Source organism: Pseudorca crassidens, chromosome 3 (genome assembly GCF_039906515.1).
Source record: "Pseudorca crassidens isolate mPseCra1 chromosome 3, mPseCra1.hap1, whole genome shotgun sequence".
NCBI lineage: Eukaryota > Metazoa > Chordata > Mammalia > Artiodactyla > Delphinidae > Pseudorca > Pseudorca crassidens.
This window is the reverse complement of record NC_090298.1, coordinates 54,636,354-54,780,532: the sequence shown is the minus strand read 5'-3', so window position 1 is coordinate 54,780,532 and position 144,179 is coordinate 54,636,354. Positions and strand designations below refer to the sequence as shown.

The following is a 144,179-nucleotide window of genomic DNA, read 5'->3' as shown; positions in this document are numbered from 1 at the left end:
TCTCAGGAGTGGGACAGTGAGAGTTGGGCGTGTGTGTGTGTGTGTGTGTGTGTGTGTGTGTGTATGTGTGTGTGTGTGTGTTTTAGGAATCTGGTGCTTTTAGTTTTGAAGACTCTAAACTTTTATTATAAACTTTCTTGAAGCAGAATACCATAATGTTAAATGTGTTGACTCTAGAGAAAAACTGTCCGAGTTCAAATTTTAATGCCACTACTTAGTAACATCACGACCTTGGGAAAGTTACCGATGATACACCAACCTCAGTTTTAACATCAGTACAATGGGGATGACATAGTCATGGGGTGTGTTGAGAATTAAATGAGATAATCCTTGTAAAAGACCTAATATGGTGTCTGGCCTATGGGAAGTCTTCAATAAATCTCGTCTATTATCATTTCATTTTAAAACTTATATTCATGTATTACTTTGATAAGAAAATAATAATACTTTTAAAAAAGCAGGTAGGACAAACCAATCCCTATCAAAGGAGATTTTAAGAGGCTTTCTATCCATACCAACCAGGAACCACATCCTAGTTCCTCATTCCCCTAAAAGGAGAAAGAGAGAGAGAGAGAGAGGGAGAGAGAGAATATGATGCTTCCTGGTTAATGTATCTATTAAAAATAGGTGTTTTCTACAAATATTTTGTCATTAGCCTTCCTCTCTAAGTCTTCAAGGCGTAGAAATAGCCGCCCTCCTAGGTCTGTTTCTTAGAACATAGGAAAGAGAAGAGTCTGGAGATTTCTCCTGATGAAATAGCTCAGGACCTGGCACAGCCCTGCTATTTCCTTGTGATGGGGGTGCCTAATTCACAGGCTTGGGACGGTGGGGATTCGTGCAGCCCTGCCTCTCCACTTGCCGGGCAGGGGAAAATGACAAGTTAAGATGGGAGCTCCGGGTTGCTTTCCTGAGTGCTGCTACATCACAACAGTTAACTGGTAGCTTTTCCAGCTCACTCTAGGTGCAATTGGCTGAAAATCAACCATAATAGCTGATGGGGCTGGAACTTGATTTTGTTTCTCCTGGAGAGGTCTGTCTGCAGGGCTCTTATTAGGAGTGAACAGTGTCTGCTGACTCACTCTACTCTAAAGCTTTTCAGGCCAGTGCCCCCCTAAAGGCTGTTCTCCCTGGGGACCTATTGAACTGCAGGTATCTGGAGAACAGCTTCTCTTACTCATTACCCCCTGCAAAGAGGTTCATTGACGTCCATGAAACCCATGAAAGCTCTTCCCAGCACTGACCGCTGGAATGTAGTGGCTTCTCACTTCTGCCTGGGCTTGGACCTCATGGGCCCTCCCCACCTCCCTCCCCACCCCAGTCACTTCTCCCCCTTTGTGCACTTACCCTTGACCTAAATGGGTAAATTCTTCCTTGTCTATTCACCATCTCATGTTTAGATTAAGTGGCTATCTTGTCCATGTCTTAACTTGTGAACACCCAAGGGTCAAGGACTGTGTCTCTTTGCTGTTCTCTCGGTTCAGCATTTGATACAGCAGGTAGGGGCTCCCATAGCTGCTTTTGTAAGTGAGGAAGAATTCTAAAGTTCAAAGCATGTTTAGAAGAGGAAGAGAAAGACCAGGATTTGGGATAAGAGAACAAGAAGACCAAGTTCAGGGATCAGGAGGCATTTTTGCAGCTCATCCCTTTGCAGTGTGAAGGGCATGTTGAGAGTACCTCGTTAGAGAAGGAGTCAGGCCAGAGCTGCTGAACCCCTTGGGAGGATGAGGGAGGCCCAGCCACTTACTTGCTGGCCCTCAGTGAGTCACCCATGCCATGGTCCTCGGTATCCTCAGTGCAGATTGACAAGAATAAGAGTAAGTTACAGAGGGGTGAGATGAGGCTGAGGAATGCTTCCGAGAGCCCCCAAGAACTGAGGATTTAAACTTCAGTAGTATCATTTTTGGTAAGTCTGAGTGAGAGGGGAAAGAAGAGGTCATTGACTCAAAGGTCATTAGAAGTGGGGTGGCATTTACTGGTTCAGGCAGGGAAGCTGGAACACCAAACTGGAGAGAAGGTTAGAAGGAGTGTAAGTCAAACCTTCTCCTTTCAGCCATGGAGAGCCAGAGGCAGGAGCATAGCATGAGTCATCTTTGCTTGTCAAAGCAAACAGCAAACACTCCCATGTGACTCATGGCCTTTAAAGGGAACTGGAAGCAGCCTTCTGATCACTACTGTATTACTTTCCCATTGCTGCTGTAACAAATTATAACAATACAAGTGTATTATCTTACAGATCTAGAGGTCAAAAGTCCAAAACATGTTGTAAGGGCTGCAATCCTTCAAGAAGCTCTGGGGAAGAATCCATTTCCTTGCCTTTTCCAGTCTCTAGAGACACCCTGCATCTTTGGCTTGTGGTCCCTATTGCTCATCACTTGAAACTCTGTTTTTGTCATCATATCTCCTCTCTGACGTGATCCTTCTGTCTCTCTCTTATAAGGACTATTGTGACTACATTGCCCTCCCCACCAAATAATCCAGGATAATCTTTCCATCTCAAGATTCTTAATTTAATCACATCTGTAAAATCCCTTTTACCAGGGATTCAGAGGTCTTCAGGATTAGGGAGTGGACATCTCTGGGAGCCGTTATTCAACCTATCACAACTATGCAGTGAAGTTCAGTCCCTTTGCTAAAGGCTATTTTTTCCCCAGTGGTAAAGCCATAACCCTCTACAGATACAAAATAAAATCAACACGTCAAAGATTTTATTTAACACACCAATTAATTAAGGAACTGGTAAAATGGCACAACTGTTTCAAAGGTTAATTAAAAACCCACATACATACATAGGCCATTGGGAATGAATTTATAGATGGATATAAAATTGGTCCATGTCTATAGGACAAAACTTGAGTACATCTCCACATAATTTGCATTTCTATGAAAAAATGGTTTCTATTACATTCTATCAATATTCTACAACTTATGGAGTTGTGGTTTCACTTGAAAGACAAAGATAACCCAAGGGGCTATCCTAGGAACCCAATAAACTTTGTTGCCCATTTCAGTCTTTCACAGTGTTTCCTGACACCTCTTACAATTGAAAAATTCCCTTTGATCATCAAATAAACACTAGGCAACTCCAAAGTCTTGGAACAAACACAGTCAGGCATCAGCACTTCCAGCTTCCTGACTCTAGTTCTTCTAAAGTCTTTCCTCCCTTCTTAATGCCTCAAGTTCTCTCTGCCCTTATATCACTAGACCAACGACCTCATTGATATGCATTTACAATGATCGGGTGCTTAAGATGCATATACACTCATACCCTGTTTTATTGCATTTAAGTTTTATTGCCCTTTGAAAATATTGTATTTTTTACAAATTGAAGGTTTGTGGCAACCTTGCGTTGAGCAAGTCTATCGGCACCATTTTTCCAACAGCATTTGCTCACTTCATGTGTCTGTGTAACATTTTGGTAATTCTCACAATAGTGCATACTTTTTCATTATTATTATATTTGTGATCCTTGATATTACTGCAAAAAGATAACAACTTGCTGAAGGCCCAGGTGATGGTTAGCATTTTTTAGCAATAAAGTTTTTTTGTTGTTGAGGTATAGTTGATTTGCAATGTTATATAAGTTTTAGGTATACAGTATAGTGATTTACAATTTTTAAAGGTTATATTCCATTTATAGTTATTATAAAATATTGGCTATATTCCCTGTGCTGTCCTTGTAGCTTATTTATTTAATATATAGTAGATTGTACCTCTTGATTCCCTACCCCTATGTGGCTCCTCCCCCCCCCACCCTTTCCCCACTGAGGCACCAGTTTGTTCTCTATATCTGTGAGCCTGTTTATCTTTTGTTATATTCACTAGTTTGTTTTATTTGTTTAGATTCCACATATACATGATATCATACAGTATTCGTTTTTCTCTGACTTATTTCACTTAGCGTAATACCCTCCAAGTGTTGTTGCAGATGGCAAAATTTCATTTTTTTATGACTGAGTAGTATTCCATTGTGTGTGTGTGTGTGTGTGTGTGTGTGTGTGTACACACACACACCACATCTTCTTTATCCATTCATCTGGTGATGGATGCTTAGGTCCTTTCCAAATCTCGGCAATTGTAAATAATGCTGCTATGAATATTGGGGTTCAGGTATCTTTTCAAATTAGTGTTTTTTTGGTAAATACCCAGCAGTGAAATTGCTGGCTAATACCTAAGTCCTATTTTTAGCTTTTTGAGAAACCTCCATATTGTTTTCCACAGTGGCTGTACCAATTTACATTCCCATCAATGGTGTACGAGGGTTCCCTTTTCTCTACATCCTCACCAACATTTGTTATTTCTGGTCTTTTTGATGATAGCCATTCTGGCGGGTGTGAGGTGATATCTCATTGTAGTTTAAATTGCATTTCTCTGATGATTAATGATGTTGGGCATCTTTTCATGTACTTTGCCTTCTGTATGTCTGCTTTAGAAACATGTCTATTTAGCTCTGCCCATTTTTTAATTGGGTTGTTTGTTTTTTTGATGTTGACAGGTATGAGCTGTTTATATATTTTGGATCTTAACCCCTTATCAGTCATATCATTTATTTTCTCCCATTCTGTAGGTTGTCTTTTTGTTTTGTTGATGGTTTCCTTTGAGTAATAGAGTGTTTTTAAATTAATGATTGTAAGTTGTTTTCTTAGACATGATGCTATTTTACACTTAATAGACTACAGTATCATATAAACATAACCTTTACATGCACTGGAAAACCAAAAAATTCGTGTGACTCACTTTATTTCATTATTTGCTTTATTGTAGTGGTCTGGAACTGAACCCACAATATCTCGGAGGTCTGCCTGTGCTCCTCAGTGAGTATTACACAAACAGAGATCAAAGTATTGTTAACTGAATGCAATGAAGTTGAAAGTGTAGGCAGCAGTTTTCACCCTGGTGAGAGGAACCTGGGGAGGTTTATGAAAAATGCAGAGGCTGGGATACAACCTTAAACCATTTGAATTAGCATTTCTGGGGATGGGGCTCAAGCATTGATAGTCTAAAAAATCCCCTCAGTTGATTCTCATGTGAATTCTTATGTGAATCACTGATGTGGAGCTTTGCCACTCAAAGTGTGGTCTGGAGACAAGAGCATAAGCAACACGTGGAGCTCAGGAGATGTGTGGAGTACCAAGACTTGCTAAATCAAATCCTGAAGCTTAACGCAATCTTAAGTGCTTTGTGTATACATTAACATTTAAGGAGTCCTGGTGTGGAGAAGTGATTCTCAAATTTTGCCAAGCATCAGGATCACGCAGGTGGCTTGTTATAAATTGCTGAGTTCCTGATTTGGTAGGTCTCAGTAGGGTGCAAGAATTTTACTTCTTACAAGTTCCCAGGGAATCACACTTTGAGAACCACTTGTATAGAACATTGGAGAGCGTGAGGAGATTCTAAGGAAGCATCATTTCTTTCAGGCCAACCACACCATCCTACAGGCTTACCTATTCCGCTGAGCTGATTGGTCCTCCAAGCAAATAAATAGACTCACATACCCGAAACTCTTCAGGGCAACCCTAAAAATAGTTGCAAAGCCAGACTGGGGAATTATCTTGAGAGCAAGAATGTGCAGAATTCACCTTGGGCAGAATCAAATCACCTTTCCCTCTATAGTCCCTCAGGAGCCCCTCACTGTTAGGAAAGCTTTCTTGGGAAGAGAAAGCCAATGTCTTCTTTCTCCTGAGGCTGGAGAGTGGGAAGGAAGCCTGCTTATATGTGGAATTACCTTAACCTTTAAAAAATTTCCCTCTGTCTCTCTCTCTCTCTCCCTCTTTCTCTCTCCCCTTTCTCCTCCCATCCACCTCTTTGTCTCTTTCTCCTCTCTTTTTCTTGTTTTGTCCATCAGAGAGATTCATCAGATGAATCAGTATGGCTTGCAGTTAGCTGACACCTGTCATCCTGAGGCCATTTCTTTTAACAGTTCACTGATCCATACCCCCTCCCTGGGATATAACAGCAGGGGAGATTCCAACTGACTTCATTTTATGGATGCGGTATCTGAGGCTAAGTTACCTACCCAAAGTTTCTTAGCAAGTTGGTGCTAAGACCTGGTCACTACCCACAAATACCCCTAGGGCTTTCCAACAAATAAGCCGTACATTCAGGCTTGCTTGCTCCTCTGTCCTCCTGGAAGAAGATGCTACTGAAGTGAGTGGAAGTGGGCAGGCCTGGATGCACCTGGGGGTCAGCCAGCAGCCTTGTGGAAGGGGGTGTGGTGAATGCTAAGGCCCAGGGAGAAGTGAGTGGGGAATCCCAGGGCCTGAGCACCTGAGGGTGTACTCAGCCCTAGGCCTGCTTTACCGAGAGCCTGGTAAGAGGCGGGAAGCCCAGATTTCACTGCCATCACTCTTGTGTGTTTCCTTCATCCCTTCCTGGTTTCTCGGAGAGCTGACCTAGCGCCACCTTCTCAGAATGGTTAGGAGGATAAAGGCTTTTCTCAGCTGCACAGGAGAGATAACTGGACCTGGCTCTCCTTTTCTCCCCCCCACCCCCACCCTTTCATTGTGTCTACATCCATTCTCCCATATGCTGGCTGCTTCCCCAGATCCTCCCCTTACGGTGACCTCTATTCCCCCCTTGGCCTGATCTGGCCTTTTTGTAAGTGTGACCAGAACAACTTTTGATAAGTGCTCCACTTCTGACTGAAGGAACCCGCTTCCTCCATGATGAGTCTTTACTACTCCGTAGAGATGTCTCGTTTCTGCGATTGTTTCTTTCTGATGGCTAACATTTATTGGGAGTTTTATGCATGCCAGGCACTGAGCGAAGTTCTTTACGTAGTTTTTCCCCTCATTTAATTCTCCCAACATCCGACGAAACAAATATTATTCTTGTACCCATTTTGTAGATGAAGAAACTGAGTCACAGAGAGGTTAAGTGAAAGTTTGTCGTATATGTGTTACGTGAAGGCCAGAGCTGATTCCCATTGAGGAGGTCCCAAGGGTAGGTTACTCCCAAACCCGTGATATAGTCAATTCCTAAACTGTGAGCTTCAGGTACAGGGATGGCAAAAGAAGAACTCTTCTGAATTATCTCTTAGCAAGGTGAGTAGGTTATGGGCGAGGCTGAGCAATGTGTGATGAAGGAGTGCAAGACATAGAGCTACAGTCCTGACCATGGTTAACCCCAGGTGCCTCTCATCATCCTTTCGCCCTTCATCTCTTAGCCTATAAAATGCAATGGTTGAGCTATATTACTTCCAAGAACATTTCCAACCATGAGAACCTATAATTATACAAAAGCAATGTGTTTTAGAAAACAGAAGTCCCATATGACCGTAGATATCTGCTCCCTGTCTGTGTTTGTAAACACGGAGCCAAGCCTTCCCGTTGGACAAGTGGACCCATAGGGGATGTGATCTGGGGTAGCCCAGAGGCTTTGGCTGGACCTTTCCAGTCATGGTGGGAGAACTCAACTGCAGGAAGGAAAATTTTAGCTGAAATGGTTTGCTCACACACATATGCCCGAATACATTTCTGTTTTATTGTCCTGCAGACAGGGATTGCTTAAAGCTCATATTTCCATGCTCCTTCTCTCTTTGCTGTGGTCTGTGTTGGGCTAACATGTTCTACCTCTGAAGCCTTGAGAGCTGCCCTCTAACCAGGGATTTCTAAATCGTGGGCCTGGCTCAGTGGCCAAGTGCTATTTCCTGCATCCTGGAACCAGGGATCTTCTGGAAATGGAGGTGGTATTGGAAAGAAGCTATGATGGGGAGAATATGGAAGGAGAAGTCATGGAAGGCACGGGGGTTACTTCTCTACCCAAAACTTTACTCCAAATAGTTGGGAAGCTCTTGACTCTTGTGAGAATGACATGCCACTAATATAACTCTGAGCTGAGACCAAGCATCTAGAGTCAAGATCTTCCCATCATAACTTCAAAACCCTCTTTTGAGAGAAGCAAAGAGGACCAGAGGAAGATTGAGGCTTAAAAAGGGAGGAGGAAAAGAAATTAAGTTTGGAGAGACCATGTGCATTTCCCCATGTACCTCCCCCAGCACAGGTAGCAAGGCTCCTGAGCTTGGGAAGCCCATGGCAGGAAGGTGACTATTTTTGATCCCAGTGAGAGACTGGAGATCTGAGCTGGTGTCAGCTTGATTACAACTCAGGCTAGTAGTTCTGCTATGATCCATTCCTCTGGGACAGGGAATGAAATGAGGACTCTGTTGTCACTTTCCTGAAACCCCACTGGTATAGCAGAGGGCTGAGGTAGAAAATATCCCACACTAGAAACCGGACGATCAGGGTCCTTGGCCAGGCCCCGACGTGTATTAGCGACGTGAGACTGGCCACACTGCTCCATCTTGCTGAGCCTGGGCCCTCTCATCTGTGACATGGAGATTGTTACACCTGTTCTTCCTTCTCTTCTATAGGGTGGTTACGTGAATCAAATGAGAGTTACATACTGAGAGAATGAATATATTTGTCTTAAAATTAGTGGCTTCCAAAAACGATACACATTATTATGTCACACAGTTGCAGTAGGTCAGCAATCTGGGGGCAGTTCAGCAGAGTGGCTCAGGTTTGAGGACGCCCATGAAGTTGCAGTCAGAACAGCCGCCAGGACTGCGTCAGCTGAAGGGGGGATAGGGGCTTGAGGCTCTGTGTCTCAGATGATACGTTCACATGGCTGGCAAGTTGATGGTGACTTTTGGCAGGAGGCCTTTAGTTCTTTACCACGTGGACCTCTTGGTAGGACTGCTTGAGTGTTCTCATGACATCCAGCGGGCTTCCCTCAGCACAGGCTTTCTCTTGGTTATGTAAGTCAGCTCTATTCAGTGTGGAAGGGACTACATAGAAACACGAATACCGGGGTCAAGACTCACTGGAGCCATCCTAGAAGCCATTTGATAAGCTAGATACTGCAGATGTCATCAGATGTATTGTTCTATCTGAGAATATTGCTGTAAGTTGGAACTACTTCTAGCTTGAGTGATGACCTTGGCTGAAATTCAGGCTTCCTCTCAGCCCAGCACCTCCTTCTGTTCTCTGAACTTTAGACTCCAAAATGCACTTTTTCTTCCCAAAGACCATTTGGGAGAGCAGGCTGGGTAGGCAGGTAGCGCAGATGATCGGAAAGAGAAGGCAAGGAAGTGACATGGATACATAAAGAGAGCAGAAAAGCTTCAGGAACATGGAGCCTTGTCTTGCTCGGCTCCCGTGGTGCCTGTTGCAGGACAGAAGGGTAAGAGAGTCAACTTTAACCAATAGTTTCAAATTTCCACCCCAGCAGAACTTTCATCCATCCTGCCAACAAAAAGCAAATAGAAGCTTGACTTCCTGTGCTGTTTCCTGCTCAGCCTCTGTAAGGGGGTTGGCCTGCACAGAAATGGTCAGAAAAGGGGCCAAAACAGAAAGCATTAGGTTCAGCTACCTCCCTTCTGCTCTGAGCATTGCATTTTTTTTTTCTCACAACGATGAAATACAATCAAATCTTCACAGAATTGCTCAAAGGTTTTCTTTCTCTTTTTTGCTTCTTGATCTAGATTCTATGAAATTTAAAAAAGAGTACTCCTTGTATTTCTAGGTATGCATTTTATACTTAATGAATTCAGTTTTACAGGTATTTATATAATACCAACAGTGTGCCCCAGAACTTTGCAAGATAATGGTGAGAGTGGGGAGGGGACACAGTGAAAAAAGAACTAATTTTAAAAACTCTGCCCTCAAGAATCTTATGGTCCTTTTGGGGTGACAAAGCATTAAAAAAAAGAGCTGAAAGAAACTACAAAGCCACAGTGGCAGACACCATTGACTGGCTCACCCAGCAGCCATTTCAGTACCTTCTCCTTGCTCCCCTTGCACAGTAGATGGAGGAGTGAGGTACTTGCTTTCCTGGAAGCTCGGAGTGGCCACATAGCCCAGTCCTGGCCAAAGAGGCATAAGGTCTGCTGGAGGCATTTGGGAAATTTTTCTTTCCTTATAAAAGAGACAGGTGTGAGGAGAGGTCTCATTAGCACTGCCCCTTCATCTCCTTCTTGCCTTGAATGTGAATGTGATGACTACAGTAGGGCAGTTATCTTGTGACCATGAAGCAACAAACATGAGGCCAGAAAACCCATATGCAGAGTAAAGCATGAAGGGAAACTTGGTCATGGATGGCACTGTTGTCTTTCCAAACTTCCACCAACCCCCTACCTCCAGACTTCTAGTAATATTCATTAAAGCCACTTGTGGGTGGCTTTTCTCTTGTTTTCAGATTCTTTCTAAGTGATGTGAAAGAGCTAAGTCCAAATGAGAGTGTTAGAAAGTAAATGCACTGAAAGATTAGTGAGAGGTGAATTCAGTGAGAGCTGGGAGGTAAGAGAGGGCTGGTTGGAGGAATCAGGGTCACTGGGGCATGCTTGGGTAGATGGAATGCAGCAGATGAAAGGAAGAATGGCATTCTACAGGGGATCACCAAGAATCTCCACTTGTGGTTGTCACTGAATCTGTATCTCTAAAGCCAAGATTGTGTTGGTCCCTGTTCCCTAAGATGTGACAAGGCTAGGGACATCTTGTGTCATTGGAGGCAGTACAGTGTATGTGTCTAAGCAAGGGTTCTGGCATTAGGCAGACCTGGGTTTGATTCCCAGCTCCACCTCAAATTAGCTGCATGACTCAGCACTTTACATAACTTTGTTCGGCTTCCTCATCTGTACACTCAGAGCAGTAAAAATTAACCAAATAATGTATGTAAAGCACATAGATAGTACTCAGTACCTAGTAAACACTCAATAACGTGAGTGGTAGTTATTATTATCATCATCATTGTGATCAGATATTATTTTGTACATCTCTACCAGCCACCATAGGGATGCTTGCTTAACCCCCTAGAACCCAATTGTTCCATCTATCATATGGGAACGTCATTTCTCAAAGGTGTTTTAAACGTTAATGAAGGTCCTTATGAAATCATTTTTCTTTGAAGCAAATTTGCCTTGAGTATATAAATAACATATTGCATTTTATTATTTTTAAGCCCTTTAAATAGACTTTTAAGCTAAAATTCACCATGTGATTTTTTTTTTTAATTTTTATTTGTTTATGTATATACGTATTGGCTGCGTCGGGTCTTCCTTGCTGCACGCGGGCTTTCTCTAGATGTGGTGAGCGGGGGCTACTCTTCGTTGTAGTGTGCAGGCTTCTCATTGCGGTGGCTTCTTTTGTTGTGGAGCATGTGCTCTAGGCACGCAGGCTTCAGTAGTTGTGGCGCGCGGGCTCAGTAGTTGTGGCTCGTGGGCTCTAGAGCGCAGGCTCAGTAGTTGTGGCGCACGGGCTTAGTTGCTCTGCGGTATGTGGGATCTTCCCAGACCAGGGCTCGAACCCGTGTCTCCTGTGTTGGCAGGCAGATTCTTAACCATTGCACCATCAGGGAAGCCCCACCATGTGATTTTTTTCCCCAGCAGAAGATACAAGAAATATGTAAGGCAAGAAGATCAAAACTTTCAACAGTGACCTTTAGATTCTGTGATGGTTTCAGAGTTGCCATAGTCTGGAGTAAACTGGCTGAGACTAATAATTGACTTTAATAAAACTGAAACATCTACAAAAGATACCTGAAGTAACTGCTAAATCAAACTGCTGATATATTATTTCTTGACTTATTTTTAATTTTAAATGGAACATTAAGCAATTCAGAAGGATATACTTCAGTTTTAAAGATTTTTCTCCAGCTTTATTGAGATATAATTGACACGTTGTATACATTTAAGGTGTACAACGTGATAGTTTGATGTATGTATAGCAAAACCATTACCACAATTAGGTTAATTAACATACCCATTACCTCACACACTTACCTATTTTTTCCCCTTGTGGTAAGAACTTGTAAGATCTACTTTCTTATTATACAATATGGTATCGTTAACTATAGTCACCATGCTGTACATTATATCCCCAGAACTTACTCATCTTATAATTGGGAATTTGTACCCTTTGACCACCTTCACCCATTTCCCCCAACTGCTCATCCCTGGAAACTTACAATCTGCTTTCCATTTATATGAGTTTGGGTAGATTCCACATATAAGTGATATCAGATTATATAACTTTTTTTTTTTTTTTTTTTTTTTTGCGGTACGTGGGCCTCACCGCTGTGGCCTCTCCTGCTGCGGAGCACAGGCTCCGGACGCGCAGGCTCAGCGGCCATGGCTCACGGGCCCAGCTGCTCCGCAGCATGTGGGATCTTCCCGGACAGGGGCGCAAACCCGTGTCCCATGCATTGGCAGGCAGACTCTCAACCACTGCGCCAACAGGGAAGCCCTATATAACTTTTTAATTGCTGATGGTTTCCTTCTGATTTATACTATACTTTTATTCAACAAATTATTGTTCATTCAGATGAATGACAATATTTACCATTAAAAGGAATACATCAATAAGCATCCTTACTCATATATAAATACATACTTGTTCAGTTATCCATTCCCTCCCCCAGCTCTCAGGATTATTGGAACAATTTCAACTTTTACATCCATATTGTTCTTTTTCATCTTAATTTACCTTTACATTACATATGTTCCTTATTCAATAATTACCTTGTCATTTTCATTATTTTTCATAGATGTGTTAACAATTTGAATAATAGTGTTTTTATTGCTGTCACTGTTGTCTACCATTTTTTAAAGACAATTTTCCATGTAGTGTTCTTTCTCTTGATTTTCTTTTCATTTGGCTAGAGGAGTTTTTGAGTAATTTTTTTTCAGAAAAGGTAAACAGTGGTCACTCTTGGGCATTATTTGTCTTGAATTTCTCTTGCCTTCAAACATGAACAATCATTTGGTGGTCATATGACTATTATGTCACAATCCTTTTTCCTCAAACACTGTAGATATTCTTCCACTGTTTTCTGTCATTAAGCGGTAGAAGGAAAGTCATTATTAACCTTATTTTCAAAAGTATTTTATTAGCATAGTCTGTTGTTTTTGTTTGGCTACTTGTAAAATTTTTTTTTTCTTCTCTTGAGTCTTAAAAAGAATTACCAGCAGTTTGAGGCTCTTAATTATTTTATGCTACTCAGTGGGTCCTTTATATGTGTAGGCTCAATCCTTATTCAACTCAAGGAAATTTCCTTCTAGCAATTCTTTCATTAGTACTTCTCTGCCTGCCCTGCTCTCCTGAAATACCTAGTACAGTTGACCCTTGAACAAGGTGGGGGTTAGGAGTGCTAACCCTCCATGCAGTGGAACATCCTCATATAACCTATAGTCAGCCCTCTATATAGGGGATTCTTCCAGTATGCATGATTCCACATCCTCGAATTCAACCAACCATGGTCTGTGAAATACTGTAGTATTTACTATTGAAAAAAAATCCACTTATAAGTGAACCCACACAGTTCAAACCCATGCTGTTCAAGGGTCAACTGTATAAATGTATTAGATTTCCTCAGTCTATTCACTAGGTCTTCTCTCTTCACTTACCTTGGTCATCTCTTTTTTCTCTTTCTCTGTATTCTGAGAGGATACCTTGAATTATTCCTCTAATTCACTAGTATAAGTTTCCGTTGCATCCAATGTGTTTTCTACTGTCAGCCCTCCATTTTATACTTTGCTAATAGTGTTTTTCATCTGACAGCAGTTAGACCTGATCTCAAATTATTTCCTTTTCACATAATGCAATGTTTTATCAAATTGCACTGAGAAAATACTTTGATTTTTTTGTTTTGTTTCCTACAGTCAATTTGTTGTACATGGAAGATGTTTGCTCTAACCCTCTGGAAATATCCCCTTTGTTTTAATTACTAAAACTTTTCATGGGCCCAGAGATTGGCTGTGAAATTTCTGCAGCAGGAAGACTGGGTGGCTTATCACTGAGAACACATATGGATTCTGCCTGAAATTGTGGGGGATAGAGGGAGTTACCTACATGTTTTTGAACATTTTAAAGCTTTTAATTTTAAAAAAGTAATTATTAAAATTTTAATAATCTAAAAATTTCTATTTTTCTAGACTAGGGGATCATTGTTTTGTGATGAAATAAGGCAGAACTCCTGAATAAAAATAGTCATTGCTCCAATTTGTTTTCCATGTTACTGTAAACGTACTGTATTGCAGCCCTAACTTAGCCAGGACACAGTTCAGTCTACCTAATTGATATTGTTAGGAACCTGCTATGAGGATCCTTCTGCTTTTCTTAGCAACCATCCTTCCAAGCAGAAGCTGAACCTGAGGTCCACAGCCAATTGGTATATGTAGGCACCTGATGCATCACCCAAAGTGCCCTTCAATTTAAGATCAATCCCTTCCTACTGCTAGGGGTGTGCTGGATGACACAAAAATCCACTGGCTATGTTTTCTGGTATTTTACCATGTGGTTGTTATATACAGCTATTATTAAAAAGTAAATGATACTAACTGAAAATCATACAAATGATAAGTACAGGCACCATTAAAAGTTAAATGATATAAACTTACAATCAAATATATATTCAAAACTCATCACTTCCTAAGCGTTTTACAACATTTTATTATCTGTGCTCTTGAGGGTATTTTCCATCTATTGTATTTTTCATCCATATGGTGGCAATGCTATGTATCAGTGTGCTCCACTGTATCACGTCCCAACTCCACATTCAGTGACATGAGGGAGAGCTGATGGTTGACCATGTCCTACCACACGCCTGCTGGTCCACCCTTACCTCTAGCATCAACTTCTCTGAACTAAGGGGAGAGGGAGGTGTGCTGTGGAGTTCTGCTGAAGATTTACAGCTCCTTACTTCCCAGAGATGCCTATCCTTCTAATGCCTTTAATCATAGGCCGATGAGAACTTCCTTCCATCTTGTCCTGTGCTCACAAATGTTTGCAGAAATTTTTCAAAAGTTCTATGTGTTGACAAAAACTCCTTCCCTCAGGAAAAGTCCAGAAAACTTGGACTCGCAAAGATTCGTGGGTGTTATTTTAGCTGAAATGTATCATTGAAATTGATCGTTGAGAGATGACGTTAAAAAGAAAATGAACAGTAAAAATGAACTGAATTAGTATATCCTGTGAGAGAATGATGAACAGGTTGTAGTGCCACATGAAGTTGGGCTCCAGACCAGATCAAGCTGATGTGCAGATAAGAGATGGTAGCGTCTGGTTCTCCACACCTTTGAGATCTGGCACTGCCAGAGATGTCATAAGGACTTCTGGAAAAGTTGCATTAGCTTTCATCTTGCATTAACTTTTATTATCCATGTGCCAAAATGAACATTAAGTGGCAAGAGAGATGTACTACTGAGCTTCTGGCCTGGAACAGTCTAGCATATGAGTTGTGGTCTGCAATTTTGTTGGCCTTTCCTCTGAAGAACTTGCAGATCAGCTGTATCAGGCATGCTGAAGCGAGTGCAGCCCATGGAAGGCTAAGAAATGGACACGTTGCACCATGGCTTTAGAGCTAAGCCACAGAACCCCCTTTCGAGAACAATATTTAGCTTCTGCCACAGGGTGAATAAGAAAGTACTATACAGGGAATATCTATGAAACAGTTTTTTCACATCAAGAACATTGTGTAAGAGGCACTATCATTTACAAAGTCCACTCTGACAGATTCCTCTCAAGTATCAGGGTAAGGGAAATGTTTATCTCACAGTGAACTAACAAGTTCCTCCTATTGGAGAATTAGGTTTATGAAACCATTGTGTGGTCCTTTTTTTGCCTGACTAATAGGAAGCTCCATTTTCCTTCAATTATTGGAAATTTCCTTAGACTTAATTTTATTTTCAATAACTTCTCCCTTCCCCTTGCCCTTCACTACTTTTTTTTTTTTTTTTTTTGCGGTACGTGGGCCTCACCGCTGTGGCCTCTCCTGCTGCGGAGCACAGATCCGGACGCGCAGGCCCAGCGGCCACGGCCCACGGGCCCAGCCACTCCGTGGCACGTGGGATCCTCCCAGTCCGGGGCACGAACCCGCGTCCCCTGCATCGGCAGGCGGACTCCCAACCACTGCGCCACCAGGGAAGCCCCACTACTTGTTTTGTATCTATTTTATGCTGGTCCTTTTTTATTTTCCTCTTGTCATACTCGTAATTAATAAAATGTTATACCATATTTTTATCAGAATAAATACCTAAATAGAACAGCCAACCATATGTGGATCAGTGACTTTAGTGTGTTAGGTTATGAGTAATCCAATGCTGTCTACCGATGATCCAGTATAACGATGAAATATTTTCTGAAGTTGGTAAAGGTATAAATATTTTAGAAGTTAAGTAAATACATTTCGAGTGGTCTACCAAATGTTCAGTCCTTATGCTAAAAACTATAGAAAATCAAAAGTTATAAATATAGTTTCTTGAGAACCTAATCTTATTGGTTAGGGAAATCTTTCCAATAACCATAATTACTGCTTCCATTTATCAGATGCAGCCATGTTACAGGTGCATTCTGTATATTATCTTATTTAATCCTCACCCCCTGGACACCAGTTCAGTGGGTCAGGTTTCCTATTAAATTGCTACCCAGCTGATTCTAACATGCAGCTTGGGCTGAGAATTCCTAATTCAGAATAAAAGGAATAGGTGTGACTGCTGGCAGTTCACATCCAATGCCAAGGCAGAGCCAAATGACACCCTGGCATCTGGTCATGCATGGGGAGGACACAGCAGCCTGCCTGGAGCAGAGGGTGTGATGTCAGCTGTTGAAACCACCTGCAGCACAGGAACCACAGATGCAGACGTTCAGTTCTGGAGAACTTGCAATGGAGGTAATGCCTATGACAGTACTTAAAAAAAAAGAAAAAAAAGTGAAAACAGGGCTTCCCTGGTGGCACAGTGGTTGAGAGTCCGCCTGCCGATGCAGGGGACACAGGTTCGTGCCCGGGTCCGGGAAGATCCCACATGCCGCGGAGCGGCTAAGCCCGTGAGCCATGGCCGCTGAGCCTGTGCGTCTGGAGCCTGTGCTCCGCAATGGGAGAGGCCACAACAGTGGGAGGCCCGCGTACCGCAAAAAAAAAAAAAAAAAAAAAAGCGAAAACAAACTACGTCTGAAAAGTGATTGTATTCAAGCGGTGCAGTGGCCTAGCCTTGACAGTAGTAGCTCTCATGAAGGCTGTGGAGAAGAGTTATCAGAGTAATGTTTTCTTTTCCTCCAAATTCACATGCTGAAGGCCCATCCCCCAGTGTGATGGTATTTGGAGGTGAGGCCTTTGGGAGGTAATTAAGGTTAGATGAAGTAAAGAGTGTGGGACTCTCATGATGGGAATAAGAAGACACACCTGAGTGCCTGCCCTGCCCCCATGCACGCATGCGCTGCACGCACGCAAGAGGGCACGTGAGCAGACAGCTGCAGCCTATATGCCAAAAGAAGGCGGCTTAGAGTGAAGCCTGCCTTACCAGCGCCTCGCTCCTCGACTTCCCAGCCTCTAGAATGGTGAGAAAATGTTTTTCTTGTCTATAAGCAATGGTATTTTTGTGATGGTAGTCCAAGCTAAGACAGGGAGCAGCCAGGAGGAGGGTTGGTTTTCCTAAACTAGGTAACATTTTAAGATATCTGCTCTCTGAAGCTTTACCTAACTCGTTCTCCCTCTGGCCTCCGGAGGCTTACTGTTCATTCCTCTCTGCTCTATCTCTTATCACGATAGATGGCCGTTGTTTAAGAGTTTGCCTTACCCAGCAGACCGAGGTCTTTGGAGACAGCCACCTGTCTTCTTTATCATTGGACTGCCTGAGGGACGCGTAGTATTGTGCACCTAATAGGTGCTTAATAAGGCTTCGTCGAATGAATCAATAAGCCATTATAGACAGCTCATCCTCACTGGTCTGGGGGAAACGGAGCATCACCTCTGTCAAGGAAACTATTTAAAGTCCCAGGTCATGTGGCACAGGGCCTCTCTTAAGATGACAGTAAACGATGAATTAAAGTGACCAGCACGTTTTCTCCATCGTGGTGAAGTTATCCATATTTTTTGGTTTGTGAGGGCTTGGACTATAAATCATTGAGCTCTGAAATGAGAGCTCCATAAATAAATTGATTCCAGTAGGTTAGTCATAGAACGTATGGTGTATTTCCCAGTCAAAACCATAATTCTAATGCGCAGTCTTGGTGATGAATGGACCTATCCTGTAACTTTGCTCTTAATGTGATAAATGGTGGCGGTTGGAGGTTGACTGTCCTAGTCTTGTCTGACAGACCAAACCTTTACACATGTCAAGCCAGGTACAGCTTTAGAAATTTTTATTTAAGAGAAGGTTAAACCTGAGGTCACGCTTCAGACAGCTGAGATTGAGTGCTACACAGAGCAGGGAATTTCTGAATTTCCTTCTGGAAAGTAAATGCAGATAAGCATGTTGGTGGTTACTGGTTTATCCCCTGCCCCTCCCTTTTACTTTCTCCCAAATGCATCTCAGCAGTTTTCTGTTGAGCTGATTTATGACATCAGGACCAAGCTGGAGGTAGAAAAACTGCTATCTTTTGAGAAGATTATCTGAAGCTTGGGTGGTTAACAATCAATTATATATCTATTTAGAATAGCACAACAGGATTCTTGCTATTTTTTCTAATTTTACTGAGATATAATTGACATACAGCAGTGTATAAGTTTACAGCATAATAATTTGACTTATATATATTGTGAAATAATTACCACAGTAAGTTAACATCCATCATCTCATATAGATACGAAAAGAAAAAGAAAAATATGGTTTTTGTGATGACAGTGCTTAGGGTTTACTCTGTTAACAGCATTCAGATATACCACACAGTGTTAGCTATAGCCATCATGTTGTACATGACATCCCTCATCCTTACTTACCTTATAACTGGAAACTTGTACCTTTGACTGCCTTTAATCCCCACCACCCCATTTCTTGTAACCACAAATATGATCTCTTGTTCTATGAGTTTTGCTTTTTCTTTCGTTTTTTGTTTGTTTAGATTCCATATATACATGAGCTTATACAGGGTTTATCTCTCTCTGACTTATTTCACTTAGCATAATGCCCTCAAAGTCCATAATGTTATGACAGACGGCAGGATTTCCTTCTTTTTTTATGGCTGAATAATATTCCAGTGTGTGTGTGTATGTGTGTACTGTGACGGTGGGGTTGCAGATATCTCTTTGACACAGTGTTTTTGTTTCCTCTGGATGTATTCCCAGAAGTACGACTGCTAGACCATATGGTAGTTCTATTTTGAATTTTTTGAGGAACTTCCATACTGCTCTCTGTAGTGGCTGCACCAGTTTTCATTCCCACCAACAATGCACCAGGCTTCCCTTTTCTCCTCATCCTCCCCAGCTTTTGTTATTTCTTACGTTTTTGATAATGGCCAATTTTTTCCCTATAAATTTATTTATTTATTTCATTTTTGGCTGTGTTGGGTCTTTGTTGCTGCGTGTGGACTTTCTCTAGTTGCAGTGAGCAGGGACTACTCCTCATTGTGGTGTGTGGGCTTCTCATTCTGGTTGCTTCTCTTGTTGTGGAGCATGGGCTGTAGGCGCACGGGCTTCAGTAGTTGTGGCACGTGGGCTCAGTAGTTGTGGCTCGCGGGCTCTAGAGCGCAGGCTCAGTAGTTGTGGCACACCGCGGCATGTGGGATCTTCCCAGACCAGGGCTCGAACCCATGTCCCCTGAATCGGCAGGCAGATTCTTAACCACTGTACCACCAGGGAAGCTCAGTAATGGCCATTCTTTTTCCCCCCAGTTTTATCAAGATGTAACAGACATACCTCACTGTATAAGTTTAAAGTGTACAGCATAATGGCCTGACTTACATATAATGTGAAATGATTACTGCAATAAGTTTAGTTAGTATCCATCATCACATATAGATAAAATAAAAAGGAAATGAAAAAGAAATTTTTTCCCAGGTGATGAGAACTCTTGGGATTTATGCTCTTAACTTTCATACATATCTTACAGCAGTGTTAACTATAGTCATCATGTTGTACATTAATCATCTTATTTATCTATTACTGGAAGTTTGTATGTTTTGACCACCTTCCTCCAATTCTGCCTCCCCCTACCCTTCACCTCTGGTAACCACAAATCTGATCTTTTTCTGTGAGTTTGTGTTTTTCTTTTTTTACTATTAGATTCCACATATAAGTGAGATCATACAGGATTTGTCTCTCTCTGTCTGACTTGCTTCACTTAGTATAATGCCCTCCAGGTCCACCCCTGTTGTCACAAATGCCAGGATTTCCTTTTTCTTTTTTTTTTTTTAGTGGATGAAAATATTCCATTGTGTGTGTGTGTGTGTGCAACTTCTTTATCCATTCATCCGTCAATGCCATCAATGGACACAGGTGGTTTCTCTGTCTTGGCTATTGTGAATAATGCTGCTGTGACGTGTGGGTGCAGATATCTTTTTGAGTTCGTGTTTTCATTTAGTTTGGATATATTCCCAGAACTGGAATTGCTGGATCATATGGTAGTTCTAGTTTTAATTTTTTGAGGATCCTACATCCTGTTTTCCATAGTGGCTGTACCAGTTTATAATCCCACCAACAGTGCACGTTCTTGACAGCATTTGTTCTCACTTTTCTTTGTGAGGATGGCTGTTCTAATAGGTACGAAGTGATATCTCATTTGTGTTTTTTAAATTTCCTATGGAAGTATAGTTGATTTACAATGCTGTGTTAGTTTCAGGTATACAGCAAAGTGATTCAATTATACATACATATATATCCATTTTTTTCAGATTCCTTTCCCTTAAGTTATTAAAAAATATTGAGTAGAGTTCCCTGTGCTATATAGTAGGTCCTTGTTGGTTATCTATTTTATATATAGTAGTGTGTATGTGTTAATCCCAAACTCCTAATTTAGCCCCCCCCTTTCCTCTTTGGTAGCAATAAGTTTTTTTTCTATGTCTGTGGGTCTATTTCTGTTTTGTAGATGAGTTCATTTGTATAATTTTTTTAGATTCCACATATAAGCAATATCATATGATATTTTCTTTTCCTGTCTGGCTTACTTCACTTAGTATGGTAATCAGTAGGTCCATCCATGTTGCCACAAATGGCATTATTTCATTCTTTTTAATGGCTGAAAATATTTCATAGTGTATATGTACCAAATCTTCTTTATCCATTCCTCTGTTGATGAACATCTATGTTGCTTCCATGTTTTGGCTATTGTAAATAGTGCTGCAATGAACATTGGGGTGCGTGTATCCTTTTGAACCCTCGTTTTCTCCAGATATATGCCCAGGAGTGGGATTGTTGGATCATATGGTAGCTCTATTTTTACTTTTTAAGGAACCTCTGTACTGTTCTTCACAATGGTTGTACCAATTTACATTCCCGCCAACATTGTAGGAGGGTTCCCTTTTCTCCACAGCCTCTGCAGCATTTATTGTTTGTAGACTTTTTGATGATGGCCGTCCTGACTGGTGTGAGGTGATACCTCATTGTAGATTTGATTTGCATTTCTCTAATAATTAGTGATGTTGAACATATTTTCATATGCTTTTTGGCCATCTGTATGTCTTCCTCGCAGAAATGTCTATATAGATCTTTTGCCCATATTTTGTTTGGGGTGTTTGTCTCTGACATTGAGCTGCATGAGCTGTTTGTATATTTTGGAGATTAGTCCCTTGTTGGTCACTTCAAAACTATGGACTTTCAAAACTATATTGAATAAAAGTGGTGAGAGTGGACATCCTTGTCTTGTTCCTGAACTTAGAGGAAATGCTTTCAGCTTTTCACCGTTGAGTATGATGTTAGCTGTAGGTTTGTCATATATGGTGTTTATTATGTTGAGTTATGTTCCCTCTAGGCCCACTTTCTGGAGAGTTCTTATCATAAATGGGTGTTGAATTTTGTCAAAGATTTTTCTGCATCTATTGAGGTGATCATATGGTTTTTATTCTTCAATTTGTTAATGTGGTGTATCACACTGATAGATTTGCAGATATTGAAAAATCTTTGCATCCCTTGCTAATATTTTGTTGAGGATTTTTGCATCTATGTTCATCAGTGATATTGGCCTGTAATTTCCTTTTTTTGCGGTATCTTTGTCTGGTTTTGGTACCAGGGTGATGGTGGCCTCATAGAATGAGTAGGAGTGTTCCTTTCTCTGCAATGTTTTGGAATAGTTTCAGAAGGATAGGCGTTAACTCTTCTCTAAATGTTTGATAGAATTTGCTTAGGAAGCCATCTGGTCATGGATTTTGTTTGTTGGGAGTTTTTAAATCACAGTTTCAATTTCAGTACTTGTGATTGGTCTGTTCATATTTTCTGTTTCTTCCTGGTTCAGTCTTGGGAGATTGTACCTATCTAAGAATTTGTCCATTTCTTCTAGGTTGTCCATTTTATTGGCATATAGTTGCTTGTAGTAGTCTCTTATGATCCTCTGTATTTCTACAGTGTCAGCTGTAACTTCTTCTTTTTCATTTCTAATTTTATTGATTTGGCTCCTCTCCCTTTTTTTCTTGATGTGTCTGACCAAAGGTTTATCAATTTTGCTTATCTTTTCAAAGAAACAGCTTTTAGTTTTATTGATCTTTTTATTGTTTTCATCTCTATTTCATTTATTTCTGCTCTAATCTTTATGCTTTCTTTCCTTCTGCTCACTTTGGGTTTTGTTTGTTCTTTCTCTGATTGCTTTAGGTGTAATGTTAGGTTGTTTATTTGAGATTTTTCTTGTTTCCTGAGGTAAGATTGTATTGCTATAAACTTCCCTCTTAGAACTGCTTGTATTAATTTTCTGTCTGCATGGTCTGTTTATTGATGAAAGTAGGGTGTTAAAGTCCCCCACTATTATTGTGTTACTGTTAATTTCTCCTTTTATGGCTGTTAGTATTTACCTTATGTATTGAGGTGCTCCTATGTTGGGTGCATATATATTTACAACTGTCATATCTTCTTCTTGGATTGATCCCTTGATCATTATGTAGTGTCCTTCTTTGTCGCATCTAACAGTCTCTATTTTAAAGTCTATTATGTCTGATATAAATATTGCTACTCTAGCTTTCTTTTGATTTCCATTTGCATGGAATGCCTTTTTCCATCCCCTCACTTTCAGTCTGTATGTGTTTCTAGATCTGAAGTGGGTCTCTTGTAGACAGCATATATATGGGTCTTGTTTTTGTATCCATTCAGCCCATCTATGTCTTTTGGTTGGAGCATTTAGTCCAGTTATATTTAATGTAATTATTGATATGTATGTTCTGATTGCCATTTTGTTAATTGTTTCGGGTTTGTTTTTGTACGTCTTTTTTCTCCCCTTCCTCTTTTGTTCTCTTGTGACTTGACAACTAAATTTAATGTTGGTGTTTGAATTCCTTTTTCTTTTTTGTGTGTGTATCTACTGTGGATTTTCTGTTTGCAGTTACCATGAGGTTTTGATATAGCAGTCTGTATAGATACAAGATTGTTTTAAGTGGCTGGTTTTTAAATTTCAAATGCATTTCCAATATCCCGAATTTGTACTGTCTTCTCGTAATTTCTCATTTTCATATCATATTTGTGTGTGGATGATTTCCTGTGTTTATTGTATGTTTGCCTTTACTGGTGAACTTTTCCATTTGTAATTTTCTTGTTTCTAGTTGTGGCCTTTTCTTTCCCTAGAGAAGTTCCTTTAGCATTTCTTGCAAAGCTGGTCTGGTGGTGCTGAACTCTCTTAGCTTTTGCTTGTCTGTAAAGCTTTTGATTTCCCTGTCAAATCTGAATGAGAGACTTGCTGGGTAGAGTATTGTTGGTTGTAGCTTCTTCCCTTTCATCACTTTAAATATATTGTGCCACTGCCTTCTGGCTTGCAGAGTTTCTGCTGAGAAATCAGGTGATAACCTTATGGGAGCTCCCTTGTATGTTTTTGTTGCTTTTTTAAAAATAATTAATTAATTATTTTTTATGGCTGCATTGGGTCTTCATTGCTGCATGCAGGCTTTCTCTAGTTGTGGTGAGTGGTGGCTAGCTGCTCTTCGTCGCGGTGCATGGGCTTCTCATTGCAGTGGCGTCTCTTGTTGTGGAGCATGGGCTCTAGGCATGAGGGCTTCAGTAGTTGTGGCACATGGGCTCTAGAGCGCAGGCTCAGTAGTTGTGGCATACAGGCTTAGTTGCTCTGTGGCATGTGGGATCTTCCCGGACCAGGGCTCAAATCTGTGTCCCCTGCCTTGGCAGGTGGATTCTTATCCACTGCACCACCAGGGAAGTCCCTTCCTTGTTGCTTTTAATATCTTCTCTTTGTCTTTAATTTTTGTCAGTTTAACTACTGGGCGTCTAGGTGTGTTCCTCCTTGGGTTTGTCCTTCCTGAGACTCTTTGTGCTTCCTGGAATTGGGTGACTGTTTTCTTTCCCATGTTAGGAAATTTTTCAGTTATTGTCTCTTCAAATATTTTCTCAGCTCCTTTCTCTTTCTCTTCTCCTTCTGGGACCCCTATAATGTGAATGTTGGTGTATTTAATGTTGTCCCAGGGGTCTCTTAGACTGTCCTCATTTCTTTGTCATTCTTTTTTCTTTATTCTGTTCCTCAGCAGTGATTTCTAACATTCTGTCTTCCAACTTGCTTATCTATTCTTCTGCCTCAGTTCGTCTGCTATTGATTCCTTCTAGTTTGTTTTTCATTTCAGTTATTTATTGTTCATCTCCGTTTGTTCTTTAGATCTTCTAGCTCTTTGTTAAATATTTCTTGTTTCTTCTTGGTCTGTGCCTCCATTCTTTTTCTGAGCTCTTGGATCATCTTTATTCTCATTATGCTGAAATCTTTTTTGGGCAGATTGCTTATCTCCACTCCATTTAGTTGTTCTTCTGTGGTTTTATCTTGTTCCTTCATCTGAGGCATGTTCCTCTGCCATCTCATTTTGTCTAACTTTCTGTGATTGTGGTTTTCATTCCGCAAGTAGCTGGGTTGTAGTTCTTGCTTCTTCTGTCTACCCCCTGATGGATGAGGCTGGTCTAAGGACTTGTGCAGGCTTCCTGGTGGGAGGGACTGTTTTCTGCCCACTGGTGGGTGGAGCTGGGTCTTGTCCCTCTGGTGGGCAGAGCCATGCTCTGGGGTCTCCTTCTCCTGATGGCAGACCCCTATGCTGGGGAGCCTGATGTGGGGCTCAGAACTTTCACTCCTGTGGGAGAACCTCTGTGATATAATTATTTTCCAGTTTGTGGGTTGCCTACCTGGTGGGTATGGGATTTGATTTTATTGCAATTGCGTCCCTCCTACCATCTTGTTGTGGCTTCCTCTTTGTCTTTGGATGTAGGATATCTTTTTTAGTAGGTTCCAGTGTTTTTTGGTCAATGTTTGTTCAGCAGTTAGTTGTGATTTTGGTGTTTTCATGCAAGGAAGTGAGCTCACATCTTTGTACTCTGCCATGTTGTCTCCCAATCCTGTTTTTATGATGTTAATTAGCATTCTTCTCTCCACTCAAAGAACTCCCTTTATCATTTCTTGGAAGTCAGGTCTGGTGGTAATGAACTCCCTTAACTTTTGTCTGTTTGGGAAAGTCTTTATTCCTCCTTTGTTTCTAAAGGATGGCTTCACCAGGTATAGAATTCTTGGTTGACAGTTATTTTCTTTCAGTGTTTTGGATATGTTATCCCATTTTCTCCTGGCCTGAAAAGTTTCTGTTGATAACACTGTTGATAGTCTTATGGGGATTCCCTTTTATGTAATTTCTCTCTTTTCTCTTGCTGCTCGTAAAATTCTTTGTCTTTTGATAATTTAATTATAATGTGTCTCTGTGCAGTCCTGTGCAGGTTCAATGTATTTGGGGTCCTTTGGGCCTTTTGGATCTGGATATCTATTTCTGTTTTGGGAACTTTTCAGTCATTATTGCTTTAGTTTTACTTTGTCCCTTTCTCTTTCTCTTCTCCTTCTGGAATTCCCACAATATGAATATTGTTTCTTTTTATTGTGTCCTATAAGTCCTGTAGGCTTTCTTCTCTGTCATTTTTTTTTTTTTTTGTCTTTTTGCTCCTCTGACTGGTTAATTTCAAACATCTTATCTTCTAGGTCACTGATTTTTTCTTCTGTGGGGTTGAGTTTATTTTTGAAGCTCTCTGTTGAATTCTCAGTTCAGTTATTTTATTTTTCAGCTCTAGGATGTCTTTTTTTTTTTTTTTTATGGTCTCTGTTTCTTTATTGAACTTCATGTTTTGGTCATGCAGATGTCCTAATTTCATTTAGTTGTTTGGCTTTGTGTTCTTGTATTTCACTAAACTTCTTCAAGAGAATTATTCTGAAATTTTTGACCGTTCAGAGATTTCCATTTCTTTAGGGTTAGCTATTAGCCCTTTATTAGTTTCCTTTGGTGGTATGATATTTACCTGATGTTTTTGTGATCCTTGATTCCTTAAATTGGTATCTGTGCATTTGAGTATGTTGTCTCCTCTTCCAGACTTTGCATGTTTACTTTGGCAGAGACAGTTCTTCACCAGTTAGTTCAGTTTGGGTTTCTGGACATGTCTCCTAGTAATGTCCTTGGGCAGGTTGAGCCTGCTATTAGGGTTTATTTTGGGGTGAGGCAGCTGTTCAAGCTGAGGTCAGGGGTGGGAGTGTATGCCACTAGCTGAGAACAGCTGGAAAGGACTGCTGGCTTGGTTCCTTGCCCATGTGAGGCTATAGGATGGGCTCCACAGTTGCCTTGATTCTCTGGTCAGCCTTACTAGATGGCAGGGACTGGGTAATATACTCAAGAGTAGGTGGGGCTATGAATTAGCTTCCCTGCCCTGTTAGGACAGCAGGATGGGACCCAGAGCCTGCACAACTCATTGTTTGGGGACCTGAATCAGGCAACAGTGTGCACTGAATATTCTGGTCAGGTGAGGCCACCAGTTTTGCTCTGCAGACAGGGAAAGCATGGGCTATGCTCTGTTGAAGTTCCAATGTAAGAAGGACTGTTGGATGGGCTGTGCACTTCCTGTGTGCTCTGGTTAGGTTCCCTGGTCAGGCAGGCTGAAGGCTGTATTCAGCAATGAGCGGGGCTATGAATTCATTTCCCTGCCTGGGCACAGTGAGAAAAGCAGCTCCAAAACCAATAAGGCTCGCTGTTTGTGATCCTGACTCAAGTAGACCCATGCCCCAAGTTCCCTGGCTGAACAGGGCCACTCGCTTTACTCTGGGGGCGATCAGCTCTGTCCACCTGCCTCTCAGCTCAAGTGTTGCTGGGTTACACAGCTTCCAGATGTTCTCACCAGCCCTTCCTGTCAGATGGGGATGGGAGCCATGTTCTGCAGCTGGTAGGGCTGTGACTCAGCTTTTCTGCCTGGGAGTGGTCAGACCAGGCTCCAGGGCCCGCAAAACTCCTCCACTGGGGACTTGAATCAGATAGACCTGTACCCTGCCAAGTACCCTAGTCAGACTGGGCCATCGACTTGGTTCTACAGATGAGCAAAGCCGCTGGTTGGGGCTACTACTGAGGCACGGGGGGGTGCTTTCGCCTCACTCCCTTGTTCTACGATTCTCTTAGTTGTGTCTTGTCCATGAATTGTTGTTAACTGTTTCCCTTGTGAGGGGGAGTGAGTGTTAGCTCATTTTGCATTTCCCTGATACTTAGTGATGTTGAGCATCTCTTTCATGTACCTGTTGGCCTTTTCAGTATCTTTAAAAAGAAAGCCTATTCAGGTCCTTTGCTCATTTTGGATTATTTGTGTGTTTTTTGCTATTGAGTTTCATTAGTGTTTTATATATTTTGGATATTAACTCCTTATCAAATATGTGGTTTACAAATATTTTTTTCCCATTCTGTTCATTGTATTTTCATTTTGTAAATTGTTTCTTTTGCTGTGCAGAAGCTGTTTAGTTTGATTCAGTCCCTCCTGTTTATTTTTGATTTTGTTGCTTGTGCTTCAGGTATCATATCCAAAAAATCATAGCCAAGACCTATATAAGGAGCTTTTTCCCTGTTTTCTTCTAGGAGTTTCATGGTTTCAGTTCTTACATTTAAGTCTTTACAGGATTCTTATTTTTAGATATATTTTTTTAAGGGACAAGTTCAGAAAAAAATTTTTGAGTTGACACAGTATCAAGAAGTATCACGTCTTTTTAAAATTAATTAATTTATTTTTGGCTGCGTTGGGTCTTTGTTCCTGCACACGGGCTTTCTCTAGTTGCAGCGAGCGGGGGCTACTCTTTGTTGCGGTGTGTAGACTTCTCGTTGCGGTGGTTTCTCTTGTTACGGAGCACGGGCTCTAGGCATGCGGGCTTCAGTAGCTGTGGCACATGGGCTCAGTAGCTGTGGCTCGTAGGCTCTAGAGCGTAGGCTCAGTAGTTGTGGCGCACAGGCTTAGTTTCTCCGTGGCATGTGGGATCTTCCTGGACCAGGGCTGAAACCCGTGTGCCCTGCATTGGCAGGAAGATTCTTAACCACTGCACCACCAGGGAAGTCCCTAAAGTCTTAATGTACCATAATTACCTCACTCCCACCATGTCCCAGAAGATTTGGAAGGCCAAGTTCTCTGACTCCGTGCCTTGTGCTTTAGATAGGTGGACAAAGTGTCATTTCCAACGTACTCCTCATCACATTATCGAGAACTTGGCTTACCATTTTGATTCGCCTGGAGTGTACCTTTAAGACATCAGCAAGATAAGGGGACTCTAATTTGGCTAATGCTTCTTGACCGTTGTCACTGATAAAGGGCCGGTACTACAACTTCAGTGGTCTGTAGTTACAAGTCAGGTTGTGGGTTATCATTTTGGTCAAATTAGAAGTGGAGAACTGGGGGATTGAGTTGTTTCATTCAGTACACCAGACCACAGTATATGCTCTAGGAGTCCTGAAGACTTTCTGGACTCATAACCTTACTTCACAGGTATGGAGTTGGAGGTCTAGATAGGTAAATGGAGTTGGTCAAATTCCCATCGCTGGTTAAAGAAAGAGCTAAGACTCAGCTAGGCCTTCCTAGGCTGTAAATGGGTCTATTATCTTTCCTGTATAGAATCTATACTGTGAGCACAAATTATACTATAAAGTAAAATATATATCACTCATTAATAGTAGTGGCTTTTGGGGGCTTCCCTGGTGGCGCAGTGGTTGAGAGTCCGCCTGCCGATGCAGGGGACGCGGGTTCGTGCCCCGGTCCGGGAAGATCCCACATGCCGTGGAGCGACTGGGCCCGTGAGCCATGGCCGCTGAGCCTGCGCGTCCGGAGCCTGTGCTCCGCAACAGGAGAGGCCACAACAGTAAGAGGCCCGCATACCGCAAAAAAAAAAAAAAAAAAAAAAAAATAGTAGTGGCTTTTAATTAAAATACTGGAAGTACTATTTCAACAATCTGGTGATTCTAGTGATTCTCAAATTTTAGTATACATTTAAAACTGCCCAGAGAACTTGCTGCAACAGATGGTCTCACTCTGAGTTAGTAGATGGGGCCCTCAAGTAGGCCTTTATAACAGGTTTCGAAGTGGTCCTGATGGTAATGCTGTTAGCCTAGAGACCACACTTCGGGAACCTAGGTGGTCTAAAGCAAACCCATGCCATTTCCTGCTATTTGTTATGTGCCACTTGTATACTGTCCACCAATGGAGAGCCACATGGTTAGATCCCCCAGCAGGAAGAGCAACTAGTGAACTTTTCTCTGACCTTCCTAGTGCCTTTTTCAGCACTTGCTTAGGGGTGGAGAGCTCTGGCTTGAGTCAGACGGCCTAGGTGCTCTCTTCTGTGTTCTAATGGCTGCATGATCTTGGATAAGTCGCTTAGCCTCAGTGCTTCAGTTTCCCCATTTGTAGAATGGAGATATTGTCTTCTAACTCATAATTGTGGAAGGATTAAATCAGATAACACATACAAAGAGTTTAAATGAACAATAATCACTTGGTCTAGCAATCAGAGACCAGTCAGGAAAAAAGAAATGACTCTAGCTCTTAAAGAAAGACCTGAATAAAGAGGATTGGTTACTCAGGTGATGGAAGGACTCAGAAACCAAACTGGGGGTGGTGAGAGAAACCAGAGGTTTAGCAACAACAGAAAGCTGCAACTACCCCTTGGCTTAGAATAAAAATGGGAGGAGGCACTGTTGCCAGAGGAACAGAGAGGGAGAGAGGAGCATAGTAGGGCTGCTCAGATTCCAAAGAGTCTTTCTGGCAGGAACTGGCGCCACAGGGGAGATTCACTGCCTAGAAGCCAGAGGGCAAGAGACCCTGAGTATATAGTTCTCTGGGATACAGAACAGAGCAAGGGAAAAGCAGGAAATGAATCTCAAGAGTTACTCCTCTACACAGTATATTAGTCATTGTTGCCATGACTGTAATTACTTATGTGCCCCTCTCATCGCCATCACTAGACCATGCCTCCATGTCTAGGACCCTCACTGTGCTTAGGTGTTGAGTGCCGTGTACGTGCAAAGTGGCCTCATTATAAATTCATTCAGCAATCAAAACAAGTGGGGAAAGTTATTTTAGATTAAGAATGGTTTGCATATATTGACTAGATACTAGAGTGTGAAACCAGCATCTGTAGTGAATCTTTGTTCCCTGTCTAGAACCCCATGTCACACCTCTGCCTGCTGCACAGTGCCTCACAGTGTCCCTGCACTGTGCCTGTTTCAAAGACGCAGCCTGTAGAACAGAGAGACAAAGCCAGATACCTTCACTAACGATAGTTTGTAGAGAACCATTCTGAAGGTTTGGGGTTGGATGGTGAAGGGGAGGGATTGAGGGACAGTAGAGATCACATTTTTTTTGGACCAAGAACATGCCTTGCAATGACATCACCTAGAGCTACTTCTTTTCATCATTAAGGATATAGTGAACCGATGTAAATGACACTGAGCCATCATTCATGTGTTCTTCTCGCTTGACAAAAATGAGATAATGTAATGACAGTGAAAGGGGGTGGGTGGGAGACTCCAGGAGAAGCAACATTATTAACCGAAAGAGCAAGAGAACATATGTCTTCGGTGATCACTGAAATCTCAAACCATAACCTAAGTTTCAAAACAAACTTTATTCTGTTTGAAGACCTAATACAATGCATTAAAGCAACTTAAAACAACAAGACATAGCTCCATTGAATCTATAGCTTGAACAAATGTCAAGGAGGCACAGTCCCCCCGCCCCCCGCCCCAGGTGCCTTGTAAAGGCAAAATTACAACTGACCATGACATCCTCCCTCTCGTCAAAAGACCAACTTTACTTTAACAATGTCATAGAAACAGATTTGTAAAAACGTCGAAGAGATCGTAGCTTTAAAAAATACACACATATAAATGAGATTTTTTTGTTTGTTTTGCCTTTTTTTCTTCTGTTTTTAAATAGCAGCACCCTGGGCAGCTCACGCTCTCTCACGGTGACAAGTTCCAGGTGAGGTCGGTTAGTGTTTCCAATGAACCCAATTTCGTTCATAATACTAGTAATTTATACTAGTAACTTATATACCTAGATTTCTAAAAAATAAGAATTTGGCATTTCAGAACTTTGTCCCATGTGAGGCATTATGCTATAAACTGCCCCTTTCTTAAATGACCCTGAACTCCAATTTCAGGGTCTGCTCTCCAACTGACTTGGATACCATGCATAGCAAAAGTACAGTTGTTAGAACCAGCAGAATTTTTCTCCCAAAAAGGAACATCAGTAGGACTTCCCAAACACGTTACTAGCTCATAACCAGCTATATGACAAAGCAATTGGTTCCCCACAGTGACGGCTCACATGAACACATTTTGGCTTGACACACCGAAAACGAGGATTTCCGAGTTCAGCGAGTCACGTAGACCAGCTACCCGAGAGGAGTAACTTTTAAACAACAGAAACAAGCCAAAGAATTATGAACTTCTTCTCACTTCACTTGCAAACACTTTTCACCTTTGTAAGACAAAACAAAGCAACTTCAAAGGAAAAAAAAAACCCCATACACACATACAAGAATTGTACTAGACACTGGCTTGTTATGTACTTGAACTCAACGACTGTGGATCTGTTTTGGCTGAAAGGTGTACTGGAAACACAGTCCATGCACATATACATATATACATATATCGAGGGCCGTGAAGTCGTCCGGTGTTGCAGACGCAGGCTTTTTGCCTTTTCAACGTGGTTATGATTTTTCCCTCATGTATTATATCAGATCCCAATGCTCCCAATTCTAAAGCCCCATCACAGCCTCTCTTCAGCTTAGCTTCTGGTTCGTATCTTCAGGATGCTGCGCTGGGTGGGGAAAATCAATGCGTGGATGTAAGCATGTATCAGGAGGGCCTCTGCTGTCTCCATCCCTAATCATAAGCTGCTCAGTGTGGTTAGGAGATGAATGATTGGACTCAGAGCCCTGCTGGTCAAACATCTACAAGGACAGATGTGATGGCATGCCACACGCTGGCAGAAGGGTACTGGGCACAGGCGTAGCATCATAGGTAAGTTGTGACTCACGGTGACAGGAAACAATGAATCCTGCCTTTGCTGGTCAAAGAAAAACCTACTGCATTTCTGCTCGTGAGAGGCAGAAATAAGGCAAGTGCCTAAATACCATGCCATCTTGTGAAGTGGTGAAGCAAAAACGTGGACAGAATGGTAGCTTTTTAATGCAATATTCCATCTCGGATCTTATATTTTAGAAATTAAAGTTCCTTAATAGCATACACAGATGTGCTACTAAAAAAACCACCAAACCTAGTTGATAAACTACTATTAACTAATGGTTGGGCTTCTGTATGACATGGAAGGATAGTTGTAAAGGAGACACTCAGAGAATAAAACCAGGGGAATCGTCAATTGTCTGGAGATGTGAGGGAGATGGTCAGGTCAGTACAGTCAAGTTTGAGGGCTGACAGTCTGGCTGTAAGACTGACTATTGCTATTGATATGAGTAGCTTCATGTAAAAAGGAAAAAAAAAATACATTCTACAGCTGACTGAGTCAGCCACTAGACTGATTCTTTCAAAAGAATTTTAAAAGGAACATTAAAGAAAGAACAAAACAAAACCCCCTTCCCCCCAGTATTTGAAGGAAAGAGAAATAAAGCTGTGGTGAATCTAAATAGGAAAGGAAAACTGAAGTTGTTAAGATTCCATTTTAATCTCCCCATTATTCCTCCCGACACAGGTACAGTTCCCACTGAACCCAAAGGCTTTTGCATATGTAAATTGGGGAGAGAGATCTCTTGCTGTCGCCTTCAGTTGGCAAGAATACTCTAACAAGCCCTTCCTTTTCCCCACGGTGAAGTGTAACACATACAATTATTTGGGTGAATGAGGACTGGTACTATGATTCCTACAATGGCCATGACTTGAACAAGCTCCCCACAATCGGGGCAGGAACGATTATGACCACGTCTATTTGCTTTCTGATCTAAGTTGAGTGGAAAGCTAGGAAAATAGCAGATATCCAGATAAAAATATCTTTTCAGATCATGCTTTTTCTACAGTGGATGTTGGCTGGTTGTTAACGGGTAGTCTAATGTGAAAGAGAGACAGGTTTTCTAAATGCAGCAATGATACTTTACTTTAAAATGGGTGTTTCCAACAAGGGTGAACACTGCTCCAGGACCCTGCCTGCCTGCCTTCCTAAGGCCTAGCATTCCCATAGGTTTGTATTTGTCATGAGGGTATAGTAAGTAGCAGATCAAAGTGGGAAAAGACTTCACTTTGCAGTGATCCACTTCTCTGTAATCACAAGAAAGAGAAAGTGCATGCCATCCTGCCACCCTCCCCCCCACCTGTACATCCCTTTGCTACATTCCCCTCCCTAGAGTCAAGAAGTTCACAATTCTTTATGAAACAAACATTGCCAGGTACCGTATCTTAAGTCTTGAAACAACATTGTTGAACTCAGCCATACTTTGTCATATTCATATATCTTTCTTTCTCTTTTTTTATTGAATAAAGCAGCTTTGAAGCTTATCAGGCACTGCCCAACAAAACATTTAGTCCAAAAAAATCTGTTATGAACTTTTTAACCTTGGGCTAACAGCCAAGTACTCTGTACAAGAAAAACTGTAAAATATTTCATAGTTTTAAATCTGAAGCCATTTTTTTTTTTAAACTGGCATCCTGTACATTTCTTCTTTTTTTAAAAAAAGGTAACGAGTAACAAAATGAATATTAACAAAAAAAAAATCAGGGACAGTGTTTTCAAGCAACAAAAATTGGGACAGTGTTTTCAAGCAACAAAAACTGGGGCAGGGGAAGCTTTTTCTGAAGGTACGTTTAAAACAGGTAACAACGATGAAAATTAAGAATTGCATAGCACTGTGAATTTAGCCTTCAGCACAACAAAACAGAAGCTATTTGGTATTGATACAAATCCATCTATTTGATAGTTAGTCATTCAATATTATGTACATATTTTATATACTAAATGTCATTTTGAAGTCCTATTTTCCAAGCTCCATTTTTCTGTTGGTGGGTTTTCTTGGTTTGTAGAGTTTTAATGAAACACTTTCTGGCACTTTGCTACAACAGAATTTCCTCTGAACGTACGTGAGCGGACGTTCCCCAAAGTGTCCCCTGTGAGCGGAAGTGCCTTTCTGCTACATATCGGTTCATTTCGTTAGAAAATGAAATAATCCACAGTGCGATGTGTCTGGGGCCACCGTGCACGGCAACACCCAGGCTGGACTGAGCGACCCCAGGCCAGGGCTCGTCAGCCCGTCCCCGCTCCGGTCTCCAAGGTCCCAACTCTTGAGCTGGTAAAGCTTCTGAAAGCACGAACAAGCACCATGGTTAAAGGCCTCTTTGTCCCTGCACGCAGAGATTTTTGCATTTCTTCTCTTGGTGTCGTGTGTGGTTGTGACTTTAAATTAATCCAAAAAACAAAACCAAAAAGAAAGGAAGAGGAAAGGAAGGAAGGCTAATTAAGCACTCCAGACGAGGAACGGTGGTCGTCGCCCAGTGCGAGCCCGCCGCGTTATGTGTCTTCCCCTACTGCCGTGTGATCGAAAGCTCGAGTCACCTCTGAAGACGGGCGGCTGGGTGTCCGCAGCTCAGTTCCCAGGTCGGGCTGCAGGGGAGCCCTGTGCTTGCTGGAGGCCTCGGGGAGCTGAAGGTGAGAAGCAGGCGGGAGGGCGGCCCTTCATCGCCGCTGCTGCGCGTACACCGGGTAGGCTAGCGTGACGTTGAGGGAGTCGTTGTGCTGCACGAGGGACGTGTGTTGGTAGTGGAGCACCAGTTCCTTCAGGGAGCTGTACAGGTTGTAGGGCTCGGCGAAGCCGTAGCCCGTGGCCGTCTTGTTGATGACGCAGTGCTTGACCTCACCGTCCACCCTGCACATGGAGAGAGAGCACAAGGGCCTGGGTGAGCTGGGCCAGGATGAGGCGTTTTGGGTAAAAGCATCGTGAAAAGCCCCGATGCAGGCAGCCTCCACCTGGGGACCAGTCCTGGGGGAGCCCTAGACTCGTGGAGTTGTCCCTTGTCACTTACTGGCTGAGTAACTTCGGGAGGTAACCCAGCTTCACTGAGCCACTGGGTTGCCATCTTTAGCATGGATTAAAAGGGAGACAGTAGTCATCTGTCTGTAAGAGGGGAGCTTTGAGAAATGAGGCGGTGTACGGAAGGGGCTTGCTGGATGCCTAGAGTGCGGTGAGCAGGCAACGGGTGGTGACTTTAGCCGTTCCTATGAGCGCTGCCGCCCGACCAGAGTGGTACCATTACAATTATTAACAGGATTCCTCCTTTCAGGCAGGCCTGGAATTGTCCACATACCTCTCCATCTATTCTCCTATTCCCTTGCCCTCACTCAAAGGTCTCATTTCTTTCCTGTAGCAATATTTCTCTGCTTAAATGGAGGGAGGTGATGGGCTATAAAATACGCAGAGACCCTTTCTCTCCTAGAGGACATTCATGTCTCTGAAATAATGTCAGTGAACCAACCTCACTCTTCAAAGTACCCCCGAACTATTACATAAACAAAGGAAAATAGGCCATAGGACGGAAATGTCTTCTCTTGGGTGTACTCATCTCAGGGACAGTGAGCAGGGTCCTTTCTCTTACTGTTTTAACCTGTCGCTGATGGGGACTTTACCTGTGGGTGGTGCTTCCATGTGGATCGCCTCAGATTCTAACTATACGGAAGCCCCCCCAAAAAGCAGCAAGTGTGGCTATTTCCACTTGAAAGACGAAAAAGGAAAACAGGACTTCTCCCAAGCCCTAGTCTCCCACCTAAACAGCAGGTTTCTTTCTACTCGACAGCCATTCCTGCCTAGACTTGAAAACAGTAGGTCTCATTTCCTCTTCTCCACCGTTGTACTACCGTAACACTCTTAAAGGTTAGAACTTTTCCAAATCCTTGCCCGCATGGTTGGCTGGCTGAATGAATGAAACACCTCCTTGAGCTGTCTGACGAGACAAATAATTGGCTGGGGGTACGTACACTACGGAGCACGCGTAGCAGCCCTGTTTACTGCTCTCCCGGACCAGAAAAGTGCCATCTCGTTTCCCTCGCAACAGGTTTTCGGCTTTGTTTCGGTTGCTGCTGCCAACATTCCACGTCTTCTCGTCGTGGTGGGGCAAATCCTCGTCATCTTCCACCAGCGAATATTGGCTACAAAGGTAGAAGAGAAGGTTTCTAAATGAAGTACATGGCAGCCAGCAGCCTGCCCCTCTCCTTGCTTCGATCTAGTTCCTGCCCCTCCTTCAAGCAAGTCAGGCCAGCGATTGCGGGTCTGACTCGACCAGCCTCTCTGGCCTGAGTTTCCTCATTGAGTTTAGCCTTCAACCCCCACCCCCACCCCCGAACAAAGAGTTTTAGTAGCACTAAGTGATACTCTTCCTGTTTTGAAGTCAGTCAGTAGCTACCTGCGGCAGACAGCAAGGTATTAAACCATCCCGTTTGTCCAGTTTAGATCAGGAAATTGATTGACTAGGAGGAACACCAGTTTTCAAATAATTGAAACAAAACATATACTTAAGCTTTAAAAATATGCTAAACAGGGTTGTCTCCCCCCAACACCACCCCCACCCCCACCCACATTGGTCCCAAAATATGTTCGGATTTTCTAGACGGTTCCAGGACATCATCACGGACACAATGTCACTTCAAAGCCCCATGGGGGAAAAGGAAATCTGCATTCTCCTTTGCTAAACTTTCCTTTTTTAAAATTCTGGGTAATGAGACTGATAATATTTTCTCCTACGAGACGTTCCATTCCTCACTTGCTCTGCAAACGAAGCAAGTTGTGCATTTTCCTTAAATGAAAAAACACCCTTGCTACCTCCCATCTGTGCTAACTACTTACTCTTCGGTGTTTTCATTGCCCAGCCACTCGTTCAGCTTCTTCTGCCGCACACCTTTCTGAGTCAACCACCTGGAAAAGAGGTTTAAAAGGAAAATGCATTAAGAACCTATCCTTGATTTTTGCAATGACCAATCATGCACGTGCAGGGTTCCATTTCCAGTACATACATCAAGTATTGGTCTCTTGTCTTCCTCAGCTGAATGAGGTCTGGTTTAATGCTGTTCATCCGTTTGTCAATCTCACGATACTCGGCAGCCTGCTTCTTCAAGTCCTCCTCCAACCTCCTTCTGCTGTCGACAATTTCACTGATGCGAGACTTTAACTTTTCATAGTTATGCATAATCCTGTAGGCAAGAGCAACGCATCCATAATTACCTGGAGCATCAGGAAAGTTCCCCCAAGGTTGCAGTATTGATTCCCAGCAGTTTTCCTCAGGTAAAGAATGCTTTCTCTCCCTGTCGTTTCACAGAAAGCGAGGTCACCTTTAAACAGTTTAAGAGAGTTGTGGTGCTCTAGCACATGGGCAGTGGAAACCCTCCTGGGTCACCAACCTTTGGATTTCTTTCTCATTGCCTTCGCGTTTAAACTTTTCTATGTATTCTTTGCTGTACCGCTCCTGGGTTTGGCACTGTTCTTCAAATATTTTTATGGTTTCATTAAATGCTTCAATAGCTGTTCTTTTCATTTGGATTTCCTGCAACCCAATTTTAATAAGACAAGGTCATTCCTTTCACAGAAAAGACAATTTCTTACGGCAAGACACTACCAGGACATTTGACCGGCGCTACTATGTGGCACGCAAGTATTTTGTTAGCAAGGTGGGACTCAAATTCATAAAAGCCCTTAAAATAGTATCACAGAAGCACACATTTCCTTTGGAGACTTTTCCCAGTCTCTGGAAGATGACTGCTTGACAGTTTTCTACAGTTTGTTTTCATCTTCTTTAAAAACCATTCCACTTTATCAGCAGCTTATGCCATCCTTTTGCTCCCTCTGGCGGTCCCAGATACGTGATGGTCTAGAGGAGATTAAAGCCTCTAGGAAAACAAGGCAGTAAATGTAGCCTCAACCCTTTCATAGTAAGGGCATCGCAGGGTTAAATCCCCATTTCAGAGGTTAGACAAGTCTGTGGCACTTCCAGTATTATTAGCTTTCACTCTAAAGAGAATTCTTCAATCTGCCGTTATGCCAATCCAACTTAATTTATTATTCTGATACTTACAGGCTTGATTTAAAAGATTTATAGTAAGTAATTATTAGACTAATCAACGATTCACAAATAAATGATCTCCCCACTTTCTTACTGGCAAAAACTCAACCTTTTAAATTCTTTTTCTGAAGCTGAATATAACATGCATTAGCTTCTAGTAACTAAGAGCTCTATAATTTTAATGTGATTTTCACAGAAAACTCACCTGGGAAGTACGGGTATAATCTTCATATAATCTATCATATTCCCGACTTTTTTCTTGAAATTGAGTGTTATATTCATGTAATTTTTTCCCTACAGCTTCAATATTATCTTCTTTGACAACCTGATCCTGGAAGGATTAGAAGAAAATGGACAAAATATAAATTCAGTTGATAAGGTACTTATCTGACATGGGAAAAATCCTCAAACAATGGTCATTTATTTTGTGAAAGTATTTTATTGAGCCACTATACACTTGTGATCACAAAATTACAGTCTGAACGTTTTTCAAGCTTGATTACATGCAATTCATCTGCTTCAAAATATTTTCTAAACAACATTAAAAGTACCTTTTTAAAATATTAACATGAGTATGTGATTACCTGTTGGTATTTGGACACTGGATAAAGTAATTTCACATCCAGTTTGGGATTATACTGAGCTAGAGATTCATTCCGGTAGTGGTTTATCAGTTCAACCACAGAGTTGAAGGTTAATGGGTCAGAGAAGCCATATTTCCCATCTCGGTGAAATATTTTGATTAATTTGTTATTTCCTCCTTTCCTGCAAATGCAATATATAAATAACGGCATTAGAATTCTCTTTAAAAAAAAAAAAAGCGTGTTCTCCCGTCCCCTTTAACACGCCAATTTTAGAATTTTAGCCACATGCCCTAACTCACCTTAGTGTAAGAGTATAATCACCGTGCATTTTAGTAGATGCGTCTCGTACCAAAAAGGTCCCATCAGCTGTATCTCGAAGTTTTTCATTCACTTCTTCCCTGAAGTGAAAAGAACATGAGACAATGCTCACCTAGTGGATTTGGTGATTCTCGTGTTACATGTTCTTAACTGTATTTTCAGAGCTTAAGAATTAACACACAAGTCATTCTGACAAATCAGCACAGAAAGTCGTGATCCCCAAAAGGTTTCCTCCCAACTCTTCATTCCCCTCAAAAAAAAAAAAAAAAAAAAAAAAAAAGCTGAGACTAGAAATGCCACTTTAAGCTGATAACATTAATTCTTAGAGTTTTGGTCTAATAAAGAGAGCGACTTTACACTCTGCCTTGAGGCAGTGCCACTTCACCCTGCTGCCCCCCTGACAGCTCTGTCAGTAATGAAACTTCTCGGGTATTTAATTTCCTGTGGCATCCAGCACCCACAATTCCCCAGAGCTCAGTGACTTCTGTGGTCGTCTTTGGAAGGGAACCAGCTTCATGCTTATGTTGGATGATAGCCTAAAAATGGAACTTAGCAAGCTGGTGCGTTTTGCTTTTCTTTCTCTTCATCTAAAACTCCCTAGCTCTGGTGAGAAACTCAAAGAGTCTCTGTAGCCTTACCTTGAAATATCTCCCCAGTACCATTCAGCATCTTGTAAGGACATATTGTTATTCATACCGTTGTTCGCTACAGTAGTGGGTTTTGGTGGTTTAGGAGGCAGTGCTGTAGATGAAGGAGAAAGAAAAAGAAGTTTTTGCAGTCCCAGCTACAAATAAACGTTTAAAAGTCGACCCAAGTTCCTTTAAGTAACATTTTCAACTGTGAAACACAGCAATAATGCACGAGTCCATGAACCTTTTCTTAAAAAAAAAAAAAAAAAAAAAATCAGAAATCTTTTTGACTATAGACCATAATGGAAAAAAAGAGAAGAGCTTAGAGACCAACAAATAAAATGGGCTGGCCATGTGAATGAATTTCAAAGTAAACCCAGACTCAGTCACGACATTTTCTACTTTCAGGTTTGAGTTGAATTAAAGTTTCATATCTGGTCAAATCTATCTAAAGTAAGAGACCACAAAGAGAACAGCAGAAGGAATCACATGGTTTGGTTTTAATTTCCTCCTCTTATTTAATTATAAAAGACAAATTTGGTTTCTGTCCTCCACAAATGCTGCTGTGGTAATAAAAAAGCTCATCTACAGGAATATGTTTTAAGAGGCGGAATTGGGTTTCTCTAATCTTAGTATTTCAGGCACTGTTCTGCCAAAAGCCACTTTAAGAAACTCCTCTGTGACCTCAATCTCTTTAGTATTCATGATAATATTCTATTGGATAACTGTGCTCTATATTATGCCAAGAGTGATTAAAAACCATATCCCTCTTCCTCAATGTCAAATCAGTATTCATGTACCAACTGGTGACAAATAAAGACGGCAGTGTTTCTGAATTTCTTAATTGGGAGGAAGGCGAAAATAATTGAGAAAGCAAAATAAGTCTAGGATGTCTAGCTAAATTCTAAGTCATAAGTTTTAAAGCACTGTTATTATTTTAAGCAAAAAATGTCAGGAGTCTAGCAGGTATATTTTATAAAGACCGAGACTCAGTAATGGGAAGAAGCCAACTTCTCTCACTGCAGTATCTTAACAGAAGAGAGAGCAGACAAAGTCTCAACATTTGATTCAGAATAGTTTCAGGGCACCTAGAACTGAGTTGCAATCACTGCTACATTTGATAGCAGCACTGGTACATGCTTTCTAAAGTACCGAGTGTTATCACTGCAAAGTGCCACACTGTCCTCATCCACTGTCAACAGAGAAAGCGGCACCGAGGTTGCATCCTTTTAATTAAAGGAACGACATACAACAATATAACCCAAACAGCAACAAAAGACACCAGTGAAAAACTGGAATCCAATTTATAGCCATTCAACTAAGAATAAGCATTTACCCCACACAGCCTGACTTGCTCCCACAGGCAGTCAAACCATTTGTTTCATTTTCAAGCTATGAGCAAACTCATTAAATTAGAACAAATGAATAAAAACAGACATCCAAAGAGGAGCTGTTAACCGTAGTTGTCAGAAAGATTAAATGCCACAACATTAACCAGCTTTCTACAAGAATACTGCAGTATTACCTGGTGGATCCATTTCTATATAAAACATCAAGTCTGTGCCACAATTTATATCTGGCTTAGCATATTCTAAATCCAGGTCTTCCATATTCCAAACAGTGTTGTACATTTGTGCGAGAGTTTCCTGGGCTGAGCTCAGTTATAAGAAAAGAGTCCGGCTTTCTTTGTAATGGTGTCTTGGAATTCATTTCAAAACCTATAAGGGGCTGCACTGTAACCTATGACATCACACACCCCAGCCAATCAAGTCAGAAAAATGTCACCAGACCACTCCTGCTTCATCATTTCTCTTCTCTACCAGCCTTAACACAGCCCCAAATCTCACGAAGATCCTACATTTAACAGAACTGCAATGTATACACGCTCTTCGTTTCAAAAAGGTGTTTAATCTGACTGTTCTTCTCTAGCCGTGAGTTTTCTAATTCCTTTTTTATTGCTCCGTGCAGCATGGTACGCTCCGCTCTTGGCAGGTTGACAAAAGCTGATACGCTGCGGCACGTAGCTTCCCCCCCCCCCCCCCCCCGCCGCACCCCCAGTGCATCTGGGTTTATAGATAGCCCGGTCATTTCTTGGTTTAAAAAATCTTACAAAGGCATCCAAATAGTATACTCAAGATATATTTTAAAGTCCTAAAATGCCTCTGATATATATTAAAAGCAGGAAGGATCAAGAACTCTGGATATTTAATTTCAGTCCTCCATAATTCACTGCAAACTCAACTTATACACTGTCACAAACGTGCTACATTATAGGCGGCACAATGGAAAAAAGGTAGAGGCAAAAATCTCTATTAAACACTGCAGTTAAAACTATAGAATAGGGAATGAAAATGCAAAAAAAAGAGAGGCCACATATCAGAATGTAGAGTACAGGCAGAGCTATCTTTGCTAAGTATTTCTCACTGATGAGCCCATCTTCAGATTTACTGGGCTAAATACTGCTTGAGGGGGGGTGGGTGATGTAATCACTTGTGTGTGTGCGCGGAGCGGGGGGGGCTTTTGTCCCCTCCATCTCAAATGCCTCACTTTGGGAAGAAATGTTATTATTCCTTCTTAGCAGTATTTAATGTGAGGAAACCAATTCCCCTATAAATCTAAATTAATGTTAGTTCTCCTACAGTGAGAGGGGAGGAAGGGAGAAAAGGTTCCCCCCACCCATATAAATGTAGTTAATTTAAAAAACTAGAGTGGGCTGTGTGATCTACGTACATGTGTATGTCACATATTTCTGTGACAATTTAAAGAACACAGAAGCCCTGGAAATTTATTCTTAGACGTTCTGTCAAATTTGGAATCATAAAATATATAGAAATAGAGCAAAGGCAAGACAGCCTCTGAGCACTGTTCACATGTCTCTCCTCCAGTTTAATTCAATTTCCCACTAAGGAGGCAGGCAGATTCAACCTATACCCTCCCACCGTCTCCCACTCACAGGCTCTCTTTGCCTAAAGGTTGAAGTAACCCTAAATGCAAAGAAAAGTGGTGGTGGTGGGGATATGTCCTCAGAAAAAAAAAAATCTTAATTTAATAAAAATGTTGACCCAAGTCCTCCCAGCAGCTGTGGAGGGCAGCGCGACAGCCCGGAGGGGACCTGTCCCCCATGCCTTTGGGAGCACTTGGTGCAAACCGGTCCTGCTGCTGGAACCCATGTGGTAGACCCCGGGAGGAGGGCAGGGAGACAGGTGACTTTCCACGTCTCTCCCAGGCCTGGCCAGGCCCCAACTTCCAGACCAGCACTTGGTAATTTCCTCCTTCCCCATTTCCAACCGAAGCCCCATCTCTCCCTCACATTGTGCCCCTCGAGGAAATGGGGGAGTGTCTCCCCTAATCTCTCATCTGTCCTCCCCAGGCAGCGCTTACTATCTCTCCCGCTCTCCCTCCCTCCCTCTCTCTCTCTCTCTCACACACACACACACACACACACACACTCACACACACACACACGAAGACAAACTGCAGAAATGAACCTTTCAGAGAAGTCCCCCAAAACAGTGAAACAGCCAAGGGGCAGAGCTGTGCCCAAACGAAAGGCAACTTACTTTGCAGGTTATGCATTTCAACGGTTTCCCTTAGAAATGCCTGTATCCGACAACGGAAAAAAAAAAAAAAATCCGAAAAGCGATTCCTCCAGCCTGTGCGGCGCAGGACCCCGAGGCTCGCACGCGCCGCCGGCAGCAGCGCAGCTCAGCGCCCGCCGCCCGTGCAGAAGCCGAAGCCGGCTGCGCGCCGGGGCCGAGGCTGCGCCGGGGAGGGAAGGAGCCCGGGCGCTCGCACGTCCCTCTCAGATAACGATCGCGGCTTCATGATTAACTTGGGCAGGTTCAAATATTTGCTGAGCTAGGGATTTCGGGTGGGGGAGGGGAGCCCAAGTCCAAGTCGAAGTTGTCATCATCGTTAACAAGTGGCCAGTGCCAGCCCAGGTCCTCCTCCTCCTCCTCGCCGAGGAAGTGAGAAGGCCATTGTCAGGGGACCTAAAATAGGCTCTCGAACCGGCTGCGGCGGCGCGCGGCTCGCAGGCTCGCGGGGCTCAAGTGGCCACAGTGCAGCGAGGCACTAGGCGCTGCCAAACACAGGAAGTGGCTGAGCTAGTTCAGCAAAAAATAGAATCAAAGCCTTGCTTGTAAAGGCCTGAACCTCTCAGAGCTGCCCAGAACACCGTGCCTTGCTCGCGTCCACCTCCTCCCACATACCAGCACAGACAGCCCCGCAGGTGTCACAGGAGAGCCCGGCGGAGCCACCCTGCTGGGAACAGGTTTCCAAACGTTTCCCAGGAGGAGGCTCCTCGGGAAGAGTATTGCGCCTCGGCATGGGTACACTAAGCTCCGTTGTATTAAAAATACACTCCAAGATAAAGACTCTACTCTGCAGCTGTTTGTATGAAGTCAATTTCAACTCCTGTTAAAATGGCCATAAAATGTCTGCCTGCATGAGGTTGGTGCAGATGCTACATGGAGCAAAGGACGGGAGGGCAAGGAGAATGGCACACCTTTCTAGAGGATTTTTTTTTTCCCTTTATTCGAAAAAGTTGCAAGGAACCAAACTTAGGACTGTTGGCTACTATTTAAAGAACTAAAATTTGGCCAAAGAAAATTTCCACTCACATCAGCATAGACGGCTTTACTGTTATCCCAAGAACCTTAACCCAATGTAAAATCCCAAAATCAATAGCTTTAAAACTAGAAAAAAATTTAGAGATCACTTCAATTCCCTCATGCTACACACACACACACACACACACACACACACACACACGTGTACGCTTCTCACCCAGAATGAAGTGGTTTCCAATAACATTATAGCACTAGGACCAGAACCCAGACTTCCGATGTTTGGTCCTAAACTCCTTTTTCTCCACTCACTTGCCCTGCTCTTTACTTCCCTCTGCCAGAGAAAGTAAAAATTAACAAGTGAAACTGAAGTTAATTTCTTTTAAGCCCCATGCAAAAACTTTCACACCTACAACAAAACTTTTGTTTTCTATTTTTAGTTTAATTAAAAAAAAGAAAGCTGCTTTCTAATTATCTTTGAAGAAACACGGGTTCTGTCTATAATACCCTCAGACTCTGTATGACAAGGTGACCCAAAGGTCACATGCAGTGACAAAGGAAGATCTAGGGGCTGACACAAGAGTCCACACAGGCAGGAACCAGCTTCAGAATTACTCGCAATATCTGGGAAGTGCTGCTACACTCACAATGAAAGTGATTTTACAAGCTCTCCTTTGGTGCCATTGAGGTCATACGAAACACCTACTTTTCCAATTGGCAAAAAATTAGTCTATAAGTGAATAGACACAGTTCCTGCCAGCTGATCACAGACACAGGGTTAGTTCACAGAATACCCTTGCCTCCTGAGCTGCATAATCTTGCCCTACTTTAAAAAATAGTCTTTCTGAAGCTGGGAACTTTGGAAACATCAGTCACTTAAGCATACCTGTCTGGATTCACAGGATATGTCATGTCAAAACCTTCTAAGATTAAAGTGTTCTCTAGTCTGACAGTCTATTTCCCGTTTCAGAAGAAAATTATCTACTGGGAAGTGGCACACTCTCTACTTAGAGAAAGTCTTAAAATAGATTTGAAAACTTTGCTTCAAATTTCTCACAATATGTACAATCATTTACCCTAGAAGTTCTATTATATTACTCAAAGTGTGAGCTGAGTCTTTTCCCAATTTTAGTCAATTTAGTGATCGGCAAAAAACATGCTCTTCATTAGCTTAAAAAGGGAGCCCTCTGCTGGTAGAACAGAATCAGTAACTTCTGCTCCAGAGAAAACGGTCAACTTTCTGTGTATTTCATTCATCTCCCACTATGTCCAGAAGTTCACACAAAATAAATATAATTGCCCAACTGTCACTTAAATCTGTATGATTCACTAAGAAATCACTAATAAATCAAATGCACAGATGTCATAACCTTGGAAATATTTTTCACATGCCTGCTAATAAGCTCTTGTAAGAAAACTTGTATTTTAATTTCTGAAACCCAAAGCCTAGTCTACCACACTGGAAAACTTACATAATTGAAAAACTATCTTTACCTTCTAGATTCTTCAAAACACTAAGTCTTACTACTTTTCTCTCTCTCAAAGTTTTGCAAAACTCATTTCAGAAGCGAAATGAGGCCATGTGTCACTTCTCAGCAGGTGTGATCTAGTCAGGAAAATGTCCCTTAATCATTAAAATAGTGCGAAAGTTACAGACCGAACACTGTATCTCATACGTGCCAATCACCATCAAGCAGCAAATGCTCCACGAGCAGCATTCATCCTGCACAGCTTCTTAAATGGTTTTTTGTCAAGGGCCACGATTTATGAACAAAAGCCCATTTGAAAAAAAACCCGTTTGAGAAAAAAATAAATGAGCCAAAATCTTCTTTTAGGGGTTAAATTAATGCCTCCTTTCATAATTTTAACTTAAGACAACTTAGGCCAGAGCCCTTCAGGATGATGTCAATTCTTTAGTGCACATCCAGGGCTCTGAATGACCCTGCACTAAGAAAAATGTCCGTTTGAATTTATAAATAAACTCAGGTTTACAGATGCATAAAAGTGATACATTCTACAAGGTATCTGAAAAGGTGCGCCCATTGCTTAGTAGGAAAAAGGACCCCTTCTCCACAATTGCCCTCTCAGATGTCCCTTGAGAGAAAGAGAAGGCTGCACTGTGAAAACAAAAGTAAAACTGAACTATACCCGCCAATACATCTCCTGTTCAGAGCACGAATAAAACTTCCTATTTTTTGACAAAACCTAGTACACGCCTTGCCTGCTTACTCCTGCCCCTCTAAACACGTGCAGCTTTTTCAAACTTTCACTTCTCACCTTTGAAACAACCTTCTAATGTCAGACCACATTTTAAACCCAATAAAAAATAAATCAGAGAAAAGTAAAACTCTTTGAAAGTCATTTCCTTCTACCTTAGTGCTTGCTTTAGTCTTGGTTGCAAACCAAGCCCAGAGCATTTAAAACAAGATTCATGAATCGGGCTCTTCAGGATGAATGTTTTGCAAATGCACCAGCGGTTAAAAATTAACTCTGACAGGTGTAGAAGGGCAGGGGGGAGAAAGAGTCATTTATTTTCCCTCTGGGCTTGAGGGTGCAATATTAAACTTCAATTATGCTACATTAATATTTCTGAATATATCCATGAAATCTGAAATATGTAAATACACTTATAATGGGTTTCATTCAAAGGCACTCAGTGTTAAATGGTCCGTTTTTACCTTAGTTGCCCTATAGAAATCTACTTTAGCGACCTAAGGATCAGTAGGGTAAACGTAACACGAAGTGATTCAAGAAAACCCGCTGTTCAGCTTTAACCCTTTTAAAGACTTTTAGTAACAGAGAACAGCAAACTGTCAACCAAGTTTGGAGAACTTACTCTGTGCTTAGCCTTTCAAACCTTAGTTTCCCTCCCTACAGGAGGAGAAGCCTTCCTTCACAGGTATGCTGGATGCATTAAATGAGCTGGTGTGTTAGAGTTCTTTGAAATTTCATTTGGATGACTATTATGCTGTGTCCAGTTCCACGCTAAGAAGAGCTGAAAAGGAGAAGCCTTTGTCCTTGAGAAATGTAGCTAAGCTGATGAAACTACCAGAACAACTACAGAACAGTTACGTATAAGAGGACAAGGGGCTTAAGGACATAAATGTAGTGAATGGGTCAAAACCCTGCACATCAAGCAGGGGAGGAGCTCCCTGGGTGCAGATGAAGAGGATGGCACTGTTCGGGGCCACTGGGGACGGCTGTGCACTGTGTGCACTGCGTAAAGGCGCCTGGGCAAGGTGTGGTGGGGGGGGCGGCAGCGGCGCTGGTGCTGGTGCTGAGATCCAGGCGCCTCCACTCCCTGAGTCGCACACGGAGCAAAGGGCGTCAGACAAAGGCATCCTCCTCCCTCCAAGCAATGCGCCCACGGGGCAGCAACTGCCCACTGAGTGTCCTTTTCAGATCTGCGTTTAAGTCCCCTCCAGGCATCCTGAGGCCAGGCTCCGCTGGTCGGGAACATGGGAATGTGGGACCAGTGGGGAGAACAGCCTGGTAGGATTCAGACGGCACTAACCAGGAAGGCGGCTTGAGGACATGGAGCCCTGAACGAGGCCAGCTCCGGCAGGGCCTTAAACGCCAGAGCTGACACAACGACACCAAGGACATACTACAGGGTCGTAAGCTTCAGTACTCCTCACCTCATTTAACGCTCATAACCATCCCAGGAGAGAGGCGTTATTCCCATTTCACAGACTGGAACACCGTCTGGAAAGGCTGAATGGCCCGGTGATGAACTCGGTAAGTAAGCAACAAGAGCTGGGATTCAAACCCAGACGTGACTTGCACTGTTCTTTCCACTGCATGACACACGACGGAGCGACCTTGAGCCTGATCCCCAAAGCTACCAACAGTCGCACTGGGGCTCTTCACTGTATGTGACCCATAGGTACAAATATCACCTATTCTTGGTCTATCGCTTGCTGGAAACTTCGGAGGACTTTTTGACTGGACCCTACGGGCAGTCCCGCTGCCCACGAAGGTTCCAAAAGCCCAGGTAGCAGACAGAGCAGCAGCCTGGTGTCTGGGCCGGGTGCCCCACCCCTGGCAGACCCATTCCGGCTCACACTGGTTGGGGTGGCACCAGGTGAAACCGTCAAGCTCTGTGGTCTTCAGTTTCTTCACGTGCAAACGGAGAGCTGGACAATGCATTCAGCTCTCAAGTGATGCTTTTTATGACGCTGTCACCTAAAATATTTACTGCTTTTTCAAATCCAGTAAAAATATCAAGCTGTTATTTTTGTCCTTTCCAATCTATTTTGAAGAAATCTTTGAAACTCCTTGAACTGAGATGCTGTTTCTCCTTCCCCTTTTCAAATTGTACCTATTCTTCGAAGCCCACTTCAAGTTCTTTTTTTTCCTATGAGCTTTTCCTGTCTACTAAAAAAGTCACCAACCACATCTCTCAAATTCTTTTTATACTTACAGTACACACCCTCCTGCCCAGAATTTAATGAGACGCTGTGTGCTAACTGACACGCTGCCTCACACATCATTAGCCCTGCCTATCATCTCAAGTTCTAACTGATAACAACTAGAAAAGGTGTCTATTTGCCCCATAATAGTCTTGCTTGTCCTCCACCCCCCAAATATCATTCAAGCACTCATTTCTATTCATGACAAAGTTACTGCAAATGGATGACTTACGAGTGTTCCCTGGAGATGCGCCGGTGCTTCCCAGCCCACTGGGATGAGCACATGCAGGGGTAATGATGAAAGACTCCATGAAAACATCCCATTCCTACCAGGCCAAAGAAGTCATTTCTCTAACCCAGGGTGCCCTGCCAATCATCTGCACTGGAGCCACTCCTGAATACAAAGGTGTTAATGAGGACGTTGTCCTGGGGTGGGTAGTCTGTTTTCACCAGTGAGAGACGCTGAAGCAACCTTTTAATTCCCTAAGTCCCATACGATTTGCAGAATAGTTGACAGAGATCACACAAAGGGGGAAATGCCTCCAACTAGGACTTAAAAATTACTTGGATGCAATTTTTTGGAAGAGGCTGCATGTGTTCTGGGATAGTCTAGCAACGTTCAAGGCTTTATGGATCGTTCTTGAACAGAGCTGATGGAACTAATCCATCTGCCTTTGAAACTGATACACCAATTTCTTAGTAGAAGGATGTAGGTAGGGTCTATGACATAGCAAGCAGTCTTAAGTGTGCATTATCAAAACAGATGCAGATGAAGCTTTTCTTGGGTGGAATTAGGCTGAAACTGAGAAAGACGTTTAACCAGTTTACACCAGAAGCAGAAGCATTAAACTCCACCACTGATTCTACTACACCCCGTGTAGCAGAAATTCTCGAAAACTCCATGCGATAAATTTGCTTGTGGGTATGTGTCAAGCCCTGTCTGGCTTTTAGCTTCCATGTCTCCCCCCTCTCCAGAGAGCTGGCCACTGAGAAGACTGGGCACCTCCCCCGCCTTCCCTGCAAGCAGGGCCCAGCTCTCCCTCTCTCTGAGGTGGACCTCCACACGGGTCAGGAGGAAGTGAAAGATCGTAGCTCGATCCTTTGGCCGGGGGTCCTGTTCTGTTCTTGTTGGTCCTCTTTCTTCCCACCCATGTGATCAGTCTAGGAGTGGGTAGTCAATAAACGGCTCCAGTGCCACGTTCACACCTGCCCCTGTCCCCTCCCCACAGGGTACTTCTAATCTATCACTGCATCGTTTCCTACTGAGCCCAAAGGCAGCCTTTGAACACCAACACAGAGCTCCCAAATCCATTATCGAGTGACCCAAGCAGTCACACGATATGACACCTTTTGGTCACCCTCTGGAACTCCAGTCCTGGGCCGTACCTGTTGACAGATTTCTCTGATGCGGTTTACAATCCAGGGTATCCCTGTTACATATCCTGCCTGCTGGGATTTGGAACACTTGGAATGGACCAGGCTTGCCTTACGTAGTATTTATGCTGCCACTCTTACCTGTGGATCCCGTATTTTGGATCTGTCAACAGAAGCCCTTCCCAATACCTGTATCATGAGTGGTTACCCATCCATCCTTTATCCCATCCCTACAGGTGGGTTTTAAGTCTAGGCCCTCACCTCTCTGTCTGCCCCTTCCAGATGCAAACAAATGAGCCTAGCTATGGAACACCTTAATAAAAAGCACAACACAGTCCGCCATTGCGTGACTGATACCTGGGTCCCCACGTTTGCTCATACAGAGATAAGTTTGGTAATTTGCATGAGTTACTCATAATAAATAATAAATTCATGATGTTTTAATTAAATTCCAGACATAAATTCAGACTACAAGCAACACCTTCTACTGGTCCTGAAACTCCACTTCACTTCTAGGGCCCTCATCACTTTCTAAATGACCAGCTCACTTTTAACCAGTATACAGCAAAGTAGGGTTGTTTAGACTTTCCACAGTAAAGGAAAAATACATCAGTGTAAATGAAATCCACTGCTAACTCGGTCTACATTTCCCGCTTTGTTAAACGGCTAATTGAATGCCAGCCTGCTTTCACAGAAGTGTCTGGCTTGCTCGAACTTGTTGCAGTAGACCCCTAGTTTCATACTACTTGCATTATTATAAATGTTTATTTTGACAAGACATTTCTCAGCCTACCTGCTTCCAAAAAACACATTCCAAAATACTTTAAATTATATAGTAATTATAAATCCCCTACTTTGTAAGTTCGAGAAAGAAAAACAAAAATGTCAGCAACGAAAATCAACGCCATAATTTATGCAACAACCAGTAGCATCAAGTTAAGGGGGTTGGGGAGCTCTCCCAGCAACCCTCACCTGAAACCAAGACCACGTAAAAGCCACAAATATCAAAAGCTGGATAATACTGACCCACAGCGCTGCTGCCCAGCTATTTTCCCCTTAAGTCATGAGGTAACATGTTATTATGGATCTCAATTCCACGAGAAACTTACGGCACTTCAGAGGAGACTAAAAACCACCATTTTTCAGGCTCTAAAAAACGAACAGTGAGGGTATTTTAAATGTTCCGAAGGCATTACCTGGTGCAGGCTGGCGTTCATTCCATTCGGTGGAGATTAAAATTTCTATAACTTTTATGAGGTGTTCAGGATTCTCAGAACTATAAAAAAAAAATAAAAGAGATCCATTAGATACCTTTTTCCCCAAACAACAAACTTATTTTCATTTCTGCACATTCAAATGAATGTGTCTGATGGAACTATGTACAAGCATTTGTGAACTGGTATCTTCAGAAGGAGCTTAATGACCCATAAACTTAGGACCACCCTCATCACCCCAAAATCCAGGTTGCTCTTCTATCACTTACCTGGCTGCTGGGAATCTGAAAAGCAGGGGGCTGAAGAGTTCAGAGAGTACTCTTGCATTCAAAAGATTTTTGCTGGACGTTTGAGAGAGCTTGAAGAAATGTTTTAGCAAATACTGCAGCGTGAGCCAGTACTGATGAGGTATGCTGGGCGACCTAATGAGCTTCTTCAACAGCTGGATGTATTCTTCAGAGCTTTGCACTTCTACAGGTGAAAAGAAGAAAGAAAGAAAGAAAGCAAAAGGAATAAGAGACTGTTTCTAGCTGTTAGTGAATAAACACTTAGAAAATTTCTGTTCTAGCTACCGAGGGATCATTTAAAACCAAGGCATCAGAAACAGCAGACAATACATTTGCTCTTCTCATTAGAAAAGGCATTACGAGAAAGTCAAAATCTCAAGTCAAATGGAAATGCAAGAAACTCTTGGTGTACAAAACCACAAGAAGTTCTCGGTGTGCTGCCGTCCATGGAGCGGCTTCGAGTGTGATTGGCTAATTCGGAGGAGCATCAGATAAGTCTCACAGGTTTTAACTTTGAAGGTTACGAACCACAGTTTCCTGTCCCCAAAGCACTTTAACTGAGCATTAGCTCCTAAAACGGAGAGTCCTCTTCCCTCAACTCATTTTCTAATGGCCACTGGAGGAAGCTGATGGGAACATCCCCAGTCCCTGGGTCCTAGTCCGGTTCCCTGAATCCAGGGATGGCACTTGGCACGCTGAGGCATTCGCTGACGTAGTGAACCTTAAAATACTGATAAAAGGTTAACAATTAGCCATTTCAACATGTGGACGGCCTTCCTAAGCAAACTAGAATCTGGCTCTTCTATCGGATGCCCTGGTAAGGGAGGGAATTTGTGCTGATGGGGGTGGGGGCAGACCCCTCCTAACATTTTCTAAGAAATCTCTCTTTATCTGCAGCCCTGGAGTTGACAAGTACATCCACATCTCAATACACGTTCAGGGAGGTTCTCAGAAGACACAACACACCTGGGGCTAAAGAAACCATTTCATTGTAAATGGCTACTGGAATGACAGGATTTGGTAAGTCCAGGAGATAGCGTTTGAAAGCGTCTGCTAAAACGTGCACATCGATCATTTCCAAGTCCACGGAGGCAGCATCTATGGTAGAAATATGCAAAAGAATTTTTTTCAGACATTTTATGCATTGGTTGGGCCGATTTTCTGAATGTGCGACTTCAGTGTGACACATGAAAGGAAGCAGTATGAGGACATATGTAAGATGCTTGCGTATTTATGAGCAGTGTTTCTTGCAGGGGTTGCTGCTGGCATTTCGAATAGAACGTTTTTCCCTTGTGTAGGTCTGTCCCCCACCCTGTAAGCATTTAGCATGAAGGCCCCTGCCCACAATGCCAGGAACACATTCCCAGACTTCGGGGGCAACAAAAAACAGGGCTCCTGCTGTGGGCTGAAATGTTTCCCCTACAATTCATATGCTGAAGCCCCAACTCCCAGCACCTCGGAATATGAATATATTTGGAGACAGGGCCTTTAAAGCGGTGTTTAAATTAAAATGGGCCCATTAGAGTGGACCCTAATCAATTTGACTGGTATTATAAGAGGAGGAAATTTGGACAAAGAGACACCGAGGGTGCACGTACAGAGGACAGGCCATATGAGGACACAGCAAGGAAGCGGCCATCTGTAAGCCAAGGAGAGAGGCCTCAGAAGAAACAAAACCTGCCTTGATCTGGGACTTCTAGCCTCCAGAACTGTGAGAAAATAGATTTCTGGGTTTTTTTTGTTTTTTGCGGTATGCGGGCCTCTCACTGTTGTGGCCTCTCCCGTTGCGGAGCACAGGCTCCGGACGCACAGGCTCAGCGGCCATGGCTCACGGGCCCAGCCACTCCGCAGCATGTGGGATCTTCTTGGACCAGGGCACGAACCCATGTCCCCTGCATCGGCAGGTGGACTCTCAACCACTGCACCACCCGGGAAGCCCAGATTTCTGTTTTTTAAGCCACCCAGTCTGTGGAATGTTGTTATGGCAGCCGCAGCAAACAAATGCAGCCCCCCACAATGTTTGCAAGTACGTTCTGGACGGTGGTTCTGCCCTGATTGAGAAGGGTTCTGTTCTAGGGATGGTGAATCACACAGTAAATACTTCCTAAAATTGCAACAAGAAAACATGACGTGCAAATCCATAGATTTCCTAAAATTTGAATTGCTCAATACTGCATATCAGAACTAATATAAATTTAATCCAATAAAGTACAGACTGATTGATTAAACAGTAAGCTATTACAGAATTTTAGCAGTCAGTCTCAAGAACGGCCATAAAAATGATGTGAACATCTTTAGCATGTTTCTCCCTAGTTCTGACAGGGTATTTCTGATTAAGGTATTACTAATATAACTGGTGGGCACTGAACTATCTCAGAAGAAAGATAAGACATGAAGTCTGTCCAGTAAATCTTTCATCTGGAAAACAGGTCAGGCAATTCAACACTGGGGTAGTATGAATCTCAGCCGCTCTCTGAGTACTTGGGGTAGAATGAGGCACACTGCCTGGTGGAAGGAAGGGATGCTGCGGGCAGGAAGGACCACAGAAGGATGCACACTACTGACAGGAAAGATGACTTGAGGGAAATTATCTGAGGACTTGTGCATGTACTCAGTGGAGAACAGGGGCCCTGACGAGCAGAATGCTACATTTCTAAACAGCTTTATTAATCGTGGCATTCAAAATAAGTCGGAAAGGAGCGCTGCTGGAAGTGCTGATACCACTCGGGGTAATCAGGATTTCAGGACCGTTAGAAACATGTAAGACATTATCAAGAAGTAACCTAGGGCTTCCCTGGTGGCGCAGTGGTTGAGAGTCCGCCTGCCGATGCAGGGGACACAGGTTCGAGCCCTGGTCTGGGAAGATCCCACATGCCGCAGAGCAACTAGGCCCGGGAGCCACAACTACTGAGCCTGCACATCTGGAGCCTGTGCTCCGCAACAAGAGAGGCTGCGATAGTGAGAGGCCCACGCACCGTGATGAAGAGTGGCCCCCGCTTGCCGCAACCGGAGAAAGCCCGCGCGCAGCAACGAAGACCCAACACAGCATAAATAAATAAATAAATAAATAAATAATTAAAAATGAATATCCAGTTAAAAAAAAAAAAAAAAAAAAAAAGAAGTAACCTAACTAGGAGATTGACGGGACTGGGTTGTAGCCTAGGAGAGGATGAGAGAGAATCAAAGTTTACTCGCAGGTATTCAGCATGAGAAGGAGAAGTGGCATCCTGGATGCCATGAACCAGGTGTGATATTATAAAGCACTTAGGCTGAGTTAACAAAGCTTCTTGGACGCATCATCATCAGCCAAACCTGTCCCACTAACTAGGCAGAACTTACGAAAGACAATCGTACAATACCATAGAGCTCAGGAAAGTCCTGAGCTGGTAGCAAATGTGGATAGGTTAGTTTGAGGAAAAGAATGAAAAGGTGGAGAAGCAAGGGCTTAAATCACTTAAGTGTCCCACAAAGAACAAACCAGAGGCATATGACATCTCTAGTAAGTGTGGGGAAGGGCAAGACTGGGTCTCTGCATAAAGGGTCCATGTGGAAAGTAATGCAACTACTAGTGTGACTGTCACACAAAACTGTGCGTGCATCTCTGTTGGAGCATTCCATAGCCACCCACTCTACAGCAAGCGGCTGCCCCTCCCCCCAAATCTGCCCCCTGTATACTTCATTTAATATCACTTTGCCCAGCCAATTCTTATTACATAATCTGCTCATCCTAAAACACCATTTGGCGATGAGGTATAAACATTAAGATGCGAAAGGTTCCACACGTCCCCCCGGCAGGAGTCATCTCTCTATGACACCTGACACTTCCCACTATGGTAATTGCGAGTCTCTCTCCTAGACTGACAGTCCCTCCAAGGCACGGACTGTGGCTCTCACCTGCTCTTCTCACATCCCTCAGTGCTCAGCAGAGAATGTGCTTGTTGAATGTTTGTGAGCTGAGCTACACAAAGTCCTGAGAGTGATGTTCGTTCACTGAAGCCCTTCTCCAACACATGAGGTGTATTCCAAAGAGCCTTTATAACCTCTCAATGAAATAACCTTATTTCAAGTCTTTGGATCAGCTCACCTTATGTCAAATTCCACTAGAGCCGATGTAGTATGTTCTATTTATTTATAGACAACTTCTAAAGCTCCTTGGGGTTTCTGATTTCTATTCTAGCAGTCTCCTTTTCTGCATTAAAGCTATGCTAATGTGCTCTTCCAAGAGCTAGACACATCTGTCATGTGATGACAGTGGAAGTCAGTTCAGAGAGAGCCACCCAATCTTTAGGTCTCTTCTACCCTGCTTTTCTGAGTCTACTCCTGACGGGCAACGAGCAGACTCTCCAACACTTCACCCCTTCTCCCACTGGAATGGAGTCCCCTCCCCGACTGATCTCTATCTAAGTAAAGGGTTCTCAACTGGGGTCCTCAATTTTGCTGCCCCACCTCCACCCTTAGGAGACATCTCTCAACACCTGGAGACATCTCCAATTGTCACAACCAGGGGAAAATCCCACTGGCATCTAGTGGGTGGAGGCCAGGAGTGCTGCTGAAACCCTACGCACACAACAGCCCCCTCACAACAAAGAATTATCCATCCTAAAATGCCCACAGTGCTGAGGCTGCAGAAGGCTGATGTTTAAAATTGAGGTATCTTGGGACTTCCCTGGAGGTCCAGTGGTTAAGACTCTGTGCTTCCGGTGCAGAAGGGTGTGGGATCGATCCCTGGTCGGGAAACTAAGATCCCACATGCCGTGTGGCACAGCCAAAAAAAAAAAAATCTCTACCGTTTCTTTAAAAAATAATAATAATAAATTAAAATTGAGGTATCTTGACATATAGCATTATATCAGTTTCAGGTGTACCACATAATGATTTGATATTTGTATATACCATCGTTAAACCACCACCACAGTAAGTCTAGTTAACATCCATCACCACACGGAGTCACACACATAGGTTTTTCTTGTAATGAGAACTTTTAAAGGAAAAGCCTAATTCAGGTTAAGAGAAACCAAAAGAGAGAGAGAAGGAGAGAAAGAAAATAATTCACACCATTAAAATGAAAAAAAACCAAGAAAGAAATATTTTTATTTTAGGGCAATATAGTGGGGGAAAAACGAGAATAAGGGCTTTTAGAGTCAGAACCATCTGGATGCAAGTCATGGCTTTACCATCAGCAGTTACTAATCACAAGACTGATGTGTGGATGAAATAAAATAACTCAGTAGGTGCTAATAAATGTAGGCTGTTGTCCTCCACCCACGTCTGTCCTTTTCAGACATTGGTAATTCATGGGGTTGGTTAAAAGCCATACTTTTTGCTTTTAGTGTAAGTGACTTATCTTTGAGCTTCCTCCAGGATATTACGATTTTTTTATAGACTGAAAACTCCTCAAGCTGGAAACAGTCCTGGAGGATCCTCACTCCTAAATTGAGATAATGTTTACTCTTTTCGTTTTGCCACAAAATTCACTTTTACAGCACAGAATCCAAGGGAAACCAGTTTTCTATGTGTGTTTTGATCTCAAATGCGCAAAGAAAGCTGTCTGTCAAAATACCTTGTTGAAGTGAATTTGGGTTATTTATTCCATCTTACAGGTGGTGTGAAGATTTTTTTTTAAAGCCAAACTGCATCATTTTGTTTTTGGTCACATTAAAAAACGTAACCGCTCTTTCGCAAATAACTTCCATTTCATCAGTCTCTGAAGTCTAAACACTTCCTGTGACTTTTAACATGTTCGATTTGACCAATTTTCTGACCAAAACATGTATGTCTATTTCAATTGGCTAGGACAAAACTTGGTGTTTCCTTAACACCCTGGTAAAGCTGTTAGAGATAAAGAAAAACAAGTCTTTTCACCTTGATTTTTCCGCCAGTCAACTTCTAATGACCTACTCTGGATGTATGTAGGAGGATGTACCCTGTGTGTGTGTAAGACTGACTTCCATGTACAAAGGAAAAATGAAAGTTAAAAAAAAATTTTTTTTAAGCTTCAAACATTTGGGCGGTGCATTTCAAGTAAAACTATCGACAGATAAAGATCTAATCTCCTTCTTTTTTCCCAGAAACATCTTTTCTAGAAATTTTCATAAGCTGCCTCGTTTTGAAGCTGCCTCACACTTCAAACTTTTTCGTTTATTAAATGTCATGTGGGCATTCTTTGCATAACTGCACGCCTGAAGGTGCTTCTTCCAAAACTGGGTTTCACTCCCTTTGTTTCAAACACCCAAATTCAGTTAAAATAGTGTGAGGCAAAAAATTATCAATAAAAAGAAAAGTACTGGGAGGGAATGAAGGGTCTGAGAGATGCTAGAAGTTGATGTAGCAGATGACTTGCTAGAATGATGGCCAGTAAATTTACATTTGTACAGTTTTATTCTGTATGGCAAAGGAGGGCAGGGACAAATAATAAAGCCACCACTTGGTTAAATTAATTGACGTCATTTAACCAATGGTGTGCTTCAGCCGACTTGTACTGGTTCACAATTCTTCCCAAGAGTTCAGTGATGACACATTGGTAGCTTGAAATTAACCACGGTGAGAAGATTTACACCACAGAAGTAGGTAAATGCTTTCCCCCCCCCCCCCAGAGAGTTGGTTTACCAGCACATTACAGTAGATAACAATATCATGATGTTACTTGATGTAAATATGGCATGAAAAGGCAAGCAAGCAAGGAAGGAAGACAGAAAGAAAGGGAAAAGAAAAGGAAAAAGAGAGAGAAAAGGAAAAGGGGAAAGGTCAGAAGAGACCTTTGTTAAATGACATAGACTTATAAATAATTTTTTAACTGGTCCAGATGAATTAGATGTAGCCAATGGCAGGGTCAGAGAAAGATGGCAGACAAGCAGAGGCAGAGAAATCCCAAGATGCTTCTCTCCTCTGCAGTTTCTACAGCACCCAGGGGCTCATGGCTGTGATGACAGCCAAGTACCTGCAGGCAGGCAGGCGCACACACCCCAACTCAGGAGACAAACATCAGAGGTCTGCCCTCTTACCATAACAGGGCAGAGGGAAGTGTGCATGTTTCTGAGCTCCCTTCAAACTGCGAATGTTGCACAGTTAAGCTCACATGTTTTGTGCTTTACCTGAAACAGAAAGGTAAGAATCGCCTTTCCCATGTGCATTTCTAGCTCTGTGACACTCACCACAATCAAGAAGCTGTCGTAATTCTGCTGGGTTGCTGGAGCTCTGTGTTCTGTATAGAGTTGAACATTCCAGACCTAGGACACAAAACAGACTGAGTATGCAAAACACAGCTCTCTGGAGAATGTGTGAGCCTGCGGCCAGAGAGACATTCCAGTTTCCATCCAGTGTCTATTCTAGATGTGTACCAAATATTCCTGGAAGTCAACTCCTACTGTTCATCTTATGGCATGTCAATAATTTTGGCAACATCACCTGGCCCCTGAGGAGCAAGTTAATTCTCTTTATTAAAATAGGGAGAAGTTAACAGTTTCCATGCAATAACTACATGTTAGTGTAGAGTCAGAAGTCAGACCAAGATTATCTCCCCAGGTCGCTGCAACAAATAGCTCGTGGGTCCAGCACAGGTGGCAAGGAGTGTATTTAATGAACGTCCATGAGACAAATACAAGTGATAACACCCACGAAATCAGGCCATAACCCGTTAACCGACTCCTCTACCAGCTGGATTACCTTTCTTTTCAATGGCTTCCACTAGCTTGATGAGAAGCGGTGGAGCAACGTCAGGAGGGGCGAACTGCTCTGCAAGGTCTGGAAGAGTCGAAGCTGCAAATAAACACAATTGTGCGGTTACGTTTAATCGGGGGTAATCCAACGCAGCAAACATCAGTGAAGATGACTAGAACACAAGGTCATGTAGTCCTACTGGGATGGCAGCAGCCTCAGGCCGGAACGAGAGGGAGCCCGTGCTGGGCCCTGTGTTGAGGAGGCTCCTTGCGGGCCGCCCCCCAGCTGTGCCTCTTCCCACAGTGTGATGAGTTTGGGGGGCCAAGGGGACACGCCCACTGCTTCTCTCCTAGGACACACTCAGAACACTTCCCAGAAGCTTGGAATCCCTTGCCCCAGTGGCCTCGCGGGCCTCTTCCCCAGGTCCATCCTCCCCAGGGCAGACCTCCCGGCAGGGGTGCCCCTTTGGACCTGGGGAGTGGGCGAGGGCTGTGGGGAGTGGGGATCAGGATGGAACGGAGTCTGGACGTGCAAAGGTCCTGGCAGCGCAGGGCCAAGCCAGCGGTGGGCTGGGAACCAGCTCTCCCCATATCACCACACTCTCAGGCAGAACTGAGAACCCAAGAACTCTAAATACAAATCTAGCTTGCTGGTCATTGTGAAGAAGTAACTTCCCAGGGAGGAGAATGGAACGTATCTTACTGAACAGTCTGTTAACAATCAATATATGGTTTATAACTCTAAAATATTTAGATACAGGCTTGGCCTTCCTTCTGTATTTTTGCCCCACGCCCCACAAATGGCGGGGTGGGCTTAATATCAGATCCGAAGCCAGTACAAATGCTCCCTGGCCACGTGAGACTCAAATTAAATCCCCATGGACCTGCTCTTGAAAAGCCTTTATTTGCTTACATATGTTTTGGTCAGTTAACATCTTCAGAAATGTGATGCTTTCGTGAACTTGTTTCCATGCTTTTATTCACATGTTTTACCAAATGATACAAAGGAAAACAAAAGTCTAATTGGATGACACAAATAATGCCCTTCAACATAACACTGATAACTGTATTTTCACCCCAAAAATATACGAAAGTAAAGTACAAATATTTTTCTCATAATATACCAGAAGAGGGAGCTAAATATACTCATCTCAAATTTCTCAAAGTGCAAAATATAGGTAAAATGACAGCCTTCATGAAAATACCTACATGTGCAGTCTGTTTATCAGCCATTTATTGATCTGCAGACACTTAAGGTTCAATGCTGTGTATATACTCTCACCTAGGAATAGTTAATATAATCTAATAAGAAAGACTAAATACTGACAATTTTGTTTCAATGAGATTTTAGTGGTGTGATTTTTATTATAAGCCATATATCATGTTAAATAAGCACATTTCTAACGAAGCCCATCTTTCTAACAGTGAGTCAGAACAGAAGAACAACAGATTCACAAGACAATAGTCAAGTAAGATTATGTTAAATCTGGACCTTAGAGAATTAAGTATGATTTACGTCATTTCGGAAACCCAGACCCTGTAGCAGAAGACCCTTTTAGGTGGCACTATTTCCTGAGATAGACAGTAACGCGATCTTGCCACCTAACGCTATTAGCCATTCCAAGTACCCAGGATAAAAGGAGAAGAGCTACGTTATGGAAGAAAATCCTATAGCAGCACTCTCCAGAAGCACTTTCTGTGATGATGGAAATGTTCTATTAGCTGTGCTACCCAGCAAGTGCTCCTGAGCCCTTGAGATGTAGCTATTGCAACGGAGGAAGTGAATTTTTAATTGTCGTCATTTAAAATGAGATAGCTGTATGTAGCTAGTGGCCACACTATTGAAGAGCGCAGTCCTATAGCCTGAGCAAGGGCAAGTTTTGTCAGCAACAGATGAAAGATTCCTGAGTTGACTTCGTGCTGCAAAGACCCCACTAAAAGCTGTCCCAGAGGACATGGCATCTGGACACGGGGCTTATCAACATCTGAACGCAGGGCACACAAAATTTATCACTGAGTTTCCTGGGCCACTTTGTCCTACTGCAACAGCACTTGAACACATTTCGCACTTCATGAAAGCAGGACAGATACGCCACTGACTTGCCAGACAGTCACGATGCAGAGAGCTGAATGGACACTTCATCTCACTGGTGCTTTCCCCACTGGCCTGTGCCTAGGGGTCATCTGGAGAACTTGCCAGGAAGACAGAATGCTGGGTATGACTACAAACCCCCAGAATCAGAATATCCAGGAATGGAGCTAGTCATCTGTTTTGGGTTAGTAGTAAGTTTTAGGACATGCTGTACATGATAAGCAAATCCATGCGGGTGACCCCCACCCCCTGCCTGAAAAAATCCAGCAATGACGTCGCCCAAATCTGTTAAAATATGAGTATACCCGAAAAGCACTTAAAAATACAAATATCTTGGGGTGGGGGGAGGGATAAATTAGGAGGTTGGGATTAACATATACACACTACTATATATAAAATAGATAACCAACAAGGACCTACTGCACAGCACAGGGAGCTAGACTCAATATTTTGTAATAACCTATAAGGGAAGAGAATCTGAAGAATATATATGAAACTGAATCGCTGTGCTGTATACCTGAAACACAATATTGTAAATCAACTATACTTTAATAAAAAATATCTTGAAAGTTTCATAGTTTTTTTTAGTTAAAAGCACTGTAAAATAAAAAAAGGAATACTATAAAATGAAAGAGCACAGCATCTCATTCCTCTGATACGTTATAAACTACTTCCCTTTGCCTTAGATTATCAGCTCACAAAAATAGCCTCCCTCATAGATGCCTTCTACACTGAGCAAAATGAAATATCATCCTATCAGCACATGTAACAGAAGGGAAACATAAAGGTAGAGATATATTGTAAAGAAATATTATTAATTGGGACTCACTGTAGCTTCTCTTCTTAGCCCTCTCAAACTTACAGATCTCAGCACAGCCAAATGCAAAAAGCTAAAGATTAAACAGTAAATGCATGAACCCACATATCCACACGACACTCATCCAACTAACACGCCTCGTTGTTCTTTTCCTTCCCTCATAAATTACACAGGCATTTTTTTGAATGAAAAAATGAAAAAAAAAACCCTTAAAGTTGGCAACTAAAAATGGAATTACTTAATAAAGGTTTATCTCCTTTCAGAATCTTATCAACACAGTCATTTCTGCAGGCAAATATGAAAGTTAAATTAAGTGATAATTAAAGATTTCACCTAATTGTGACTGAAATATGCACCCAAGAGTTGTTATATTACTGGGTTGGCAAATACTACATATAAAATTGTTTCTGCCACTCTTATTTCTTCACTTCAGCTTGAAGAAGGAGGGGGAAAAAAAGCCTTTCCTTAGTCCTTTCAATGTTTCTTTGGCAAAACATGGTAGTTTACTTTCCATGCAGCACATCCTGAGCTGCAAAATATCATTTCTTTCACTCATACAAGTACTACATGAAGTTTCTAAAAAGCATTGTGATGGCTATCAGGTATCTATAACGACATTTTTCTCAAAGTACACCCCAGAATACTTTAAAAAGATAAAAACTAGACATATACATTAGGAAGTACAGGTACTCCTTTGTAACACATCGAGTGAATTTATCACTGAATTTTGTTAATATTGAACAAAGCTTATTACCCCAATGTATAAAGCATCATAACTGATCAAAGTTTTTCAACGGGAGTTTTAAAAGGTAAATTTTACAAAGAGACAAGGTTTTTTAAAATAACAATTCAAGGATTTCCTATTCTCTAGTACAATATCTATGATTCAATCCATTTCCCCTTTAAAATATTTAAACATATGGGATGTGGAAGCTTCACCCAGTAAGCTTTTAAAGTTCACATTTTCTATTTCGGGCAATAGGATCAATTAACAGTGAAAGTCTAAAAAGCATTCTAAAGCAAAATATTAATTATTTCAATAATCCTAAAATCAACGATTCCTTTACTTTTATTAAATACACAAGGTCAATATTTACGCTTCCGTTAGATCCCATTTTAAAAAATTCCAACAGGAAATGACAATTGCTAGGAAGTACCAAATTTGGCAAGTTCTTCTTTGAAAAGTCCATGATAAAGTACCACATCATACAGTTCAATAAACTAAAACATAATGGAACTAAATATATATATATATATATATATATATATATATATATATACACACACACACACACACACACACACACACAGAGAGAGACACACACACACACACACAAAATGTAGAGATCAGACATGGTGGCTATTAAACAAAACACAAATTAGCAGAGCATGATCCTCATCAAGTTTACATGTAAATTCTCATTTGATTTCACCTTTCAGACAGATTTTTATATCTGAATGAGGAATGTTTTTTGGGTTTTGAATCCTGCTGTAGCCAGTGTACACGTCTGGAGAGCCAAGTCCACTCTTAAAACTGGGTGAACTTTAGATTCCTCGACGACAAGCCAACACCAGTTTTTCACTTAGCTGAATCACTTTTCAGCAAAAGAAATCAGTATTACTTAAGGAGAAAGAAGATAAGAAAGAACAGCAAAAGGGTCTAAAAGCAGTGGTGAAGCCAAGACGTGTATTGTTTCAAAAAAAGAGAGGAATCAGCCTTTAACAGGAACACCAATGAAGTAGGTGTCCCAGGTTGTAGAAAGAATTTTTGATGACACATCATAAGTGCTGCATTTTCCACTAGTTCTATTTTCCCCCTTTGCCCTGGTGACAACGAGTCACACAGAAGAGAGCCTTCTCTCCCGACTTACGCCCTTCCCAAATCACTCACATGGACAGGCCTGAACAGTCCCTGGGCACCAGTGGTGTGTGGGAGACGGTGGCATGCCTCACGTTAAATGGTGCCAACGCGCTACAAAGTGCAAGATGAAACCAGCACACAGCTACACCTTTTGGAGGCCTTCTCCATAAAAAAGGATATTTTAGAGTTAGTGCCTGGAAGGGACGAATGGAAAAGTTTAAGCTGAAATTCTGGGACTCCAGAGACTGCCCAAGCCAAGTATTCCATTACTGATGGAAGCAGCTTGGACGTACATGAAAAGCTGCCACTTACCTTTTAAAATGTAATACAAATACACAGAAAAGAAAGTATGTGCAAAGTGTGGATCAATATTAAATCAAGATGCTTGTCTGTTAAATTGTAGCTGAATCAAAACTTCAGTCCTGCCTAACACAGTCTCTCTCATTCTTTCAAATGAAAAATGGACATTCTGGTGGGCAAAAATCTAGCAAATCCCTATACTTTTCTTAAATAAGCCTTATAAACATGTTCATACTTTATGCTTATAACGGTTAATACTCTGAAGGTTTAAACTTCTTAAGTTCTATGGGCAAAGCCATAACCAATGCTGGCTAAGATAATGCACTTAAAAACTGAAACAAAGCCCCCCCAAAAAAACACCCCCCCACCACCAATTATGAGTTCCTTAATTTTGGAACACACCTGTTTAATCAGCAGTAGAGAAATTGTTAAAAACACAGGTTTAAAGCCAAAGAGACCTGGGTTTTAATCTTAGTTTTGCCACTTACTGAGTGTAATCTTGGGTATGCTAATTAACTTGAATCCCAGTTTCATCTGTAAAATGGGAATAATTTTAAGTGTAACCAGGATTAAATGAATACTGTATCAACAAACATGGGTAAGCACAGTGCCTAGAATGTAGCAAGCACAAACTAATGGGTAGCTATTATTAATTGAGACTTATTCATGTACTCTTTTTCATTATTATTTACAGATTTTTAAAATACCCAATTGCAATGGCAAATTTTAACACCAGAAATTATTATAAGACAGAAAGAATTCTCAATACTTTTTTAAGGTGGCAAACAGGAAACACTTAATTAGGGTAGACATCTGCATTTTGCCTTTCTACATATAAAAACACTTAATATCTTTTCAGAACTCATATTTAAATTATCACATGATTTTCAATACATTGCACTTTCTCCTATAAGGACTATCTATTTGAGTTATTATACTCCAGTTTTCTGAATGTAAAGGAAAGATGAAGTTGGAAGGATGTTGAACTTGGTGGAAACAAGGAGTTTTCTTTTGCAGGAGAAGGAAGGAAAAAAAATAGGGGCAACTGAAAATGGGAGTAGAAAGAGTAGATGTGAAAGTAAATCTTCAGCCATAACTACACTATTTTCAGGGATAACTAGTCAGAGGGAATTAATAAGAGTTGTCAACAGATTTAAACAAGAAGTTTGCAGATCTTTTCAGACACCCTAAACTAATTAGTCTTTAATATCTTTAAGTTTATCTTCTCCCGTTTATCTCTTCTGCTTCACAGCTTAAAAACAAATGAAAGGGATCTGAGATCCTCTGCCCATTTAATTTATTTCTAGACAAGAGACTATACAGGAAACAAACAGCAGGCAAAGACTTTATTAAACATAAGCAGACATTACAGCTTCGCTTCTGATGGCCTCGCTAAAGCCTCTGCGTGGAGATTGAAATGCAAGATTACACTTAATCTTTTGACAGGCTAGCCTAATTGTGATGCTTATCACCTAAATTGGAGTCTGACTTAAAGATTACAATTTACAGCATACAGCAAATTAAGATTCTGGGCAGGAGATAAATGGGGAAGAGAAGGGAACACCCACCTCTCCCCACCAGGAAAATAATTTATAGTTGAGTCCCCGGGATTTCGGAGGCTAATGGTTTATAAGGGAAGTTGATCCTTTGGTCTGTTGGCTTAGAAAGATTTTGTATGAAGTGTGACTGAGAGGCCCCAAAAAGGAAGGAAAGAAGGGAAAATCATGTGACACATACCCAATGGGCCCTGAGTTTCTTGGGTGCATGACTATTACTGAACATCAATGAGGACTCACACCTCCACACTCAGTATTTTACGGACATGCTTTCGCTTATTTTTCATAGCAGTTCCTTATCACCCTCAATTTAAAGGTGGGGAGACAGAGAGAAATTAAGTCATTTGGTCACAAAGCTCATGAATAGTGTCCCTGAGTTCAGCCTGGACCTGTTTCTCTCCACCAGAGTCTACAAGTCCCAGTCAAGGAGAGAAACCTGTGATAAGTTTCCCCGAACTTCACACCAAGGCTAATTTAAGGGTAACTGTGGCAAGGGTGTCACATGACACACAGATACTGGATGCCCCACCCTACAAGTGGGCAGCCATAGTACTTTCTGGTGTGTTCAAGTAAAACGACCCTAATAACACGAGCTTTTGAGCTTCTCCCCAAATATACAAGTCAGTACATCACCCGTCACTAGAAAACATCTTGAACTGCAGATAATTAAGGTCATAAAGAGAAAACAATGGGAGCCCCATGAACAACAAGAGGGAGGTTGGGGCCCCAGGTGAGCCATGCTCTCTCCCTAGGGGCAGAGCATGGCACTCACTTCCCTCCCACTTTTATCTGACAGCAGATTTCACCGTCAAAGGCAGAAAATGGTAGAAATGCTTAAAAACAATACAGAAGCCTCTTCCAATGTTAACTTGAGAAACCCCAATCTCACAAGAATTGAAGGATACTCTGATCAGGAGAGGGCGGAGGTAAGAGAGAAACTGGACAGAAGGACACTACTGGGGAAACCAGAGACCAGAAAGAAGCATTTCAGTGGAGGCTGGAACCTCACTAACTAACAGCGAAGAAGCAGGACATTGGCTGACCAAGGAGAGCGGGCAGAGGGGGGCACTGCCAAAGAGGCAAGGCTGTCCAGTGAGGCAGTTTTAAGAAAGCCCGGATGGAAATCAGAAAAAAGAACCACCAGATTCTGTTCTAAAGAAAGAGCAGGGCTTTTTCTCTGACAATTGTGAACATACCAGAAAGAACTGTACAGTGAATGTCCATATATCCTCATCCTAGACTCTATAATTAACATTTACTATATTTAAATATTTACTATATTTATTACATATCTTTCCATCAGCCCATCTTACTTTTTTGGATGCATCTCAAAGTAAGGTGTAGAAATCGGGTGCCGTGGACTGAACTGCATCCCTCCAAATTCACATGTTGAAGCCTTAACTCCCAATGTGAGTGTATTTGGAGATGCGACCTTTGGGAGGTAATTAAGTAGACATCATGAGGGTGGGGGCCATCATGATGGGATTAGTGCCCTTATAAGAAGAGACACCAGAGAGCTTCCTCTTTTTCTCTCTGCCACATGAGAACACAAAATGAGGCACTGTCTGCAAGCCAGGTAAGGGCCCCCACCAGAACTCAACCATGCTGGCACCTGGATCTCAGACCTGCCACATGAACGGAACTGAGAAAACCAATTTTTGTTGTTTAAGCCACCCAGGATATGGTATTTTGTCATGGCAATCCGAGCTACCTAACACATCAACATGTTGTACCCAAAGAGAGGAAAGAAGCTGTAAATCTAGAAAAAAATTAATGCCAAATACAAATTCTACCAGTATTTAGTAAACATCCTCTGTGCCAGACAGAATACTCCCAAGAGCAGATGTTTAGGGCAGTGCTTCCTAAACTTTAATGTGGATTAATAACCTGATTCAGTAGATCAGGGTGAGGTTCAGGATTTTGCATTTGCAGCAAGCTCCCAGGTGATGCCCAGGCTGCTGGTCCTCAGACCACACTTTGAGTAGCAAGGATTAAGAGTGAATCCACCAATCAGAGAGAGGAAATCCAGATCTCTGTGGGAGACAGACTCCCAACGATTAACCTCCACACTGATGATAACTTGCTGCCTAAATGTCCTGGCTTCATGGGCTGATCTTATACCAGATCCCGTGGCCCAACATCTAAACATGTGTCAGGCAAGTGAGGCTGCCTAACTCAGAGGGTCTGGCTATCAACCTTAATTAGATCTGCTATTATACCCAATTAGATACCAAAAGAGAGAGATTAGCATTTTTCTTCTCTTCCAAGGTTCTGGCTGATGGAAGGCTTCAGTTAAAGATCACCAGCAAAACGCAGGCCAAGTAGTGTGACCTTATTACTACTGCTCTGTGCATCTGTGGACCACGGTGTGGGGTGAGATTGCGTGGGTCACAACTTGCCCAAGGTCCCACAGAAGTTCAGGCCAAGGGCTAGAACTCAGTTCTGATGTCCACATCAGAGCTTTTCCTACCTTGCCACGTTCAAGAAAACTCAGCTCTTTAAATTTAGTGGGTAGGCGGATGGTGGCGGGAAGGCAAGGATGTATTAGAAAGGCTGACCTAACACATTATTACTAGTACTACTACTACTGATAGTTCCCATCTACTAGCAGTATTAGTTCCCAATACTACTGATAGTATTGAACAATAAGTGTTGAAAACTGCTCAATGCTTTGTGTGCTTTATCTCATTTCGTGTGCAGAACCTTGTGTGGTATTGTAATTGTCCCCATTTTACAGAGGAGGAAACTGAGGCTAAGTTCAGCAAGTTGGTCAAAGACATGCCAGCAGTCCGTGGTAAAGCTAGGATTTTAAAGAACAGATCAGCTTCCAAGCTGGCCATAAAACCGCTCCGTGAACCTCATTTCCTCCTTAGGCAGACCTGCTGCATGATGCCATTCTGGAGCCATGAGAAGGGGGTGGAAAATCTTTGCAGGATACTGATGGTGAAGCACCTGGCAACAGGAGACACCCACAGCTACAACCCTTAGTGACAAGAGGTGCGTTTGTTCAACCTGAGCTTGGACTGGAGGGCTGGCTTCTCGCCATCACCTCGGCTTTATCAGGATTCAACTCTTGCCAGTCCACTCAGCCAGGCTAAATATTTTCAGGACAGCATTTATTAAATATTTTCTCATAAGGCTAAACTAAGCACATTCTTCCCCAAGGATGTAATGGGTTTTGTTAAGCTAAATATAGCTGGCTAACATCACTTTCAGCAAGGTACAAATGGACTTATTTTCGTTAATCATCAGATGCAGAAAGGGCCCAGCAAAAAATGTACCAAAAAAATATTATATATATATATATATATATATACAGTAACTTACATTTCAAAGACTCCAAAATGAAATATTAATACGATATGCTTAATAAGTATATGAAGGGAGTTAAAATGCTCATGATCAAAGAGGCAGAGAAAAGGAAAAAGATGACGTGTCTATAGGATTGGAAAGAAAAAGAAAATAAAGGCGAGAAAGACAAGGGGCCTGAAAATAACCGAATAGAAAATTCCCTATCAGCTAGCACAGAAAACTAAGAAGGGAAGATAGTATTTAATCCTACTTTTTGATTAAATGTTTTTTAAACACATATACAATAAAGGGTAGCAATTGTGAGACAAAGGTAAACACAACCATTAACAATCGTGTGAGGGATCAGAGTTTTTAAAAAACAGAGCAATACTTTCACTACCTCAGACAAATGTGAGTAATTCTTGTGGGCTAATAAATTCTCTCATCTCACAATGTACAAAAACCAACAGTGAAATGAACAAGAGGCTATTCACCTCTCAGCTAAAGAAATCCATGGACATGTTCTGGATATGATTTTCTTTTTAAAGATAACAATTTTAGATGGGTCAATTTGGGCAGCAGTTGGATCATATCATTACATTCTCAAAAAAAAGCACAGGGTAATAAATAGTACTATGCTATAAGACTTATTTGTACCAGACTAATCTACCTTTTTTAAAAAAAAAAAACTGTGATAGACAGGATTTCCTGTCTAGACCAGAAGCAAAATATTAAACATATTGATTTTAGAAAGATATCTGACTATGTTTCCAAAAAGATGATCAGAAGTGAGCTAAAAAATATAGATAGGTGACATCTGAGGAGTGGGTGTATTTTTATAATTGCTTAAAATTCAGCAGGGCTGACTATATCATAGTGGCTATGTCAAATATAACAAGTGGTCAAAGAAAACGAATGAAGAAAAAAGTTAAGCTTGCCCCAGATACAGAAGTATTCAATCAGTCATTTTCATCAACCCTTCAGATTCTTGATAGAAAATACGTTGGTAACAATCTGTAGGTCGCACCCTGTTCAAACTTCCAGTGAAAAGTGGGAATGGTCAGAAAAATGCTGGTTTCCTACAATGGAGATATTGCAATACCTGGGATGTTGTTAATGAACAAAAGGACCCAGTCACCTCTTTCTTAACCACCAGAGCAACCTATGCTTCACTTTGTTGCACCACTTCTGTCTTCAGTTAAAAGGGAAGTGATAGGGCCTGAACCACGGGAGCGAGTTTTGTACATTTTGTTCTGTTAGATTAGGCCTCAGTAACTTTATGAATTATGAGCTGTCAACTACTTTTTCATCTGCTATAGAATATGCTTCTTAGAAATTGTGGCTATAAATAAGTCAACAGATGTTTTTTGCTGGCTTCAACAGGAGCTTGGGTAATTCTTTAAAAGGGGCTAGGCGAAGTTAAGCTAATTAATCCAAAAGGCTGTATTAGCTTCCCCCCATTGGTCACTTTTTGCATTAGCCTTTTAAAGACTAAAGACTTTAATTTTAGTCTGTAAAATACTTTTTGGCTATTACTTGAATGTAATCTATTGGAGAAACTAAAAATCAGGGTCTTTTAACACATTGCATCCTTTCTGTGACTTCTGTTTAAAAAAAAAAAAAGCGCTGGGCTTCCCTGGTGGCGCAGTTTGAGAGTCCGCCTGCCGATGCAGGGGACACGGGTTCCTGCCCCGGTCCGGGAGGATCCCACATGCCGCGGGGCGGCTGGGCCCGTGAGCCATGGCCGCTGAGCCTGCGCGTCCGGAGCCTGTGCTCCGCAACGGGAGAGGCCACAACAGTGAGAGGCCTGCGTACCGCAAAAAAAAAAAAAAAAAAAAAAAACTCTATTAAATGCCATACCTATGCAGGATTATTATTCTATCATATGAAAAACAATTGAAAAGCCACTGTGCCATAGTAGAAAAAGAAATAGATGATAGGTAAGGACATGAGTTCTAGATCTGGCAATAACAGATTGGGGAACTTTGGGGAAAACATTTAATATCTCTGGGTCTTGAAGTGGTAAAGTTTAGATAAGAAGTTCTAAAATAATTTCTAGTTCTTAAAATTCCATGATTTGAAGATTAACGTCAAGGAGATCACATGGCCAATATAAAATACTAAATTGCATTTAATCATGAATTACTCTAAAAATAATTCTATATTCCCTTTAGCCACCATATTGTTGCAAAGCTGGCAAAAATCACAGGCACCTGGGGATGGCTGGTGTTGGCATCAAGCAACAACTTACTTCAAATATGGGGGGGGGATAAATTCAATAAATTAAGTAAGTGGGAAAACGGCAAAATTTAGTTATATTTCATTAAGATAGTTTACAATTTCTAACAGGGAAGGGGAAACTTTTTTGAAAGTGTTTTTAAGTGAGATATAAACTTTCGCTTTGCCAGAATGAACAGTAAATTCAAAAGAACTAAAACCTTTCTCACATTTCTGTACATGGATCTAACGGAAGACAAGTAACCACATGCTCTTAAATGTACTCCAAAGCCATGGCTGCTACAAGTCAGGGAATGTAACACTAACTGGCTTCTATATACCATGGTTTAGGGGGGTGGGGGGAGGGCAGATCAGGAAATGGAGAGTGAGGGTCAGGCCAAGTGAGGAAGGCGGGAGGGCTGAGCAGTCACTGGCCTAGATACTGCTCTAGTCCCTTAGGCCATTTCCTTGAGTCATGGTAACAGCCTTGCAAAGTCCATCGGTCTCATTGTGTACGTGGGGAAGACTCGGGAGAGGTTAGATGGCTACGGCAAGATCGCTTGACTAGTGTTTGCCAGGGCACATACCACGACCCACATCTGTCTGAATCCAAGGGCCCTGCTCTTTCTACTTCACCTGTGATTTCTCCTACAGGGAGTTTTCTCCTGTTCACCGTCTTCTGAGTTTCTGAATCAAGTTGCTTGTCAATGCAGTTCCTTTCAACATCTTGAGATTTCCGCCCAATGACCGGCTGGGTTCTAAGAGATGGGCGGGTCCATGCAAAATGAGCTGGTGATCTATGCTATGCAGTCAGTGAGTACAAATATCAGTGATGAAAGAGGTAAAGGGGTGAATTAGATACTCAGAGGAAACTGCTCTGTTCCCCAAACCCTAGATCTTCGGGTTTGGGGAACAGAGCAGTCCCAAGGCCAGTACAACCTCTGGACTTGGGACTGGGACTGGCCATTCAGTCATTTGAAAAATAATTCATTCTCAAAAATGTGGCAGTAGGAATAATCCCAAATCGCACAAGACCAGGAATAAAACATTCAAGACTGCCCGTAGTAGCTGAGGCTCTCATTACCACCATAGTAATAATAATAACGGGTAACATTTGTGATGTGTCAGGTACTGTGCTAAATTGCTTTACTGAAATTATTAGATTATGAGGAAGGTTCTATCAGCATCCCCATTTTACGCAGGAGAAAACTGAGGCTCAGAGAGGTTAAGTGCTTTGTCCAGGCTCACACAGCTGCTCCAGTCAGAGCCAGGACTTAACTGAGAGGGGTTTAGAGAACAAGACGGCACCTTCCTTGCAAGGGATCCTTCTGTACTAATTGTGTGTCATTCCCTCTGAGTGCCATAGGGCACATGTTTTCTTTAAAGACTGCACCTTTCCTTGGTGCAGCCCAGTGCACTACTCCGGAAACTGGGGTGGCCAAGAGCCAGACCATAGAGTTAGGAAAAAAGCAAAGCTGACGAGAGTTCTCCAGTCAAAGGACAGACCTGGAAAGCAGAGAGTTCAACAGCACTCCCTAAGGACTTTCCTGGTGGTCCAGTGGTTAAGACTCTGTGCTCCCAATGCAGGGGACCCAGGTTCAATCCCTAGTGAGAGAATTAGATCCCGCATGCCACAACGAAGACCCAGCATAAATATTAATAATTGATATTAAATATTAAATAAATATTAAACATATTTTTAAATAAATAAATATTAAAAAAAGAGAGAGAGAGAGAACAGCACTCCCTAAGGACTTTCCTGGCGGTCCAGTGGTTAAGACTCTGCACTCCCAATGCAGGGGACCCAGGTTCAATCCCTAGTGAGAGAATTAGATCCTGCATGCCACAACGAAGACCCAGCATAAATATTAATAATTAATATTAAATAAATATTAAAAAATATTTTTAAATAAATAAATATTTAAAAAACAGAGAGAGAGAGAACAGCACTCCCTGACTGGCCCATGCCCCTATTAACCACATTGTTTGAATTCTATGATATTCTACAGGATGTTGAGCATATGTGCTCTGTCCCACAAAGGAGAGAACTCCCCAGGCATGGCGAACACTCACCCTCTCCATCGCTGAAAATCACAGTATGAGATGGACCATTTCCAAGGTCCTGTCTTTGACCAGGTAACAGTTCATTTTGGAAGAAAAGACACAGATATACATGAAAAGAAATCCAACAGAATATGCAAAATAGTTGAGTTTATACCAGAAATTCAGAGAAAGATGGCTTTCAGTACCTTTGATGGTGGGGTCCAAATGTAAGCCATATACATTAAAATTTTCTAATAGCCACGTTACCAGCAAAAAGAAACAGAGGAAAGTTTAATCCTTTTTTAAATAATATATATCCAAAGTACTATCACTTCAAAATATGATCAGTATAAAAGTTATCAATGAGCTATTTGACATTTTTCATTTCTTTTTTTACACTCACAGCACATCTCAATTTAGACTAGCCGCATTTCCCACACGTGACTGTGACATGTGGCTGGTGGACCCTGTACTGGGCAGCACAGCCCTAGAAGGACAGCCTTCAGTTTGTCTCAGTGTGAATTTGGTTATCTGCAGAAGACGTTAGCTTTGGGATCAATACAAAAAAGATATACAAAAAAGAACCATATTCCTTATATTCCAAAAGATCAATTAAGAGTTCTGAGTTCTTTACTTTTAGTGTGTAATGAGTACAACCAGCTTTAACCATACTGTGAAGGCACTGAGTCCAGGCTGACTGGGAGCTGGGGTACCTGCAGGGTTCATTATACATTAAGAACCTTCTGGAAGGCTAGGCAGCAGAAGCCTGGTGTCCATCACAGTGCCTGGCCTAGGGTCAGGACATTAGGCAGACCTGTAAGTCGGTTCTTCAGAAATGCCATGATTAGTAAAACTGCTTCACCTGGTGGCTCTCCATCTGTTACTAGTTACCCTTGAAATTTGCATTCAATGTGTCTGGGTACCTCCTGTTAGAGACAGGCTGCTGACTGCAGCTGACAGAAGCTTCCATTATCAAGGGAAGGCTGCTACAGTCTGGCTATTAAGTCAGAAAATATGAGGTCTGCTTAGGTTCACATCCTGGCAGCGCGAGCTGCAATAATTTCATTTATAAAATTTGGGATCGTTAACATGCCTGATATTTGCTACAGGATAAATGAACAGAAGTCAGAATGAAAGGGCGGAGGTCAAAATGTCTACCTACTCTCACAGGCACAGGCAGGCACCTTAGGGAGTGTTCTTTCTGATAAGATGGTCCAATGTGGGTATTTTTTACAGCCCAGCATCTTTATGTTCAAAGTTTCTAATACAACCGCTCTTTCCAGAACATATAATTTAATGTATCCATTCTTATGAAACCTTGGAGACTATTTGTCGACTGTGTGGGTTTTAACAGTAAGTGTGTTCTGGACTTCAAACTTCTGCTAAAACACAGGGCTGTGGACAACGGTGGAGAAACGTAAGAGGAAGACTGTGCTGTCAAAGGCTGTCTCTCCTGAAGCAGGTGCCCATGCTGCCTGCTTCTAGTCCTAAAACTTGACTTTGTCCAAGTACATGGAACACGACGCTTCAATCCAGCTCCAGATACTTCTTAAAAACAAACAAAAAAAAGTTTCACAGTTCAGATATCTGCTTTCAGTTTGATCCCAGAAGAGAAGCTGTTTCCTTTAAAAACTCAAGCTGCTATTGTTTTCTCCAAATGTGAAATGTTTTATGGGTGGCAGAGGCTGGAAGTGGCAAGCAGCTTCTACCTCAGATGACGTGATAACATCAGAAAGAGCTAAAAGGCACTGAATCAAAACTTCTGATTCAGGAAAGGGGACGAGAAAAGAACAGAAATTTGCAGTGAGCGTCCTGCTGAGACCTCTGGGCTCCTTCTGGGATAAGGCCTCCAGGCCTGAAGGCAGTGAGGGGCACGATGCCTGAACTGCTAAGCAGAGGTTCGCAAGAGTTTGCCCTTTGTAAGGCAGTTGACACAGAGAGTTTATCAGGGTAGCATGGCTTCTGAGGTGTCAATGTGAATGGTTTTAGGGTTTGACTCTGCAGGTGAAACTCTGGTAGAATGTGCTACTTTATGGTGATACCTAGGAAACTGGCTCTCAGGAGGAAGTGTGCGGTTTGTAAAACTGGGTCCATACAGCCAGGGGAGCTTCACTTCAGATGTAAACCCATATTTCAAGGAAGTGGCTGAAGATCACCAAGAGAATAGGCTTTGGGAGGTCACTCCTGGAATGTGCCCCAAACTCACTGTACCAGGACACAGAGGATGTGATCAACTGACTGAGTGCATTTATAAAGAGGTCCATTTCACCCCAAATGTTCAAGAATTTTTGTTCTAAGAGGACAACTGGAAGACGAAACTTAGGACAGATTACGATCCATTTGAGGTGCTTAATTAAGAGGCAGTTTACTTAATGTCATGAAAGAGCATCACTTTAGAATTAGCTTGACTCAGGTTCAAATGACACCTCTGCCTCTTTTCCACTGGGTGGTGTCTCTAGGCAGGGATCTAGAGCAAGGATGTCAATCACTGGACCCTGTGATTTGTCAAGTGCCTGACACAAAAAACCTTTTGATGAATGAATGTTGGACTCTTCTAAGTTGACTCTTTCTGGACCTCAGTTCTCTTAGACATAAACTATACGGAGTGGCTTAAGATCTTTTCTAAGATCATTTCTAAGATCTTTTCAAGTGCTCTCTGAACAATGTTACGAACCGAACTTGCTGTTTGAAAATAATTGAGCAACTGTGTTATCTATTTCTGTTAACAATACTGAATATAAACCCTAAAGTAACGTATCACCACGATTTTAGCAACCATAAGTAATAGATCTTTCCTTACCCAGCACCTGAAGATGGTGTATAAATAACTCAGAGATTACTGATGAACAATAAAAAGATGTTATGGTGTTAGAAAAAATAAAAAACAAACCAAACAAACAAGCAAAACCCTAAGTAACACCATATACAGTGAATGTTTGAAAATGTCAATTAACCTGTTCTGCAAAAACAGTCTAACAAAGGAAGGAGAATACTGTTTTGCAGGATGCAAGTAAAAGTGTCATAACTTCACAGAGCAGTGAAAGCCCCCTTCCCCGTCCTACCCAACTGTCAAGACTACATTGCTCCCTTTTAGGGTCTTTCACAGACAGTAAGCCAAAGGCATGAAAGGACCAACATTAAATTACTAAAGGTCAGGCCTGTATTATTGGGTTACTCCGTCATGGTAATGGCTGCATGGTAGATGAGAGGGGGTGAAATGTGCAGGTAGACGGAACTTTGGGGACAGCTTCTACTGTCATCTATCACATTTCCTTGAGTTATGAACCCCTTTACTTGCTCTTATAATTCAAAATACTGAAGAGGAGAAAGATGAGACAGGATGCGGAGGTGAGCCGGGCTTGGCTGGGCCCTGCAGCCCTCATCTCTTTCTGGGGCTCCCAGCTCAGACTGTGAACTATGCAGTGGCCTACGTACCACACCTGCTTCTCCCAGGTGTAGCCATGCCCTGAGGAGGCCGCTCTCTACCACAGGACAAGTGCAACCCCAACCTGGCCGGGCATCAAGCTACAAGTGGCCTGGTGGATGCACTGACCTTCTTCAACAGGGCAAGGCCTCGACACAGTTGAAAACCAGGAGGCTTGTCCTGAATGCCTCCATCTTCCCTTCCTAAACCTTCTTCCCAACTTGGCAATATTTTCCTTCCTCCACTATCCCACTCTCTTGTTAAGCCTCCTCCCCAAGCCATGAGACCACTCAGTGCCCCGTGGTCTCTCTTGTCGTCCACCCACTTCAACCCCGCTTCACTCCCCCACTCCCCCCCCCCCGCCCCTCCCATCCCCGCTCAAAAACCAGTCTCTTATAAGGGAAGGGTCTGATAAACAATCACACTGAAATGGAAATGACAGACAAAGCTTCGTGTATCACATCAGAGGGACACGGCTGATTTTAGTAAGGTCTGCTTGCAGAATTCTTCTATAGAATTCCAGGTATAATCTTCTCTGAAAACATACACCCACATATATGGTCCTTTAGTACTCTGCTCTGAAGTGGATCATGAGAATGGGTCTAATTAAGATCATTAAAATGCTCCAGTTCACGGTGGATTTTGCAAAGCTGAGAGCAGATGATCATTTAAGACGCCCAACCATGCTGGCTGTTAGCGCTTCAACAACAATCCACTTCACACCACAACAGTAAAAGAAAGGTGACAATAATGCCTTCAATTTCTAGACCCCTTAAAAGATTACAAAATGATCTTATATGTTTTTTCTTTTTTTTTTTTTTTTTTTGATTCTCGAGAGAGAAACTAGATAAAGAGAAAAGCAGAGGGGGATGGTCAAGGGAGGCAGAGAAAGACCGGGTTAATAAATAAGTTCAGGGTGTTATCATTTGAGACCAGAAAAACATCCAGCTGGGGTCATCAAAGTTGTTTTGAATGATGTGCTGTATGGAATAAACAGCTGCTTGGTCTTAAAGATTTAGTGAATACGTCCCTATGAGTTCAGTGTCCCACTACTTGCAACCAGGTACTTCAGAAAAAAGAATAAAACCACACCACAAAGGCACTCAGTTACCAAGCCTGCAAAGCCCATGTCTTTGTGGATTTTGAAGATGTTATCTGCATTTTAATGTGAAATGTCTTGTAGACCAAAGTCCCAAGCACCACTCCTGGGAATTGTGCAAAGCATAAATAATGTTCCAGTCGACATAAGAACTCTGATGAACATGTGTATTATAATCTCTCCATTATAAGAGTGATTAAAGACCACAGACACCAATGCTAGAAGGGGAGTAGCTGCTTCACACCGACAGCTGGCATGTTTCTCTCTTGCCCTCAGTTTCCAAGTTATAAGAAGCAGTGCAATGTGGGTAAGTCAGGCTGGGATCCTAAAAGAATACTATGAAAGTAGTGAGGCTGAGAATCAAAATGGAGATACATACAATCATTATAAGCAAGCTTAGGTGTTTTCCCCAAACCCTACTATCATTTATAAAATCACTAACCCATTTCCCCCAAGGACTATTTCATGGAGCATGGCTTCAAATTAATGCTTGATCCGTCAGGGTCAGGAAGAAGTAGCTAACAAGTGACATTTGTTTACTCTATTGCTGAAGTAGATGATGAGGCTGAATCAGAGGCTGACCCGGATAAAGATGCTATTCGCACATAGCTGGGTCAAGAATGAATACCTCCAAAGACTCTGGAAAAGCCCTGAATTCACTGTTTGTTCCCGTTCAACACTAGCTTCCCTTTATCAGCAAGAGTGGGCTATTCCTTCCACATCTGTGGCACGGAAAAAGCTTTTAGCCGACAAAAATTTTGAGAGTACTGTAAAGTGAGTACTTTGCAAATCACAGGCCGATACCATTCTCCTTTGGTAAGTTTAGAAAATTAGATGCTGTTAAATTTCAACCCCCTTTAGAAGCTCAGAAGTTAAGCTCTAAAATGCTTCTGGAGCCACCCAGAGACTAACATTCCATTCTAGGTTTATTTCCCTTGAAGGATTTCTCTCCCCAGCAAGTACAGCCTCAGGGCAGCATCGTATTCATTCGTGGTACAAATCGTGGCCTGACTCATGTCAACTAGGGACAGAGGCAAGAGAAGGATTTGGAGGTTACCCAGTGGAAAATTTAGGAGTAAGATTCCGGAACCTCAGGAAACCCTGATTTAATTTAAGATACTGCTTCATTTGCCTCGTTGAAAAACAAAGACTGTACTTATGCAATCTACTTTTCTGTATTACATGAAGTTTTAAGACCAAAAAAGAAACATGATTGATTATAGGTATGAACCATAGCTAAGTACTTCCAAGGGTGTCTTCCCTTAAATCACATTAAAATTGTACAAAGTAGGTTACAGATGGCGACTAACTCAAACAATTATCAGTCTATTCAGACCAGCACCAAGGTAAGAATGACTTAAATATTAAACTCATGTTCAGGAAACATACCCATAACCCTGTCCTTAGAATTCCTGACCCAGGGCCATTTTTGTAACTGAAGACTTCACTAAAGCAAAGTCTTTGTAAAAATACCCTTTTGGATACAGGTCTAAGATGAAAACACCTTACGATGATTCCTACTTTATGAAGAGATTCCAGTATCCCAACACGACATCTTTCATCCTCTTTGGATTTTCTTTTTTTTTTTTTTCCAATTTGGACTAGATGATCCCTATAGTCCTTTTCAAATCTAAAATTCCACTCAAAATTCTGTTGAGTAAACTTTCCATTTTCCACCCTAATTAAAAAGGGGAGAGGACCAGAGAAGGGAACTGACCATACCAAACACTGCAACATCTACACAGTGTACGTTTAGAGTTAGGACGCAGATCATTCTTTTGTCGAGAGCAAATCTCTCCTGGTCCACTTCCTACTTGCTGACGGTGCCAGAAGGGCGGGCATTCGTAGAACCATCCTCAGAAGCTCGCCCCAACACTGGTGGGTCAACTGCTTTATATCACGTCCAAGTGTACAGGCTCCCATTCACTCGCCACATTTATGACCAAATGGCAAACGTTTCAAAATCACTCAAGATTCTAGAAAGGTTACGAAAACAAACCAAAAAAGGGATTTGTGGGAAAATAAAAAGAAGACATTAATAGCTCTTTCTTGGAATGGCTATCGATGGGTTTATACTTCATTGTTTTCAGTCATTCCTCTGACTAAATAAACCTTCCACCTGCTTAGTCAACTGCTGACAGAATCTGACTACAAGGAAGTAGGAAGCACGCGCTTCATTCACCATAAAGAGCTCGGACAAGGCAAATGCGTGCAGTCAGAACTAACTTCTGCCACATTTCGTCCATTCCCCAACTCCTGAAGATCTCTGAAAACACCTCCGTAAGTCCCAGCTGTTTTCAGTGAAGAGCTGATGTTGAGAACATCTCACCTAATTTACTGAACTATCATTTTATTTAAGACAGGATTCTGTATCTTTTTTTTTTTTTTTTTAGTAAGGACTAGATCCATTTATTTTCAAGTCAGATAAATGACCCAAAGATAAATTTAACTCTTTTAAAAACAGTAATATTTCACATTGAATGTGCTCCTGAGGCCAGGGGAAATGTTCTTTCCTTTCCGAAAATTTCTCTCCAAGTACTAACAAACCCAGTTTCTTCCCAAGAATATTTGTTTTCTCTCTGAGTCGCGTTTTAAAAGGGCTGGAACCTTTCACAAGACAGAATAATTCCATTTGCTAGTTGGCTCTTTCTCCGAGTCCAGCTCGAATCCTATGGGACACATAAAACTTTGTCTGAAATGTAGGATAAGTGTCATGAAACATACTTGGGAACTGGGACACCACAGCTCAAAGCATAAACACAAAGATATAAGTGAAGACCCACTTTGAATTAAAACTATACCAGTTATAGCAGAAATACCACCAGCCATAATTCTTTAGCCAAGGAAACAAAAACATTCAAGGAAAAAGTATGCACACAGCGTTAGAACTGAGTGGATCTATCAGCATTTCTACCATGTCTCAAAATATATTTGCTAGACTGCATTTCAGAAAGAAAAGTCACGATTGATCACAATTTTGTGCCTCCAAAGGAAGAGTATATTGAAAATAAATTCTCAACTGTAAGAGAATCCTTGTTGATCTTCTTTAAAAAAGTGTTTTATGGGAAGTATATGTTATACTGCTTTGATGGAATTAAAAAAATTTAAACAGAAAGAAAAGTATGCACATTATCAGTAATTTGGGGAGGAAAAACAGCAATGCAGATAAATAATTAGTATTGCTAGGAAGAAGGGACAAGGTAAGTAAATGCACGTTCACCCTGAATTACTGAAGCGAGACATAGAGTCAAGTTTTCCCATCAAATACTGTGTCGGGTACTATCTGGGGGAAAGACGCCAAACCAGAAGCAGCAGAAAGATGGACGCTCAGGAAGGGAGAGCAAAACGAGGTAGATTGTACAGCTACCATGCTGTCTGGCAGCTGCCACTGGAGGGCAGCGGGATGTCGCATAGGTAAGAACTGCTAAGAGTTAGGATGGGTCATTCAACACTCCTAAGACGCTCTGCCCCATGAACCAAGGCTTCAGGAAATAAAAAGTAGCTCCTTTCCACAAAAAGGCTGGGGACCTCCGTCCTAGGAACTGCTAACCTTTGTTCTCGTCATCAGCAAGTCCTGCAAAAAATACTGATTTACTATAGTATAGAATTGGGGACTGAAACAAATTAAGCCTTCGAAATAACTTCTAGGATTCTGAAATTCAGAAAACACTCTCTCTCTCTCTCTCCCCCTACAGTTTACTATTGAAACATTATCATCCCAAGCCCAGTACAACAAATTGAAACCACATTTCATTCTACTTTTTCTTGTTAACTTGATGGCTTCACCACACTTTTAAATACTACACACTCCCCTCCCTCTCCCTTGGCATTTGATCCTTTTTTTTTTTTTTTTTTTTTTTTGGTGAAGTCAGTAATCTCACCAGCGACAAGCTTTGCTTTCAATAAGTCTATCTGCCAACTTAAACACCATCTCCTAAGGCAACGGAATAATGAAAGACACATGTAGGTACTTGCCTGTCATCAGACACCAACTCCTCAAGTCGGCCTGAAATTGGGCCTGTAATTCTGAGGATCCTCAGGTTCAGGACAGTGTGCCAAGAGGGGTCTAACAAGGTCTAGGTCTTAGTCTAAACAACACATGAGAGATGCAAGAGGCTGACCTTTTTCATCTCTGCTGGATTTACTGTGGGACAAGGCACAGCTCTTCCCATCCACGGGAGATGTGAGGCATTGCTCAAACACTTGGCAAACTTTAAGGTCTTAAGACACCACATTGTGAATTCTGCCTCATTCCTGCCGGTGAACTTGAGGCAGGGCTTTCCAAGCCCAAATGCATGATCCAACCGGAACATCTCCATGGTCAGCCATTCCTTCTGCACACAGCCAAGGCTCCAACAAACCCCCAGCAGGGTGGGCCCCTGCAGACCTCCGGGTCTCAGGCTCTCGTTGGAGGACACCGAGTTTTCCTCCTCTCTCTATCAACGCTGTCAACTTCGTGCCTTTCTCTGGATAGAAAAGACTTGATTTTCAAACTTGCAAAGTCTGAAAAATGGACGAATGAAAAGGCTGGAAGATTTGAAAGAAAATTGTTCTAGCCCATAAGAAAGGTCTCCTACTTTTGGCAGCTGGTTCTCCCATCCAAAATCGGCGAACGGATGAATCCAGGGCTCCTGGAACTTGCCTTTCCACACACCCCAACCTCAACCTACAGACTGACTCTGATGCACTTCCTGTGAGTGTCAGTCAACGGCTCACAAATATCCAGCCCGCTAAGTTCAGTCAAATAAGTAAAAATCTTGAGGACCAGTAGGGCTCAGAAAGACATACTCATTATAAAAAAAGTTTTTTTAAACATAGCAGGGGACATTGAAAAATCAACTCAGAAACACTGTTTATGCCTTTCATCTGCTGAACCAAGAACCTCTGGGTCATCTCATGCACAGCAGGGCTACCAAAAAGGTTTTAGCAAGAATACTTTTCCACCATACATTATGAAATAGCTATTTTAAAATCAAATCTAGAATCCAGGAATTTTAACCTACCTTAAAGAATCACCTACCTTAAAGAACCTCCCTGGCAGAAAACCTAACCAAACAAACAATACAAACCCTAGGATAGTTTAAATGGGATCCTTATCTGAAAGCAATAGCAGTAGCCCATTGTATGCCGAGAGGTTCTGAAGATAAATCTTTAATACCCAAGAGGTGATTACTGTGTCAGGAAATTAATCATTCCCCTTGCTTCCCTAGTCCCTTGGAGAGTCACAGGGCAACAAGCTGATGGAGCGGCAGGTATATACATAAAAGGCAAACACACACACTTCTGATTTAAAGGACCTTTTCGGATATGAATTAGTTTCCTTTAGCTCGGTGGCGCTGGTAAGCAGGTTTTGAATTGTGTAACCTCAAGAAGCCCAGAGAGTCAATTCAAAATCCCCAGCAGCATTGCTTTTAGGAACAGAAGGCTGGGGACACACAAGCGCTAGCAAAACCAAACTCTCCCAGCGCAGCTGAATGTCAATACAGGAAGTCTCCGACTTACATATGGATTGTGTTTCCCAAGCTCGTTTGTAAGTTGGTTGTGCAAAACTTGGAACACATTTTCCCCCAGAAATGTTATAAAAGGTGGTTAGGTCCCCAGATTAGACCACCAAAGTCTACTTCACAAGTTATTTTCAATAGCTACATTGGTGATAACTACAAATGAGCATAGTTCAGTGGCATCATGGGTAACTGAAATTTTAGTAAATAGACATGGAAACCTAACCCACTTATAATAATTTCTGTATCTAAGTATTTCAAGAGCAATAGGAATAATCCAGTCCTCCCCTCTTTGTCAATGTTGTTAGAGGCGCAGGCGGAGACGGAGCTGGGGGAATTACAACGGGTGGAAAGCAAGGGTCAGAGGAGACCTGGCAATGCCAGGAAGGAACAAGTGGGGACTGTCACTGAGACCCAAGACTCTGTGAGAGGCTACCCACTCACTTCTCTTGCTTGTACAATCTGAGGAGAGGGCACTGCAGCCCAAGCAACCTATATCCCAGAGAGAAGGGCAGTGATGCAGGAGAGGAGCTTGTGGCAGAGGTGAGGGAAGGCACTTCCTTCCATTTCTGAGGTTCACTGTTCACACAGCGGGGGTGGCACTAAGCTCATGCTCTTTGCTTCCCTCTACTAGGTTTTGGAGCTTCACTGCAGGCGGTGAGGTTGCTTTATTCATTATGGCGACCACAGCATTCAGCCCAGTACTCGGCATAAAAATAAGCGCATAACAAATGACTGTGAACAGAGGCACCCAGGGAATCCCCTCCAGTTCTCTGAGGGAACAACTGAAAGTCACTGGCCTGAGCTGGGTATTCATTTACCCATCTGAATAATAAATATTATTAATTGGTAAACAAATACCATCTGAATATAAATGACTATAGTCATTTACTCACCAGATCATCTACCAACTGCCTTCTATGCAGAATGTTCAAATGGTGGCCTGATTGAGAAAGTATCTGTGTTAACTTTTTTTCCCCAGCAGTTTCTATTCAAAGAATACTTGAAACGCTTGGTAAGTGATGCCTATAAACACCTATTAAAATGCAGCTTTATGGGAGGTTAAATCATTATCATAGTAGTGCAGTAACAGGAGCTATAGGGGAAGCAGAATTCCTAGAATGGCCTGTTGGACTAACATGTCCTTTGGAGAAATAAACTTTAGTCATGAAGTCCAACTGCCTAATACAATATTCTTTATAAATGAATTTGAATTTAATTAGTTTGATTGTGTGTGCTTAAGTACTGGATTCTGTGACAGGACCTCTTACTGCCAAGGCAGATCATTTGGGCAGCATTGAAAAAGCCCAGTACATCTGCTTTCATGGGAATAAACTACAAAAAAGACCAAGGAGAGGTAACCACTATACAGAACTGATGGTTGAAAGAGTAGAATTTTAAAAGGGATAAAAGTTGGATAGTTGGAAAGAGCACAAGTTAAGGAGGGAAGAGTTTCACGTGTGCCTAATTCCACTCTTCTTTAATGGTAGGAACCCCACCAACTGGAACAGGAAAATGACTCTGAATTTTAAATAATGAGTAAGCATATATTCCTTTTCCTAAAGGAAGGGACAAAAATAGAAGAGAAAGAAGGTATCATTACTGGTAAATGGGCAGGTCTTTACAGAAGGAAATTACACAAACTGACTGTAACAATGCATTTCAACTTTCCTGCATAAAAACACTCAGGTCTTAAATTCTTTGACAATGTTCACAAAGCTACCTTCTTCTCCTCTATCTCAGCTTTTCAAATTATACACCAGGTATAAGCCTACTATTGATGTCCACAGGAATCAGCTGGAAAATATAAATAGGTTTTACCTCCTTCAAAAAACATTCCTTGATTTATTATGGCCTCACTCCAACCACTCTTCTGTTTGCTTTTTGTTTTTATTGTGCCTACTCATTTAAATTCATCAATATGTTGCTTTATAACAGTTTATATATATATATTTCACACATATATAGGTGTACTATGTACAAATTAAAGCAAATAACATATGGTTCTTCCAATTTTCCTTGTACCACCTCTTCTTTAGCTGTTAGAGTACTTAGTTCCCAGGCGTGTTGGGGGGAGGCGGGAGGGCGGTGTTGGTGGTAAACAGGCTTTGTCAAATTAATTAACCAAATATACAATGCCAACAAAGGGCATCAAATGATTATTTGGGAAGTACCTAAGATAAAAATGCTTAAAATTTCAAATACAAACAGACACATGAGCAAAAAATAAAGAGAGAACACAGGAGCAGTGATGGCCTTAATCCTGAATTTGTTAGGATATATACCTACATATACATATGTGTACACACACAATCACTGATGAAACACCTATGTAAATTTTAATAATCTCAAGATGTGAAGGATCTGTAGATATTGAGGACACACAGAGGGAAGGTGGATTTAAGATGGTATAATACTATTAACAATAAAAAAATTGCTGCACTGCTGTTTTATAATTAAATACAAGTATTCCTAAAAATTGAATTTATATACACATAATATTGGGGAAAAATTATTAAAATGAACATTTTTCCAGTGTACAACCACTTGAGACTTTTCAACATCAAAATATGAACTTTTTTTTAATTATTATCAAATGTACCTTAAAAGGATGTTTGATGACACTGGAGAGAGCATCGTCTATATAGCGCTCATCATCTGGGAAAAACAGATCCTGGCACCAAGAGGCACGAAAGGCCCATGTCACCAAGCCCATCCCATTTTGGTTGGACAGGAAATGCTGGATTTCAAAGCCTGGACTGAAGGGAAGTCCAAACTAACAATAGAGTTAGAAAAATGTTTTCAAAATCAAGCTTCCAACATTTGTCCAATTAAAAATGCACTTAAAAAAATAAAAAAAAATAAAAATGCACTTATCCACTTAATATTCTATTACAATGGAATTCTGACAGTCTCAAAAAATATGCTTTCAAAAGGGATCCTGAGAGCAGCATACATCCTCTCCTGAAATACCTGCTATAATTTAATGCTATTGGTGATGCGAAGTTCAAAGCACAGAATAAAGATTCTCATCAAATCACACATTTTCAAGTACCTCAACCCAGAGCACCATCGAAATAATTCTGTTTTGATCACACTCATTACCTGTAAGAGTGGCAAACCGTTTTTTAGTTTTAGTTCTTTTCTTTAACCAATAGGTGGCAATCTTTATTGCTAAGACTACTTAGGCAAGATTCAGCTGAGGAAGATTGTCTTCCCTTCCTTCTGTCAAGGCTCAGAATTTTTTTTGTTTTTTTTTTTAACTAATGAGCTATTTGTTAAATGATGAGCAATTATAAAAGTGAAAGAGTTGTAATTTACTAAGGTACTGTAATTTTGGCTTCGTAAGAGAAAAAGACGACCTGAAAACCTCCTCACAAAGAAATACACCAAAAACACGACTTTTTCCTTTTTTTTTTTTTTTGACCCAGCATGGTTTTGGCAGTATTATTACCTCCAAGTACAGCAAAGAGAAAGTACACAGTATACCCATATGGCATATTAGAGATTCTGAAACAGCTCTCAACCAAATGGTACAGGTAATGAAGACACACAAATGTAGAAAGAATGCATGAATTAACTAGAAAACATCTTCAAAGCACTATTCCAGTGTTTTTGTGGGTTTTTTTTTTTTTTTTTTTTTTTTTGCTTTTTGAGGCAACACGTACACAGCTCTTTGGCAAATTCACTGCCCTTTTCATTGAAACTGAAGTGAGTTCAAGTTTATGTCTTACAAAGAATTGGTAGCACTACTGTTGCTATCTAACTTATGTAACTCTGCTGTAATTGAACCTCATTTCTTCTTTGAATAGCCTCAGAGAAGCTAAAAAAAGTTCATTACTATGGAGACAAAACACTTCTTCAAATAATTTTCAACTGTTTAAATCGGCCCCAGGTCTTTATTTCCCACAGCTAAACAATCGCAATTCCTTTCATTTCCTTCAGGTCTAAACATATCACTTAAGTCTAAGAAACAATTTTGTATGTGTGTGTGGCAAATGTGTTTTTTAGGTTTTTGACTGGAATCAATGAGTATTTGGTTTTCACCGAGAAGATTTCCTTTTTAATACTCTAATTAGTATTTTAGGGGCTTGCTTGTGATGATGATGCCTCACTGAAAGCCTTGGCTTGGTAGAGTGTCATTAATTCTGTTTTACAGATGATAAAACCAAAGTTCAGTATGTTACTGTCTTTAGGTCACACAGCAAATTAGTCACAGCAATCAGGACTAACGGTTGGCCAAGGGCATTGTTCAAAGCCCCGAGATGCCCAGCCTGTGCACAAGGGCTCCACGTAAGCAAGAACAATGAAAAAGGACACTGAACGAAAGTGTGATGGTTGCTTTGGTGCTCCTGTAACATCACTAACTCATTCTCCTGTGCATCTTACACACACCCACAAAGGCCAACACTTAGCATATGCAAAATTCAACCATCTTAAAATTAAAAAAAAAAGAAAAATGATTAGAATTCCCAAACTTACCAAGAATTCCTAAACTAGCACTGTTAAATACATTCACTTACAACGCAATAAATAATGATGAAATATAATAAGGATTTGCACTACAACATTTTCCTCCAACCCAGAGGCTACTTTGATCAGAAAACAAGAGATAGTTAACAAGACCTGTCACATATTGCACGCTATGTTCTTTCCGCATACTGCGATATATTTCTTCCTTTTGAAGACAGCAGCTGAGTCTCTGAGAATCTACCCGAAGCAGAGTGGCTTGGATGCCTGATTTAATCCGGCAATTAACTGTGAATCACTTCACCCCTGTTTTGTCCGCTCAATAACAAAAATAATTCCTTGTGCTACAGGGATGCAGGGTGGTTAATAAAACTGCACACTACTTTGAATTCTTAGAAATTGTAAGACACATGGGATGTGTCATGCAATGGAATATTACAGCATTTTAGATGATGTTCAGTTAAAGCTATTATTTCTTACCTCTAGTCCCACTGATTGCCAGGTTAGATCTGAGAAGTTCTGAACAAGCGCATTTTTCTAAAACATACAGCCTTAAGACTATTCTTAGAAAACAAGAAAGAAAACTTAAAATTAACAATGGATCCGACCAGTCAACTACTCAGTGAAAAGTAGCATTGATATATTCAGCGTGGGCTACAATACGGTTACAGCAAAAAACTCTTCTTTGTACCACAGAAATTTAACTTATGATTTGACATAAAATATGCAGTTAGAAGGAAAGTTTTCATAAGGACCGCTGAGTGAGCTTCACGTTCTAATTCAAAAAAATAAATCCTAAAGTCTGTAATTATGACCTGTTTAGGTGAGAAACTTTCAACACATGCTTCCTGCTGAGTCCCATTGCCTGAAGAACAGAATTTTCCTCCCTCAGTCCCGCACCCATACAAATACTCCTCACAACTGTGTTCCGTGCCGATTCTTTTGTTTTTCTACCTAACTAGAAGAAAAAAAAAATCTAGGCAAATTATTCCAGTGGTACAGGTTTTTATGTAGAAATAAAAGACCATCAAGGCTCAGTGGTTAACGGGATCTGGGTTTGCCCTGGATAAGCCACACCGCTGCTTATATGCTTCTGCCCAATCCACAGGAATGCAATCTTAGTAAAGATATAATGAATGCAGCCACAGAACTCTCCAAATCAATGCTTGAAGTTAAGCTACAGCTGTTTAATCTTCTCATTGTAAGAGATCAGAATACCTTCTAGAAGAGCAGGAAGTAAACAAGAGTAAAGAGAGGAAACTGAAGTTACTCAATTGTCCATGAAGTTTAAGGAACCATTTTACGAAGCTTCAATTAAACAGTCTCTTGTCACCGGTCTGTGAGGTGGTTCAATGGCAGACTGTTTAGAATCTGGATCCCCAAACTAACTTGCTTCTCTCCCTGAGCCACCGAAATTAATTGAGCACTTGCTAAAGCCCTGGGCTGGGAGCTAGTCTTAATGTCGCTTCTTTTTGGCCAGTAGATCAAACTGCCCCTAAAGCAAAAGAAAGGCTGCACAATGGGATACATGTGTTTACCACAGTTGGTTGTAGAGTCCCACTGAATAAAAGAACAGAATTTTCCATCCCTCAGTCCTGCACCCAAGCAAATACACACTTTTTAATTGTGCTTTGAGCTGATTCATTTATCTTCTACCTGCCTAAAAGAAAAAATCAAGTCGACCTATTTCCATTTTAAAAGGTTTTTATGTAGAAATAAAAGATCACTGAGGATCAGTGGTTAACAGAATGTTCTCCAGTGAACATTCTGGGGAAGAAGGAAAGGTACAACTATTAATATGAATTCCTAGTGGGGCCCCAGACCACCTCTCTCCTCCACGATGAACTGTAATCAGTGACCTGTTGACAATTAGCTATAAATTACAGAACTGCCCAGGCTCCAGAGTGAAATGATTTATTTAGCTACAGCTATGGTAGAACAGAACTTTCTGCTTCCTAACCCCGCCCTCTTTTAATTCACTGAAACTTCCCTTCAAAAATGTTCTAGGTTACGACCTTCGTGGATGGTGTTCCCAGAGCTGAATTTTCTCTAAGGAAAATCCTCTCATCTAGTTGGAGTTCATAAGAGAGGATACATTTTTTTAAAAAAAAACAGGAAACAGAACATCAAAACCTTTCAAAGTTTTATGTGTCTAGTTAGAGCAGAGGGACAAATCTTTTCTTAATCAAAATTATACTTTATGAGTTAAAAGGACCTAGTAGGTTTACAAGCCTATCAGAGAAGTTCAAAAATAACAATTCTTCTGATACCAAGAACAGAAATAAAAGTTACGTTTCACATAACACAGAGGCAAAGGGCTCAAATGGGCCTTCCTCTTTCATCGTGGCCTTTTGTAAATATTGCGACAGTGGACCAGTGGGAATTCTGGCAGGAAAAAAAGTCCCATCAGAGACTGGGTTTTTGTTTAAAAAAAAAAAAAAAGCCTTGCTCATGCAGAAAATTCTTGCTTTTTCCATTATGTGGTGTCTGGAGGAGGGTGGGAAGAGGAAGGCTTCTTTCTATATCTGTAGAGCACTGTAATTTAAAATGAGTCATGTAAAACATAAATGAAAATGTTAACCTCTGAGAACAGGGGTCAGTAAATTTTATTCCCGCTTAGATCCAGTTTTCTCTGGCAAGCTTGACTAAACCCAAACCAGGGGCTTTCCCTACAGATGTATTGCAACTTACCCAGAAACGGAGGGTTAAGTCTGAAAGAAGACAAGCTCAAGAAAGAGGCCTTGCGAATTTGAGAAATCCTTAGCTATGGCTCAGCTTTGGGCTATCTGGTCAACCCAGCATACTTCCCATTTCATGGGAGTGAATTTTCCCCCATCACAGCTACAGAGCATACCCTCACTTCTAAGAGGGGAGGATTTTTCTGCCTTAGGGCTAAGCCATATTGCAGTAGTGGACACTGGGAAAGCATCTGAGGGCCTGTCTACCATTGGAAGACCTCTCTTTCTGAGTCCCCAGCTGTGGTTCACTGTAAGTAATTATTCAAATAAAATCATTAAATCCATCCTGATGACTTAAGAAAACCACTAGAACCAAGGACTTTTCCTTTGGCTTCCTACACCATGACTGACACGCACTGAAGTTTGACTGCTGTGTTCCCTGAGCAAGACTCAACCAGAGGCCAAATGGAAACGTTCAGCCCCCTGATCCATGTTCTAGCTTCAGATGCTCTCAGTCAGAGCTGCTCTCTTCTCTGAGTAAAGATTAAACTTTCATTTAAATGATCCATTAAAACACACACATTCTTCTGGACTGGCCCTGCTGTTGAGGAGTCCAACTCCAGGTTCAAACGCTGATACTGCTCTGCTAGCACAATACTTTCGCATGAATGGTATGAGGTCACTGTTTTAACTCATACATGACATATTCTTCCCTCTTTATTGCAAGAAAACTGTTAGAGAGGTTGATGATTTCCTACAAATTGTCTAATATAAGTCTCTGGTTTGACATATGGCTCAAGCACATGATCTTAACAGAAACAAAATATGGGTCAATCAAGCATTTTTAATATCTCTAAGATTTTTCAATTAGTTTGAGGGTAACTGAATTATGGGGCAAAAGTTACAAAGATGTGAGACTGTATTTAAAAAGCCTACAATTTATAGGCCACTATTTCCTAATATTTATTTAATTGCTTTCAGAACCTGTGGTAGCTTTAATATGACATGACCTCTGGAGAAGTTAATCCTAACTAGAGGTTCCGTCCTCCCGCATTTCACTTTGAGGGTGGTACAGTGTGGTGCTGGCAAGCACACGTCCTCAAGTCAGAGGGTCTGCATGCAAGTCTCAGCTGTCCACCATCTACTAGTATTTGCCCCTGGGCAGGTTGCTTTTTCTAAGCCTCAACCTATAAATAGCACTAAATAAGATAATGGAGGTAAAGCACAGAGCAAATGCTCAAGCGTGCCAGCAAACATATCAATAAAGAATAAACTTCAAAATTTTCATCTCAGAGGTAAAACATTTCATCTGACACGTATTTAAGAAAAGAAAAAGGCAGCGTTCAGATGCAATGAACTAAAAACAGTTATATTTTAAAAACTGCAAATACAACCTTTTTATAGCAATCAAAAATTCATGTAATCATTCAGTTACATGCCCATAAATAAAAGGTCCAGAATAAGGTAACAAAGTTCAGCAGAGCCTACACCACCTTTGCCTAAAACGCTCAATATCAACTCCGTGAGACGGATTTCTGGGAAAAGGCTAACATCAATCAGTAATGCTCTCTTCACCTCCTATAAACAAAAGATTTTTTTCCCCTTCATTTTAAAAAGGTTTAATTACTCTATTAACCCCCACCCTCTCCATTTCCTTTTCTTAGGAAATTATACATGAATGTGAGACAACATAATCTGAAGACTACTATATTTGCTAGGATATAAAATTTAGAATATTTCAAAATGCGAAATAAACACAGCATCTGACACTGGCAAAAGATGGTCCCTTAGGGATCCAGTGAATCAAGAGACGCTGAAGCAAAAGTGTTGGCTATATTTTAAATTGTTCTAGAAAATAGATGGAGCAGGGGTTGCCTGAGAGGTGGGAGTGACAGTGGTCTTGTATTTTGGACAAAGATCATTGTGAAACTGACCCCATCCTTCTCTTCTAGAGTATATGAAAGGCAACTAGCCTCACAGCTAGACTATAACTAATCACCCCCCACCCCCCGCAAAATAAACTCACAAATATCTTCACTCTTATAGTTAAAGAATATAAATTACTGAAAATATTAAAGGGACGTAATAACTAGGTTGGAATTCACCAAAAGCAGTTCAGGGGATGAAAATAGTTAACTGGTGACAATTGGCTTATGTGACCACACTGCCTTTAGATAAGAAGAGGTCTCAGTCCGCTGCACAGGCTCAGGAAGCTGGTAAAGAAAACACGAGTAAATATTTTGTGCATCTTGTGAAACTCTTCCTTAATTCAGGCCAAAGTTAGATGATTCTAATCACAGAAGAGCTGGATAGATGTGGTCTGACAAGAAACAGAGTTTTAACCTAAACAACTGTAAATTTTATGTTCCAATATGTTTAAACTTCCTCTAAATGTTAAAGCCAACCAGGTTTCTCAAGTTTCCCTTCAGGGGAAGATCAGACCACAAATGACAGTTACCATGTAACTGTGCATGTAACTACAAACAATGATGGCTAGTAAAGGAGCAAGTCAGAGCTAGCTTTCAATCCTTTCAAGCCTCCTTTAGTGAAGTAGCAAATCAATTACATTTCCACCATTAACTCAGTGATGACTTTTCTATATTGCCTTATATACTGTACTAGCAGATAGATGTTTACATAAACATTATCTATATAAATGTTATTATACATAAACATATTTATATAAATTATATAACTTTATATAATAATGTATTTAATATATAATCATTTATACAACTTATAGAAATGATTTTATATTAATGTCTTACCATGTTATAAAGTCATGTTTTCATATATATATGAAAGCACTAGCCAAGTGAGGGCTAACTCGAAGGTTAATATTTTAACCACTTAATAAGCCCCATAGCTTCCAACCTGCCGAGGGAAGGAGCTGTCCCTTAAAACTAATCACCTCTTCCCAGCCTGTTCTGATGAGGTTCTTTTGCTGGAAGCAAGAGTAACTCACGCATCTGTTTAGTTCTCTTTAGATTTTCTTGGGTCTATTGCCTGAGAGTGAGAAAATCTGGTTGTTTAACTCATTTTTTTGCATATCAGTCTGCTTCACAGGTCACTGGCAAGCCAGGGGATGACTTGCCCTCCTGGCTAACAGACTGTGGCCAGAAATACAGTAGTGTCACACAGCACGAACATGACCACCCAAGGGCCCTTCCACTGTATCACACTGCTGCTTAAGAATTCTGGGTCAGGGCTTCCCTGGTGGCGCAGTGGTTGAGAGTCCGCCTGCCGATGCAGGGGACACGGGTTCGTGCCCCGGTCCGGGAGGGTCCCGCATGCCGCGGAGCGGCTGGGCCCGTGGGCCATGGCCGCTGGGCCTGCGCGTCCGGAGCCTGTGCTCCGCAACGGGAGAGGCCACAGCAGTGAGAGGCCCGCGTACCGCAAAAAAAAAAAAAAAAAAAAAGAATTCTGGGTCAAAAATCACATGGTTGGAGGTCAAACCCCAACTCCTGCCTGAGCTGTGTGACCATGGGCCATCATCTAATTAAGCTTTAATCTCTTTATCTTTACAACAGGTATAATAATAGTAAGGCCAATGTCATACAGTTCTAATGAAAAGTAACAAGTTAATGTAGCAAAATGTTAGCATAGCATCTGACACAAAACTAGTATTTGTTGAACGCACAAATATAGGTAGGTATAAATTCAGCTTTATATGTATGTATGTACATATATGTTAATACATGTATTTCTGTAAATTTTCATACATAGTAATAGTATTGACATTCCCCACGTCAATAATAATTTTATGCTTTGTTGTCTGTTTTTTGGAATACGCCTTGTATTTCTAGGTATTTGGAAAATATATAACTTACAGTTTTATTCTTCTGGCAATTATTCTTTAAGTTAATCAAAATGAATTCATTTTTAAACTATGCCTTTCTAATTATAAAGCTTAACAATGAAATGGCAATTTTGAAGTTCGCCCTTGTGACATGAGAAGTTGAATATATCTCACTGAGCTCTTGCTTATCAGAGAACGCCTCTCAATTCCTTCCACATGATATATAAGGAAGCAACACATTAAGGTCTTGAGTCACCTTCTTTCTTCCTCAAAACTCTGCATCCACCATCTTTTGGCATTTACTGCTACAAAAGACAAGGAAGCCTGAATTCTGCTCCTTGATAGTTAACCAGATATTTTGGAAAGACGTTTAACAGCATTCTTATAATTAAAAAAAAAATTGCCAAAACATATCTAGAGGTGGCCTGTCATTGATTTCATCTAAACCATGTGGACCACGCTTCCAAATCTGCACAAAATGCATGCATGCTTATTTTTATAATGTTTGCTCTTTTTCATTTGATATGACTTATTACTCATTTATCAACACTGAAAAGCCCCATGTTATACCTTCTTACTATGCATCTACAATCTTCTCTTTCATTTTCATCTCTTTTCTCTTTCGATTCTGGAAGAGCTCTGAGTTTCTTCTCTACAACATTAATTTTATTTTCAGCTGTGTTAATTCTACTCTCTTTTGCCTCTCCTATGGATTTTAATGTGCTATACTGCATTCTTAATTTCTTTACAATTTTTTTTTTTTAAAATGGTTTCACTCCCATTTCATCCCATCCAGTTCTTTTCAGCTCATAATCATCTACTTTCTGCCCCTCTTTCATTTGGGCCATTGCTGGAGGTCTATTCTTCCTTCAAATCTTTGATACAATCTCTCCTTTCCTTTACAGAGCAATGTTCTTCAGTAGGCTCAGCTATTTTTTTTTCCCCCGTTTATTGATCACCATACAGGGAGATATCTGCCCGGACCTGGTGTTTGCTCTGAGCTACTCTTTTTTTTTTTTTTTTTTTTTTTGCTGTACGCGGGCCTCTCACTGTTATGGCCTCTCCCATTGTGGAGCACAGGCTCCAGACGCGCAGGCTCAGCGGCCATGGCTCACGGGCCCAGCCGCTCCGCGGCATGTGGGATCCTCCCGGACCGGGGCACGAACCCGCGTCGTCTGCATCGGCAGGCGGACTCTCAACCACTGCACCACCAGGGAAGCCCTGCTCTGAGCTACTCTTGATCCACGTGGGTGCTGGCTTCAGACCAAGAGTTGGTAGGCAGGTTGAGATGAACAGTTCCCAGGCCAATTTCCAATGTGATTTTCATTTCAATACAGTTTTGCTGAAAGCAAACCTTCTCCTACCTTTACTGCCAGGCTTTCTGAGGCTCTGAAGGATGAAGGACTCAAACAATACTGAAACCCTCAGGAAACACGGGTCTAACTCTACCCCACCTCCAACACTTTACTGTTGTGGAGTAAGATTCTCAAGAGGTAACAGTATTAATAATGCCCCTACCCCACCCTCCCAGCTCTGCCTGGTTATTTTCTGAGTTATGACCTTCCACTGAATAAAAAGGCACTGTTGGGGAGATTAGAAAGAGGAAAGGAAGAGCATTCTGGGGACAGCTGCTAGGCTCTTTCTGAATTACAGGCAGAGTTGGGGAGGACATGTCTCTGCCTACCTATTTTTAGGTGGTTAAAACTTATTCTGCCTGTGTTTTTAAACCCAGTTCCATTTGGTTTACAGTAGACACTTCTCCTGCTAGTTCTAGTTTTTATAACTGTTTAGAATATAAGGACTTTTCTCTACCTTCTTAGAGACTCTAGTGAGAAGTGTGTCAGGGCTACCAGGCAAAGACCTTTTTAAATCAGGAAACTTTTAAATAAGTTTCTTTTTTTAACTGGGGGGGAAAAAATAAAACAATAAAAGCAACCAAGAATTTTTACGGGCACTCGTGTCCTTGGAGAGACTCTCTCTGTGCAATGTCACAGTGTCCTTTTAAGTTAAACACCTAGGATTAAATTCACCTGTGCCTTTCACTTGCCCTCATCTACCCTCTTGTCCTTGGAATTCAGGTAACAGAAACATGATGTTTATGTTATAAACTTGGCAGTGACTAACTTTCCTGAGAAATAAAGTTTGACATTCAAAGGAATTTAGTCATTTAGCCAAACTTTAAAAATGGCGTTTACTGCTCATTTTGACAGAACTCAGGTACAAGACTTCAGATTCATGTGAGTCCACTTCAGATTTCTTATACTTAGGGACTTTAAGCAGCTGCTGTCCACATGCCAAAACACATAATTTTTATGCTGGATATCCTCAGCTTTTGGCTTTTAAGAAGCAAGTAATAACCTGCTCAATTTTAACCAAAATGATTTAATTATGAATCAGAAGTAAGAAAATGTGAAGCTCAGGGAAACATTTGAAGCAAGACATTTAACTTCTTCAAAAATAACAGAAATGGAAGGAAAATCACTTATCAATGGTACATAACTTTTGAGTATCTGATCAAGGTGTATTTGAGAAAAACTGCACATACACACATATAACCCCAAACTTTGTCTCAGGTTCATGGCCTTATCAGTCTCTTTGTAACTCAACTCTTTCATATATTTAGCAGACGTAAGAAAATGCTGTAAGTTGTAGGTAAAACAAGATAATTTGTGTGATGGTACGAATGTAACAGCCAATGAAACTTAACAGATAAAACAGACATAATTAGAGACCACCCAAAAAGCAGAAAAGAGCCGGTTCCTTCAGTTACTGATAACTTCACAAAGGACTGCTGAACAAGACCCACACGACTGCCTTCTGGAGTGTTCCTGAACCCTCTGAATGCTCCTCCTAGGGAGCCCCCTCCTTTTTAAATATTTACACAATCATTTGAGCTTTAGTTCCTTAATCTGGAAAATGGTTCTAATGCCATATTTGCAGGGTGGCTGTAGGGATCAAATGAAAAATGTCTTTAAAATGCTAAGCAGAATGCTTGGCAAATAGTAAGTCAGCAAATTTTTAGGGTATATTTGGAAAAAGCCATTTTCAATATTTAAATAGACCCATGGGGAAACATGGGACAATGACTCTAATATATACTTTGATATGTTCTAACCAAATTCATTACATCTCGTTCCTTGGTACTTTGTAGATAATCACGATTATTTAGCAATAAAGTCACATCTTGCTCAAACTTCTTTGCACCTGTCTCCTTTGAAAATGGAAAATTTACTTTTTGCTCCCTGAAAAAACATGGTAAGACCTAAGTAAGCAATGTTGTAAAATACTCGGAAATTATAAATTAATAACGATATAAATATTCAACTACGTTTCTATAGTTAAGAACAGGAATAGAAAGATATTTCAAGTGAACTATTTACTGATAAAGAAGCAACATTCTTAAACATTAGAAAATTTTTAAACAGGTTAAAAAATAAAGCCAGCAGTGTTTAATGCAGATTCACAATAGATTATCTTATGAACAACCTCAAGTCATTTTGAAGATTGCATTTTCCAAAACCCAGTAGCAAGTTGGAACCAACGCTGACTGTCTCTCGCTGTGACGGTGGTACCTCATGCAGTATGAAGGCACTATGGCAGTTTTGCTCCTTAGGGTAAAATTTGGAATATAACACTGACCACCCAACAGTCCCTCTGGCTTTACAATGAAGACTCACATAATGCCTATGCTAATGTGTTATCTCTTGCGTACATATTTTAACACTGCTATCACATAAATTTGAAGAGGTCTGAATAAACAAATCTTTATAACCTGAATAGGCAAATGTTAAAAACATCACCTTCTATCTGCCTTGGAAAATTTAACGAAAAACCCACTAGAAAAATCCCTAGGAACTCTGAGCACATATCATGTCAACAAATGTAGCTATGCCACACAGACACAGTCCAAGAGAGGCATTCCATCAATGTCTTTGAATTCGCTGATAAACTGCAATGTGTAAAACAGGAAGAATCTCAAATCAATTTTGATGTCAGCAACTGCTGAGTGCCCACCAACAGAGTTAGAGCATAATTCTCACACTTGGTGAAACAGATCTTAAAATCATACAGTATGTAGATTTGCAAAAACTTGGTACCAATTTGGCGCTTTCATTAGCAACAATCCTATATCATCCCAAGGACCAACCTCCAATCAGATCTTACAGTGAGGTCATGTGAGCACATCTGCCCAACCATCTTTGCTTATTTCTCTGAGTTCCTTCATTATTTTCCCTTCTAGCTTCTGGGTTGCACTACTGGGGAAACAGTACTAGTGAGAACTTACACTTTCTGCGTTTTGTTTCTCCAACAATTCTTATGAGTAGGAATGGAGAAACTTTTACTGATCAAGTGTCAGTAAGAGGTTAAAATAAAAATACAGCCAGAATTCAGAAGACATAGCGTCTACTTGTTGTTTTAAAAGTAGAGAACACTGGGATTAGAAGGGTTATGGAATTTACAGAAAGCAAAGCAGAGTGGAATTTCTGATTCAAATAATATACCACAGGGATTTATGTTTCACTTATGGCTACATCTTTACCATCTTGGATATCAGATTTGATCATCAAATTACAAATAGTCTTCTACAATACAGTGTTAATAAACTCACATAGGGAACTTCAATACGCATCAAATTATGATAGGACAGGAGAATCTATAAGCATTGCACAATACAAGCTACCAACTGAGAAGAGATAAATAGATGAATACAAACACCCCCAAGCAAGAAACAGAACAGAGAAGGTATTCCTGAAAACGACAGCCATACTTTAGGTGGCATAAAGCCACTAGGACAAAGTTCTCCATGCAAAATTAAACAGAAAGATCTGCTGCTTGTTTGTTTTGTTTTTAATTGCAAAGTTATATTTCATCAGAACATTTTTTAAATGTACAGTGTATGGAATTATTGTAGCAGAAGCAAAATATCATGGTCTTTTACATCAACCAGTAAGTAGGAATGATGCGTTTATAAAATATTCTGACAACATTTCATTAAACTCGATATTTTAGGGAAACTGTACCCAAGTAATTAAAATACAGTCAATTTCTAATTCGCTTTGACCTTCTCTATTTAGATTATTTTATTGAAACTGAAAACACTGTTTTGATACTGAATGCTATAAACTCAATCAAGACCTCAAAAATTAAGATATAATCCATCATGCAATTATCCTTCTCATTTCTAGTTAAAATACCAAGTTATTTTCTCCTATTTTAGCCTTCAAACCAATTTTACGTCCTTCCTCATGGAAATTTGTTAGCAACAAAGACACAAATATGCAACAGCCAGCTGTACTGCTAACATCTGCTTTCTTTTACTGAGAAAAACATGGATATGTAAATGGCATCTAATACTTGGTATTCTTATTTGCCAGAGGTACCAGATTCTCCCCTTTTTGGAAGCTACTTAGCATATAAGGTGCCATTTGTTGTTGGATTTCAGAATTTTGAACATTTATTTTCTCAAACTCTGACTTAGTGGAGAAGTGTTTGTTAATCAGAATTTTGCCTGTTTTAGACAAAGATGCATTCACCTACAAACAAGGGAAGACCGACTTCAAAGTTCTCAAAGGATCTGTTGACAACTAAGCTAAAAAGTTAAAAATAGAAACACTTTTAACATACAGAATTCTACTTTCATGACAAAGAAAACTGTATTAGAACATCAACATTACCTTGGTTGCTAGTAAACAAAATAGGATCACTCCACTTACACAGCTCCTGCTCGAATCAGAAGTGTGAGGGCTTTATTTGGTTATACAGACATGGACATTGGACCCTTTACCCATTTTGGAAAAAAGAACACAGAGTGAAATCTCTAGAGCCAGCAGCCTTAATGAAAGCCTCTGAACATATATCTCACTTAAGTAAAAAAATATATATAATTTGCATACTACAGCTGTGATTCTAAATGACACATGCCATGGTAGCCTGGCAGAAAAGCTTTTCCTCAAATAATGTCTTATCTGTAACCCTGAACTTAGCTGTCACCGCAGCTCCAGGAAAGCGAGAATCAAATCCTTCCTGTCTAATAACAGACTGGAGGAGGGAGGGAGGAGTCCTCTCCTCTCTGGGAGACAAGGGGACCTTCCTGCCCATCCCACCTCTGGGAGCCCTGTTAATTTCCAACATGGCTGGGCCAGCTCGGGGCAGAACCTTTCTGCTAAAAAGCAGCAAAGGCGAGAACACTTTCTCTTCTCAATTTCCTTTTCAAATAACTGTGGATATGGAAATTGTTTGTTAGGGTTACTTTCTCCTTCACATTTCTGGGGAAACAAAAGAATTAAATTTAAAATTAACAGGGAAAACATCTTAAAAATCAAGAATTTAGTAAGAAGAATAGAAACGCTGGTGCTCCTGAGAGGGAGAACTGTTATCATATGTAACTAAACGCCTGAGTGATACAGTCTGTCATAAGAGAACTGGTTAGGCTCATCTGATTTTATCAAAAATGATCACCACCTTTGTTTTTTTCAGGCCTGCTCTTTAGTCAATTATATTGATGACATCTTTCAGATGTCACTTCCTACTAAAACACGAAGGGCAAACACTTACATGTTGGGAATTTCCTGGCGGTCCAGTGGTTAGGACTCAGCTCTTTCACTGCCGGGGCCCGGGTTCAATCCCTGGTCGGGGAACTAAGACCCTGAAAGCCTCACTGTGTGGCCAAAAAGAAAAACAAACAAACAAACAAATCCCCAAACAAACAAACAAAAAACAGGTATACGTTTACATCTGGGTAAAAATCTCTGCTGTTCTGATTAATTTTTCTGGTGGGTCAGAAATTAAAGACAGGACTCCAAGGCCCTGATCTTCAAATATCCTGCAACCAGGCCTGCTTGCTTCCCAAAACACAGTGATCAATGAAAAACAGGGAGTCAGCACCAAAGCCAGAGGTCTCACCCCATCACTGGGGGCGCTTAGCCACAGTCCTCCCGCTTCACAGCAAAGTCTCACTTAAGCAGGAGAAAAGGTGAGGAAAGTTATGACAAGGCAGCTTCTGAACTAAAACAGAATTCATAAAGGCAGGAATTCGTGAAGCAAAGCAAACTACTTTCACAGGGACTATTTCTGTGAGTAACAGCAGTACGTTCCGACCAGGGGGCTCAGCAAAGGTGTATAATTTGGGATTGGGTCACCATCCTCTGCGACCTCTGTACAGTGTAGTCAATCTATGTGATGTATTACAGCCTTGCTTTCTAGACAGGGGGCGACAACCATGGAGGGACACTCAAATGCTGAGTGTGAAAAATGGAAAAATCACGTGGCTGGGGAGACCATGAAAGCAAACACAAGCTGCAGGCTTTTCTCTTCTTCTGTTTAGAAGGAATTTTGATCAAAGTTTAAAACAGCCCACACCAAATGTGTGCTTTATGTTTTATATGTAGGACCAGCTGGGACCCACTGTCAGAGTCCAGAGTGGGAGCTGGGGGAGGGGTGTGCAGATGGGGGATGGAAGTGGGGATGAACTCAGATTCCTAAGTGATCTCTCAAGCTAGCAGATTTCAACATCCTATACAAACTGATGTGGTCATGGAATCTCACTAGTCTAAATATTCTGGATTAGTGTGACTTTAATCAAAGGATCTCAAAATACTGTCTCAAGAAATAGCCCCACTGGTCAGCTTACTTATGAAAGGAATACAGTTTGATTCTCTTATTCCTAAATCCCCACTTCCATCAACTCATTTCCTTGTGTCAGGGGAAATATGGAAGCACCGCTGAATGCAGAAAGAGCAGGAAGATGGTCTTTCAAGAGCTCCCCTAAGGAGCATGTACCACCCATTGTGCACCCCCATCACACCGTTCACCTGCACCAGACGGGGAAGAGGTTCTCTCCAAAGAAGGTAAAACAGGGCTTTACTGGGCTGTGGGAAAATGAAATGTGATGCTGATATCTGTGATTTTAGCTTCCATGCAAAGAGGAGATAAAAGAGGGGGAGGGACAGCATAAAATCTGTGCCCGAGGACACTTGCTGATCTTGACATGTGCTCTATTAACTTTGCTTAAGTGGCTGACAGAGTACACTCTCAGCTCAACATGCTTTCCCACCCGCAGAACTACCCGTCCTAGGAAATGGGGTAAAAAATAACAGCTTTGGAGACACAGCATGCAATGGTCAAGGCCAGGTCAAGATTCCTCAGATGTGAATGATGTGACTAACAATAAACCGTAATGTTTAAAAACAGAATGGGCTGTTACAGCCGTATGCCTGCACGAGACATACCAAGCACGTGGCTCACTTCCAGAGTCACGTGGGATGTGAAACAGCTGGATGATCCGCTTCCACAGCAAGCATCTGTCCACTTGCTAATCACCTACGATGCTGTTCTAGGTAATTGGGATAATGGAGAGACATCCAAGACCCCTGCCCTCACAGGGCTTAACAAACTACCAGAGTGAACAGATAATAAACGAACAATGTGGTAAGTAAATTCTAGAGTAGGTTAGATGATAAATGCTTTGCAAAAGCAGAAGGGCAGATTGTATGTGAAACGAGATGAGCAGAGCCAGCCTCCTTGAGAAGAAAGCTTTAAACAAAGAGTGGAGAGTGGGTCAGCTAAGAGGACGGCTGAGGAAGAGCTGTCCAAGCAGAGGCCCGAGGAGGTGGGAGAAGAACCGGAAAGGGCATCAGAGGGCACGCCGTCTCTCTCGGGTCCGACTTCATCTCTCATCCCTGCTTTCTAGCACAAGATAGGGGCTCAGTTCATATTTACTGAATGATTTAAACTCCAAGAAATACAAGATTATCCAATATACAAATTCAATCCAAACTAGGCCAGGGCTTCATAAGAAAACTGTATGCAAACTGGATGGGTGGAAGGTACATTCTCCTGAGAGGAGCTGGGGATCAGATCTTCAAATGGGTTTTTGACTCTCTTTTCCCCAAAAATGTGAGACATCACAGCCTTCTTTCCAGGAACATGCAAGAAAAGCAAAAAGTGGGTTCTGTCATCAGGCGGAACTCCTCACACAGATGCTACTTGTGGGCAGAGTTTAAAGACAACGTTCTTTTAAATACAAAGAGGGAAGCTGGTGAGAGGGGCATAAAGGTAGGTTTATCCCACGCTCACCTCGGGGGCGTGCCCACTGTCCCCATAACACTCCCTCCGCAAAAGAGACCTGCATGTCACCGGGGTAACCTTCTCAATAAAATACAGTCAAACATGAAAAACAGGCTAAGTAAGGTGAGGGAGTAAAAAGGAAAAAAATGCGAAAGAATTCAATTACCGTAAGAAGAGAAAAGTACTATCCTTTCTCACCTTCATATACTTTGTCCCTGCAAACACTTTTCAAATAAACACACCCTCAGGCAAAAGAAATTAAAGCCCCACAGGTCCCAACAAATAAGTCTGTCCTTACAACTACTTTCCATATCAATTTGACATGCAACTAGCAGGAGCTGTGGAATCCTCATTTCACAGGAATCAAATTTAAATGAGAATGCAAGAGTAACATTTGTAGAAAATCTAATATTTAGTACCTCAACTCCCCACCCAACCCCCATACTGTCTTTTCAACCTTTCAATTGCTCCTAATTTCTCATTTATATTCAGGCCTGCTCTAATACTTTAATGCACATTACCGTGGGTCTCTTTCTTAAACTCTGCTAAAATATTTCATTTTACTCTTTCTATGTATTTAAAAAAAAAAAGAAAAAGCTGTTAAAAATCTCAGTTGTTACCACATTACGTTAGAAAGAAAGCGTTATAAAATAGTTTAGATCCTACAAAGAGAAAATCATTTTTAAGGAAAGACTTGCTTTTCCGTATACTATATCCAAATGAAAATATCAAATGCAATTTTTGTTTAGAAGCTATTTTTACAAAATCTTTTTGTCCCTAATCTTGACAAGGTACCCCTTTTAAATAATCTTTTCTGACCTGACTCAAATATTTTTATAAGTCTGTAATCTTTTGTATGCCAGGAGAAATTATATCATTTTTCCTTTTGAATTAGACTACATATTAGGAAGTGTATCTAACTTAAAAAATCAAAAGTCAAATTAAAAATATGTAGTTTGGTAGGAAAAAACAATTATGTATATACCTCCCCTCAGCTAAGTGAAACTATGCAAGAAACACAATGGTTGACAAAATTATATATAATTATATATATATATAAAAAATGACAAAATCGTATATTACATATATACAAAAAACTTTCAGAGTCAAGTTTTTTTGATTCATCTAGAAAAAAACCTAACTTTTGCTTCTGAACTGTCAAGTAAAACATATCATTTGAATATTATTTCTAAAGTACAGTATAATGTTTATAAAACAAGTATCCCTTTTGGGTTGGGATGGGAAGAGAAAAGCTCTTCCCTTCAAGTGTCCTTAGTGAGTTCTTCGACATTTATGAAATATTCCCAATTCCATTTACCCTTGCATTCTGCTTCTTCACTCCCGGTACCTCATTCATTTGTGCTAAAATAAGCCAACATTAAAGAAGACACAATAGGAACAGGATCTCTTCCAGAAATACACCATGATGCCCACAGTCAGTTTTACTTGACACATAATCACCGCAGTTGAGTCCACCCATCTGAAACACATCTTTCCACGCCTTTTTCATTCTCTGGGAAAAAGATTATACAGGGGGAACAATGCTTGAGATTTACCAGTGAAGAAATGAATGATTTGACAAGGCTGTTAACAGCAAAGCGGAGTAAAAGGCTTGTCTCTGTGTGAAACTGAACAGAAGAAATACCTTAAGGAACAGCTGTGCTCAGAGCTGAAGTGGGGACCATCTCCAATGAACAATGAGTGGGCTTTGGATCAAGGTGTTTTCCACTTGAGAAAAATATTCAGTGATTTTTTTTTTTTTTTTCTCATGAAGGCCAAGCACACTTGGCATTAATGCTACAGATGACACTACCCAGGCAGGAAGAGGACTCCCTGTGCGCCTACACTAACTACAGGATAGAGTTTCAGCTTCAGCAAGTATTCCTGGAGAGGAAACCAAGAGGTAGACACCAGGTTACAAAAGCAATGGTTTCTTCTCTGTTGAGTTCTGTGGTCATTTTATTACTCTCTCCATTTTCCATGCAGATCAAATTAATGTTAAATATACGTACATTAGACTTACCCTCTACTTTCCCAAAATGATTATTTAGGTATACAATACTAGTTACAAGAATAAGAATGCAAAAGGTGTTTAATTCCATGGCAACTCTAATAATAGTGTTTTGAGACACTAACTGAAAAGGTTCTCAGATATCACCACCCTAGTTTTATAACAACCCTCCACCCCACAAACACAAATTTCTAGCCATGTAATGATTGACCAAACTTTTATGCACCATACATAAATTCAGGTAAAGTTGCCAAAACAACTTCTGCCCAGACCGTTTCAGCCCAGCTCAACCAACATGAGACTTTTCCTTTAAAAAAAAAAAAAAAGCAGTCATGAAGCAATCACTCATCAATACTGACCTTGCTGCTCACTGTCTGCTTCAGTTTTTGAAGAACCTGGTGCAACAGGAAGGGGTCGAGGTGGCCGGGGCTTTGGTGTGGGCGGTGAGATCTTTTTCCTTCCAATGTATTCTACGTAAGTTCCCGGAAAGTCCCCCCTCTCCCCAGTGGTCTCGTTATAGCCATTTAACCAGCCGATTTCTTCAGGCCTGGCTTCTTGTCCATCACTGAATCCAAGAGCTACTAAGGACCCTTTATTCACAGTCAGTACGTCCCCCAAGTGCAAGTCAATGTCTTCTTCCCGCTCCTTTTTATAGTCGTACAGCGCCCTGTACTGGTACCCCTCGGCGCTCATGGCTGCCGACCTGCGACCATGCGACAGCTGAGGCTGGCTGCACACCGCAGTCTAACCTGACGTTTCTATGGAAAGTGAATTCAGAGAGTGTGTTAAGATTCCTAATACACGTCCGGCAGGGGATAAAGGATAACTCTCCAAAGGTTTAAGAGGAGAGGTGATTGGCCATCCGGCCGTCCATCTGTCCTCCATCAAGGGTGTGACTGAAGTCAGGGCTCACTTCCTCTGTGGCCGCAGTCTTCCCACCGGCTTCCTTTTCAGCAACTCGTCAACACATTGACTCGGGGCTGACTCTCCCTTCGAGGCCCGATCCTTTCTGACACTCTTGTCACACTGTCCATCTGTCATCTGATTTGACTGTGGCACACACCACATGCGAGCTGCACCTAGCAAAGGGAAAACAAGACTTATGAATCAACGGCACACTTGGCCATCTGTGTGAATCTGAATTTCGACTTCCATTCAACAAGTATTTAATCAACCTGGCAGACGTACACAGGCCAGTATGCTTTTGCTTGACATGGTATACACAACAAAGATTAGTGAGGCAGGCAGTCCCAGCCTTCTAAGAACACTCGGCAGCGTGGGAGGGATGCTGGAATGTGGCAACATCTCAGGGATAAGACAGGACACAAGGATCTATAACACTAGGTAAATGTCATAAGAGAGCAGAGACTGAATGCTAGGGAGTTCAAACAAGGGAGAGACCACATCTCACTGCAGGCATCTGAAGACAGAAGAGAACGTGTGGCATGATCTTAGGTACAGATGTGATGAAGCACTTGTCATATTCTGGGAAGAGCTAGAACAGGCAGACCGGTATGTGTGAAGCCAAAGAGGGAACATCACGTCCGGGTTAGAAAGATAAGCAGGGGTTGTATAACAAACATCACACACACCCGTGTCGAGTTTATGAGCGATGCAATCTACACTGGGGAGCTGGAAAAAGGCTTGGAGAGAGGGGAACAACAAGACCAGAGCGGCACTTGAAGAACCTCAGTCTAATCCTGGTGAGTGGAAGGGACTGGCGTAGGGACAGAAGAGGAGAGCCATGAAAGGTGTTTTGCAGCCATCTGGGCAAGTGGCCATGAAGGCATGAACCAAAGTGGCAGCAGAAGGTACGGAAAGGGGAGGACTGAAGTAAGGGAGAAAGAAGCATGTGTGGTACGTGGCAATGCTGAAAAATGGATCAAGAAAGAGAGAAGCACACGGTACTGGGTACTGGATCCTGGTTGGGGAAATGGACAGACTGCAGCATATGAGAAACAGGATGGCAGAGAAGCCAAGAGGAAGGGGCTCTTCCCAGGCTGGAGGGCTGAGCCAAGGTTCAAGGTACTAGCTGACTGCTGGACCTTAAAGAGGATCCACTCTGCCAGCTATTTTAGAGTTCATTTCTGCATGACATGAGATTATCAGAGAGATACACTGACCTGTATGTCTGTTTAGCAACATATTAGTATTTTTAAGCCAAAGAAATAAAGACACAAAACTTAGTACATAATAGCAGAGCATAGGTCATTTTGTTGGTAACTTCCTAGCAAAAAAGTAAAATAGAAAGTATAAATTGTACAGAAAATACAAGCACAAAATAAAAAGGAAAAACAAAATAAAAAGGAAAAACTTCTCTCTCTCGCACTCTTTTATCCCAACATTGATTACTGTTTTAATTTTACGTTGATTCCTTTCTTAAAAAGCAATGAAAATGATATATATTTTTTTAAAAAAGAAGAAGAAAAAGAAAGAAGCAAAAGGTGCCTGATCCTGAGTTCACAAGAAGAATGTAGCTACCAATATCAGGCAAAGGGAAGCCAGGAGGCCTGATGGGCTAACGGTGATGCTGGGCACCCAAATGCAAGCGTGGATCGTGGAAAACCTGGTCTGTGATTCAGGAGAGGAAACACACCTGAGGCTTGGTAATCAGCCGCATATAAGGCAAGGCCAAGCTCAATGGAATGAAGGAACTCAGAGGGAAAATACTAAAAGTAAAAAAAAAAAAAAAAAAAGATCCAAGGACCCAACATCAAGGTTCAATGAATGCCATTGAGGAGGGAAAGTCAAGGTCTGAAGACAATGCAATGTCCTGGAAACAAGGGGTAAGAGGGTTCAGGTAGGAAAAGGTGATCTCTAAGACTAAATCCTGCAGGGGCCTCTGGAAGTGGGAAACAGGCAGGGCTAGGTCATCTGGGGCTTTTGTCCATAGTGGAATCATCACGGACTTGAGAAAGCCCACTCTAGTCTAATAGTATTGAGAAGAGTAACCAGAGTTTAAGGAGTTAAGGAATAAAAAGAAAGTAGAGATGGCTGCAGATCACACTATGAAGATAAGCTCAGTGGAGGGGGAAACGGAAATGCAAGTTTTTTTTTTTCTTAAACTAGTAGAGGCAGAGGGCTTAGAGAGTCAGAGGCTCTTTAAGTTAGAGAGGCAGTAAGGCAGCTTGGATAGCTGCTAGAACAGTAGAGAACAATGTGCACACGGACACACTATGTGCTCCGTTCATTTCTCCACGTTATCTTTGTTAGAAAGAGGAAAAGCAAACTCAGCCAGCTTTCAGTTAAGCTGGCTGAACAATAAAGCAATAAAAACAATAGCCTCACAATTTCGGTACGCTGTGTCAAAGAGAGCTTTTATAAGTTTTCAAGAATGGAGCCCTTTAGAAGTTTATTATTATAGGCACTCTGCGGTGTAGGCATCTTAAGAAGCAAATCTAATCACAGATTAATTGTTATGCTGGCATTCAGAAGTGTAAAGTATTCAACTTTACATGGCTAAAGCCTCTTAGCTGTAATACAATAACGCTCTTAGGAGAGTTACATATTAAAAGAAGGAAAAACAAACACTGGAGATCTTTGTGTAGCAAGAATATTAATTTGCAGTAGTATTCTACTTCGTATTTCAGTTGGCAGAGAAAAAAAATTAAAGCAGCCAGCAGAGCATATGAGAAAAATAAACTATGTTATGTTTGAAGACAGCCTCTCCTTTTGCTAGATCCAGAATCAAATTAAATATTCGCTGCATAAATTCACAAGAAAATGTAGAACTAGCAAATCCCATTTTTAGTACTAATGTACTCTGTTACAAATGAGACACAGAACATGAAAATTTACATATCCCTAAATGCCTGGAAACCAGGCAACATGCCTGAGAATAATTTAATTCCTCCAAATCTGCCTTGAAATTTTTGTTAGCTTTTCCTGGCAATGTATGTTTTTTTGAAAAAAAAAAAAATCCTCAACTAGTAGGCTGGGTAGATCTTTCCGCCAGCTGCTGCCTATGTCTTCCTCTATTTCAACAGCCCAGGAGGCCAGTTTGGTGAGATTCTTAACAGAATGGGGAGTATAATAATTCCCCTCTCTCCCTCCTACTCTGTCCACCTCAATTCCTCCTCTCCCCGCTACACGGCTCTCAGCAATCGCCAAGCCCTGCTCACGGCGCACCTATGTAGCTATGCATGTCCCTCACCAGGGGACACTGCAGTACGAAAAGATCCAGGTCTGCTCAAGGTTTTACAAACCTAAAAACTGTGTTTACATTGGCCTGAGGCCAAATCCCTGCAAGGAGATAAAGAACCCTGAGGAACCCAAAGACTTCAGCAAGACCAGACTTTAGAGTAACAATTCCCGCCATAGATGCCAGAGATCTACCTGTCTCTACAAAGTCCCCCTCCCTCACCGTTTGTAAGAACCACCTTACTTTCTGTGCAGAAGAATCCTATGCAGAACTCTGGGCCCTCAACTGACCAAGAGAAGCCCAGATCTTCTATGACTCTTGGACCACAGGCAGCACACACCACTCATCTTCAGGGACTCCACCGTCAAGGCCAGGAAGACCAATCCAAACAGTCCAAGGTCAGCCACGATGCAGTGCCAATTAAGAGGGAGCGCTGGGCTTCCCTGGTGGCGCAGTGGTTGAGAGTCCACCTGCCGATGCAGGGGACACGAGTTCGTGTCCTGGGTCCGGGAGAATCCCACATGCCGCGGAGCGGCTGGGCCCGTGAGCCATGGCCGCTGAGCCTGCGCGTCCGGAGCCTGTGCTCCGCAACGGGAGAGGCCACAACAGTGAGAGGCCCGCGTACCGCAAAAAAAAAAAAGAAAAAAAGAGGGAGCACTGACTAGCCATGGGGTGGTGAGTGGAGCGCATCCCATGGGGAGGTGCAGAGAGGCCTTGGCTAGAGGGGGGCGGCCCTCCCCTGCTACACAGTGTACACCTTCTCCTGACGGCCATGCCCATTTTAATGGCTGCCACTGTCGTCGTCACTAAATACTGGAAGCTATAGGTGTATTAACCCATTCAATCATCACCATCGAATATTCAGTGGGAGCTATAGGTGTATTAACATGTTCAATACTCAAGGTAACCATGAGATGGGTACTATCAACATTCTCACTTTACATAGGAGGAAAACGAGGTGCGGAGAGTTTAGTGTCTTGGCTGTGATATCTTGGCCATGATAACACTCACCAAGGGCGAGGTGTAACTAGAGTTCAAATCCAGGCAGGCTGGCTCCAGAGCCACCACTTTTAACACCTTAAAACCTACTGCCCAGGGCTTCCCTGGTGGCGTAGTGGTTGGGAGTCTGCCTGCCGTTGCAGGGGACGCGGGTTCGTGCCCCGGTCCGGGAGGATCCCACATGCCGCAGAGCGGCTGGGCCCGTGAGCCACGGCCGCTGAGCCTGCGCGTCCGGAGCCTGTGCTCCGCAATGGGAGAGGCCACAGCAGTGAGAGGCCCGCGTACCGCAAAAAAAAAAACAACAACAAAAACCTACTGCCCAAACTCAGCTAGCTTGCTCGGATGCCCCAGGACGGCCCAGATATATACATGGGGTCAATGGTGCAGATTCCTCGCTTGCACGCTCTGACCTCTCAGGTTTATCTTGAAGGTCTGCTTGTTGCTCTCTGTGACGGTGGCCTTACCGATAGTGTTTGTGACTCTTTCACAAAAACACCTGCACAAAAAGAAGCATTATAACTCAGCAGGAGTGCCCTCAGTCTGAGACTCAGCAACTTGGACCACACAGATTTTCTTCCAAAGAGACTTCATTAAGATGCATCCTTGCCAAAGAAGTCCATGAACTAGTGAATCAAAGAATACTGGGCACATCACTTCTGGAAGGCTGCCCTCTTCTGGAATCCTGCCCATTTCTGCTCTACAAGCTTCAGCTTCTGTCACCTACATGCTTCTTGGCATCTATGCCCCCCGCTGCTACCCCAGGCCCCTCACTGCACAATTTCTAACAGCTCAGCTCCTCCTTGGGGGGGTATGTGACGCATCGTCCACAGTCACCAGGGCTATCACATTTAGAGGACTGGCAAGTTCTCTTTTCTCTCACCCTCAAATTTCTCTCTCACCCACAGAGCAGAAGACTCAGCAGACTGGGGCACTGGTAGCGCCTAGATCACTGTCCTGTGATCAGTGTGGAGCTGAAACTATATGGTGCCCAGATCCACAAGCTTACCCCTCCAACCTCTTTGGCTACATACACCTGTTCATTGAAATGTTTCCAGCCAGCTTCAACAGAATTATTTCCCCAGTTAAGATTTTTATATGTGGATAATCTAATGTTTTCAAATAACCAAGGCAGTTTTATGACATGTGCTCCAAGACAGTGCATAACCTAAGTTACTGTAACAAAAGGTATAAAGGAGTCCTAGGAACAAATAACAAATTAACTTACTCATACAGAACATCATATGCAGCAGTTCAAAAGGTCCTTCACGGGAAAAATGTTGCTCCTGTTTTTCAAGCCTTTTACAGACTGCCTGCAATACCATTACTCGGAAGACAGATTTTTCTCTCTCTGCTAAAACACCAACCAATTCCCATTCTGTTCCTCAGAATAAAGTTGTTTCTGATGCCCGACAAGGAGCAATCCATGACTTTTTAATGTACAACTGCTTGAAAGTAAATTTTCAATTTAAACCCTCTAACCCGCAGGCATTTGGGCAAAGAACCAAACAAAATTCTTTGAAAAGTCCTCTGACTTTGTTGACTTACTCATTCCCCTTTCACAAAGGACGGGGATTTAGCAAACTTGGTGGGGAGGCAGGAATAAAGGATATTTTCAAATCACTTTAAATAAATCAAGAATATAGCCTGATCGTGTGATTCTATCCTGCCCTGAAATCAGCAGTTTGGCCCTGGGTCCCAGCACAGAATGGACTTTCAATCCAGCTGCAAAACTACAGAGAGGTTCCTGGGCCCCCAGACCTATAATTCACCTCTCCATCTTCAGTGTGGTAGCTCTGAGTAGGGCAAGCTCCCTAACTAAATCCACACAGCCTTTTTAAAAAACAAAAGGCACAATTCATTATTTAAAACTCTTTTTACCTTTCAAAGAGTGTCCTGGAAATCATGAAAATCAAACTGAACAGTTAAAATTTCCTACTAACAAAATGAATTTCAAGCTAAAATGATGGGCTCGGGGCAACATTTTATGGGATGTAAATTTTACCTCAATTAAAACAAAATAAAATGATGGGCTCGGAGGAAGCCCCAAGCCACAGTCCTCAAGTATTTCCATTCATTTTTCAAACCAACCAGAATGCGTCCCAGGCTGCCGCGCTCAGGGCTGGGTCTGCACTGTGGGGGGAAGCAAGGCACCTAGGGCACAACTCCTGCCCGCCAGCCCTCTGGGGGTTGGGGGTATGGGGGTGGGGGGACAGGACAAGCCCCGGTCAAACAACAAGGTCACAGGGCTCTGCAGAAAGCAAAGTGATGGGATAGCAGAGCACTGCCGAGCGACAGAGACACAGGTCCAGCTGGAGGCAGTTCTCAGGCTCAGTGGTCACCACAGGGAGGCTGTGGCTTCCAGAGCCTGAGAAACATATCCCATCACCCAGAAAAGGCCATGGGATGGACCACTCTAGTTCTCTGCGTCATCCCAGGGAAGAAGCCCTGAGGAGATGGCCATGGAATGGGAGGACTAAAGCAGACAATCTAGGGTCCCCCCTCTTGTGAAAATACAATGCTACTGTGTAAAATCCTTAGCAAGAAGGCGAGTACAAGCACTGGGTTTCACCCTCAAAGATGCTTGTCCCCATTGGTGCCTAAATTTTTAAACTTAGGCAAGTTACTTAAACCTCTCCGTGCCCCTATTTATTATGAAGAGTAAAGGAAATTATTTATACAAAGACTGCACTCCATGCTTGATAATTAGAGCTTGCTTAACACCAACACAGTGCTTCTTAGGGGCCAGGCACGCTTCTTCCGGTTTTGCATATGTCAACTCATTTAATTACAACCATCGTGGGTATGATTACCATCTCCATTTTACAGATGGGAAAATAAGCACAGAGAAGTAAAATAATTTGCTTTAAGTCACATGGCTAGTAAACCACAGCTCTAGTAGTAGTATTGTTACTACTGTCATTACTATTAATATTGATTGCCACTTCCTACCACTTATACAATTCATTTTAAAACCGGAACATTTGCCAAGAATTTTCTTTGGCCCTGCCTCTAAATGCTGCAGAGTCTACTGAAAGAATCCTCAAGCTAGCCAAAATCAACCTCTCCACTGTTGCTTTAACTTCTTTTCAGAGTAAATAGATAGACAGATAAGGGCTGCTTGTGGACTTTGCCCATCTAGTCCTGAGGCAGAGGGTGGCTCTATAGAGGTCAGGGCAGAGGAGACCTGGGAGGAGCCAGGGCTGTGTGAGAGGGTGGTATGAGGCAGGGGGTGGAGTTAGGGGACAACACTCCTCTCCAGCAGGGTTTGGTGGCTGCTCCCTAGCTGCCCTCAAAGAGGAAAGGTGACAGCACTCATGCGGTTCTCCAGGGACTGAAGGCAGCAGCGTCCTCCTGTTACAGCCCTAGATCCTGGGGCTGAGCGCCGGGGCTAGACCACTGGGGGTCCAGCCAAAAAGGAGAGGGGCAAAGCACTCCAGCCCGGCCCAGGCACCTTGCTTTCTTCACTCTCTCCACCCACTGCTGGAGTCTCCTCACTTTTGCTAGATTCCTGTGATCGCAGTACTCGCAGTACTCTCTGGGTGATCGTTAACATGAAAACTATTTTGATTACAGGTGCCTGGGGGTACCTATTGGATTCACTTTAAGGAAAACAATGTTGGGAGGATACAATCTCCAAAGATGTTTTTATAGTAGATTTTTTTTTTTAAAGCAAAAGGTACACTACACTCATTCTATCCTTTCAAATAAATAAAACAGACAAAACCCCTAATATCACCCAAACAGACAAGTTTAGGAGTAATTACATAGTCTATTTTCAGCTGCTTTGGCATAACGTACGTGAAATGGCCTTTAATTGCCACTCTCTTAAGCAAGTAATTCCAATAAGAGGGTTGGCAGAACCATGGCAGGTAATCACATTAGGGTGTAGGTGGAGGAGACGGGGGGGAAAAAACAATAAATAGGATGAATATTTTTAAAATCAATTACAACATAAGTTTTTTTATTAAAAGCTGTTATATAATTGATATTATGCCTTCTAAGGTAAAAACGAAGTGATAATCTCTTCCTTCCATTGATAAGTAACTTCTTGTTTTCTGAGGGCTTCAGTAAGATGCTCCATTCTCTTGCCTTCACTGGCAATCCCTGTATCCTCCAAAAGACAGAAGAGCTGTGGGGAGCCCACCTAAATGTATAATATACTGAAAAAGGCACTTCCCTTTTTCTTCTGCATTGTGTACACCCCAGTTGTGGGAGAATTAAAAGCAAAACACCAAATGCAAACATGATCTCAGCTTTCTATATTCTAACTGACCATGAAATCATTTTATTTTCAATGTGCTCACTGACCATCTCTTTATTCACTAAAACTCATTTTGCATATGACAAAATGCAAACACAATGAGAGCTGAACTAGAATTGTTTCTGTTTTAATGAGTGTGTGGACAACCTTTCAGAGTGGATGCCTTTTTAGAATACTCCCTTGAACTACCTAAGGAAAAAAAGGAGATTCTGACGAACATATTAGCCTAAGAATTACGGGGCATTCATGGAAAATTTTAATTAAATATATGGGCAACACTCTTAATAACACAAAATTTGAGTAAGTGGAGCAGGCTTGCACTGAAGATACCAAAACCCTTCAAAAACCAGCTTAGACGCACTTAACATTTCCAGCAAATAAATGCGTACTACCATCATCACTGTCAGTAACCAAAATACGTATCACCTATGACTTATTGTACCACTTCTGTTTCCCAAAACCAACTTAATGTTGTGGGGATTTACTGTTCTTAATGAAGTGAAATTTAAAGAAACAGCTATGGAAAGACAATATAATTAATCAATGAGAAGTGAAATGCTTTTTCACACTGGCTATCAGCATCACAGAGGTGAAAAGACACAGTGATACCGTCATTTTACAAAAACAGATAAAACAGCAGATAGTAGTGTGTACAATGCAAATTATCTGCTATGCAACTGACAAGAACAGGTCCCAAATCAAGATGAAAGTTATAAAGCAAATGCACATCACACTTTGAAAGCCAGTATCAGATATATAAAACTTTCTTCCAACCACAACAATCTACACACTTCTATGGAAAAAGTACAACTCTCTAGTTGCAATTGTCATATAAAAGCTGAAGAGGCCAGCAGTGACATAACCCAACACTTCTGCAAGGCAGGGAGCCTCCTCCACCAGCCTTTCCAGTTTAAGCCTGATTCTGAACCAAACACACCTTCCCAAACTGAAGAGGGATCCCCCCCAAAATCACTCAGGGTATTTTCTTTGTCATGACCAAAACATTCCCAAAGTTTAAGAACTTTTGTTTCTAAGAAGACTATCATCTATGCTTTTTAAAAGCTGTTTATTTCAAGGCAGTGTAATCTATCAAAAAATTATGGCTATGAGGGTGCTTTTTTTCTCTTCCAACGATAAAAGATGTTTGTGGCCTTCTGTGCAGAAGTCATCAAATTCCTGATGATCTGCCCCATTACTGATAGCCTGTCTCAGAAATAAACTTGTCTTCCTACTCTGACCTTTTCTAGCTAATACGTAACCATCTTTAAAGCTGCCAAACGCAAGACAAGATAATGAAATATTAAAAAACAAACAAACAAAAACCATTCCACATAACCCCTGGGTCACTTACTTTGTGAATGTCCCGCCTAACAACTAAAACTCCAGCCCCATCACACTGAAATGACAATCTTATGCTGCATTCAAAACCCGGAACTGCTTTATCCATTCGTACTTCGCACTGACAAAGAGGAAAAGAACTGGAAAAAAAAAAAAAAAAGCCCCCCAAACCCCTATCACTTCTAAAGTCACAAAACCCCCAAACAGAGTAACTCATACTCAGATACCAACAGTGCTGCAGCTCCAACCAGGGATTAACGGTGTAAGTGAGACCTTTCTGATCTTAATTGCGCCCAGAGAAGCAGAAGAATTTCCCCAAATCCAGTCCACACACATTCTGCATTCAACATGTAACAGCCATTCCGCTCACACCCTTACATTTCATGATCGAATTCTGGTTACCAAAGTACATTTCTGCACTGGAGCGGTTGGCCTGAGCTTTCCTGTTCTCTTTGTCTTGTGATCTGCGGGGCAGTTTCTGCCCTTGGGAAGTGAGTGTGAGAACTGTGGATTCCAGACAATTCCCCACGATCTTTCAGCTCGGGTTTGCACGCTCTCTCGCTCTCTCTAGCCGGCTCCATATTGCTGGGCCGGTCCCTCCAGCCTCGCCCCGCGTTACAAAAAACCTGGATTTCCGGGCTGTTCCAAGACCCCATTAAGTCTGCCTCCAACAACCTGCCCAGGCCCGGTCGGCACCACACGCCGAGTTAGGGTCCCAGCGACCGGCCGCCCCGAGGCGCACTTCCCCCACCCCGGAAGAGGAGGGAGGCGAACTTCGGAGGGCGGGGGCTGGGGGCTAGCTCCGGGGACCCCCGCCGCCCCGCTCGCCCTGGGGAAGGGCCCGGGCAGCAACGCGGGTGCAGCCGGAGGGCGCGGGGGAAGGCATAGCTCCTTCCCGCTAACGCAAAGGCAGCGGTCAGGGCGCTCTCCTCTGCTGAAAGGCGCCGGAAAACTGCAGCAAGGCGACAGTGGGGACCCACAGAAGCGTGAGGTGACGGAGGGGTGGCGGAAGCCCGACTTCGCCTGCAACTCCAGGGACGAATGCGCCCGGCGGCACGCACAACCCGCTCGGAAGAGGACTAGGGAAACGGGAGCCGCGAGGTGGCCGGGAGCACGCAGGACGCTGGCCGCGAGTAGGGCCCGCGGTTGCACGGCGGGCGGGAGATGCCGGCGGCAGGGAGGACGGCGGCCGGCTCGCTTCCCCCGGCTCGGCTCTGCAGAAGGAGAAGCGGCTGCTGGTGACAGGAAGAGAGCGGCGGTAGCCGCGCGCGCACGCACCGCCTCCCCCTCCCGAGCACACACCCGGACCCGCTGCTGCCGCCTACCTCCCCCGCCGGCCAGCTTCCTTCCTCTGCGGGGCCCAGGCTGCAGCGGCAGCCTCTTGCGCGCACGGCTCCGATGCGCCCCTGACCAGGCTCCGACCCGCCAGCCGTTCCCGACCCAAGCTCGCCGTCTCCCGACTCGCTCCCCGCCGCCCCGGCCGCGGCCGCCGCTTCCTCCAACTCCGCTCCAGCTGCTCGCGACTCCTTTCCGTGCGCCGGCAGCTCCAGCGCCCGGCGGCCGGCCCCGCCTCCGGCCCCGCCCCTCCAGCCCCGCCCCCGAGCCCGCGCCAACCGGCGCCCGCGTCTCCGCCCCTCTCCGCTGGCCCCGCGCCCTCCGCCGCCGCCGTTCACTTTGCGGGCCCCCGAGCCCGGCGGCCAGCCGGGTGGAGCTCCGGCCCTGCGAACCTTTCCTGCTGCCGGGCTCGCCTTCCGCCCCCAGCCGCGGGGATGCCCTGGGCTGCCGGGCCGAGCGCTCTGGCTTTGCGCCCTCCGGGCCGGCCAGGCTGCTGCCTGCCTGCGGCCGAGCCGGCTGCCGGGCGTCTTCGAGACCAGAGGCGGCGGGTCTGGGGAAGATCGAGGACAAATTCAGACTTAGAAGCTGCGTCTCTAAACGCAGTGTCTTGAAACAAACCCCAGCCTCTTTCGAGCCCCCAGCGCCCCAGCGGAGTGGCCGGGACGGGGAGGACTCGGATTCCAGGCTCGCCAAAGCCGGGAGGCCCTGCAATTCATGGCCTCGCCAGCGCGGCCGCGGGAGTGGGCGGAAAATCCTCGCCACCCCGCGTAGCGCCTGGGGGTGAAGGAGGGGTGAAAGGGTGAAGCGGAGGGACGAGCGCCCGCAGCCTGCCTAGAACTCCAGGAGCCTGGCTGGCACTGCCGCCACCGGGAGCCGGCCCGGCCCGCCAGCAGGGCAGAGTTTTATGAGGAGGGCGCACGCTGGCTGATCCCTCGCAGTCCTGAGATGACAGAGGAAATGTAGGTCGCTCAGGCAGACCGTGGCCCCTTGGTTGCTCATGGGGTCGGTGGAGGAAACTCATGTGACTTGTACGGTTCCTTAAATTTGTTAATTTTCAAATGCACACTCTTCAGCTAGTCGTCATTATTTTAGTTGCTCAAGAAAAATCTGACGTTGATTCGAACCTTCCTCTGACAGTAGGATGGGATGCCAGCACCCTCTGTTCCTCTTTCGCCCGTGAAAACATGTTGAGTCCGCTTTTTAATAAGCTCTTCCCAGATTCCTCTTTTGCGGTTTTGAGACCTGCACCCGCCCAGCCTACTTGCCCTAGAGCCCTTTTCCCAATTTCCTTGCAAGAATATTACTTTTTTTTTTTTTTTTAAACCAAGCACTTAGACTTTTGTCAAACTTTGAATTTGGTGCTTTATTCCTCTGGGCGTTGGAAGTAAAGAATATCCTGAAATTTATTGACTGTCCTAAGGAAATATAATCATTCTTAAAGGTGACTCACATTCTAACGGACAAGTTAGTTCTACTTTAGGGTCTTCAGGCCCTTGCATTTTTGTTATTACAGCATATTTCTTGAAGTGGAGATACAAAAGCAGACAGATACTTGTCTTGTTTAAGAATCCACTTCATCTAAAAGTAAATATGAAGTTTACTAAGCTACATGGTTCCCACCCATCCTGTGAAATGAAGGACCTCATATATTGTTTGCCTGAGCTTTATAAATGAAATGAGGTGTCTCACCCTGTGAGAGAGTTACTTTGATCCGGTCCAATAAGCTGAGATGTAACTGCTGTGACGTTTGCTGTATTTCCTTTAGGCTTGCGTCTGAAGAAACCTCACCAGCTGTCTCCTTTTATACACGATGAATTCCTGGAAAGACATTTATATACTGCTATAATGGGGTTCTATTCCCCCCAAACCTAAAAATAGCATGAAATCCTTAATCAAGCTTCCTTTTCTAGATAGACTTCAACAACTTATTTCCAGTATATGTTGTTTTTTTCTTTAATGTTTTTCTGTCATATTTGAACCCATAGTGTAAGTCCAAAGAGTGTTCCATGATAGGACAGTATGGCTCTCTTTCCATAATTGAATAAGTTTAGTCTTTGTTTCATCTTTATTAAATTGATACCTCCCCGCCATATCACTAATATTCAAATTTTTATTTATTTTTATTTTCTATTAATTTCTATGAAATAATTAAAGCAAAAGTCACCAAAACAGCAGTATTCAAAATTTTAAAAAATAACCTTTTCCTTTAATCAAATCTTATCTGGACTCCAAAAACGTAACTGTTATGAGAAGCCATGTGGTGAGACCAAGGGCGCCTCTAAGTCTTTGGACCAGCCATGGCATTACCTCTTGGGAATTTGCTGGAAATGCAAATTCTCTCCTCAGTGAATCAGACATACTGGGGACGGAGCCTATGGGTCTGTTTTAATACACCTTCCAAGTGGCACGCTAGGGTTTGAGAACCATTGCTCCAGGCCTAAGGCATCTGGGAACACAAACTGAAACCACTGCAATAAAATGCTCAAATAAACGCACAAACACTACCATGCAATCAGTAACGGCGGAACTGGTGGATGAGAGCGGTCCCACCATCAAAGAGCTCAAAATGTCAAAGGAGGTACAGTTTGCCAGAGGGAGAGAGGGCTGTCATGCATCATTGGTGACAGCAAAGGTGGTTTGGAAGGCAGACCTATGGGAGTTAAGGACCCCTAACACCAAAAGGTTTTCAGTGGCCACAGCAAGCTGAGATGTACCCTCCCAAAGAGGACCAGTAGTACATTCTCACTTGCCACCATCACTCCAGCTACTTCAATAATGTGAGTGCTAGAATAAGCTTCCATTAGACTTGAAACCCAAGTCTGTAGTTTAGGGTTCAAAATCAAAATAAAACAAAGGGCTTTCCGGGTGGCGCAGTGGTTTAGAGTCCGCCTGCCGATGCAGGGGACACCGGTTCGTGCCCCGGTCCGGGAAGATCCCGCATGCCTCGGAGCGGCTGGGCCCGTGTGCCATGGCAGCTGAGACTGCGTGTCCGGAGCCTGTGCTCCGCAACGGGAGAGGCCACAACAGTGAGAGGCCCCCGTACCGCAAACAAAACAAAACAAAACAACAAAGACAAATGCCTTCGAGCCTTACTTCTCACAGACCAGCAGCACTGACACCATCTAGGAGCTTGCTAGATATGCAGAATCCCAGACATGCATGCTGAATCACAATCTGCAGTTTAATAAGGTCCCCAGGTGATTCATATGCAAGCTAAACTTCGAGATGCTCTTACACAGGGGTCCTCAATTTTGGAATTGCCTGGGGAGCTTATAAAAAAATCCCAGTGCCTGGATTACACAACAGATGGATTATATCAAAATCTTTGGGGGTTGCAACACAGGCATCAGTAGCTTTTAAAGTTCCTCACGTGATTCCTGACAGTTTGAAGCCAGGTTCAAGAACCACCATCTTGAAGAATCCAGGTAGGAAAGGTACCATCAGGAAAGCCAGCCGGGGAGAGACTGGAGCCCAAATGGCTGGTCTTAAAGGGAGCAGCTGGTACTAGAGTTTAGCTGACTGTGGCCACGCAGGAATGTGAGCCCAGATTTGCCAGGCCTCCCAATTCTCAGAGAGAAGCTGGAAATCCAAATTTTTACTGGGCAGTTTCCCAATTATTAAATGATGGCAATTCACTCAACAGTTTTTGAAACCTGGGTTAGGCCACATAAGCGTTATGACAACCAGTAGCTTATAGTTTTAGGACGCTGTACATCATAAAATTAAGTGGGCCAAAAAAAAAAAAAAAAAAAAGGAAGCACACCCAAGAAGAGAACGGGCTTGTTGGAAGGTCAAACTGTTGATCTCAAGGATCATGTATTTTGAGTCTTCTGTTCTCTACAACACCAAACATTGCAGGCCTTCAATGGCTGAGAACTGGTAATGGGTGAGATACCAGTGCTAGCAGCCCTGGGGCAAAACACTCTGGAATTTTGTCCAGTATTTTTATTTTCCCTATCTCCTGCCCTGATAACTGAAATGGGAGAAAAATCAATCTTTGTATTACTTAGCTGAAAATTTTCCCCTCTTTGTGAGCTAACCAGGTTAAACACATATTAAGAGAAGCATGAAAAAAAATTATTGGCTGGAATAGTGCTTCCTAGCAGAGGGAGAATTCAGAAGGCCAACAGTTTTAGAATTCTCATTCTGTTATTTCTGAGCTTGTACCTGCTGTTAACCACGTTGAGGTATTAGAAGGAGAGGCAACTTCCTGACTGTACCCCCAAAGAACACCTAAGATCATAATCACCTGTACTCAGAGTTCCCTGGTCATAATCTGTGGTCTGGGCATTCTTGTCTCTTTCAGCTCTTCAGTCCTCTATACTTTGGGAATAAAACTAAATAAATCAACCAGTAAGCAATGGAAGTCAATGAACCACCTTTAGTGATAGTTTCAGTTAATTCTACTCTGTATCTGCTCTCAAAATCCCCTGTAATAAGAAGCTGGATTAAAAAAAAAAATTACAACACAGTAATCTCAGTTGATAAAATATGAGACACACAAACAAAATTTTGTGTAGTTATTTTCTTGAATGCCAGGGCCACCTTTATTTTTGTATAACTCCGGCAAATAATAGACTTCCTGGTACACAGTGGGCACTCAGTAAAGGAGAATGGTCTGGAGGTTTAAAGGAAACTCAACATGAAATTCTTATATGTGCAACTGTTAAAGGAATAGAATGCAAGTGTTGTTCAGATAGAACCTCTGAGGGCCTAAGTCAGAGCCAGACTTGAGGACGGAGCAACAGGGTCACAAATGCTGCCAGTCTACGAGTGCTGCTAAAACATCACCAGGCTGGGAGCAACTGGAAAGCTATGTGCAAGGAAAAATGAACCTTGATCCTGGTATCCTACCATATAAAAAATTTGACTGGAAATGGATCGTAGACCTACATTTAAAAGCTGAAACTATAAAACTTCTAAAAGAGAATATAGGTTTAGAAAAGATTTCTTAGATATTAGGACACAAAAAGCATGAACTATAAAAGGAAGAAAACCAGTAAATTGAATTTCATCAAAATCAGAAATGTTTGCTCCTCAAAAGCCACTGTTATGAAAATAAAAAGCCACATCTTAGAGAGAATATTTGCAAAATATATATCCAACAAAGGACTTGTATTTAGAATACGTCAGGAACCCTCACAACACAATATTTTCTTAAAAAGCAAAAACAGTTTTTAAAAATAGACAAAAGATTTGAACACTTTACCCAAGAAAATAAACGGATGGCAAATAAGCTCATGTATAGAAGAAGCTCAACGACTTTAGTTATTAGGGAAATGCAAATTAAAACCGCAATAAGAAGGAATTCAAATAGATACTTGTATGCAATGTTCAGAACAGCATTGTTCACAATAGCCAAAAGGAGGAAACTACACAAGTATTCATGAACAGATGAATGGATGAACAAAATGTGGTACCGACATGCAATGGAATATTATTTGGCCTTAAAAAGGAATGGAGTTCTGACACATGGAGTTCTAACCTCAGAAACATCCAGAGTACATGGTGGTGGGGAGGCTTGAGGGATGTTTCATCCTGGCTTTGGAAAACCTTACTGAAGTGTCCCAGGCACCCGCTGGAATGTGCCCCTCCCTAGTGAGCACAGTGTTCACAAGTCCCACATCACAAACGTTGCGCCTGGTTCTATTTCACTCTTACTCTCTGACTCCCCTTTGTGTAGGCTCCGTGAAGCTTCCTCATTTTGATTAAAAATCTTTTACAAAGCTTATAGTATACGCTTAGTTAGCTCTCAGCTTCCTGAGCTAACATCATATTCCAGTCCTTCCAGTTTTAGAGGCTAAAATTTAATCACCTCATTTAGACTTGGGTGATGCAAGATTTTCTCCATCACCATCGACAGACTCTCCCTCTCAGACTGGTTTATCACATGTTCATTGTTAATGTGGATTTCTCTTTCAGAGGGTCACCTTTTCCCAGAGTTCTGGAGCCACCTTTCTCCAACAAAATCAACCCACTTAGATCCATAAGCATGTATCAGTTAAGCTAAGGAAGCAATTCTGAAACATTTGACTACTTTTTTTTAAATTTAAAATGGGCTCGCATTTAAAAAATGACAAAAAGTGTAAATATGACGAAAAGCAAGCTGATACATTATATTTCTTGGTGATTCAACTAATTGGAAATTTCGCCCGTAGTTGATTATATTCTACACCCCAGCTTTGAGCACTGACACAAATTGTTAGGGTGCTGTTACAGCTGTCTGGGTAAAAGGATTGGCTTAAATGTGCTCATGTTGGCACTGCCAACATAAAAATTAAGGGCAAAGTCACACCGATAGATAATGAGCCCTTTATCAAGGAAACTGTGTTGGACAATCTCACTGCTCAGAAAGAATTTTTCAAAAGAAACCCCAGCCTTTGTTCCCTCCACTGGAGGGGATCCAGAACTGTCAGTGTTTCTGACAGAACTGAGCCCCGAGTATTCAGACAGCCTCGCAGAATAAAGGAAACCCATTACCATCAACCTCTCCAGACTAGCCCCTACCACACTGCCTTTTCTCTGGGTCTTGCCAAGCTGTGTATGCAAAGAAAACGCTTTAGATCAGGTAAGGTTATCTTCTGACAGTACCAATTTTCTAAGATTCTTAGAATCTTTTGTTGGGTGACTGTATCACAATGTTAACAAGGATTTCCTTTCTTCCGTTATGAACAAAATGCATTGTGAAGGAATGACTACTCCTCACTTACGATATTTTGTAGGGCATGAGTTTCTTTAACCATGAATATGTCTGAAAAATACATCTTAGGTTTTCTGTTGTGAGAAGGGAGCCGTGCTTATGATGATGGCTTTTGTATCAGATTTTAATGCTTCAAGAGGACTTGAACATGAATTCTTTTATCTGATGCATCATCCCTGGGTCATAGGCAGAGCCTGCATCCTGATTTCCATTTTACAGATGAAGCAACAGACTCGGGAAGACTATGTGATTTGACCCGGGTTTCATAGACTGAGAGCAGTGGAATAACATCTCTGCTGGGGCTTTCCGACTCTAGGACTGCAGCATGTGCTGCCTCATTGTTCAGTGACACTTCCCTTCCGGTTGATGCGCTCCTTACCCTGAATCCGTGATCAGCCACTTCTAGGCAACTTTCCGTCTAACTATTGCAATTATCAGCTAATCTAGCATCACTACCAATCCAGGAGAAACTGCGAAAGGGCCCAAAAGGATCTAGGCTGATCAACAGAGAACTTCAGACCTGTGAGACCACCTCCTCTCCCCACTTGGGTAACCCTAAATCACAGAGTTGGCAAGGGCCTGCCTCATCTAGCTTAACTCTCTCTTTTTCAGAGAAGGAAACGGAGTCTCAGAGAAGTTAGATAACTGTCTCTATGACACAGAGTTAGGTGATGCTCTAAGTCACACAGCCAGTTAGTGACAGAATCATGAAAAGAACCTATGTCTCCTAACTCTGGCCGTAGGCCTCACTGGGCTAGCCCGTGGCATCACAGTACGATTCTGGTTTAGCTAGTGCCCGGTGAGCCCTTGCCAAATATAACAGGTACTGCTGACTTATGGAAGACAAGATTCATGACGTGTATACATGATTATGGGTCTGTCAACAACGGCCTTGTAAAAGATTAATAATCTTGTACGTAACTTAGGCACTGTGCCGCATGAAAAACGGGAGGAACCATGCAGGCTGATGATGCGCTCTAAGGACAAAACCTCTTTACACCTGAAATGCTATAAAAGACTCTTAACACCCAGTTCCATGGCAAAGAGATGGCAATTCCTGCTATTTCCTCAGTCACTGAATTCGAGGGGAAAAAAGAATATGTACCTGTTTCCCAAACCATTTACCTGGCCATGAATGTCGGCACACAACCCCGCCCTACCACCACCAACACCACCTCCTTTCTGCAAGCCATGTGGGACCGCATTAAAAGCATGCCCTGATAGTCCCCTCACGTGGGGAACGTTCCCTCACCAATCCCTGTGTGATACTAAAAACCTAGTATTCTACCCATCATGAGGCTCAGTACTTCGACAGAGGTGGCTTTGCCAAGCTTTTCCTTATTCATCCTTTCTTGGAAGGGGGTTCAGAAACGTCTTGGCTTACCAAGAGCTACCCCGCAGGAGGCTACAAGACCATTTGTTTTAGAGTCAAAGTAGCATCCGACAAAGGAGCAAAAGAGCCATTAGTTTGAGGCAGGCCAAGTTCCTATGCTTTTGCTCTAGTAAAAGAAGCTTTGGAGAGACTGATGACTGTTCACCAGTAGAAAGTTCAGAAGACAGAAGTTTCTCTACGGGGACAGGTCCTCACCCGGCAGGCGAGTGCCTCTTGCCTTAGTACCATCTCCCTGCAGAAAAAGTTGTTGTGCCGTACTCGTGAACAGAAAAAAAGTGTGCAGAAACACAACATGAAGTTGAAAAGAGGGAGAAGAATGATAGTTAACCACACTAATTACATAATCAAGCACTGGTCCAAGTGCTGCACATATATGAATTCATTTAGTCTCCATAGTGCCATTCCTCCCACTTTACAGATAAGGAAACTGGCACCAAAAGGCTAGGTAGCTGGTAGAGCTGAGCTTTGAACTGAAGCAACCTGGTCCCAGACAGCATCTCCTAAACCAGGGGCTTACAAACTCTATCTTAGAGGCCAACTCCAGCCCATTACCTATTTTCATAAATAACTCCCATTATCTGTGTGGCTTTCACACTCGCTTGGCAGAGTTAGTAGTTGCAACAGGGACAGCATGGCCCACAGAGCCTAAAATACTTACTGGCTCTTTACAGAAAGAGTTTGCTGACCCTTGCTCTGAACTATACTGGGGAAGGAGCGAGACCGTCCCTCTCTCACCTTTTAGAAGTACAAACACATCTGAAGGCTGTGGTTATGTATACTAACAATTTAATATCTGGGAGATAGTTTAGCATCTATCAAATTCTTTCTCGTTTGTCTTCAAGGAGAGGGAACTGAGGTCTGGGGACATGAGAAAAATGATCCCTAGATGACACTGATAACAGCAGATGCAGGTCCAGAACACAAATCCCCAACCCACTGTCCTGCTGTGTTTGAGACAGCCCCTCAATTTTCAGTTAGCACCTTAGCAGGAATTAGTTGAAGATGACTTGAGAACAAGACTGGAACAAATCAGAGGGACCATCCAGCAGATGCAGAAGGAAGTTAAAGGTAAGTACAGAGAGGCCAACAGGGAGAAAACCCAGTCTGTGCCGATAAAGGTGTACACAGGCAGCTACTTCTTCACAATTCTGTTGAGGGCCAGCCAGGGCAGGGCCACTCAAGCCTGCCTGGGCTCCCAGCCCTTGACTTCTCTCTAAACTAGTGTAGACTGTCTACCGGACACTCAAAAATAGATGATTTTATAAACATTATTAACCATGTATTCATTTAGTCCTAACTGGATTGTAAATGGCTTGAGGGAAATTCCAAAGGTCATGAATACGTGAGGTATAGAGTCTGCAAAGGGGGCCCCACCCTGAGAAGTCAGAATGGAAATATCGACCTGATTATTTCCTAGTATTTTTCAAGGCCCACCCATAAGAAAGCTCAGCTGAGATCTCTATTTCTGTTCATTTTCATCACCAGTCATTTGCAAAGCCCTCATTTTATCTTAGAGCTTCAAAAGAATACTGTCAAAACCAGCTTCTTCATGACTTGTCACTTAACATGTTCTCCTTCATTTCCAAGGGAACAAAGTACATATTTTCCCAAAAGCAATTGAAATCACAACCCCTGCTCCTTCTTTTAGGGCTTTGGGGAGTCAGTGTTAATCAAATACTAATGAGAATCAAAAGAGCTAGAAATCGTTATATAATTTTCTATCTACAGAAATGCAAATGACATTTAAAATCAGCATAATTTCACGACTAGTGTGTTGCTTTGTTGAATCCGTTCAAAACTTCATAGTCCAAATCATATACAAATGCAAATTTATTGGCGTACATCACTATCTAATATGAAATTCTAGAAATTTTGGAAACTTCAGATGCCATAGTAACACCAGGCCAGAGAGAGGAAATCTTTTGTAAAATTATCAACCTTCTTGGGACTGTTTTCAGTTAGAGCTGATGGCTCACACATGTTAATTTACTCATTGGGATGTATTGGTAAACTTGCACTATTTGCCTAGCCCCTGCTTCTCCAGGATTTGCAACCCGGTCCCAACGCAATTCCCAAGGGTTATCACAGAAGCATCCATTTCGACCACAGTTCAGTGGGGTATATGAATCAATGTGGGATGACCATCCCTTTTTCCTCAAGTCTTACTTTCTGGCCATGGATGATTGGTCCAAAGGAGGACATGTGGCTCAGCTGAGCCAATGAGTTCCTTCCTCAGGATTTTGTATTTTTCTGTTGAAAGAGTTAGTCTGAGCTCTAACACTTAAACTTCAGAAGCTGTCAGTTGCCATGTTTCCTTTTATATTGACAAGAAAGGTCATGAGGAGAGAGAAAGAAGAACAAAGCAGATGTGCAGAGAGAGGAACTGAGGAGAGCTACCATGAAGTCCTGAGTTCCTGATTTCAGCTTTTCCTGCACATTCACCTTTGTATCCATGAGATACCTTTATATCCTTATAATGAGATGTTCTTTCTGCTTAAGCTTATTGGAGTGGGGCTTCTGTCACTTGGCAGGCACTAAACATCTCAAGAAATACACAGCATTAAAAATTTTTAAGAAGATGAAATCGAATTTTGCTAGGAAAATATGTGTATTTACTAGGAAAGCTTATTTACTCATTAGTAAGCTTCTTCGAGTTACACTTGAAAGCAGATTAATCAGACCAATGACTTGAACTTTGTTAGCGCTCAACAGTTTTGTTGTTGTTGTTTCTGCTGTTTGTTTTAATGAATAATAAAGAGGAAGGACTAGTGAGTGACATATTGCTGACGTGGAGAAAAGAGAAATAAAGCATGCGATGAAGGAAAGCATACTCCACAGGCTAAAATTGAAGCCCCACCCTCACTCTAACCTTGTCTCAACAAATAGCCAATTATCCAGTCTGTTGTGTAAGCCAAACCCAGGTAATCACCCTCTCTCTTTTCTCCTGTACCAAGTCCATCATTTCACCATTCCACCAGTCCCAGTGGTTTAACCAAGTAGAAATCTCTCATCTTTATCCATTTCATTTCCATTGCTGCTACCCTAATCCAAAGTTGCATCATTTAGTTGTCACTTAATTGGTCTCCTTTCTGAAACCTCTTAACTCCTAGCATCCCTAACTCCACAGTTCTAGACAAAGGATGCTTTTTGAAATGTGAATTTGATGATGACATCCATCTCCCCCCAAACACGCACAATACACATATCCTCTTTTAAACATTTTATGATTTCCTCATTGCTGTTAGGCAATGATTCTCCTTCCTGGCTTCACAGTAAAATCACCTGGAAGCTTTACAACAAACCAACATACAAACAAATGAACAAACTTATGCCTGGATCTCACTTCCAGAAATCCAGATTTAATTGTTCTGGAGTGGGATCCGAATCAGCATTTCTAAAATGCTCCCCAGGTGAGTCTAATGAAAAGCCAGAGCTGGTCAAGGTATATAAGCCAAAATCCTTCACATGGGCCGGCCATGCTCTTGTCTCTGCTTCCTTCTCTGCCCTCATCACCTGCCACATCCCCATCCTCAGTTCTCTGGCCATGCTGGTCTTTTCTTGGTTCCTTAAAGTCCCCACACTCCTTCCTGCCTGGGTCTAGGGCCTCTGAGCAGCTTCTACCTGTGACACACTCTCCTTTTTCTCCAGATCTGCACTTTGTATCACCTTCTTAGGGAAGACTTGCTTGACCTCCCTAAGCAAGTCTTGTAGGTCAACTTCCCATTCTGGGCCCATCGAACTCTGAACCCTTCCTTGACGGCACTCGTCACCGTAGGCTTTACCTTTATGTGTAATTGTTTGAATCATGTTTGTGTTCCCCATTAGGCTATAAACTCTGTGAGCAGGGGCCATGTTTGCTTTGCTCACCACTGCATCTCCAGTCCCCAGTCTACCTCTGGAATAGAACTCCCTCCTTCTTTGTTATGAGGACCAAGGGAGGAGAGGGTGATATTTCCTGAGGGCAGCCCTACTGCTACAGAAGTTAAAATTCAGCACCAAGATTTTTGTTACAAAACTAACAAAAACTTCAGAGGGAAACCCAAGTCTTGAGTGGAATGGGCAGTACAAAACTTTAAGGGGCATGTGGTTGATGGCAGATGGAGGGAGTGGGGTGTAAAAGACTCAGGACAGGTGAAGGGTCTGGAGGAAAGGTCTCTGACCCCACCGGGTCTGGTCTTCCATTTCATCCCCATAAACTTCTGCCTGTGGCTTAAGTGGCATGGCCTGAAAGCAAAAAAGGAGAACGTGTGCCCAATAATCCCTGTGGGCTTGGCAGGACAAGGCAGCAACCATGTGGGGTCACTAGGGCAGACTGTGGGTTTGTTTGACTTACAAGGAGAGGACCCATCCAACCACAGGACATCTAGTTTGGTGATTAGACTTGGAGCCAGACTCTTTCTTTTCAAACCCCTACAGGGAGCTCTGCTACTTACTTGCTATGGGACCTTAGGACAAGTTACTTATGTTCTCTATGTTTCTGTTTTCAGACTGTACCATGGGAAGGATGAGAGTGTGTCCCTCACAACGGGTATATAACATTATATAGATATAATCTCTGTAGAGATTCATTACAAAGACAACAGATTCTAGCTAACACGAGCACAAATTCTAGCTAACACAAGCCTTCTTCAGCTATTGTTTTTATAATTTTATTCCTACTCTAAAACTCTGCAAGGTTCCCCATTTTTGCTTCTGTGTTGGTGGATCTGCAGTAGGTGTCCCAGTAGTTGCATGCTCTGAACCACTGCAACCCACATCCCCAGATGCTACAGTGCAAACTTTCTGCTATCCAATGAGAAAAGCCTTCTGGTTTCTGAATAAGACCAAAGTGAAGCACATTTACAACGTCTGAATCTTAGATCACTCATAATTGTGCAGATGATTTGCCTTCCAACTACGTGCACTAAAATGTCATTTCTGTCCACGAATGTCCGTGAAGTGTGCTATAATCTCCATGTCCTGTAACACCTCTAAAGGCAAGTCTCTCACCTTCTGAAGGGAAGATGGAGAGCTTGCATCGGCATCCCTTCCTGGGATAGTGATAGAGGCGACCCTTTGCATAGGACATCCTCCTCCATCTGGCCTTGCATCATCCCTGTAAATATGTTCGCAGGGACAGGGATGGGGGGCATCCCATTTATTCACATGCCCTAGAATGAAATGTTCTGAGCACACAGTAACACCTGATGGCACAGATAATTGGATACAATACACATCCTTGGCAACACATCCATTTTAACTGGAAAGTCATTTGTGTTACAACCATACAAATTTCATCTCTAAGTTCAGTTTGGCCAGCACTCCTTGGAAGAGGAATGTAATGGTTCATTTCATGTGTCAACTGGACTGGGCCATGGGGTACCCAGACATTTGGTCAAACATTATTTTGGATGTGTCAGTGAGGGTGTTTTTAGATGAGATTAACATGTGTGTAGGTAGACTGAGTAAAGCAGATTGCCCTCCTTAATGTGGGTGAACCTCATACAATCATCTGAGGACCTGAATAGAATAAAAAGGCTGACCCACCCACAGATGAGAGGATATTTCCTCCTTGAGCTGGGACTTTTTCTCCTCCCTTGGGACTCAGACTAAAACATTAGCTCTTCCTGAGTCGAAAGCTCGCTGGCCTTTAGACTGGAACTACCCTATTGGTTCTCCTGCTCTTAGGCTTTTGGATTCAGATTGGAACTAAACCATCGGCTTTCCTGGGTCTCCAGCTTGTTGACTGCAGATCTTGGGACTTGTCAGCCTCCATAATCACCAATTCTTTCCCTATGTACATATATATATATATATATATATATTTTTTTTTTTTTTTTTTTTTCTATTGGTTCTCTGGGGAACCCGAATACAAGGAACTCAGAGGATTTTTCTGCCTTAGTAAGGTCAGAAGGCCAAATATTATTGACATTTCATTGCTAACAAAGATTCAGAAGATTTTAGAGAAACACTGTGAACATGAGTCAGTCACTGTTCGGTCCTGAGGGGGTGGAAAAGGGGAGTTAACATGTACTGAGTGCTTGCTATGAGTCAGTCTCTTTCACAAAGATCAATGTAATGAATTAAAGGAATATTGACTGACCCATGAAATTAGTTTAGGAACAAGTCTGAGACACCAGTTGTATTGCTTGCCTTTCCCTATAACTATGGAATTTATTAAATTGAACAAGCCTCGAACATGGCCCTGACAGAGGCTAAGGCAGGAGCCTTCTCCTGCTAAGGGGAGCTGTAGACGCTTCAAAGGAGAAGATGTGATTTCCTTACTTGTGTGAATTAACTGGGTGGTCATTCTAAAAATACTGTTCTTCCTGACAAAACTGCATCTTTGTGATGCAAAATAAGTGGCTTGACTTTTTACCTCCAAAGACCCCAAACAGCTAGGATGGTGTCGCACACGATCACAGTACGCTGTGTGGTCACTACCTAGAAATACAGCCAGTCCCTGTGACAGGCTTTAGGCAGTCTCGGGGACATCTCAGTTACCTCACAGCTTTTTGTAAATTGTAGGAAGCCTTCCAGACTCAGCACTTCCCCAGATATAGAAACTACAAGATTTTATTGCAAGACAGGAGGAAAGTGTCAGGAAGTTAGGTTTTCTGGCCTACATCTGAAGAGAGTCACTTGGAGTCCTGGGGCCTCCCGGTGAAATCTTTCTGGGACTTTTCTTTATCTGCCCGATGGAATGGATAGAAAGGTTCAGAAGGAAAGGGACTCAGGCTGAGGTCAACAGGTGCGCAGAGTCTCAGTCTCATTCACCTTCATATGCAAAAAAGATCTAAACCTCAGGGACCCTACAGTCTGATAAAGTCATAACCCCCAACAGTGACTGACAAAAAGTATTACAATGGAAAAGAAGCAATGACTAGAATTTATGGCTAGAGACTCAATCTCTCTCAGTTACGTCACTTAACTTCTCTGGGCTTCAGCTGGAAAAAACTGGGGTGGGGTTAGGAGGGCTGGGAGGGAGGAGGATGGGACCACAGGATCTCTGAGACTCCTTTACCTTTAAACCCCCCAGCTTTTCTGTTATCTCCATATAGAGTGGTTTTATCAGCATGATAAGCCTTGCAGCTTACCAAAGGTAAAAATTCGGCAGCCTTGAAGTCCTTGGTTTGGATTGGAGGGTCTTTAGCTTGTCAGCCTTATGTTTAGTTTGACATGTACCTTGGAGCTTTCACTACAACACAGTGCCTGAGCTAGGATCCAGAAGTACAAAATGAACTCACAGACTTGTGGGGTCTTCAGGAGGATCCAGGTTGCTAGTTTAAGATAATACACTCTAAGTTGTTATTTTTAAAGAAAAACACAAAAACACACATCTGGCGGTTTAAGAAGGTGTCTTTGATATTCCTCCCAACAGGAGGGGCCCAAGCTTAGTGTCTCTCTTGTAACAAGCTGAGTCTTGTGACAGTGATGCTGTGTGATGTCGGAGGTTAGGTTGGCAAAGGCTACTGCCTGGTTCTCTTGGGACGCTGGCTGTGGGGAAAGTTGTGCACCATCTAGGAAGTCTGAGTACCCCAGGATTGCCATGCTAGTGTAGGTGCTCTGTTAACTAACCATGCTGAGCTCCCAGGGGGATGCTGCAACCACGGACTCAGGAGAGAGCACAGTGGAGCCTTTGATGGTAGGAGCCCCAGCCAACACCTGACTGCAACAGAATGCAAAATCCACAGCAAGACGTGCCTAGGCTGAGCTCTTTCTGAATTCCCAACCCACAAAACTGTGACCAAAATAAAATGGTGGTTTTAAGCTACTGGTTTTAGGGTAATGTGTTAATGCAGCAATAACAACCACAACAACATCATCACCAAAATTATTCTTAATTCCTCCAGAATCAGTTAACATAGAAACATTTATATTCTAAGAATTTTTCCAATAAGTATATAGTGCATACTCAAGGAGAGAAAGATAAGCGTGGTACAAGTGACCTAAAACCCACATAAAACAATCATGCAATGTTCTACAATGCCTTATTTTTTTAAAGTATAGCCTTGAAAAGTAGTTTGTTTCCTCAAACTAGAAACGTATCCATGGAACATTATATTGTGAACAACAAAAATTCAATTTAAGAAAAATGAGACAGATGATACCTTAAATAACAACCACAGTTGTCCTCTTTTATATTATCAGGGCTCTTCTTCAGGACAAATAATTTTTTGTGTGTGTGGGAAAAAAAAAGTCACCTCCTGAGTCTTTATTTACTCTAACTGCAGTGAAACACACTCTGGCCTGGGGGTCAGAGGAAAAACACACGCAGACAGGAACAGACTCCTATCTCCTCTCGCTTCAGCTAGTTCGTGGGGCAACTGACCATCCCACCAGAAACTCATAGCTATTTTCAGTACCATCAAGATTTGAGGGCTACGATTAACGTACAGGGCATGATCCGTCTCCTAAAAATGACTGCGTCATAACTCAGCGGACCTAGAGCTTATCTGAGGATGCATCCTCCCGTCACTGCAGAAAATACCTCTATTTAACGGGTGACAATCTAAAGGCCTACCTAGGAGAGCAGCTAACAAACCTGGCCTCTTCATTTTGGTTTCTCTACTTGCCACATTGTAATTCTAGTCCTGACCTACCTTAACTGTCACTGCGTAGGTTGGGGGAGGTGGCAAACTGACTGAAAAAAAAAAAAAAAAGCCTGAGAATTAAAAATACCACATCAGCTTTGCAAATGTGGTAGTTTTCAAAATCAACTCAATTTGTTTTTTCAAAAGAGGTTAATCTTTAAAACTTGCATTCACCCTGGCCACGTTTGCCTGTGCTGTTACCTGCCTCTTGTCATCTGAATTTTAATATGCACTATATAAGTTGAGTAAGAAAATGGGTATGTATATGTGGGAGAAGGGGCGTCAGAAAATAAACATAAAATTCATTCAAGGTCCTTTTGGGTTTGGAACTAATGAATGAAACAAGTGGGGAGACATCTATCTTCACGATTGTACTAACTGTAGGTGGTATGTAAGACCCCATATTAAAAAAAACCCAGACGAATAAGGGGTTATCTAGATAAACAAATTCAGTAGGGTTTCTTTAAATGGCTGTCCCTTTGTTTATTTGGAATATGCTTAAAATTATCAAAGCTCGTCCTGTGCAAAACTTTTCAGGAATACTTCAGAATATTTATCATTTATTTATTCTGTACCTATGTTACAGAAAAAAAGGGCAAGTCTTTATCAACTAACACTGGGTCCCAAGCCTGTGACAAAAAGACATTTTAAAATAGAGTTTTTTTCTTTGCTAACTCGACTGTTCCCCTATGATTTTTCCTTTTCTCCTAGGTTTGTAAGGTCTCATTCTTCTCAGCTTGGCTCCAAGGTTGCATCTTCTCTGAGATCTTCTGATCGCACGTGCATCCTCATCCGTCTGCTCCCGGGCTCCCCCTGGGCTGCCTTAATTTTCCGTCCATGCAATTCTCACGTGGAGCTGAAATGACTTGCTTATATCCTGTCTTCCCCATTAGGGTGGGAGCTCCATGGGGCCAAAGACTGTGGCTTATTCTTTCATATTCGTATCCAATGTATGGCTCTATGTGTAGCAGGTGCTCAGACAATGCTAGAAAGCCGGTCCCCGGATCTGCCTGCCATCACTTCATTTGCTCTGCATTTCTAATAAGTAATATGTCTTTTTCTCTTAATCTTTGTTATTTTCACTGGATCCTTTTGAGTTTTGATTCCAAAGTTCATAAGAGACAGACGTCTCATCAGCTGGTGCACGGTCTGCAGAAGTCGTGTGTGTGTGTGTGTGTGTGTGTGTGTGAGCTGAGTCACCGTCTCCCATTTCTGGCTTCACTTCTCACATCCACAACCCGCTCTTGTGCTCTCCATTCCTTTTTCTCATTTCCCTTTTGGAGCACATCTGAAGGTGAGAAAACTTCATCTTACTATTATATTTGTACTTGCCAAATACTATGCTGAATCCAGCTGCTATTCTTAAATTATTCTGGAGAAAGTGGTATATATCTAGTGCAAAATAAATTTCCTTATAACCTCTAGCTATAAAAATCCTGTTCTATTTTTTTAAAGTATGGCATGGTATAAATAAAACTCTGTTTTGAACATTTTCTGGCATTGAGAAACATAGGGTGAAAACATTCCAAAGTAATTACGAGTCATTCTTTTAAAAATAACTAATGGTATGGAGAACGGTCATTAGAAGTTAAAAAAAAAAAGGCACAGTATAAAGCTAAATAGAATTGGATTCCATTAAAGTGTGTTAAAAATTACCTTTTTCTCTTTCTCTCTTTCTCTCTCTCTCTGCGTGTATAAAGATTGAAAGGAAATACTAACAAGTTCTAATTCAAAGATATGGGGCTTATATTTTCTTCTTCATACGTCTTTTCTGCATTTCTCAATTTACCACAATGATAATGTACTTTTTTATAACCAGAAAAAAACAAAATCCTGACATGTTATTTAAAGAAAAAAAAAACCTGAAAAAGTTAAAAACACAGAATAAACTGGGACATTTAAAAGAAAATCTATGTTTTGTATTGTAGCCTGGATAAAGGAGAGAGGCAAAGGGTTTTTTTTACCCTAGCATTTTTTTAGTGAATAAAATGTCTAACTTCTCGAGAGTAGAGAACAGTGTTATGAGGTCCTAAACTTCCATCCTGCAGCTCACCCCATTAACCACCCTGCCATCCTTCTTTCCTCTCATTTCCCCTCCCCACTTTTTTTTCAAAGCAGTCTTTCAAAGGATCCCAGTTATCCTTTCATTTGTTTGGATATGTTTTATTTTATAGAGCTTGGGTCTTCTCTTTGGGGATGGTTTCCAAAGCCTCAAAACTTCTGAACGCCCACTCACGTGAGACAGCATCTTGATTCCGCAAGTATGTGCCCTTCAACCCCGCCTGGAGACGAATCCCATTGAAGTCCTTGAGAGCAAACATCTATGAAAAGCAAAGCGATCTGGTATTTACTCAACTCTACTGCTGTCGGGTGGGTCAGAGAGCAGACTCCAGTGTCCAGGATAAAGCCGGGCCTCGCCGGGCCTTGGCAGCTCAAGCCGTCCCATTGTGATTCAAGATTCGGGGTGTAAACACATGCCCTGTTTAACCATCGCCAGTTTGCTTTGAATGTTTGATAGCCGTGACTGGGGCTCAGGAAGAACACAGTAGTGACTTCTTCGCCGGAGCTGAAGTTGAGGCTTTATGTAGTATTTGGGCAACCGGCACCGGCAGCTGCAAGCCCTCAATGGGTGCTTTCTAGTCGCTGAGTGAGCTGGGCGGCGTTGCTGGGAGTCGAGGGGCTGGAGCTGCCGCCGGGGCTGGGCCACCCTGTCTCACTGACAGGTGCTGAGGAAGAGGAGAAGGAGGGGCCCCTCCTCACCGGCTCCCAAGTCTGGGCTCAGTGTCTGCCACTAGCTGCCATTTTTATTGCGTTTTTGTTTCGGGAACACAGGACCTTGGCAGGCAGAGATGTACCCTGTGGCTTGGTCTTTCTCTGCTCAGTAGCGGTGATGAAAACAATAACAAAGGCCCTGACTTTGCTAAGTGACCAAGACTCACTTAGATAACAAACCACTTGCAGCTGCTGCCAGAGAGCCTTCTAGATGCTCGATGCAGAGCGACCTGCTGGGGTGTGAAGGAGGATTGGAAGGGAAAACCTCTGCGTTATATTTCCGTACAACCAAAGGCGATGCTCGCCTCTCGATGTGGACTGATGACCCTGTTTATTATTAACTGTCGTTTACTGAGAACTTCTATGTGCTGGGTACTGAATTAAGTACTGCATGTTGTTGTGCTCGCCATAATCCTGCAACGTCTTGCTGTTTTTTTTAACAAAGGAGAAAACTCAGTTTCAGAAAGGTTAAGTGATTTGTTCAATATTCTTACACAGCTTATAAATGGTACAGCCAGGAATCCAATCTTGGTATGACTATAAAGTAACTTTTACTCTTTCTGGGGGAAATATATAGCTTCTGCCTTGTAAATTTTAAATTCAAGGTGCCAGGTGGCTGTGACCTAGGAAAGGCAAGTTGGCCATGGGAATACAGGGTAAGTCAATAATTTATATACTCTTTTCATCACAGAGAATTTCAGGAAAATTCAGATGAGGTAGAAATCATTAGGCAGAATGGCAGAAGGATCCCTTCTCAATACTGAAAGAATAAGACCCTCCCCTCCTCCCCCCACCCCACTATGGGCTTGGTGAACCTGTAAAGAAAAAATGTAATGTCATTGTCCTTATTTTAAATAATTGCTCCTGAATTTTTTAATAAAAAAATAGATACCAGTTTTTAGAACAATTTAAGATTTGCAGAAGAAATTGAGAAGATAGTACAGAGAGAGTTCCCCTATACCCTGCACCCAGTTTTCACTATTATTAACATCTAATAATTAATGCACCTTTGTTATAATCAATGAGCTAATATCGAAACATTATTAACTAAAGTCCATAGTTTATTCAGATTTCCTTGGTTTTTACCTAACGTCCTTTTCCAATGTCAGGATCCATCCAGGACACCATATCACATTTAGTTGTCATGTCTCCTAAAGCGCCTCTTGGCTGTGAGAGTTTCTCAGGCTTTTGTTGGTTTTGATGACCTTGCCAGTTTTGAGGTGTACCAATAAGAGGTAAGAGAATGCCCCTCTTTGGGGATAGGTCTGATGTTTTTCTTATGATTAGACTAATTTAATGGGTTTTGGGGTAGAGGAGCTCAGATGTAAGGTACCATTTTCATCACACCATATCAAGGGTATATACTATCAACATGACCTATGACTGTTGATGCTGACCTTGATCACCTGGCTGAGGTAGTGCTTGTCAGATTTCCTCACTGGAAAGTTACCTCTTTTCCCCCCTTCCATAGTGTGTTCCTTCAAAGTCACTATGCACAGCCCACACCTAAGTGGGGTGCTCGTTGACTTTTAAAACAGTCTTATTCATTTTCCCCCATTGCTCAAAGTGATTTCTTCTTGTTTAGCCTGATTTGTTACCATTTATGTTAATTAATCTCTTCATCTCTGCTCCCACTCTCCAAATTTTAACTATCAAATCATAGACTTTCAGAGCTCAGAGAGTATAATAAAGTGCACTAGCTCTTTTGTGATTGAGTTATCAGATAGCCAGAGGAAGCAGAAGTACATACACATCTTGAAAGAATTTCAGATTTAATATTTCCTGAAAGCAAGGAAGCTAGTCATCATGGGATATTCAGAAATTTGTTGGGTGTCCTGACATTTATTTTAGGGACCAATGTTGTTTTTATTTTGAATAACATAAATATGGCAGAGTGTTTTCAGGATCAATGTCCTAAGCGCCACAGCCCCCCGCCCCCATCTTTCACAGAGGAGTTAGTGAGGTGAAGCACATTTTACCGGGTCTCAGGGTGATGTTTCAACTCAAGGAAACAAAGTCTGCTCGCTGCACGTAGGAACAGATAGCTACTCTAAACATGGATTTCCCAACAAAACACAAAAGGCAGCTGATTCTTTGATGCTGCTGAGGAGGACAAAGGTGATGAAGGAGGATAGAAGTTTGAGATGGAGGAAACAACACTTCTTCAATGTTATATACACAAGCATTTGTTTGGATGTCAACAGTATATATAAAAGAAAAGAAAATATAAACAACCATAAAATAACCTCAGATGTAAGCACAATCATTATCTTCCTAAGCATTTCAAATTTTAATCACCTCTGTCTGGACTAATGAGAACACTCTTTCTTTGTATACTTCTGTCTTGTTTAAATGTTTTACAGTATATTTTTGTAAATTAAACAACTTTGAAAGAGTTAAACTTTATGTTAGAAATATAACTAAAAATTGTCTGAAAGTCAACTTACTTTAGTAGAAAGGAAACTGAACAAAGTTAGCGGATGCCTTTCACCTTGAACTGTCATTTGACTAGTAATCTTAGTAGCAAGCTTTTTAACATGTTATCAAGGTCCCAGATTACTTTGGTATATCTTGCCTGTAGGTCACATTTGCCTACATTTGTGTGTGTGTGTGTGTGTGTGTGAGCAGGAAGATTCAGAAAGCAGAGTTCAATTTTCTCTAGAAGAATCTGCCCCCAAATCTATATAAGGAGCTTGTAGGCAGGATGGATTAAGCAAATTCACCCTAAAAAAGAACAGAAATGACAATCCTCAATGAAAAGACACTGAGTGATATTTTAAAGGAAGTTTTTAACAGACATATTGGTTTGATTTACTTTATACAGTGTTCAGAAGAGGACACCAAATACACACTCTCTGGTGGTAAAGGTGGTGGGCAAAGGTACCATATTCATAAACCTATGATTGAAGCACATGGCAGTGGCAATGAAAAGGCAATGATGTAACCCAGTGTTTCCAATCTTTTCAAGAACAAGAATCTCTTTTGAAAGTCAAAATAATTTCATGGGCCCCCATATGAGAGTAGTTGTATTCTACTATCTATTCATTGCAAAGTAAATAATTATAAATTAGGGATGATATTAATCACATTACCACACTATAGCTTCCATATGCATTTGAAAAACCAATGGCATACATATGTGAAAACATGTTATCTGCTAAGTCTGTAGTTAGTGCTTGCTGCATAAGGCCTTGTAATAACCCCTGGGACCCCTAATCAGGAAAGCATGCACTTCTGCTGTTCCCCCCCGCCCCCCCCCCCCCGCCCACTCCCATGCCCATCACTAGGTACCTGACCTAGTTCTTCTCTTCTAGTAGATGAACAGGTCCACCTGGACTTCCAGTTTCTATGGATCCACTTCCTCCTCTCATCTCCAGAGAACTTTGTGAGAAGGAAGTGCAGAAGGGAACGCCACATGGGCTGATGGATTGACCTGGCTGGAATTCTGGTGCTTTTCCAGAGACCAAGTAACTCTTGGTCACATTGGTCAATGGCTTCCTTCATCCACAACTCTTTGGACAGTGTACCAACCCTGAGAGCAGCAAGAGTGGGCAGCAATGAGTGTCTGTGTCTTGGGGTCTTGAATCTGTTCCTGCCCCAAGACACAGAGCCAACTCAGATTAAAAAAGGGTGTGACCTCTGGGCTCAGACTCATTTCTGAGGTTATTTGTGGGTCACTCTGTCCTATTCTGGCTTCTTAGATATGATGCATGCTTTTTGTTCTCAGTAAAGGCCCTGTTTCTTGGTGAAGCCACCCTCCACCACCACTCTTTGGTTCCCCTGAAGGCAATTCTGATTTTCTACCCTAGCTGGGCTACCTCAGAAAGTCCTAGAAAAAATGCAATACTTCTTCCCCATCTGCCCACCTGGTTAGCTCACTCCCAGTCTGGAGGGTGGAACCCGGATTTATGGGAAAGACATGGGTTTCCCCCCTTTGTTTCTCCCCAATCCCATACCGGCAACACAAAACCAAAGTGTAAACCTGTCCCACTCCTGACTGATACCAAAACCCTAACATTAGAGATCCTTTGGTTTAGGCTTTAACCTGTTGTAAAACTGCAAAATGTCCCTAAAAGCAGAGGTTACTGGTTAAGCCTTATCAGTATGTTACTAAAGAATAAGCTTATCAGATCCTTTCCTGGTGGCAGATTTCAAAAGTGAGAGCGTGGGAAGAGGAGAACACCGAGCCTTCCTCTTTCTATTTCCACCAACATTCAGGAAAAGGGAAAACTAAAGGTTAGATGGATTAAGACCAAAATTACGGGTCTTGTCCTACTGTCCCCCTTGCCTCATAGTGCAGTGATCAAAAGTTCTTTTCTAAAGCAGATATAGGCAGATGACTGAAAGACTGTAAGTCAGTTCACAGTGAAGGTAACCAGAGTATAACAAGGCTCCTGAGAGGTGCTCAAGATGAGGCGAAAAGAATCAGTGCCACTGAGACCATGTGCTGTGAGCTGGTCAATGATAAGAAACACAGAGCACTCACTATGTTCTTGACACTGTTTTATGTTATTTATATCCAAGAGAGAGGTGCTGTTATTTTGCCCCATTTAACAGGTGAGGGAATAACTTGCCCAACCCACTCAGTAAGTGGCAGGGCCAAGCACTGAATCCAGGCAGTATGGCTCCAATATTGGAAATCTGAAATAACACTATGCTATGGACCAGAGAGGTGGAGCTAAAAGCACACTCTGTTTCTAGTTCAAGCACTGTCTCTAGCTGTGTGACTTTAGGGCGGGTCATTTCATCTCCCTGGATTCAGCTTCATCAACTGTAAAAGGAAAAGATCAGAGTAGATGACACAAGTTTCTCTTACTGCTCCAACATTCAGTGATTCTGCACTGAACGCATATGGCCATGAGACTTGACAGCCTGTACAACCAACAGAGTGAAGCTGAGGGTAAGTCTTATGCCCCCAATCCCACCCTCAGGGCTTTATGTGCCCAGAGTTGCTTTTATGCCTTCCTTTCCTTATCCTCACTGATAATTATGCATAATGGTGATGATAACAGAACTGATAGGAAAGGGTGACTCTGGGATTGATCAAAGGAGAGGGGAAGAGAAAGAGCTTTGGAGCCAGATGGAAGACCTGCCTAATACTTAGCGATGTGAGCACGACGTTTGCCAAGTTAGTTACCTTCTCTGAGCTACCCCTTCTACACCTGCAGTGTTAAGAGTAGCTACTCAAAACGTTTTTGTGAAGATTCAGTAAGATATGTAAAGAACCAAGGCAAGTGTCTGGCACACAGTAGGGGCTCAGTAAGTTTTAGTTTTAATTACTTTTTCTATCATTCTCCTTTCCTAACAGGTGACACGCAGAAGCCAGAGTTGTGATGGAAATAGGGATACCATGTGACCTCATATCCTCCTCTATTGTCCCAAATTTCTATGCTTATGAGATAGCTCTTGATCTAAGTGAAAGGGAGTCACATTCCTTTTTGTAGATACCTCTGGAGGTATTTGCCTAGCTCATAAAAATTCTCTCTTGTTTGGTAATGGCCCTGATACAAAGATCATTTCAGACATAACTAACAGAAAACACAACTTATAAAGGTTTAAGTAATAAAAGAAATTTACTATCTGTATATGTCTGTTAAGTCCATCTGGTTCAATAGGATGTAAGCTTCAGGTGAGGCTTACTCCAACAGCTGAGTGATAGTACTGACTGCATGGTGGTCAGGGCTCCTCATATAAAAATACCTTCTTAAGGTTTAGGGCCTAAACTATTACAATATCCTGTCTGTTGCATTCTGTTAATTGAAAACAGTCACAGAAAAAAGAGTCTACAGAAAATCATTGAATCACAAAGGAAGAGAACAAGAGAAAAAGAAGGAACAAAGGCATTACAAAACTGCCAGAAAACAATGAACAAAATGGCAGTAAGTCCATACCCATCAGTAATTACTTTAAATGTAAAAGGACCAAATTCTTCAATCAAAAGACACAGAGTTGCTGAATGGATTAAATAAAAAACATGACCCATCTATATGCTGCCTAAAAGAGATGCACTTCATCTGTAAGAATACACACAGACTGAAAGTAAAGGAATGAAAAAGATACTTCACACAAATGGGAACCAAAAGAAAAGTAGGGTAGCTATACTTGTATCAGACAAAATAGGCTTTAAAACAAAAACTATAATAAGAGATACAGAAGTCATTATAAAAGGGGTCAATCCAACAAGAGTATATAATATTTGTAAATATTTGTGCACCCAACTAGGAGCACCAAAATATTTAAAGCAAATATGGAAAGACCTAAAGGGAGAAATACATAACAATACAGTAATACTAGGGGACTTTAATAGCCCACTTTGGTCAATGGATACAGCATCCAGACAGAAATTCTATAAGGAAACACTGGCCTTAAATAATATTAGATCAGATGGACTTAACAGACATATATAGAACATTCAATCCAAAACAATAGAATATACATTCTTCTCAAGCTCACACAAAACATACTCCAGGATAGGTCATATGTTAGGCCACAAAACAAATCTTAATAAATTTAATGAGTTTGAAATCATATCACACATCTTTTCTAACCACAATGATATGAAACCAGATATCAATTCAAAGAAGAAAACTGGAAAATTCACAAATACGTGGAGATAAACAACATGCTTCTAAATGACCAATGGGTCAGCAAAGAAATCAAAAGAAAAATCAGAAAATATCTTGAAACAAATGAAGATGGAAATACAACATACCAAAACTTGTGGATTGTAGAAAGAACAGTTCTAAGAGGAAAGTTCATAATGGTAAACACACTAAGAAACAAGAAAGTTCTCAAATAAACAACCTAACTTTACACCTCAGGAAACAGAAAAAGAAAAAACAAACTAAGCCTAAATCACAAAGAAGTAAAACTGTCACTATTTGCAGATGATATCCTACCATATATTGAAAGCCCTAAAGACTCCACCAAAAAACTGTTGGAACTAATAAACAAATTCAATTAAGTTCCAAGATACAAAATCAATATACAAAAATCAGTTGCATTTCTATATACTAATAACGAACTATGAGAAAGAGAAATTAAGAAAACAATCCCATTTACAAATGCATCAAAAAGAATAAAATACCTAGGTATACATTTAACCAAGGAGGTAAAAGACCTGTACATTGAAACCTTTAAGACACTGATGAAAGAAATTGAAGAAGGCACAAATAAATGAAAAGATCTTCCATGCTC

General features: G+C 42.0%; 1 protein-coding gene across 6 annotated transcripts; it reads right to left on the bottom strand.

Annotated features, from left to right (window-relative positions):
• Positions 1-30,756: 30,756 nt before the first annotated feature.
• Positions 30,757-117,673, bottom strand: PIK3R1 (phosphoinositide-3-kinase regulatory subunit 1). Of its 6 annotated transcripts, none has more exons than XM_067730873.1 (16): positions 117,535-117,673; positions 105,830-106,549; positions 59,253-59,345; positions 58,742-58,816; positions 52,557-52,688; positions 51,573-51,774; positions 51,286-51,365; positions 39,745-39,847; positions 39,088-39,186; positions 38,789-38,969; positions 38,410-38,535; positions 37,546-37,688; positions 37,162-37,338; positions 36,995-37,063; positions 36,130-36,300; positions 30,757-35,023 (listed from the first exon to the last, which is right to left on the bottom strand). In XM_067730873.1, exons 2-16 carry the CDS (start codon positions 106,161-106,163, stop codon positions 34,834-34,836), a joined length of 2,175 nt encoding a protein of 724 aa, XP_067586974.1. In that variant the 5' UTR covers positions 106,164-106,549; positions 117,535-117,673; the 3' UTR covers positions 30,757-34,833. The 6 variants fall into 6 exon arrangements, with proteins under 6 accessions (XP_067586974.1, XP_067586975.1, XP_067586976.1 ...); XM_067730874.1 differs by lacking the exon at positions 117,535-117,673 and adding an exon at positions 116,588-116,844; XM_067730875.1 differs by lacking the exon at positions 117,535-117,673 and adding an exon at positions 110,980-110,999.
• Between the last annotated feature and the right edge of the window lie 26,506 nt (positions 117,674-144,179).

What these genes read in the sequence shown, in the direction of transcription:
- PIK3R1 (XM_067730873.1), bottom strand. Translation starts at nt 106,163, where the DNA reads ATGAGCGCCGAGGGGTACCAGTACAGGGCGCTGTACGACTATAAAAAG. An exon ending in AATGGTTTCTTTAGCCCCAG is followed by an intron (nt 51,775 to 52,556) that starts GTGTGTTGTGTC and finishes TTTCACCTGTAG; the next exon opens with AAGTGCAAAGCTCTGAAGAA. An exon ending in TTCAGATTCCCAGCAGCCAG is followed by an intron (nt 51,366 to 51,572) that starts GTAAGTGATAGA and finishes TTTTTTTTATAG; the next exon opens with TTCTGAGAATCCTGAACACC.